We start from the raw sequence: 131,161 nt of genomic DNA on the forward strand, positions 1-131,161 counted from the left end.
ACAGTGGCGACACTGTTTTCTCTACTATACACACAAAACGTGACTCTGGTGTCACCGACCACGACTATAGATCAGATACGACGAGGAAGCAGACGCGATTAGACGCACGGAAGCCTCCAGCAGTCTCTCCTAGATATAAATTTGTGCATTTTCAGGCACAAGTTGAGTTGTTACTACCCCCATGTGATATACAATTATAATATGGAAAAAAATGCGCTGTCGAGATGGGCAAGATACAGGAATGTGAAAATTGCATTTGTGGATTATTCGTCGGCGTTTCAAGGTTAATGAAACACGTGCTGATGTAGCACTGTATTTCAGAATAGTTATTACCGTTGTTTGACGTGACTAGAATTCTGTAATCAATAAAAAGTATTGTTGCGATAAGGAAAACGCTCAAGCAGTGAATAAGCGGGGAATAAATATTACACTAATGAGCGAAGTCATCGTGGTAATTGATAAAGCCTTCCTAACTTCGGTCGCGTAAGAGGAAAGAAAAACAAGTACAAAGAGGAAGCGATTGTGCGTCTGTCGTTACTCAGACACTATTCAATGTTGTGTACACCATCATGACAAATGTGCACCATCAAGACTAAGACTGAAATAAACAAATATATGCAGAAATTTACATGCCTTACATATGAGACAATAACTCCAAATACTGGAAGGCCATTAACGCTAACAGATCTTAATCGTTAACTCATCATTACTGAGGTAGCAAAAGTTTTAGAATTCCGACTACTTTCCAACTTTCGCAAGGTTAGCTTATCTGGAGATCTCTTTTTTCTTTGCAGCAAATCTTTCAGTTTAACTTAATATCTTAAACATATTACATATGAAAGTTTTTATTGCTTTCTAAAAAATTATACATCATTCAGAATATTTATACTTCATGTAGATGTTTGAAATTTTAGAGACGGTACGGAGGTGAACAATTAAGTGTGTGTATGTGTGTGTTCGGGGTGCATATTATGCTTTTTCTTCGTGTTTGACCTCTTTAGGCACACCATATGAAGCGCTTATATTTCCCCGCATCTCTGGGAGGACCAGAAACGGTAGCAATATCATAATAATGGTATACGGAGGCCATTTCTCGGCGGACGTGTACCAGAATTTAGAAGCGTGTAGGTTAGTTAGATGATTCTAAAGTAATTCTAAAATGATGGCTTTTGCCCAAAATCCTTGATGGACCCGAGGCATGTATTTAAATTTCGCGGTCTCTCCAAGGAACTATTCCAGGGACCTGGTCAATATTTTGACGAAGTAGCAAACATGCTGCCTGCGAAGCAAGTTGTCTATATGTACCGGGCCAATAAATTCCTATGTAGAATGCCACGTATTCCAACTTCCCAAAGTGCCAGTGTTTTGGAGAGTCGTAAAACAACTGTCCAAGACACGAAGTTAAAATTTGGGATTAATGCTCAACGTAGTGCGTGATGAAAGCTACATGTTCTAAGCTTAATTAAAAACTTTTCCGAATACAACTGAATCTTTGATTTCTTCCTATTTCCATGCGCAATAGCGGATCCGTAGTTAGTTTCTTCGGTGTCATAGAGAACCAAATGAGGCATCTTGTTTATTTTTAGCAGAACTGTTGGGGGCATCATGAGAAATGCGTAGTGCGGGGGTAATAGGAGCTCTTACAATAAATTACGAATGGAATTGTTCTGAAGCCTTATCAGTTTGTACAACGAGCAGCATATCAATTATTCCATAACGCTGGCATAAATACAAATGTAACTCAGATCAAATTTAGAGAGAAAGTGGACCGCTGTAGAGAATATGTATCCGAAGTTGAATGCATGTGCAAGGTATGCGTGAACTTTAAATTTGGTAGCAGTGGGCGCCATTTCAAGTGCGACTTGTAGTGAAAGATTAATGTCTTTATTTTAGGTAAGTGCGTCGGGAATGGTTCCGGAGCAGTCCATGTTCTAAAATGCTATTCATAACATATTTTAAAATGCTATTGATGCAACCGCTGCTGTCTCTGTCACAGATCTGAAGCTTTTCTTACGAAAGAAACTATGAACCCACTGGTAACGCTTGTGCGAAACAGAAACAAACAATAAGTTCCGGTAATTAAGCCACAATAAGGTTTCTGGCCCTCCGTAACGAAAAGACGTCGAACTGATGTTCTATTCTGTCGCGTCAGAATAGGACACGCATATGGCACCCATTATTTGTTACTAACAGGAATGGGGGGGGGGAGCCTCCAAGTTTAGGCAGATGTTGGGAAACACTGACCGTCCTCCATGTCTTCCCGGAGTGTTGGGAAGCCGAAGCTGAGAGAAAGGAACATTTTCCTCTAGCATACCAGTAGCACATCCCTCTTCGTTTGGTAATGTTTCTTGGTCAACAAGCAATTTCTGACACCAAAGCATTCCGAGATTTCATGAAGGATGTTGTGTTACATAGTGTTAGACGGATAAATTCATAGCGCATCCTGTCTTCAGAAGATGCCGCTGTAAGAGAAGTTTTGTATAGCACCTACTTCTATTACCTTAAGCTTCAACGGTTCTTTTGAGGTAGCAGTCCTTCTTCCAAATGTGTGCCTGTGACATGTTTTACTGTATCATTGTGCTTTCACAATGCAAATTTCATGTCCACAGTACACTTCAATTGTCATTGCCGCAATTTTATGACATATAGGTTTACGCAATATCGCGACCATATCTTTGGCCATACTGTAACCACGACACATACCTCTCGTAATTCACTCTTTCAAAGAAAACTCATTACACTGTCCTGGCGTTCTTTTGCAACACTTGGCCCTTGGACCAAAAATTAAACACCCGGTCTATCACATCTACCATAGCTAGACTTATAATAGGCGATTTAAAAATCGCAGTTCATAATTTTGCGAAAGGAAGGATCACTCTAGAAGCACTCAAAATTCTAAATACGTACTAACAGCGATAACCATCGCGGGACGATCGAAATTATTCGGGTGCCCGTGCACTCCTCTCTGCCCGGCAACAAGGCGGATCACTACGTAGCTCGAGGAGATACTCGGCGGGCAAGTTAGCATTTGGCAGCCCGGAATGAGAAGAAACCGCATATTAAGCTACAAAGAAATCACCAATCACTATCGGCTGAGACTGATCTGCTATCCGCGAGCTCATTCTGAGATAACAAGGAAACAAGCGGCGGCCTGACGTCTCCAGAAAACAAACGTATCTGAACCCAGTGGCCTGCAGAAGGTTCTATCCAGGGCAATACGACGATCAATGAAAATTATGGAAGCGTAGGGTGCGTCTGCCACATATCCTGTGGGCGTGCCACAAGGCGGATCCTCTTGAAGGTCGCAAAATTCTAGACCGGGAACAATGGTAGATCCTGCTGCTAAGCTCAGACCAAAGAGACTACTCCTGGGCCTTCCAGCTGCCCAAGGTAGTTGCTAAGACCCAGGGGATCTCGGCCGTCTGCTAGGCGGAGGCAGGTTGCATCCTCCCTATGATTGCTGCTGAGAAAAAAGTTGACACATTCTCTCTTCAAAAACTATACTTTATTTGAACATTAAGGCAAATACTAAGTCGACCTGGACTGTTTAAATACCATTCCAGAAACCTCGCTATGTTTGTTTCGTGCCAAGAAAAGACTTAGTTTGCGAGAAAATTGTATCTGAAGGGTCTGAATACGTTTTTCGAAATTCAAACCTCGCGCCGCTCAACCGAGGGTGTGGTGACGTTGCATACACCATCAACACCCTTTGCTGCCGTCAATGAGTAAAACGAAGGCCTAACGATGGATTCTCCAGTGCAGCTGCTATTTGGTCAAGTGGCGTAGACCGTTCACGCATCCCGCGACATCAAATAGAAGTTGAATTCTGTTCCAGTTGCAGTTTTTGCGAGTTTCGTGAGCCAGCAAAACCGGCGCTGCACAACATGATAACCAACCTACTGAAGCGCGAAAGAGTTGGCGGTTCGGAGTCGAGTGAAAACGAAACCTTTCAACCACCCGCGTCGTTATTAACGGCAATTTCATCGAGTTCTCTTTTCTAAATATGAGATGGAACGGAACAAGTAGCATTTTATTTTGTCTTATAATGCAGCACAAGCACATTTTTTGCAACGAGTGGCTGAGTACTAGGGACATATTTTAACTGAGGAATTTTAACTGAAGTACTTGAATGTACAGGGGGAGTGACTAATCATATCCTGCATATACTTCGATTTCTCAATTATTAAGACTTTGTTCGCGATACTATCGATAAATGCATATTGCGTGTTTCCTGTGAACGATGCACACGGGGGCCCCGACAACGACGACGAACGCTCTCTGGCTCTCGAGCTTTCGGCTGAACTGACCAGCGTTGCAGTTACCCTTTGTAAATAAACGTTGTATATAGTATCCAGTTCTTATACTTCGTTCGCGTAACATGTATCAATATTGACAACTTAGAGATTCTCGAGCACTAATCTATCACTTTAGCTTAACATTTTGATTTAGTGTCCTTTTAAGAAAAATCTTGCGGCACTGTCTACAAGAGTTTTCTCTACGCCCCTGTGACCCCTCAGGAATGACGAGAAGTGTATTTGGTTCGTTCTTTGCTAAGCTTAGATTGACCGTAACTGTGGGCATGTTTGTAGGGATGCATTAATTGCACGAGTTATGAAACTGAGATTTGGCATATTTAATATTCAAAAAGCGCACATTTGCTTCAGAATTTTACCTTGTACATTTTGCCACAAACCATCGTGAAACACCATGTCTAAATTTTAAGAAATGCTAGTTTTATTTTTCTTAGCTGCTATAAAAAAATCTGTGAGGCGATTCTGCTATACGGCAGTTTGTTCGAAATGGCAGTGAGCGACATTCTGACATACCTTTTCGCACGAAGGACTCTTCAATTCTCTCCAAGTGTTCCTTTCCATGTTAATTCAAAATGTACACGTAAACTGAGTGATTTCAAAATAACATAAAGTCTGAGTGCGCCAGTGGTCTTTGCGTCTGCCCTATAGAAAGAAAAGCCGGGGAGGGGAAGCATGAGCAAAGTGTTCGTAGCATCTGGTCTGCTCAACACTTACGTCAAGTCCACGGTCGAAATTTATATTTTTTTCGTAAAACGAGTCAGGACTAATTATTTAAGGGCTTTTCGCTGCTTCGTACGTAGTGTTATTTATTATTTGCGAATTGTTTTGTTCTCTCACAGGATGAAAACACATTTAGAGCCACGTGAGCATGCCCAGTCAGTGGCCGAGACGTTGGCGTCAAGAGAGGACAGTGCTGTCTGGGAAGTCTTATTCTTATTTGGCAAGAAATATTGCGTCTGGTTTAGCAATGTCGCCTGTGAGGAGCATCACCGTCCTTCTTCCTCTACTGGCTCTTTTGCTTTTGTGAGTATACATTGAAATACTTTTGTAAAGAGGTTTGAGAGCAGCTCCGAACAATGTGTCATTCGCGTCATGAAAAAAAAATGATATTACTTGGAAATATAAAAGGTAATATATTTGAATAAGATTTTTGTTAGGGCTACACAGTAATGATATGACCTTATATCTGTGGCGCGAACTTGAAGGGACCCAGAAAAAAGGCATCCCAAGAAAAATATGAACTTCGCTATTCAAACCAAAATAATAATAATTTACTGCACCATAACGCATACTATGAAAAGAAATTGCGTTATGCGAAACTTCGTATGCGTTTTTTTCTGTGCGAGTTTTTAAGTAAGCAAAACTAACAAAGCCTTCACTTCTTCTTACCCGCCGTGGTTGCTCAGTGGCTATGGTGTTAGGCTGCTGAGCACGAGGTCGCGAGATCGAATCCCGGCCACGGCGGCCGCATTTCGATGGGGGCGAAATGCGAAAACACCCGTGTGCTTAGATTTAGGTGCACGTTAAAGAACCCCAGGTGGTCAAAATTTTCGGAGTCCTCCACTACGGCGTGCCTCATAATCAGAAAGTGGTTTTGGCACGTAAAACCCCAAATAATATTATTATCCAGTGAAGTGTATCCCCTATAAACTGAGCTATAGTGTAAGCGGGTGATGGTATTTAATGATTTGAATCCTGTATATTAATTTTAGCATTCATAATGCACTCCACAAAATGTTAAAAATGTGTGTTTTGTTGGTTTTCCTTACATTGTGTGGCTGTGCCGATGTACAAAGCGAGAACAAAATAAATAGTGACTAAAACGTAATGCCTCGGAGTGACACTCGAGGGAGGAGTGCTCAATTTTACGCGCAGCACTGCCAATCTTCTTTATATCGTTATGAGTTTCTGCAAATCATGTTCTGGCACCAGGGGACATGGGTGCCAGCGGAAGAGATCAGATTGACTAGGGGAGTGAGGCCATCACAGGCACCTAGGTAAAAGGAAACACGTATGACTGTATGACGGCGCGTATTGAAAAAAGAGGGGTTGTTTCGTACTGCCTTTCGTGATCAGCCATCACTGTGTCGATCGTGATGGTATCATAGCAAACGCTATGATGAGAGCCAGGTGCCTAAATCCTAGTGAAGGAGGAATCGGTCTGTCTAAATGAGGTTTCCCGAACACGGAACAAGAACTTGAACTGTTAGAAAAAAACTGAAAAAGCACATTATAATAATAATTTTTGGGGTTTTACGTGCCAAAACCACTCTCTGATTATGAGGCACGCCGTAGTGGAGGACTCCGGAAATTTTGACCAGCTGGGGTTCTTTAACGTGCACCTAAATCTAAGCACACGGGTGCTTTCGCATTTCGCCCCCATCGAAATGCGGCCGCCGTGGCCGGGATTCGATCCCGCGACAGAGCACATTATACTGTACAAAGAAGAAAATTTCAACGCTCTTAATTCCTGTAGCGCTGCATGTCATAATTCCATGCTTTTCATTAAATATTTATTAGCGATAAGCGACATGTAGTTGAATTTGCTACATGTATAAGGTTCTAACCCTTGCACATAAAGAGCGAGGGCTGTTAGCGTTTCATGCGAAGTAGGCTAAAAAATAATTGTAAAATAAGCCCGAGCTTGCAAATGAGCCATTAAGACAAAGTGACATTTTGGAATGCACCGAAATCTGTTATGTTGTTCTCATTATTTCCTGTACCGCTAGATATTAGAGGAGTGCATATTTCTGAGGGGCAAATGCCTGCGAGAAAATGTCACTAGCATAGCTTCGGAAGCCACTTCTCGCTATTCCTTCTTTACCTTTAGATCTAGCGCTAAGGTCAATGATAACGTCAGCAAAAGATACTTAATCTTCCATGTCTGACGTCACGGTTGCTTATGCTGCAATTTGCAGATGTGGCGGCTTATTTGACATAGATTTACTCATCACTACCATTCACTATGAGTTCCTTAAGTTAGTCAAACTTATAGCCCAAAGATACAACTCAAACAATAAAGCTGTAGGGTGGTCGGAATTCCTTCTTAGTTAACACTGATATCTCACATTAGCATACATCAATCTTTACCGATATTAGGAGCCTTTGCTTTTGTCGAAATCGCTACTTATAAAGAATTAAAAAAATCGACCTATTACTCCTTTAAGTCCGATGGGTGAGTTTTACTTGGTTATATCTTTTTTTGTACCTTGTGTTAAGGGCGAGTCTATATCGCCCACATGTTCGGGCGCTCTCTCTAAGTTGCAATAACGTATCAGGCTCTTCCAATCGTTTTCGATGTTCTGGCGAGTTCACTTTTTGCCACTAGGAAGCTTACAGACTCCGTGCTACTGCTTTCGTACAGTTGAGATCTCAAAATGTGTGTCTACCAGTCGCCTGTTTACGTTCCCGTCGTGAAAGCGATTATTTCCTTTGACGAATTCATCAAGCTTCAAATGTGACGTGCTCTTGCAGAAAAATGCACCGACAATCACAATACTCCGTAATTGCGAAAGTTGAGTGCCGCTCCAGGCATGTTTTCATTTCGCGATATACTGAGGCAGATAATTTGAGAGACACATTTATTACGTACTGTTACAGACCACTTTTTATTTTCCGCACATATCCTATCCTCATGAAACACCGCTCTCCAAATTCATGATGGTCATAAAAGAAGCCTGGTAGCGAATAGGTGGATATGTCTTTGAGGTGCTGCACCAATGCCTGGTTCTGAATGATAAAGTGTCTATGCAAGTGTTTCGCAAAGTCGTCAGAGCGGTTGGTATACTTACGAGGAAGAGAAAGAAAAGAACGACGGCGCATATGGCGGGGTCTTCTTGGCGATGGCCCTTAGCATCTGATTCGGCGGCGCGCATCTCTGGGTTCTGACGTCGGCGGCGGTGAGCATCTGCTCGGGCAGCTCGTTTAACAGCAGCGTCGGAAGAAACACTTGCAGCGGTTGAGTAGCTCATGGTTCAGAAAGAACTGCCTCATACAATTTTGTCTAATGATGATATTGTCACTTGGTAGTGGCAGGGAAGAACTGCACTTTTTCGAAAGTGTCTAACAGTCTGTCACAATGGCTCATTTGCTATTAAAGCAGCACTTAAAGAGCTGTCTCAGTTTTACTACTACACAAAAACATGTTTCCATTATTTATGAAAACTTCTGATTCCATGGGCTGAATCGGAGCTAGTTGGGGTAGAAGACGACGACGAATGTGCGAGGAGTGGTACGCGAGCGTTGGCGCGGTTCCGCCGACCCCAACACTCAACCCAGGAACGAACACCAAAGATCTGCGCCCTAAAAGAACTGACAGTGGCGACACCATTTTCTGTGCTATAAACAAAGACAGTGACTCTGGTGTCAGCGACCCCTACTATAGATTAGATATGGCGAGGCAGCAGACGTGATTAGACGGACGGAAGCCTCCGCCAGTGTCAACTATGCATAAATTTCTGCATTTTCAGGCAGTTATGAGGTGACTACCCACATGTTATATATAATTCTTGCTTGCAAAAAAAGCACTGTCGAGATGGGCAATAAACAGGAACGACATTTGAAAATCGCATTTGTGGACTATTTGCCGGCATTTGAAGGTTAATGAAATACGTGCAGAGGTATCAGTCCATTTCAGAATAGTAATTACCGTTGCTTGATGCGACCAGGACTGTGCTGTCAATAACAAAAGTGTTGTTCAAATAAGAAAAACGCTCAAGGTGCGAATGAGAGGGGGAAAAATATTACACTAACGAGCAATGTGATCGTGCTAATTGATAAAGGCTTCCTAACTTCGGTTCCCGAAAGAGGAAAGAAAGCGAAACAAGTACAAAGAAGAAGCGCTTGTGTGTCTGTCGTTGCTCAGGCACTATTCAATGTTGTGTACACCGTCAAGATAAATGTGCATCAGTGAGACAAAGACTGAAAGTAACAAAAATATGCTGATATTTACATGCGCTACATATGAGACAATGACCCCGAATACTGGAAGGTTATTACCTCTAAGTTACCGTATCTGCAGATTTGCTCTTTTTCTTTGCAGCAAATCTTTCAGTTTAACTTAAGGTGCTCAAAACCATTATATGCAAGATTTTATTGCTTTGTCAAAAAAAGATACCTCAGTCAGAACGTTTATATTTCAAGTAAATGCTGAAAATTAATGGACGGCACCCAGCTAAACAATGAAGTGTGTGTATGTGTGTGTTAGGGATTCATATTATGCTATTCGTTCGTGTTTGGCCTATTTAGACACATCATATGAAGTGCTTATGTTTCCCCGCATCTCTGCGAGGACCAAAAACGGTAGGAATATCATAATTGCAGTAAATGGGGACCATTTCTCGGCTGACATTTAGAAGCGTGTAGGTTAATTAAATGATTTGAAAGTTACTCTAAATATATTGCTTTTGTCCAAAATCCATGATAGATACGAAGCATGCATCTAAACTTTGCTGTCTGCTCAAGAAACTATGCCAAGGACATGGTCTGTATTTTGACGAAGTAGCAACCATGGTGCGTGTGACGAAATTTGTTTTGTATGCGGATATGTAGAAAACCACGAATGGATATGTAGAAAACCACGTTTTCAAGCTTCCCAGTGTGTGCCATTACTCCAGTGTTTTGCAAGGCCGTAAAACAACTCCCCAAGACACAAAGCTAAAACTTGGGGTTGATGCTAAGTGTTGTACGCGGCGAAAGCCACACGTTCCTGGCCTAATTCGAAACGTTGCAAAATATTACTCAATCCTCAATTACTTCCCATTTCCATGCGTCATACCGGATTCGCAGTTAGTTTCTCCGGTGTCTCATTGAACCAAATAAGACATTTTGTTCATATTTAGTAAAAATGATGGGGACATCCTGAGAAATGCGTAGTGCGCGGGTAATTGCAGTTTTTGCAATAAATTATATATGAATGGAATTGCACTGAAGCCTCATCAGTTCGTTTACCGAGCAGCATAGAATTTATTCCACTATGCTGGCATAAATACAAATGTTACTGAGGTCAAATTTAAAGAAAAAAAGGGAACGCCGTGGCGAATATGTTTTCGAAGTTGAATGCATCTGAAAGATACGCGTGAAAGTTTAAATTTTGGAGCAATGGGCGCTATTTGAAATGCGATGTGTAGTGAAAGTTTAACGTCTTTGATTTAGGTAAGAGAGTCGGAAATGATTCCGGAACCCTCCATTCTTTGAAATGCTATTAATCCAGCCGCTGCTGTCTCTGCCCCAGATCTGAAGCTTTTCTTACGAAAGAAACTGCGAACCCACTGGCGACCCTTGTGCGACCCGGAAACAAATAATAAGCTTTAGGTGATTAAGCCACAGTAAGATTTCTGGTCCTCCGCAACGAAAAGCCGTCCAACTGATGTTCTATTCTGTCGTCTGAGAATAGGACACGCAAATGACACCCATAATTTGCTGCTTACTATAAATGAACCTCTACCTTTAGGCAGCTATGAGGAAACGCTGACCCTCCTCCATGTCCTCCCTGAGTATCGGGAAACCGAAGATCAGAGAAAGAAACATTCTCTTCAAGCATACCAGTAGCACAGCCCTCTTCACCTGGTAATCTTCCTTGGGGGACGACCATCGCGGCACGATCGCGGGACAATCCAAATTATTTGGACGCCAGTGCACTCCTCTCCTTCGGCAAGACGGCGGATCGCAACGTAGCTCGAGGAGATACTGGGCGAACAAGTCCGCCCTTTGCAGCCGGGAATAAGAAACCACATGGTAAGCTACAAATAAATCACCAATCACTATCGGCTGAGACGGGTCCGCTATCCAGCAGCTCATCTCTAGCTAACCAAGAAACAAGCGGTGGCATGGAGTCTACTGAGAAGAAACGCATCTGAACCCGGTGGCCTGTAGCAGGCTCTATACAGGGCAATACGACGATCAATGACAATTATGTAAGTGTAGGATGGATGTGAAACATATCTTGCGTAGCGTTCCACAAGGCCGATTCTTTTGAGGGTCGTAAAATTTCAGACCCGGCGCAGTGGGAAGACCTGCTGCTCAGGTCATACCAGCGAGACCATGCATGGGCCGTCCGGCTGCACGAAGTAGTCGCTCAGACCCAGGGGAACTCGACCGTCTGCAAGGCGGAGGCAGGCTGCGTCCTCCCCATGATTGCTGGTGACAGAAAGTTGAGTTACTTTCTCTTCTAGTAATATAATTTAAGAAATATCTTGCGGCACCGTCTACCAGAGTTTTCTCTAGCCCACTGTGACCACTAAGAAATAACGAGAAGTGTATTTGACTCGTTCTTAGCGAAGCGTGCATTGACCAAAAATGTGGGCATGTTTGTAGAAATGTATAAATTCCACGAATTCGGTAACTGTGGTATAAAGGTCATAAACAGGGATAAGATGCCTCAGAAAGGCTGGCCTGAGGCACCTTATTCATGTTTATAACTTATATAGCACAGTGTGCTATTCCATCTGTCAGCCCCTTTCTTGATTATGAGTCCGGAAACTAAGATTTGGCATGTTGAACATTAAAGAAATGCACATTTGGTTCAGCACGTTACGTTGTACATTTTGTGACAAAACATCATGAGAGACCATGCATAAATATTTAAAAAATCGTACTTTTATTTTTTTTCTTAGCTGCGATAAAGAAATCCATGTGGCGATTCTGCGATATCGCAACTCGTTCAAAAGGCAAAGAGTGACATTCTGACATACGCGTTCGCACGAAGGGCTGTTTGATTCCCTTCAAGTGTTTCTTTTCATGTTGATGCAAAATGTATACGTCATCCGAGTGATTTAATAACAACATAAAGACTGGGTATGCCAGCTGTCTTCGCGTCTGCCCTATAGAAAGAAGTGTTGGAGAGGAGAAACGAGCAATGGTTTCGTAGAATCTGGTCTGTTCAACGCTCAGGTCAAGAGCACCGTCCAAATTTTAACTTTTTCGTAGAACCTGTCAGTACTTACGAATTTCTTAAGGTCTTGTCACTGCTTCATATGTGGTGCTATTTATTATTTGCGAATTGTTCTGATCTGTCACAGGATTAACACATATTTAACGCCACGTGAGCATGCCCAGTCAGTAGCCGACACGTTCGCGTCAACAGAGGACTGTGCTATTTGAGAAGCCCTGTACTTATTTGAAAAGAAGTAACGCATCTGGCCTAGTGATGTCGCTTGCGAGGAGAATCACAGTCCTTCTTCCTCTACTGACTTTTTTGCTAATGTGAGTATAATTTGAAATGCTTTTATAAAGAGGTGCGAGAACAGCTCCGAAAAATGTGTCATTCGCGTCATGAAGAAACAATATTACCTATGAAGATAAAAGATAATATATTTGAACAAGGTGGTGGTTAGGGCTAGATAGCAATGACATGACCTTGTATCTGTGGCGCAAACGAGAAGGGAGCATGAAAAAAAAAAAAACATCCTAGAAAAATAAATAAACTTGATTATTGAAATAAGAACCATAATAATTTGCTACACCACAACGCGTGCTACCAAAAGAAACTTCATTATGCGCAACTTTCGGCAGTCTTTGACGGCGCGCGTTTTTAACTGCGCAAAATTAACTAAGCCTCCGACAAGGGCTGCTGCTAACTTACTCGATAAAAAATTCAGCTTAGAGGAAAAAAAGTATCATTGGCGTTTATGCAGAAAGGCCACATAACAACACTGATTTTGTATGCATACGACCAAATGAGCCAGCGTATATTTATAGTTTTACAGCACGACACTGTACTATAATACTGAAACTGCACTCGGTTACGGTTTATTGTTAAGTACTTTATCTTTATATTAAATTATATCAGATGACACACTTCCATATTTCATTATGTACGTAGCCGTCAAATAAAGTGTTCGAATTTGCTAACATGGCGCTTTCTTGTGGTACTTTTGTAGGTCTTATGTTGAAAGACCTTAGGAAAGATAAGCAATTCCGATGAAAGGCACCACACTCCATTGACATGATTGACTTTGGTTTTTTCGTGAATCGAATACACCAAGAAGCAATTATAAGTGCTTAACTCCTAGACAGGTTTCAATATTTCAAATTGATCTTAAGACGATGATGTCGCTTGTGCTAAAAAGGACATGTAGAGAAACATAGAGTTATCGGGAAAAAATTCAAAAATGTTCTAGACAACCATACGGAGCTCAAAGAAAATAATTTGCGCGGTGTTTCGGCACCCCTCCTTTAACCACATTCGGTCTTGGTAAAAAGCATCCACCAAGGCTATGGGAGGCTGACTAGAAGTGCTGTCGGGTATCTACTCATAAAATAGACAAAAGTATTGTCCCTCTTTGCTGCTCCACCGTTATGGCATACGTCAACGCTTAGAAAAAAGGTATATGTCCCACTGTGGAGGATATTCCCCTCTTACAGATGCATTTGGACGCCCTACGAAAAATATCCCACATGGGAGCGACCGAAATCTGGTCTTTGTTCTTCGCCCTTTAATTACGAAAGGGTACATTCGTTTGACCGACATCATTTGATAAGCAAGGCTGTGGTGAGCACTTGTAATTTATCACGCGTTCGACATCACGGCAGTTTTCCGTGCTATGCCCCGGTCTGAGCAGCAAGCATAGAGATACCACTATCGCAGGTTGCGGTCGTCCGACACTGTTCCCAGAAACCGACAACAGGGTTAGCGAAGCTTTCCCAAGAGATCACCGCTGAAGAAATCCGTCGACATGGCCCTTAACTGACGGTGATGCACGAACCAATAGGTCACCGCAGCAGCTCAAGCAGGTTTCTGTCCAAGTTAAAGAAAAATTCAGGTTTCCTCTAGCAGCAGAGGTGGCTTGCGCTCTCCAGAGTCAGTCATTCGCGAGCACGTGAAGCAAGTCATGTCTGGGTAACGAGCTTTGGGCGACATGGTTTTTATTTCGGTGTGCATATACTAATATACAGGCTATCCCACGTAACTTGGGGTAAAATTGTGAAAATATTGAAGTCCCACATAGCTGCGCAGAGCCAAAGTAATGTGTTTGGTAGTGGATTTGCATATTTTCAAAAGGTTTGGCACTAGTTACGTGGCACGCCCATGAGTATGTATGCGCCTTCTGAGTATTTGATTTGTGAACGTGCGCTAGGCCATGCATTGTTACGTGAACGCCAGGGCGGACAAGGAATACGCGCCACAGTTTGAGCGCACATCGTATGAATCGTGTCGCAATCAACCTAGGTAGTGGCATTTCACTGTCGTGTAATCACTAAGATGTGTGCATTATAATTCAAAGTGATCGGTCTGGATAAAATGATAGTATGCGAAAGGTGATGTTGATTTAGTAGCTAAAATGATAGTGAGGAAAATGACAGTTGTATTTCTTTTTAAGTGAGAGAAACTTGTACCAGTTGTTCTAGTGGAACTTTTCAGGGAAATTAGCATGAAGTGGGCACACGCAGAAATAAAGCGTTTATGTTCGTCTTTGTATGCGTCATTTGGGCCCAAATTTCTCTCAACTCTTTTCGGCGGCTAAGACACATGTTCCGTGCCATTATCTGCAAGACAGCGCATGTTAGCTGCCTGAACCTCTAATATGACCCACTAAACATGTCTTCTACCGGAGTTGGCCGGCTGCAGCAGCACGTCGACGAATGATTGCGGGAATCGCCTTGCTCGCTCATCCTGCAGTACATTTCAGGAACTTTCAGGAACTGCGAAACTTTCAGGAACGTTCCTACACTGGCTTTGCTAGATTTGCACGTGAGCCGTGACACAATTCTGAGTGTAATGAGGCAGCGCGAGAATAAATTTGTGCTGGAACTCCACTGTTGTATACGGGCGCAGGAAACCTCATACTTTCGATGGTGTAGTGGGAAAATTACATCTAAAAATAGGCAAATGGAAACTGAAGCCGTAAGCTCACCGAGTGTCTGACATGGACGCTTAAGCTGAGATGCTGTCCATGGGAACTAATGCGGAGAAGTCGAGAATGCAAAACTCGCAGCGCAAGAGTATACGGCATTGCCCAAGTGGCACTAATCGATAGAATACGTACGATGACATAGCTAGAATGGTAAAAGCAGAAAAGGCGATATAAGCTCCACTGTCGATTTCACCAGCTTAGAGAGAGCGGCATTCGACATTTTGAAAGGATATGCAGTCGCTAGCAGCTAAGCCAGAAGGTTATAAATGCTGCGTATTAAATAACAACGTGTGCGAGAAATGTATTCATCAAAACAAATGTGTTCAAGGATCACAAGAAGGATGTGTGCAAAATGTGCAGATGCTGGAGTGACGACAACGCGACAACGTACTTCCACGCCGCAATTCCAGGCGAGTGGTCAATTAATGGGCAACACGGGTTCTTGCGTACAACGACATAATCATAATTTTAAAGATTTTGTCATTGTACAAATGAACGAAAAGTGTATGACGGCAATCTTCTTGTGTACTTAATTATTAGTAAAGGCGAATCAAGGGATGTGGCTTGGCAGAAAATACCCAAAAGAAACGGATGCCTCTTCTAAAAATCCTAAATCCAAAATGTACAGTTTAAACTAGTCATAAGCGTGTTTTTTACGATAGATCTCTGAACAAATTTTGGTAGATTGCCCAGCTGAGCATAAACAGTGAGTGAAAAGAACACAACACTAGAACCATCACACCAAGAAAACTATAGAACAGGTGCCCCACGCGCTTACAAGCTCATGATGGCTTACCGAATTAAATGACATATCACTGAAAACAATGGGATATCCTCATTGTAATTTAACATTTTCTTAGGAAGAGAAAGCAACTGACAAAACCGGGTTATATGGCAGAGTGGGTATGTACCCCTGTATACATACCCACTCGGCAATCAAACTACAATAAAGAAATTCTAAAGTGCTGGCCACAAACTGGTTGCTTTTCTATAGTAATATGACGGTCCTTGACAATGTTCTTGTGACCAAGTAGAAAGCTTTGTGCGGTAACGTTCTGAGATATATTTTCAAGCAGTAAACTATGACTTCCGCGCACTAAGTGCAGAATGTCCTACTATGTTTAGTGCTTAAAAGCAAAATGCGTTCGTAAAACATGCTTGCAATTAACAACACGGAATTGCCTTATTTTGTTTCAGCGCAATTTCCACCAGTGCATCCAATGGCCAAATTGACGGTGGGGGCATTGGTACCTGCAATCAAAACGTAAGAAATGGAGGCTGTTGATTGAGTTGCTATTAGCATGTGCTTGTTAACAGAAACAACGACGGCTGTGAAAATGTGACGTACAGGTGCGCAAGCCCAGTTTAGTTAAAACAAAAATATTTACATTCACGTTCCTAAGGCAGACAAGTTGCCTTTGGTTTCTGTGTTGGCATCAAGGCTTGCCCACACTGTTTCTCGGCACGCAACTGCGTCGCTGTTCTTAAGAAAAAATGAAGTCATATCACGAAGGGTGCTTCTAAAATTCATCGTGGCGCGAAATTTCCCACACTATGTATTCACTATGACAGAAAAGTGTAAGCCTGACCTTATGGGAATGGTTTACGGCAGCAACGTGAGCACGGAGAGAGAAACGAGGCGGTCGCTAGTCCGAGCAACTTTTGAGCGTGTACCCGCAAATCCATTTATTCGCCTCTACCATGGTCTTCCGCATTGCACACCGCTACGTCAATGAAAGCCATAAAGGATGTTGGGCGTAATAAATGATATTCAACCTTTCGTTGTAGAGCCCTACGTGTCGGCTCAAGTCTGCAGATTTCTTCAGTATTTGCGAACGACCATTTCACACTCTGCTTCAAAAATTCGGTATTCCTTATTGCCGAAGACAAACTAAAGTAAAAACAACCTCAAACCCACCATACGAGAAACACCATACACTTGGTCGGAACCCAATCGTATACAGTTGCTACTAAGCATACAGTTGGTCAGAAAGTATAGAAATACCCATTTATTAGTTCTTAAATATCGCAACAATTATTAGCTATGCCGTAGTGGGAGATTCGAGAATGATGTCGACTAGCTGCCATTATATAACTTGCACCTAAGTCGAGGTACACAGGTGTTTTAGCATTTCGCCCTCATTGGGACGTGGCTGCCATAACTGGGTTTTGGTCCAGTGTCTAAAAAAAACTGACTAAAATTTTGAGCTGTTAGATTTGGTAAATAAAAGTTCAGCACGAAACACGTGTGTATCACCATCTGCTTACACTGAAGAATTATCTACAGCGATGCTTCTCCCATGTTCCTACATGGTCCTAGGTTAATTCACGCTAAACCATGTAAAGATACATGAACTAGCACAGAAAGAAGTTGTATTGGCGCACATATAACTTGGATTTTTCATAGCTTTGGCATCTATGACCGATTCGAGTTTACTCATCTCAGAATAACTGCCTAGGAACAGAAAGTGGACCTGGAAAAGCCCTAGTGGTGAAACAATAAATTAAACTGGTTTCATAGTTTCTGCCGATCCCAGCATGGTGCAGAATGAAGAAGTATTAGGTCGGCTAGAGCGCAGGGATCAGAAGATAGTGAGGTCTAGGATCCACCTCAATATGAGGAGAGAACGGGCAAGATTGGTCAAAAAGAAACAGGCCAACCTACACGCAGTAAGGGTAAAAGCGGACGAATTCAGGCTGGTACTTGCAAACAAATATGTAGCCCTACAACAGAGAGATGAAGATGAGATAGAGGTAATGAGTGAAGCGGTAACTAGGCTGGCTTAAGAAGCAGCCATTGAAATGGGAGATAAGGCACCAACGCAACCATTAGGTAAACTCTCCCAAGTAACGATGGACCTAACAAAGAAACGACAAAGAATTAAATTGTTCAACTCAACAGAACAGATAGAATTCGAGGAACTGTCAAAATTGAACAATAAGAAGCAACTACGAAATATTCTCAATTGTAGCGTAAGAAAGACTGAGGAAGCCATAAGAAAAATGGACGCAGCATGAAACCAGTCAGAAGAACAGCTGCCTTGGACAAGCCAATATGTATGCACTCAAATATAACCAGGCTAATTTTACCAGCAATGTTGAAGATCTAGTAAACGCAGCTGAAGAATTCTATACTGACCTGTACAGTACCCAGCTCAGCTACGATACCTCCATTCGAAGCAGTAATGAACACGTTACAGAGGCTGCTTCTATAAATAGCGATGAAGTTAGAAGGATCCACTGCTATTCACTGCATGCGTGGAAGAAGTATTCGGCTGTTAAACTGGGAAGGCTCAGGAGTAAGGATCGACCGCAAGTATCTCAGCAATATTTGGTTTGGAGATGGCATTGTCCGGTTGAGCAACAGTAGGGGCGAATTAAAACAAATGATTGAAGACCTTAACAGAGAAAGTGTAAGAGTGGTGATGAAGATTATTATGCAGAAGGCAAAGCTAATAATGATCAATAGCCTGGCAAGGGCGCAAGCTTTCTGGATCGCCAGTCAGCCTCTAAAGTATATGAAATAGTAGGTTTACCTAGATAATTTACTCACAAAAGACCCTGATCATGCGAAGTAAATTTACGCAAGAATAAAAATGTATGGGAGCGCATGCGGCAGGCATTGTCAGATACTCACTGGAAGCTTACCGTGATCATTAAAAAAAGGTGTACAATCACTGTGTTGTACCAGTGATAGCATATCAGGCAGAAACTCGGACACTGACCAAAAAGCTCGAGAAGAGGTTAAGGAGCGTGCAAAGAGCGATGGAACGAAGAATTTTAGGCTTAACGTTAAGAAGCATGGTGTGTATCAGAGCAGACGAGGATAGCCTATATTCTAATTGACATTTAGAGAAAAAAAGATGGAGCTGGGCATGTCGTATAATGCGTAGGTTAGATAACATGTGCGCCATTAGGGTTACGGTATTGGTTCATGAGATGGGGGGGGGGGGGGGGAAAGCGCCGTCGAAGACAGAAGAAGACTATTTGGGCTAGATGAAATTAAGAAATTCGCAGGCGCTAGTTGGAATAGGTTGGTGCAGGACAGCGGCCATTGGAAATGGCAGGGAGAGGCCTTTGTCCTGCAGTGTACATAAAATAGGCTGCTGCTGCTGATAATTATGATGGCTTGGTATTTGGTTGTTTTGGGTTAGCATTCAAACTATCACTAGTTTGTTGCTGTGCATACTGCTGGATTTTAACACTTTTTATGTTGGTAATTTAGGTGATCCCCGTAGTGACTGCATTTAGCTCTTTCGTTACAACGAGAATTGTGCTCATTTCCGGTGCTTTTATGATTCAACACTTCATTTAATGATGTAGTAATCGAAACCTAGGCTGCGACATGTTAAATTGTATCTTGATTAGCAGTGCATTGAATGTATCTACAGCAAAAATAATTTCTCAGCCCAATTTTGATAATTGTTTGGGAAACTTTAAAACCCAAGAAGCACGTATGAAAATGATGCTTTGGTATTCTTGGTACAAGTAGTGAGAGCAAAAAAAAATCTGAAATGTACAGGATACGCACCTGGTTCCTAGTTCAAAACTTTTCCGAGATCACCCACAACGTACTATGGAGTTTTGTTGGCGCTAATACCTGCCATAGCGATGCCAATGCTATTGAGGAAATCAGTAGCTTATTAAATGTGAAAACGGGTAAAGTCCTACTATAGAGGGAGCATTTCTAACTCGTTAGAGCAGGCTCCTGGTTTATTTTTTACTGAACTTTTAGGCTCGCAAGCAAAGGTTGTGTGGTCATGGAACATGCAGAAGCCTTCTTGATTTTGTTATTATTTTGTTATCAGCTGGTCTGTGCAAATGACTCCAGGCCTGTCTAGCACGCCTTGAGTCTGCACGTGCGTTGTTCAGTTCCTGCACAGTACTTCAAACTAATGTGGAGGGTTGCGCAGCATTGTACAGTAATTAATAAGGGTGTTTGTAGAGCTGGTGTTGGAAACGTAAGCGATTAGAAAGCTTGTAAGCTTTGGTCGAAGACCAGTCTCAGATCCACTGCCTGCTCTGTGTGGGTGGAAACTCCGCAATATGTGAAGGTTTCCTCGTAATAACTCGAACATGCGTTGTCGAAGCGCTACTGGATAAACGCGACGCAAGGTGGAGAAAATACAGTTGCACTTCATGTTAGTCTATCCCAAATACTGAAGCGACATGCACACATGAGAACCTACCATTCCTTGAGGCATCTATATGGCCGCCTATATTTCGGATGATAAAATTGATAGCCCGAGAGAAGTTGAATTCTCTATCTTTACTTCTCCTGTCATCTAAAAATTACGCTGCCTGAGTCGACCAGATTGCAAATCTTGCGTCTTTTGATTGAACTGCTCCGAGCACTAAAGGATTTTTTCGACAAAGTTATATTTTCCAGCCCCCCTATCTGCCAGAAATCGTCAAGTAAAGCAAGTAGTAAACATTTATCCGTAATTTCAGACGGCGCAGTGATGCTGGTAATACAATAATTTCAACAGAAATGTGCAACAGCGCGTCGAAGAACTATTGATAAAATTGACTGATTTATAAAGGCACGATAACAAAAGATTAAGCCGTTGTAGCTCATACCGAGGTAACAAAATAAGAATTTAACAAAAGCAGTTGGTCTCTTTAAAATAAAAAAAATGTTTTTCAGGAGCAAAAGTAAAACCAAGTGGTAACATTCAATTCTTGTGTGTTTTCTTCTATTTCAATTGCAGTGTACTTTCTACCCAAATGGGAGTAGCAGCCCTTGCAGCGCCAATTGTTCCTGCATTAGCAACAATTACGACTATTTGGGTAAACCGCAAAACCCACCAGGACCTGGGACATGCTATCAGGTTCAAAGTAGTGTCTCTCGGACTAGAAAGGCTAAATAACATCTTGCTCTGAGATAAACAACAACTTAGAAACAATAAAATGCGTTTCTGCGCGCTTCATTTACTGCATCGTAATCGCTTTAAGTCGATCTGAACCATTCGTTCCCACAATCATGCTATTTTTCTCCCAAGTAGCTTGGTTCTGCGTAATTCAGTTCTGCTTGTCTATTTCCTTGCACCGGTTTGCTAAAAAGAACTTCCAGCAACACCGGTTTCGCCACCTATGTGGGTGACATCGTAAGTGCATGAAGGATCATCACAAAGTGGGGCACACCCATTGATGGAATTCAATAGTCACAGACACTATCCAAACTTAGAAAAAACAACACTTAACCAAAAAATTACCCTATCTGATTTCATAGCCAAAATACCTTACCGCAGAAGCTGCGGCCACTTAATGCAATGGAAAGTACGAAAGCAGTCACATATTGGTTTGCGCTCACATATTCAAATTTGTAGTAACTTCTGAAGAATAACATAATTTGGTTCATCTCGACAAGATCACGCGCAGCTGATGACAGCGACGAACACAACCTGAACTGTCAGTCCAGAAGGCGGAAAAGCGCGACAAAGCGGCTAACATCAACCGCAGCACCTAAAAATTTAATACGCCATCAAGGGCTAGCGCGAAGACACATGCGGCGCTATAACGTAAAACTATTCCAAACTTTTCTATTCAAATTTTGCAATCAGCCTTCCGCGATTGGTCTAAACTTTTTAGACCACCCCCCTTTCACCTGTATGTCACGAGACGTCACGAAAACAGCGATAGCTCCCCATCTGATATAACGTGTACACACGGATTATGCATAACTTTACCGAACAAAAGAAAAATAGTTATTTCTGAATCGACGCCTCTTCGCCATTAGCCCTCGGCCATTGGTCGAAAGTTTTCGGGCTGCGCCCACTTAACCTGCCTCTCAGGCGACGTCAGAAAACCGCAAAAACTCACCGCGTCAAAGTAACGTGTACGCGATAAAGATGCATTATTATGGCGAACAAAACTGAATTTCCTTCTAAGTAGCGGCAGGCTGCCCCGTTCCGAAAGGAATAAAAGATGGCTACCGCCGATCGCTCAGGCACTGGCTGCTCGCACCTGTCGAAGAGCATCGGTTTATTTGCGTGTAATAAAGCTTTCTACGTGGCCGTGTAACATTTTCGAGCTCGTTCGGCCCATTTACGACCTCGTTCTGCCAACTCTCTTTTGCCGAGGATCCGTTTTAGCGTCATTCTTATGCTTCCTTTGCATGCCGCCGCGATTGTCGACGAGCCACCGCAAGCTAAGTAAGGGAAAGCGGACCAATCGCAGACGCCGACACCACCCTCTTCATCCGGTTATCGATTTTCAGTGCAGTGGCTCGGCCCTATCGAATCCCTCTCCACTTTTGCGTGCTCCTCGCCTCTTGTGAGCCAATTAGATAAGACAAGCCGCTCAGTGTAGGCAATGTTATTCGTTTTTCAAACAAACAAAAGTGACCTCCTATGAACGTGGAGAGCGTTTTATTGGTCTATTCCAGACAACCCTGCGGGTGACCGACTGGTGCATGCGTCGGTGGTTACGCAAATTTGGCGTCAGGAGATTGGAATAAAAACACATTGCAATATTTTTACGTTATAGAGCCCATGGTTCTTTGAAAAACTAGTTGGTTTTCGGCAATGAACGCGCCCCGCTATTTGGTTGTGGCAGAGCAAGTCCCCTTATCAAAGAAAGTCGAAGTATATTTTGGGAAGAAAGCTGCAAAAAGCTAGTTGCTCTAAAACTTGCTCTAAAGAGCCAAGAAAATAAGGCGTATTTTATTTATGGCATAATCATCTTGACTGAGTATATTTATTGCGATTCAGGTGATTTAGCAGCACTTGTTTCATTCCGTATTCCTGTAGCAAACAGAGCCTGTAACTGGCGCATCTGTAACTGTAGTACGGCTGGATGTATGTAAGCGTGGAGTCGAAATATATGCAATATTATGCCCGAACTAGTAGAAGACGACGAAGCATTCGCCATAAGGAACACTCGTGTTCTCTTTTGCGGCTTATATTTTCAAATAAACACAAGTGTCGGTGTACGGACGGGTGTTAAAGAGCAGATTTCATTCGAACGAAGGAAACGCCTGAAACCAAAATTTCAACAAGAAAATCTTGACAACAATGATAGGTGCTACATGACCAGCTAGGCCTGGTCTCGAACGGTCCAACATTGTGTGCTTAAACGCCTACGTTGCCAGTGCTGGCCAGGTACATGAGACTTGCACTGTCAATGCGCATAGCTGCATGGACTCCTGTGACAGAATGTGACGATCCCGCCTTCGTGGCCTTCATGGAACAGATCGCCTGCAGAAAAAGCAGTCGACTGTTCAAAATGCCAATTATGAGAGTCATAAACGACATTGACTTGCTGTTGGTCTTGAATTCTCCCTCTGTCAGTGAGCTTGAAGACCGCCTCAATGTTCTTCCGCTGAAGGAATCAGCTCTACGTGAATTAGACGCTGATGTAGAGGAATTTGTGGATAATGAGCAATTCGAAGCAGAACTACAAGCTGTCAAAAGCTATCAAGCATCAGTATTTGTGACGAAGTCGAAGGTGACTCAACACTACAGGAATCCCAGAAAGCATTTCACGCCAACAGCATGACCCAACTGACGAATGATGCCACTGCGCAAACAACATTGCCATTTGTCAAGGCTAAAGTTACCTTAGAGAAGTTATACATCAACAACTTCAACGGAACCCTTTTTGGCTGGCGATAATTCTGGGATCATTACAAGGCATCCATACACAATAATGAACAACTGTGTAGCGTGGACAAATGTATCTTCCTTAAGATCTACGTGGTTGAAAAAAGAAGACACAATAAACGACCTTTTGATGGCAGAAAGTGACAATGACGTCACTGTTTAGCTTCTGAAAAAAGGCTTCGAACGATAAGAGCTCGTGATAGACGATCACGTGAGCAACCTTCTTCAACAGCTTGCACAGAGAAGATAGATTACTTCAAGCATATATGCGATGAAGTACTTAGAAGGTAAACTTGCGAGAATCTCTGGGCGTCCGACAGGAGTACTGTGCCATGTTACGTGTGCATGTCAAAAAATGTGTGTCACGCGAAATCGTTATGCAATTTGTCGAAACAAGGCAAATGAGACCGACAGCAGAAGCAATGCCACTCACAAGCTTTTACAGTTTTTTAAAGAATAAATTCACAGTAAAGAAGAAGGTAAAGAAATTAGAGATAAAGAGTCAAGTCAAATGAAAAAATATCAATAGACACACAGATAGTTAAGGTGAGCCGCTCACCTAACATTTTGTTTAAATTCTGCTATAGAAGCTTCTTTTTTCTGAAATTCAGAACAGCACACATTTAGTAGGTGCAATAAAGTGCGCTCGCTTAATGAATAAATAGAAATACTAAAGCAAAGAGAATGCTGTTTTCTTTGTTATAAGAAATACCATAATGCTAGGGAATGTAGCGAAGCGCAATTTCTTCAAGAATTCTTTTTGTTTGCCTTTGTTTTGCTAATTTACTTGTTCAGCTGCGCAATTTCATCAATGTGAGCAGTACCAGAGAAGACATTTTATATTCATCGGTGATTACGAGGAGAAATAGATCAAGGTTAATGTGTCCCCGAAACCACCGTATTGAAAATCCCAGCATTGCCCATCATGAATTTTATGCTGGGCATGATGTAAAATGTGCTGGGCATGATGGAAAACATGGTGGTGATGGTGGAATTCATCGTGGGTATAATGAGTGGATGATGGGTACAGTGGTAGATGGTGGGATGTATTGGTGGGATACATACTGGGTGAGTTGTCTCAATGGTGGGCGGGATGGGTGAATGGTGGGTGTAATGGGTGGATGGTGGGATGACTACTGGGTGACCTGTGTGAATGGTGGGTGAATGCTGGCGTGCTGGGAGGATGGTGGGTACATACTGGGTGAACTGTGGGAATGGTGGGTGAATGATGGATGTGCTGGGTGAATACTGCATGTACGCACTGGGTGAAATGTAAATGGTGGGTAAATGGTGTGCATGCTGGGTGAATGGTGGGTGTACTCGGTGGTTCGTGAAACACATAGTGAAGAAAAATTTTGCTTTATAGTACGATTTCTACAGCTTGATTGCTATGATATTTCAACCCCACTAGAGGCATTTTACTGTCAAGCAGGAACAGGACACTTATTGAAGAAGGCAAAGAAGACAAAATTAGTCACAATGTGACGTCATGTCCCACTTTAAAAATACAAACTGATCAATATTTAATTAAAAATTGAGAGACCTCTTTAAGGAAAATGTAAATTTCTTAGTACAAAAAAAAGAAAAAGTATAAAAAAAAATACTTCCTCAACCGGGATTCGAACTTGGGACCTAAGAACCGCGAGCCTAGCTTCTTACCACTGCACCACGGCGCTTTTTTTTTTCTTTATTACATGGAAAAGAAAACTGAAGGTGTATTACAAAGTGGACACGACTACACACTTAAAACTCAGGCAAACACACACATGCATCCAACAAGAGCATCCAGTCTGGCGGAGGTTCCTGCGCAGCGTAGACACTTCTTACATAAGCAGCACTTTCGCGAAAGAAGGACTTTGTAGATCGCGGGCTTTCGGCATGGCACTGCACCACGGCGCTGTCATCTTTCGGCGTACATTTTGGCTATGTCAACAGCAAAAACCGCCGTCTGCGTTGCTGTTTACATTTGTATTTTAAAAGCCAAGATGCGGGTTCCCTCCACTGTGTCAGCTGCCGCATCTCTAGAAGAGCACAAGTGTTGTTACCATCGACAGGTAGTACATCGTGGAGTGATAGAACATCGATTTTGCTGTACGATATGCATATTGAATAAGAAATTCAGAAATAGACAACGGTGACCGGGGACATTGTTAGGGTTGTTACTGCTAATTTCGACAGTTGTCTCTCGCTTTTTACACTTTTGAGCGCGCACATAATTCGTGTGCTCAACGCAAAATAGCTACATAAACACTCGTGGATGAGTCTTCATTCTGACAGCATACTGGCTTCTCACGGCAGCGCTGTACCAGATTAATGAGACCCGAGCGAGACAGGTTTTCACGCAACTTTGTGGAACAACCGAAAACTTCTTTTCCGCTTCGCATAAGCTTGTGCAATAATTCTGGGAAATTAACTAATGTGACAGTGTAACCGCACATGTAAGTCCACAGGCTTGTGTGCCACATCTTACCAAGTAAAACAAAACGGATACGCAGCCATTCCCGCAGATGGTATGCTTTTGATCAGCGGCCGATTTTGAGTAGGCGGGTAGGTGCCGCGTCGTTGGCCACGTCGACTTTAATACCGGTGTCGGTGCTATCAGCATTGCCGCCTTGAGAGAAGCACGGTTGAATACCGCGCAAGAGAAAAGTACAGTGCACACCACCGATGCGAAACTGACAAACAATTTTAAAGGGCAGCGACGGAAAGCGCTTCTGTTGCGACTTCAGAACTCTTGACCGTCGCGACCGGATGTTTCTGTTGCGACGTCAGAATTGCTGTCGTAATGTCAGAGTCGCTGTCATGATAGAAAGCTGTTGTTCCGGCTTCAGAACACTTGTTGTCGCGACAGAACGTTTCTGTTGCGACTTCAGAGATCTTGGTCTTCGCGACAGAATGCTTCTGTTGCGACATCAGACTTTCTGCCGTAACGTCAGGAATGTCTGTCAACTACGGAAACGCGAGAAACTTCTGTCGTACAAGAGAAATTTCTCTAGTTGCGACATGAATTCCTGTTGTCTTTTTCAACTGGGGTACCTTGTGGATTCTATCGCAGACGCATGTATATCACAAAGCTAATGAAGAAACACTGAATAAAACTGTGCGTAAGCAGCCGCGTCTATTCGCTGGAATGCACGGTAGCACTTGGCTGCGAACATATTTTACACCGCCGCACATTTCTGGCACCCACCACATAGGACACATTCACGCGGCAGAGACATGCGGTTTTTTCCAGGAATATTCGTGGGCCGCACGATAAATACAAAGGCATGGACGACAGGAGCGCAGTACGCACACATTCACCACACCAACACGAAAGCAATGCGGATGACACGGGTGTAACCCGCGCCACACGAGCGATTAATCTTCGTAGATTTGATGCTTTCTGACTGAATAAGTTACAACGCGCACGGAAACATCGCACACTGGACGTGTACCTCCGAGATCATGTCAACAATTTCTAATGCTACAGTAGAGGGTGACGAAAGCAACAAGTCGTTTAAAACGAAGTGACGGCGCAGGTAGCACGGGTCAATGCACGGGCAGTAGCGCAAGGCGTCGTGGGTGGGCATGGATGGGCTTCAAAACAGCTGAAAGTAGACGGCAAACTTTCCGTAAGGGAGCAATGGGAGACTTGGCTCGCCAGCCTCGACCAGGCACGGCGGACCGCACAAGCCAGTGGAGTTCTGGGCTAGGGGCTCCACCCCGTCGCTTTCCACACCTTTTTTTTTTCTTTTTTACTAAACCTTTATATATATATTTCTTCAAATTACAGCCCAGAGAAGGTTTCCTAAGAATGGCATGCGCGAATCTCGAAGGCCATCTTTTTACTGCCCACATGTGGCAGAAGCTTCTGGAAATTGAAAATACGTCATAGAATTTCTTTCTGCGCTAAAGTATAGCGGATAATATAAACTGTGCGATGGTTGTTTATGTATTGCAACATCTATATGCAGTTGGGCGCAACAAGGCACAAAGCGAGTGTGTGCTGGTTATTATTTTAGTCATCGCGGAGGCCAACCAAACTCCCAATTTCACAGGTAGCGCCACCCACCGCCCCGTTTCAAAGTGGTTGCTCATAGTATCCATCCACCAATCTTGTTCCCTTGTTTACATGTGCTGTCGGTCGTACGAGTTGCTACGATATGTTTGTTTGATCGTGTTTTTGCGTTTGCTGTATTGAATTGTGACTTAGTTCGCGTGCACAAAATTGCCAAAAGATAGCTTGTGTCTCGATGCAAGCTCGCGGTATGCGTGGTGCGCCCGGCAAACGTGGACCAACGAATTTCATGCCATGGAGTGCGTTCCCTTTCTCCGTGGTGGTTGTGGAGAGTTCGGTGGACGCCGCAAAGAAATGATGCGCATTATTAGCGTTCCGCAGGTCGTCCACTACGCAACTGCATGTATGCGGGAATAACTTTACAGCTCCGGCAACTTGAAGGGCACTTTTCGACCGCATCGTACCATTTAAAAGGTGAGTACACGCATGCTGTGCTTGCTTCTCGTGTGTGCCTAGAGTGCCTTGCGAGCGTAAGAAATCGAACTCCCACGACGACATTGACTGTGCCGATGCTTGCTGAGCGTTGGTTGACATAATTTGCTTGCGCAAGTTTATTGGCTTAATGCTAAATTGAAAGTCTAGGTGAGCGCTGCCTTCCGATGAGAGGGATTAGGTTCGGCAACAGTCCTCATTTGCGCGAGCTGCCACTTTTCTGCTGAAGTTGGATAATAAAGACTCATCTGCCTCTTTGCCTATTCTTACTGAAATGGCGTTTCCTCTTTTACTTATGCTTGGAGGTTGTAAATAATGTCTGTTTACGCGGTTGTCGGTTTGTGAGCAGTTATTGGGAAAAAGTATAACCACCATGCAAGTGATTTTGCGCGCAACAGCGACGCGATGTAGATGGCTGTCGCGCTCGCTCGTTCCGTACAAGTCGTACCCCATGCGAGCGGTCTTGCGTGCGACGGAGACGCGATGTAGATGACTGTCGCGCTCGCTCGTTCCCTACAAGTCGTACCCCATGCGAGCGGTCTTGCGCGCGACGGAGACGCGATGTATGTAGATGGCTGTCGCGCTCGCTCGTTCCCTACAAGTCGTACCCCATGCGAGCGGTCTTGCGCGCGACGGAGACGCGATGTAGATGGCTGTCGCGCTAGCTCGTTCCGTACAAGTCGTACCCCATGCGAGCGGTCTTGCGCGCGACGGAGACGTGATGTAGATGGCTGTCGCGCTCGCTCGTTCCCTACAAGTCGTACCCCATGCGAGCGGTCTTGCGCGCGACGGAGACGCGATGTAGATGGCTGTCGCGCTAGCTCGTTCCGTACAAGTCGTACCCCATGCGAGCGGTCTTGCGCGCGACGGAGACGCGATGTAGATGGCTGTCGCGCTCACTCGTTCCCTACAAGTCGTACCCCATGCGAGCGGTCTTGCGCGCGACGGAGACGCGATGTAGATGGCTGTCGCGCTCGCTCATTCCCTACAAGTCGTACCCCATGCGAGCGGTCTTGCGCGCGACAGCGATGCGATGTAGATGGCTGTCGCGCTCGCTCGTTCCCTACAAGTCGTACCCCATGCGAGCGGTCTTGCGCGCGACGGAGACGCGATGTAGATGGCTGTCGCGCTAGCTCGTTCCGTACAAGTCGTACCCTATGCGAGCGACGACATTGAGAGCCGTCTCCCCGGTGTTGCCGGTATGAGGGCAGCAAATACGCGCCAAAAGTGTGCTTTATTAATTTAGTTTGCTGTGTTTTACTCAAAGGAGCAGCATAAAACATTTCTTTAATGTCTTGCAGTAGGTTCTTAACCTTGCACGTATCAAAATAGTCGTTTGCTTGTTCCGTACAACAAGCGGTAGTACTCGACTGATGTACATCCAGTTCTGGCTTCGCGCTATTGTCTGTTCGCTCATAGCACTTCTGGGCGACGAGCGACGAATTCTAGATTTCCAGAACCAGGCGACAAAGAACGAGCGATATGTTCGCGCGACGGCCTGTTTTCTCGCTCAAAGCCGTCGCGCGTCGCCGTCGCGCACAAAATCTCCCTCATAGGGTTCGGGCAAAAAAATTTAAGCAAAACGGCTTGCTACTACTACAGCTTACGTTTTGAGACAAGGTGTTTTGACATAACTTTGACATAAGTAGATATGACAAGGGAAAGTTGCTTAACTGATAGAAAAAAATGAATTGTTACGTAAACAAACATTTGTTTGTAATGTACTGTAGCTGTAGGTCTTAAAAATTTTATTGTCATGAAGAGGTCCCTATTATCACAATATTCATCAGTAACGTTGACCTTGTGCTCTGTTCCCACCCTGCAGTGGTGCAAACATTGTTTTTGTGACTTTTTCTGTGCTCCTTGCATGTGTTCACAATGACTTCTTTAAAGTGCCACTGCTATAAGTTAACACAGAACCTATCTTGCAGTGGCAAGGCCGTGACCAACAACAGTGTCCACGTCAGGGAGGAGCTATGGCTGCAGCAGCACTGTGTGTAATCGGATGGTCTGGTCAGGTATGACTGAAGTGTATGTGTTTGCAAAAGTAGGATCTCGGTATCATTCGTCAGTAAGTTTATGGACATATTACTCAGCAGTGCTTACTAAATAGGCTAAATATCTGCTCAACTTTATTCAACTTACTGCTTATTTGTGTTTGTAGACATTATGTACACATTACCTTGTTCACTTTAATACTAGACCTAACATGTCTTGAGGTTTATTTTTTCTTGCATCAATCACTTGGCTGCGCGTTACATTTTATTTTGCTTAGTACACATTATATCTACCTCTTGTTATTTTGTTTTATTGATTTGAAACTTTCCTGTGTTATACCTTTTATATCCACTTTTCTTTTCGTTTAGGCTACACGCTTGTGCAGTTTCTGCACACGTCAGGATTAAAAGTATAATGGGCCAAATATGTCACAGGTCTAAGCATGCAGCATGCTTACCATTGTTTAACATTGGTATTACAATTATTGTGAGGGTTACTTGCACGAACAAGACTAATTGAAAATAGTTGGACAAGACAGTGCACTAGACTTCAACTTACAAGCTTTATTCAGGAAACACGCAATGAGGTCCCACCTTATGCTAAAAAATATCTGCAGACAGATGCATAAATAAATGTGCCACATGGGAGGAAACCAAATGCGCAACAAAGCCAATACTGCCCACAACAAGCCATTACAAAGCATTCAGCAGGTTCTTCTCAAGGTACAACAAACACTCCTTTATCAGTGAGTTCCAGTGAAGGAGTGCTCACACATTCATCAGCAGCCTTTGAAATGCCAAACACCAAATGTTTCCTTATCTAACTGCCTGCCCAACCGTCTGATCACTTGCTTGTTTTGAAAACACAGGTAGCATTTACGAGCACATCTTCGGCAGTGGTCAGCCAAATGGGCAGTGCCTGCTAGAGCGTTTACAGCGTTCTGGTGCTCCCTAAGCCTCTCATTCAAGAACCTGCCCTTTTGTCCAATACAGCACTTTCTACAGGGAAGTGAAATCTTGTATACCACCCCCACATTGCAGTTAAAAAAGTGGGTGACATGCTCCTTAGTGCATGTACCCTGATTCCCGGCGTTGCTTACCAACCTGCACATTCTTGCGAGCTCTAGTGGCACTGAAGAAAACACCTACACTGCACTGGTTTGCCACATTGTTTAGGTGTTGGGACGCCCCATGTACAGATGGCACAGCCACAGGGCGCCCACTGGGACGTGCGTTATTGCACCGAGCAGCTGCCAGATCTGTTTTTCCTCTTTAATGAGGCTCCCAGTAATTGACACCAAGGTGTTACCGAGATACCCGGCCCTACATAAATGGCTCGCTTGGTTGCTGAGCGCTGCAGGAAACCTGGTGCACAAGATTTAACCAGAACAGCTCTCGGGCAGCTAGGAGCTATGCATCCTTTACCATGGAGTATGCCAAACGGTAGTTGAGCAAGGGCTTCTTTTTCCTAAGAGAGTATATATAATAAAGGAAAGTATGATTTAAAATTATACGAATATCGAATGATTGCAGGCGATCATCTTCTGGCAACTCATGTGTGAACTTGAGTCCTACTGAACACTGTTCGAAAACACCCTCAATGTTTTTAACAGCAAAGCCAGCACAACAAGAAAGTCATTGGCACTACCACATTGCCCACTGGACGTGCAGTAACGCATGTCCCAGTGGTAGCCGTGCAGCTCTGCCATACATGCACAGGGTGTCCCACCGCCTAGAAGAAAGGTGGCGAACAAGTTTGGTGTAGGCATTTTTTCAGCACCGCTAACGCTCACAAGAATATGCAAGTTGGTAAACATTGTTGGGCATCAAGGTACATGCACTAAGGAGCATGTCACCTGCTTTGTTAACTGAAATGTAGTGGTGGTATACTACATTGCAGTTCCCTGTGGAAAGTGGTATATTGAACAAACAGGTGCCTGAATGAGTGGCTTGGGGAGTACCGGAACGCTGTAAATGCTCTCAAAGGCGCTGGCTACTTGGCTGATCACTGTTAAAGTACCCATAAATGCTCCCCATGTTTTCATAACACAGAAGTGCTCAGTCAGTTTGCCAGGCAGTTATATTTTGAGGTGTTTTGCATTTCGAAAGCTGCTGATGAATGCATAAGCACTCCATCACTGGTACCAGCTGATAAATAAGTGTTGTGTCTTCAGAAAAATTTGGTGAATGCTTTGTAATGGCTTCTTGTGGATGCTTATCATCTTCTATGTGCATTTCGTTATCCCCTATGTGGCACATTCGTTTATGCATATGTCTCCACATTAACTGAGCATGCGGTGGCCTGTTTGCATGTTTCTTCTGAATAAAGCTTGTCAGTTGAAGTCTACCGCTTTGGCTACTCCGACCTTTATTCCGTACGCCTTGTTTGTGCTAGTAACTATGTCACAGGAGCTGTGTCAACGCCAACTAGCCCAACCTTCTCCATTAATTTCACAATTATTTCTCAAGTTCCCAGAACAATGGACACGAGCTTGAATTTTTTTAAATGGTACATGAAGGCCAGTATTCACTGTGCTGTAAGTACTACAGCAGTGAGGAGTTTTCTAGTAAGCTTGCTTTCTTTCTCTACATTTTTTATTTTTCTTAAGCTATACCCATTCATGCAAGTAGGCAATGTGGCAGAGTCTGTGTCCAGTTGCATCGTTTTCGACTTTGTCTATACTGCATAGACCACATAGTTGGTACATAGTTCAGTCTATTGATGCACTATCATTAAATACGCATGCAGTTTTGCACATCCAAGATTGCCTGCTTGCTATTGCTAAAGCATTTGCTGGTTATTGCTATGTTGCTCATCAAGTGAACTTCATTTCAACAGCACCACACAGAACATCTGCTTGGCAGTGGTGTAATTTTAATAGTGATTATCAGCCAACAAGCTCTAAGTCTACAGCTGTCCAGAAATAATTATATTACTTTGTGTCTCTCCACATATTTGGTTAGCACAGTGGGCAGTTTTCTATTTATTCTGCTTGGTGCTGTTCAGGTGAGAATATTTTCAACTAGCAAGTGCAAAGTGTAATGCTGTCAAAAGCCTTTGATTACTGGGCAAATGAATTGAAAGCATTGTACGTAATCCAAAAAGTATTTTTCACAAAATACTAGTGTCAAGAACAAGCATAGTGCACTGCAACTCATGGTTTTATGTTGGTATGCAGGTATCTCAAGCTAAGGGTGCTTGTGCATGTATTTTCCACATATTAGCTAATGCTTTAGCTACATGAAACTGCCTATGTTCTGGCTGCTGAAGTCAAATTTGTGGTTATGAACCTGCTTGTTTTTGCTGTGCACTTACATTTCTGTTGTTTCTTAAGGGTTGTAGCCATGTGACAACTGATGTATTGCAGCAATGTCAAAGGTAGCTTCCACCCATTATTGCTACAGTGTTCCAACAGACACCTGTCGCCGTATTTGTGCATTTTCTGAGAACCAGCTGTATCCTCTAGGTGAAATTTGTAGTGTCGTCTTGAGTTTGCCAGTCAGTTCATATAAATCTTGAGGACAAAATTTACACAGTGAAGGAAGGGAGACCATACAACATGACCAGTGATGACTGAATATTTTGATAGAAGGAATAAAAATAACACTGAATGTGTGCTTATATTGTGCACAGGTTCCTTCAGAAGGAAAATGTGAGTTGTAATACAAAGGCAAAAAATCACAATAAACAGTATTTGCGTAAAAAAAGGTGAATAGTCAGACGAATTTCTATCCCTTGTCATCTAGAAAGGACGCCTTTTTTCATGCATTCATAATGAGGGCTTGCTCACACGTCTTGTGGTATGCCTCTCTGATTTCTCTTGTCAATTTTTCACCCTGGGTGGAAACAGATAAACTAATTTAATCTGGCCTAATGCCCTATCGCGGCAATGCACGGCCAAGTCAGACGAGCATGCCGGTCTTCTCAGTAAAATGTGGTGATTTCTTTGGTACATAGTTAGTTCCTGGCCTGTCAGCTTCCTAACATTGGAATACAGTACACTGCCCCTAACACGCACTAGACATATTTCATGGTATGTTTAACCAAGCGTACCTCGCTTGCCTGCTCGCTTTTCTCAGTTCACTTCTGGACTATGCTGCATACCTGCCTACTTTATTTTTTCACTCGAAATATGTGTGCATAGCATTCCACAAGCGCATTGAGAAAGGCGTCCAGGCAAGGGAGATTTGTATAAATTACCACTAAATATGTTTTGTGTCCGTCATTAGCAGTGTAGTCTATGCCTCTGTTCATGTGTATGTTTGGTCAAATGTACAGGGTCGTCAACTCTTGGCACGAACACGACTCAGCGTGACCACCCCCCGCGGAGTGCCAGCGTGCATGGCGCAGGGGGGATGTGGAGCTTCGTGTCATCTGCTAAAGTGCGAGAGCACGCCATGCTTTAGCGGATGACACACAACATGAAGTCCCACCTCTAAGCCCCTGTGCGCCTGCGCCGCTTAGCTCCGTTGCACAGCCATGCCATGCGCGCTGGCAATCTGCGGAGTTCGGCCACTCTGCGCCATCTTCGTACTAAGAATGGACGGTCTTGTACATTGGGCAGACTGGCCGGTGTATAAGCATGTGCCCAGGAGAGCATGATTATTCACTCAAGGGACAAGCATGCTCGTCCCACTTGACAATGTATTGACACAACTGGTGATGTACGCCAGATTTAGATTGTTCATCTCTTTTGTTTACTTAAGGCAACCGATTGATCAACATTATCACTGAGGCATACCATTTAAAAAAGAGGGACATCTGTCAGCCAGTGCTCATTATGATTGCATTACAAAGAGGAATACTCTCTAAATGACACGGAATAGTGATCACTCCGTGCTTATTTGTTCTATTTTTATGCAAGTACTGTTTATCATGATTTTGTACATTTGTATTGCAACTTGTGCCCTTTGTCTTAAAAGATCGCTTGTGCAGTGCAAGGGCACACGCAGTATAAATATTATCTTTAATTTTTGCATCAAAATTAATGTTGAATTGGTAGCTTTTGTGTCTTGTTGTCTTCCTGTCGCTTGTATCACTCAAAAGGTAAACATTAACGTACACCAACTTTCTTAATTACTTGCCCGTCAGTGTTGATAAACATGAAATGTTGTTTTCAGCCAGAATATTCTTAGCATTTCTCATTTCCGGTCAGCATAGTGCTAATCCTTTGGCTTTTTATAAAGCGTGCTAATATGTACTTCTGATTAATGCAAAAGTTAGTTATAGTTGGTGGTAGCTGAACTTGGACATCATGACAAGTGCAAGGGCACACACACACACACACAAAGAGACACAGTCTGAACGGGCGCTAGACATCAACTGAAGGGCTTAATGACAAAAAACAGCAACGCACATATTGCGCAAAAACCTACAAAAAGATGTAGAAGGTGCAATTGTCCCTAAAGAGAATTCCGCTGCCGCTGTACTAGCGCTGTACTATTACAATAAACATTTCAAACCTGGTCGCAGTAAAAGGAGCGTGCACACCGAGTTCTGAAGTTTGAAGTTGTGACGGGACTTGGCGCATTCGTCGCTGCAGTTTAGTCATGACGAAAATATAACTGCTGAGATGAGTGAGTGGTGCGTGTGGTTTTCAGAGCCCACAAGGGAATTCACTTGTTTTCAACCATGCAAGGGTAATCATACTTTCAAGGCATGTCTCCAGTGTTCTTTAGAACAAGGCCATGTAGTGTGTGATGGTGGTGGATTTTGGAGACTGGTGCGCGTAGGTCTCTAAGTAACATGTGCTGCACTGTTCTCCGTGTGACACTACAATCTTGGAGGCCTTGACGTCACTCGTTCTTGCACTGTTCTCTGCATGGCGGTGCGCCTATTTGAATCAATTGTTTCGCTTTCTCTAATAATTGCATTATTGCAAGGTTAGACTGTACGAAATTTGAGTGTTTGATGCCCTTAAAATGGGAAAATTTTATTAGTTTATTCCTTTACCCAAAAATGAATTTCTTGGTGAGGTTGGGTTTAACCCCAGTTTTTTTAAAACTTGTTCGAGGGGCAGAAATTGGAAATTATAGAGTTGCATCAGAAATTGACGGACCTAATTAACCTATATCATATTGTTTTATACAAGTGCGTTTTAGTGTTAAGAATACTGCTCAGGAAAAAAACACTTCATATCTATTGCAGGTACAGATTGGTGTGGGATTTGTGATGCCACTCAGCAAGTGGCATTACATATTCAAGTCTGCTTCCGACGGAAAGTGCCCATTAGAGATGGCATGGCACCTGTGGACACCAGTGCAAGCAGGTGAAAGCAGCCTGACTGGACAGGCCTGCCGGACAATGTGCCGCGCATCTGGGAAGCTTCCGGCAACACCTCTCGGAGAAAGTGGCTGCTTTGAAGAGTAAGTCAACAGTCACCTCATTTAAGAAATATAACTGCATATCTACAAGTTATCTGAATGAGTTAGCATTACGTGATGTATACAGAGCGACAAGAAATGCCAAAGCAAGAATGAGGCAAGTGCCTATATATTATATCTTTTTCTTCTGCTGTATATGCACTGGGTCTCGACACACAATTTAAATGTCTGTGTGGGTATGAAAAGCAGCACAAGATAATTTCGGGATATGGGTTTCCAGCGAAAACCGCCCACAAAGTTTCCCCCATAATCAGTTTCAATTAAAAACAATCAAGAAAGTCGGGTGGCTACACGAGCGGTTAATTTTGACAGGACCTTGATAGCTTGCATTCACCTACTGCTCATTGTCTTAACAGAAGTGAACATTTAAGCACCTCATTGTCTTTGAAATTTCTAATGTAGACTTGGCATGCGTTATTGTAGCTTTTCACGCTGCAGCTTTCATTTCACTTTTTTGAAATAATGCTTCTCAAGAAAATTGGGTTCCGACACAGCTTGGCAAATTGTATGGTCTAAAAGAGGCTTTTTAAACCACTGCCTTCCAAAGTGTTGACTGTGGTCACCTGATGTGCTGCTTTACAATCTGCAGCGTTCACAGCCATGCAATTTCAAAACACTATTCTGATTATTGGGATGTAAAAGTTATAGACAGGGATAAAGTGCCTCAGAAATGGTGGCCAACGTTTCGTTAGGAGGACCCATCTTCTCAAAGGCTGCCTCGTCATCCTCGGCATGTTAGTTTTAAAGTGTTAGTAGAGTGACGTCACATGCAGTTGTCGGGAGTGGCTGGTTGTAAAGGGAGAGACTTGAAGGAGAATAAGTGCGGTCACCTGATGTCTGTAAGCATGATTCCTAAGACGTAGGAACAATAGTGGGAGTGGGAATGCGGGGAGAACAGGAGAAAAAAAGAGACACCAAGAGGGAAAGAAAGAACAAGAAGAGAAAAAAGGGCAAAGGAAGGTGTTGGGGAAGCAAGAGGTTAGGGAGCATTCAGGGGTGTGTTTGGCAGCATGTTCTTGTGGCTTTACAGGAGCCGGTGAGGCGGTCAGTGCTCGAGTAACAAAAACAACCCGAAAAGACATTAGTTGAAAGAATGACTTGAGTAGCATAGCAGCAATGCGTCGGATAATTTAGAAGGAGTTAAGATGGCAGTAAGGAGTCCGGAATGCAGTGCATAGGGTAGCTGGAAGGCAGCGGCATGGTCTTTCTAGGGACGTTAGTCCCAGTAGCTCAACGTAGGTGTCGCCACAGCGATATGCAGAAGTGGCGATACCCTGTGTGGCTGAGGCACCGACGAAGGTATCCTGGTGCCTGGGACTTTGGAATATGTTGGTGAGGGTGTTTCGAAAAAATATAATAAAGAACAGACAAATATGGGGGTGAACTGAAACTGGAATAACAAATAAGAGGGTGGCATGAGCAAAAGCGGGCGGAAACAGATGTACATGGGAAAACATATTTATGCTAACATATTTATGGGGATTCTACAGACTTTCTATTGCGCTGCACTGACAGGCCCCACACATACCTACGATACATAGACGACATATTAATAATATGGTGACATGGTCAAGACAGCCTAGATAAATATGTAGGATTTCTAAATTCTTTTCACCCAACAATAAAATTCACATCAAAATCTTCAATGGAGTGCATAAATTTTCTGGACACAATAATGTACATTGACACTGGGACACTAATGACAATGCTGTATGGAAACCTTTTGACAAACAGCAGTACCTAGAATATACAAGCCACCATCAAGCCACATTGCAAAGAAGGCATATTTAAAGGCCAAGCACATGGCTACGTCACATGTGTGTTGAAAACCAAGACTACATAGATAGACTTGATCACCTTAAAGAAACCTTATCAAACGTGAACCACCCAATGAGTGCCCTTCAGAAAGCCTGCACCGATGCAACCAAACTTGACTGAGCCGAGGTGCTCAAGCCCCACACTAGGATCACAAGAACAGCGCCTCTTCTAACTACTAAATTCTCAAACACACTCCCAAACATGAACAACATCCTCAATAAATACTACCCAATTCCCCCCAGCAACCAGAAACAAGATTTTTCCCGCCCTGCCCAGAGTAGTCTTGAGATCCAACACTATAATAATAAGGACATTCTTGTACGTGCCAAACTAAAAACAACAAAGTTAGGAACCAGTCCCTGTGGCTGCCCGGGTGCTCTACATGCAAACATATTTAATCTACTACTACAGTAATAAGTACAGCATCAATTCACTCAAACAAGGTAACTTCGAGTTTCATCTGCACATCAAGCAATGTTGTCTACTGTCTAGAATGTGCCACTTGTAGCAAATAATACATAGGTGAGACAGGAAAAAAATTCATAAAAGACTGAACGGTCATCGCGCAGATACAAAACAATTTACCTAAAGCAGTAGCCAGCCACTTCAATGAACATCTCATATGTGACAAAGCAAGGCTCTATAGACTACAAATTTCCGCTCACCTCGCCAGAGGAAATATATGGAATCATACCTCATACACAAGTTTAAATGCCTACATCCAATGGAAATCAATTTAACACATAGAAACTTAGAATCTTTAAAAACTTTAAAGCTGTAACTTAAATCGGAAAGCCTCATGTCATCAACCAAGGCACAAAACACATTGTGCCACCAGCTAAACTTAATTCTTAACCTCACCTATTCCACCGTTTCTAATTTTTACCTGCTTACTACTCAATTTAATATATTCTTTCATGTTTTAATGTTTATATCAACTGTATGACCCCTTTTCCCATGTACACCTGCCTCCGCCCGCTTTTGCTCATGTAACCCTCCTATTTGATATTCCACTTTCAGTTCCCCCCTTTTGTCTGTTTTCTATCATATTTTTTTAACACCCTCACCACCACAATCCAAAATCCCGGATGCCAGGATACCTTTCTCTGTGCATCAGTCACACAGGTTATCACCAGCTCTATATACCACTGTGACGACACCTGCGTTGAGCTACTGAGGCTGACATCCCTAAAACACCATGCCTCTGCCTGCCAGCTACCACATGCATTGCATCCCAGACTCCTTGTCGCCATCTTAATTTTTTCAACATTACCCGACGCATTGCTGCTACGCTACTCAAGTCATTCTTTCAACTGATGTCTTTTGGGGTCTTTTCTGTTACTCGCACACTGACCGCCTGACCAGTTCTTCTAAAACGGCAGAAACATGCCGCCAATGACATTCCTGAATGCTCCCTAACCCCTCACTTCCTTAACACGCTCCCATGCCCTTCTTTTTCTTGTCTTTCTTTTTTTGCCTCTTGGCATCTCTTTTTTTCTCCTTTTCTTTCGTTTCTTTTCTCGCCGCCTTCCTATTCTCACGATCTTGTGCCCTCGTCTTAGGAACCATGCTTACAGACGTCAGACGACAGCGCTCATTCTCTTTAAAGTCCCTCCCTTTACAACCAGCTGCCAGTGACAACAACTGCACGTGACGTCACCCTACTAGTCCTTTAAAACTAACATGCCAAGGCTGACCAGGCCACTTTTGACGAAGATAGCTCCTATCGAAACGTTGGCCAGCCTTTCTGAGGCACCTCATCCATGTTTATAACCTTCATACCACAGTGTGCTATTAGGGCAGGTAGTGACGGCGGATCCGGATCATGAGACGGAAATAATCAGAAGAATAAGAATGGGCTGGAGTGCGTTTGGCAGGCATTCCCAAATCATGAACAGCAGGTTGCCGTTATCCCTCAAGAGAAAAGTATATAATAGCTGTGTCTTACCAGTACTCACCTACGGGGCAGAAACCTGGAGGCTTACGAAAAGGGTTCTACTCAAATTGAGGACGACACAACGAGCTATGGAAAGAAGACTGATAGGTGTAACGTTATGGGATAAGAAAAGAGCAGATTGGGTGAGAGAACAAACGCGAGTAAATGACATCTTAGTTGAAATCAAGAAAAAGAAATGGGCATGGGCAGGACATGTAATGAGGAGGAAAGATAACCGATGGTCATTAAGGGTTACGGACTGGATCCCAAGGGTAGGGAAGCGTAGCAGGGGGCGGCAGAAAGTCAGGTGGGCGGATGAGATCAAGAAGTTTGCAGGGACGGCATGGCCACAATTAGTACATGACCGGGGTTGTTGGAGAAGTATGGGAGAGGCCTTTACCCTGCAGTGGGCGTAACCAGGCTGATGATGATGATGATGATGATGATGATGATGATGATTATGATGATTATTGAAGTTTGTAAGACATGGCCTATCAGCACTTTCGGCATACTTTCAGTGATCTCATTTTATTTAAGCATAAGAATGAGGAAAGAACTGCTACACAAAGAAAGCACCTCGTATATTATTCGCATGTACGCTCTGATCTGCATAGCTGATCGTGTTCTACGCAAAGCATCCTAAAATTTTCATGCCTCTCGTCGGTGCCAAGAAAAGCAAGGTGCTGGGCATCATGCGGAATTCCAGCGCTTTCCGCCAGCCTGGATTAGAAAGGACTGTATAGTGTAACTGTAACTGGCATTCTTCTGCCAAGATTCAATTGTTTTATGGATCAAAGTACCAGGTACTCTTGTAGTCGCATCAACACTCTGCCGAAGATTTCATTTCCTACAGAAATATGTTTTTTTTAAACAGACGAGCATGAAAAATTGCTGTGTATTACGTTAAGATGCTTCTTTAGGCTTTTTTCACATTGAAGATGTAGGTTAGCTTAGCAAAGTAGCAATATAGAGATTGAAAAGTAGAAAAAAAATGGCAGATCCCAGGCACTGTGAGAATCGATGTACACGAAGCACACATTGTTTCCTTTGATTGACAATAATGAACGGTGATGTTAGTAGCAAGTTTGTAATTTTTTCAGCGTTTAGTCCAATACGAAAGTGGCGAGTTGATGTTAATGTTACCTTGCATGCACCACTTCTGTTTGTCTGCATAGTCCACAGAACACACAGAGAGATGTGTTTGCTTGAGGCATTGTTGCGAGTCATTGTTCATAATCTCTGAGAGGGAATTGAGCGTTGTCATTGCCTCACATGGCGCACCGTATCATGGCAGAAATATTAAACTTTAATTGAATTATGAGGCTGTGCATACTTCAATTAGGTATTGTAATTGTATGTATACATAAGTTCGCGGTCTGCACTACATTTCACTGCATAGCGAAGACGCTCCTGTTCTGCGTGACACTTCTTTCAAATCTGGGTGTCCTCGACGTCGAGTGCACGCCTTGCTGACGCGTGTTAATGGGCTCCTTCTACATACATGGCCAACACACTGTTGAGATTCCAGCTGAAAGCGTTCTCTTCAGACTAACGACGATTCTAATGTTTACACTATCACAGCCCAGCATCTGCATCTTTCTCGCATAGAAATTAAAACCAGCAAAGCACGTGCAATACACACTAACGGTGAAATGCTGGGGCTGCAGCGCCGGTCAGAATGTGCAGAGGTGAGCGCCATCTGCTAATGTTGCAAGAAATCCAACGGCACGCATGACAAGACCATAGCAGCTGCAGCGCCCGTAATGTTGGGAGAAGAGGCAAAAAAAGCTTCACTTTAAAACATTAGTTGCCATCATTTGCAGCTAAATAAAGCTTGCAAGCCAGCCATTATACAGCTTTTACATGAAATCTTTTATGCCTATATGGCAAATGCTAAAGTTACGACTTCCTCACCAACTGCACGAGCAACAAGTAAAGCTAACAAATGATAGAATGGACAAACCAGACAGCTTGCACCTTGCAGCTCTCCTGCATGCGTTAGAGACAGTGTAGCCAAATTGTGGCTCTCCCAATTTTACAGGAATTTGGGTGGTCGAAGAGCAGACAAATTATGCAAAATCAGAAGCCAAATATCCACCCCATAAGGCTTTGAGTATAGCTCCCATGTGTCTAAATTTTGCAGTTAAGCCAACCTCCAGATGAGAAGAGACGTGGCTTTGGCAAAAAACATACAAAAATTCCATGTAAATCTGCACAACAATGTGATGCATGTGTATGCATTCTCACTGCAAATAAACCTGGGCTGGCTTGCGCCCTGGGTAGCATGTTTGTGTGTGACATTTGCTGCATTTTGTTATCTGAAACTTTTTTTGAAGTGATTAGAGCAGATTTTCTTCATTCACTTATTGCTAGAAATCATTGGAAAAACAATTTACTTATATATTTATTGCACTCTCCTTTTAGACTGCCTGGAGAAATACATAGGTGACCATCCAATGATGCCACCTGCACCACATCCGGAGAACCACCTTGCTTCCCTGCGAAAGCACCGTTGGAGCTTTCTTTTACACAAGCAGGACGCCAGGGCAAGCGAGTAGAAAAGTAAATACAGTACAAGTCCAGTGATGCTTTTTCAATAAAGTGTGATGATATGATACGTAATATGGTGCTTTACAGATTGATTCTTTTTGGCATGAAAATAGCCGCATCTTGGCAACATGTATATACAGACTGTACACTTCACAAGACTCAACATCACATAAAGATAGCCCGTCATGAGCTTCCGAATAGCAATGGCTGCACCTTCAATTCATCACACAACTTGCCTTTGACGTCCTGCGCCCACGATGATATCCAACCCAGTGCCCACCGTGCCACCCATCACCCACCGTGCCGCCCAGCACCCGCCGTGCCCAGCAACCACCATGCCGCCCAGCACCCACCATGCCACCCGTCACCCACCATGTCACCCAGCACCCACCATGCCACCCGTCACCCAGCATGCCACCCAGCACCCATCATGCCACCCGTCACCCAGCATGCCACCCACTACCATAATCCACCATGATGATGGATGATGGATTCCACTATGCCCAGCATCGGGCAAATTTTCAATAGGGACACGTAAAACATGTATAAGTAACAAGTGTAGTCTTCAAGACAGAACAAATAATATTGCCTCAAACCGCCAAATTCTGGCCTAAAGACACTATCCAGTAACACGTTTTACGCTGCCTTATTGGTGGTTCTAGGCAACATAGTTTCTAACAGGAATATGCCAGCAAGTGTGCTGCCAACCAATAGGTGAAAAGCCTAATGTTAGTGTACGCTTTCGGCGAAGTCTCCAACCCTAAACACACATTTCGTCGAGTTCAGCTATATTTGAAAAGCAAAGAAAACAACGAAAACATACTACCTAAATCTTTGGAAAATTCTACTACCTGCAGTGGAGCCCCAGCTATATCACATCATTGAATCTGCCATCCATCGTTTCTAACAGTCACCGTTTAACAACCTAGTGGAAGGCGTGGGCAATACCAGCGACGACATTTGATGTCATTGTAGGAACCGACTTTTACTTGCGAATTGCTGAGGAACAAATACGCAGATTTTGAGAAAGAGTTACATGTATAAATAAATGCACCGTTGGGTTTAGCGTTGTAAGTTCCCATGCATTGTTCAGTTAACATCAGGGAGATATCTACTTCAACCTTAATGAAGGTTACCGCACCGAGCGAAGAGTGTGTTTACAAGCGCTGTCACAGCAGTAGGAAGTATTTTGACTTACAAATCATTGGGGCGTTCTTCCCAGTGGCAAGGAGGATACACCAAAATAGACTATTTTTGAGGGCAATAGACTTTTGTGCGCTGTAAAACCTGATCTTGCCTGGCGAGACTTTACGCTGTGAAAATCTTTCGCAGAAACAAAGGCGAAAGAGCACGTGAGCTGTTGTAAACGCATGCATGAAAGAAAATGCAGCACTTGTGTGAGTCAGATTTCTCTAGTTTTGTAGAACGAGAAACATACCTTCTTTAGGATATTCAAGTTATCTCACTATAATTTTGATAATCGGCCTCACTTGCCTGCTCCAGGTGGCTGGAGCGCCTACGCTTCGGCAAGAGTATATAAAGTGTAGTCGCTGTCTTTAGAATAAAGTTCTAAGTAGCGCTTCTGAAGTGGGTTGCTATCTCCTTTGTGCCTGCTACAACAAGCCAATGACCTAACATCATTTCTTTCTGTGTCTTGTTTTTCATACTTTGGAGAATTAATTTGGAACCGAGCGGGCAATAGTTAAAATTATTAAACATTTTTAGCCTACCCAAGGAGGAAACCCGTCCATCTGCCTGTTAGTCGCGTAGGACGATCACTTTCAAGATAGGGCTCGCAGCAGGATGCAAATGAACCTCTGAGCCGCATCTCGCTTCAACGTGAACTAAGCGGCGAGAACACAGCGCACATGAAGCTATCAGCACTCGGGGCATTCTGTCTGCGTGGAAGATCGCTTTCGAGATAAAGTTCGCGCGGCCGCGCCATACGCAGCCGCGGCCGGGGGCACTGTTGATCTCGGTTGATAGTTTCGCGTCGAAAGGCGGCAGCGTCATCCGCCACGTCAAGTGTGAAGGCTGTTCAATAACGTCACTTGCTACAGCAAGCATCGCCCTGTGCTTATCTTCCACGAAGCAGCGGCATCATTCCGACATCCCATCTTCCAATTTATTGAGAAATGAGAAACGAAATTAGAAGAACCAAACAATTCAGTGTACATAATAAACGTTGCATATTTTGCTTAATTTACAAAATGTCTCGTCATTTCATTCCACGTTCACATCTTCAGAGAGTGTTTTATACCATGAGTGAACATTGCTACTACACGCCGCTTCTCCGTCGTCTCATGCTAATCTCAGGTAATGTCTCGGTGTTGCAACTGCGCTGCTCCTTTTCAGGATCATTTTTCAGTGTTTCACGCAATTGTGCCAAACACAGCAGCATACGACGATGACGCAGCAGGTGATTAGTAGCAAATGCTTACGCATCATTTGGACAACTCTCACAGGCGATTGTGCATGTAAGTTTTTCATTGAGCTTCCTGAAGGTTTGTGCGTATATTTAGCCTCTACGCAAGCTAGTGTAACCTAATAGTTGTGTACGTTCGTGTCATTCACCTATTTCGGAAATGAATCGTAGTTTAAAGAGTAAGTTTTCAGTCGGACTCATCAGGTATATGACTTCAAAATTAGTTATCGGAACGTTGCAATGAATTCATTTTGGGTTCCTCCAAGTACGCTGAGTTGTGCAGTTAGCTTTTCTACCTAAATGAATTGCATTCACAGCACAGAGCCTTCATAATGCGGCATAGCTGCACAAGCTTGACATGTTTGTTTTACCCACAGCTTCTGTTTGCGCGTGTCGTGCTGCCGGCTACAATATTACCGGTGACTTCTAGATAATGAATTATCCCCTTCAGCTCATCCACCACGACACCTATGTATAAAAAATTACATGCGGCCCTTGATCTGTCCACCTAGGGGCGACGGTTCCCGAAACTCGGTCTTGGTTACTTCGAGTGAACGCAGAAAGAAAGGGCGCATGGCGAGTAGTGCATTATGGATAAATTTACATAAGAACACTGCAGTTATGCACGCAAGAGGGGTTTTACGATACCGCTGACAAATCAATGCTGCGGGGAGAAAACTAGCAGCATGATATTGTGTAAGCGTTGCAATATCCCAGAAGATAAAAAGTAGGACTAACGATGGCTGCAGCTAGATGTTATGAAGTCATCATCATCATCATCAGCAGCAGCAGCAGCAGCAGCAGCAGCCTGGTTACGCCCACTGCAGGGCAAAGGCCGCTCCCATACTTCTCCAACTACCATGGTCATCTACTGTTATGAAGTAATTCATGATTAATGTTCCTTTTTACACGTTTGTAATTGTAACTGGCTCCCCCCTCCTATGAAATGCTCGAATGAATAAATCAATAAAGGAGACGACAAATCAAACACGTAAAAAACAAAAGAGTGTTTGAAGTGGCAACAATGTTTAGACGACACGTATTCCTGGTTGACGTTACCAGTAGTGCTCGCACATCCTATCTTTGATGAAATTCTACAACAATAAAAGTTTGGGAATTTTGTCGCACCAAACGTATGCGGTGACACTAAACCCTCAATAACTATACGTCTTATGAAGAAGCAAACCACGGCAAAAACATTTTGCCTTAAAAGAGCACAATCGGAAAACTTTCCGCGCATTTGTAGAGAGATACGGTCGCCCTGCATGGAAATATAATGTTTTTGTTTTCTTGAAGATATAACTCGAAAATAATTGTAGAGGAACCATTGGACTGAAACTACAAACAACAGTCAGAGCTGGCCGTAGGATGACGTTTCCGTAAAAATTTCGACGGCAACGACAGCAAGCCTGATGCCTCTGAATTGGCTTTCGCATTCTAGGCGCTTATGTGCAATGCTAGCGATGCTCTCAAAAAATATTCAATTGCTTTGATAACCCCTATTATAGCGTGCCGGACATGTTAAGGCATCATCATCATCATCAGCCTGGTTATGCCCACTGCAGGGCAAAGGCCTCTCTCATACTTTTCCAACAACCCCGGTCATGTACTAATTGTTGCAATGTCGTTCCTGCAAACTTCTTAATCTCCTCCGACCACTTAACTTTCTGGCGCCCCCTGCTACGCTTCCCTTCCCTTGGAATCCACTCCGTAACCCTTAATCACCATCGGTTATCTTGCCTCCTCAATACATGTCCTGCCCATGCCCCCATTTCTTTTTCTCGATTTCAACTAAGATGTCATTACCCCCGTTCGTTCCCTCACCCAATCTGTTCTTTTCTTATCCCTTAAGGTTACACCCATCATTCTTTCCATAGCTCGTTGCGTCGTGCTCAATTTATGTAGAACCCTTTTCGTAAGCCTCCATGTTTCTGCCCCATAGGTGAGTACTGGTAAAACACAACTATTATACACTTTTCTTTTGAGGGATAATGGCAACCTGCTGTTCATGATCTGAGAATGCCTGCCAAACGCACCCCAGCCCATTTTTATTCTTCTGATTATTTCCGTCTCGTGATCCGGATCCGCACCTGCCCTAAGTAGAATTATTCCCTTACCACTTCCAGTGCCTCGCTACCTATTTTAAATTGCTGTTCTCTTCCGAAACTGTTACACATTACTTTAGTTTCCTGCAGATTAATATTTAGAACCACTCTTCTGCTTTGCCTCTCCAGGTCAGTGAGCATGCATCGAAATTGGTCCCCTGAGTTACTAAGCAAGGCAATATCATTAGAGAATCGCAAGTTACTAAGTTATTCTACATTAACTTTTATCCCCAATTCTTCCCAATCCAGGTCTCTGAATACCTCCTGTAAACACGCAGTGAATAGCATTGCCGCCGTAGCATTGTACATCGCTAGCATGTGATATAACCATCTCTCACCTGCATATGCTGCGCATGTTGCCACTCAGTACATCCGTACATAATTGCGTTTCGTGTGCTGCCTTCTAGTTATGATAATTTTTTGATCGCCTCGCGCTTCTTGTCGCTTGTGATGGCTTCGCTGATTCCCTTGCTGAAGTACACCTCGGGTCGCCAAGGTACTGAGCATCAGCAAAAGCTTCCCTCGGTACTGACAATGTTTTTGATGACTCTAGGAACATTCTAAAACGTATGGTATTTGTTTACCCCTGGTGTGCTTTCGAGCCAGACGCACATGTATTGTTTACGTTATTTGACGTATTTGCCAACTGTAACGATATTTTTGTGGTTTATTACGACAACTGTTATATTTAGGTTACCATGACGGCCGTCTATTAAACAATACAGGTTCCCAGTTCTCTTACTGCGTGGCGCGCGACCTTAGTACCTAATAAAGCTGACCAACTTTAGTGAGACCTCTCCTTTTTTCTTTATATTTCTTTATATTGGACTCGTTCTTATTAACTGCATGTATGCAAGGAGATGCTGGCGCCTTCTTGACAGCGCCTGCTATTCTTATTCGATCTCCTAACTCATGGACGAGCTGAAATGATTTTTTAGACAAATGATAAAGAAAGGGTTTGAATGCTCCAGTGGAGAACGAGTAATTCAGAAATAGCAGGGAACCTCGCTGCTGGTGCCAGGGTGCGCGTAGCTCACCAAAATGGAGTACTGTTTGTAGTGCCTCTATCAGCGAGAGTTGCACGCCGTCTTCTAATTCACTAAGCGATTATTATTCTTCGCAAAACTGACATTCTATCCCTCTTTTTTCATGACATTATCAAAGTTCGCTTTACTGCAAAACACTTCTGGAGCATTTTAACCAACTCGCTTTATGTTTTATGCGTTCGAACCTTGTTGTATATGTTCACTAAGCAATATACACGTATTTGTCATTGCCACAAGAGGTGCAGCGGGGAACTAGGAAAATGCTTTTTTTTTACTTTGTATCGAGATGAGTTATTCTGCGAAGGAATATTCGGGCACAAAGAAACTATTTCACTCCCGCCGACACAGCTAAGGCCCGTCATGAAGTCCATGGAATTTAACAAATCACATTCTATTCACTAGCTGCGGGCTTTCGGCACTGGCATGGCAACACCATTCGCTCTCACATATGCGAACATCTTCATGGGATTGCTTGAGGCAGACCTCATAAAATCCTACCCTTACAAATCTCACACCACACTGCGTTACGCCGGCTACATATCTATAATACGGGAACATGCCTCAAGCCCGTAAACCAACATAATTAGCCATTTCAACTGCTTTCACCCGAGTATTAAATGTACTTCTCACCACTCTTCTAGTCAAATCAACTTCCTCGACGCCACAGTCTACATAGAAAACAGGAAACTAATATCATCACTTTACCTGAAGCCTACGGATATCCAGCAATGTTTAGACAACAGTCATCACTCGCGACATTGAAAGCAAGGTATTTTTGTCGGAGAAGCAAAGCAAATAACACGATTGTGCAGCGAAGACAACGATTATGTCCACCACCTAAATAACATTAAAGCAACGCTAGCGGAAAGAAACTATCCACAAATTCCTCTAGACGACAGAGCTTGTGACTTCGCGTCAAGATTGGAGATGGAGTCGAAATTAGCTAAGAAACAGCCTACACCAGAAGCTGACAGACCACAAGACCACAAGGACAGGCCGCCATTGGAATCTGAACCTGGCAACGTTTAACGTTAGAACGCTATCTAGTGAGGCGAGTCTAGCAGTATTATTGGAGGAATTAGAGGGTAGTAAATGGGATATAATAGGCCTCAGTGAGGTTAGGAGGACAAAAGAAGCATATACAGTGCTAAAAAGCGGGCATGTACTGTGTTACCGGGGCTTAGCGGAGAGGCGAGAACTAGGAGTCGGATTCCTGATTAATAAGGAAATAGCTGGTAACATACAGGAATTCTATAGCATTAACGAGAGGGTGGCAGGTCTTGTTGTGAAACTTAATAAGAGGTACAAATTGAAGGTGGTACAAGTCTATGCCCCTACATGCAGTCATGATGACCAGGAAGTCGAAAGCTTTTATGAAGACGTGGAATCGGCGATGGGTAAAGTCAAAACAAAATACACTATACTGATGGGCGACTTCAATGCCAGGGTAGGCAAGAAGCAGGCTGGAGACAAGTCAGTGGGGGAATATGGCATAGGCTCTAGGAATAGCAGAGGAGAATTATTAGTAGAGTTTGCAGAACAGAATAATATGCGGATAATGAACACCTTCTTCCGCAAGCGGGTTAGTCGAAAGTGGACGTGGAGGAGCCCGAATGGTGAGACTAGAAATGAAATCGACTTCATACTCTGCGCGAACCCTGGCATCATACAAGATGTAGACGTACTCGGCAAGGTACGCTGCAGTGACCATAGGATGGTAAGAACTCGAATTAGCCTAGACTTGAGGAGGGAACGGAAGAAACTGGTACACAAGAAGCCAGTCAATGAGTTAGCGGTAAGAGGGAAACTAGAGGAATTCCTGTTCAAGCTACAGAACAGGTATTCGGCTTTAACTCAGGAAGAGGATCTTAGTGTTGAAGCAATGAACGACTATCTCATGGGCACCATTAAGGAGTGCGCAATAGAAGTCGGTGGTAACTCCGTTAGACAGGAAACCAGTAAGCTATCGCAGGAGACGAAAGATCTGATCAAGAAACGCCAATGTATGAAAGCCTCTAACCCTACAGCTAGAATAGAACTGGCAGAACTTTCTAAGTTAATCAACAAGCGTAAGACAGCGGACATCAGGAACTATAATATGGATAGAATTGAACAGGCTCTCAGGAACGGAGGAAGCCTAAAAACAGTGAAGAAGAAACTAGGAATAGGCAAGAATCAGATGTGTGCGTTAAGAGACAAAGCCGGCAATATCGTTACTAATATGGATGAGATAGTTCAAGTGGCTGAGGAGTTCTATAGAGATTTATACAGTACCAGTGGCACCCACGACGATAGTGGAAGAGAGAATAGCCTAGAGGAATTCGAAATCCCACAGGTAACGCCAGAAGAAGTAAAGAAAGCCTTAGGAGCTATGCAAAGGGGGAAGGCAGCCGGGGCGGATCAGGTAACAGCAGATTTGTTGAAGGATGGTGGTCAGATTGTTCTAGAGAAACTGGCCACCCTGTATACGCAATGCCTCATAACCTCGAGCGTACCGGAATCTTGGAAGAACGCTAGCATAATCCTAATCCATAAGAAAGGGGACGCCAAAGACTTGAAAAATTATAGACCGATCAGCTTACTGTCCGTTGCCTACAAAGTATTTACTAAGGTAATCGCAAATAGAATCAGGAACACCTTAGACTTCTGTCAACCAAAGGACCAGGCAGGATTCCGTAAAGGCTACTCAACAATAGACCATATTCACACTATCAATCAAGTGATAGAGAAATGTGCAGAATATAACCAACCGTTATATATAGCTTTCATTGATTACGAGAAAGCGTTTGATTCAGTCGAAACCTCAGCAGTCATGGAGGCATTACGGAATCAGGGTGTAGATGAGCCATATGTAAAGATACTGGAAGATATCTATAGCGGCTCCACAGCCACCGTAGTCCTCCACAAAGAAAGCAACAAAATCCCTATAAAGAAAGGCGTCAGACAGAGAGATACGATATCTCCAATGCTATTCACAGCATGTTTACAGGAGGTATTCAGAGGCCTAGAGTGGGAAGAATTGCGGATAAAAGTTGATGGAGAATACCTTAGCAACTTGCGATTCGCTGATGATATTGCCTTGCTTAGTAACTCAGGAGACCAATTGCAATGCATGCTCACTGACCTGGAGAGGCAAAGCATAAGGGTGGGTCTGAAAATTAATCTGCAGAAAACTAAAGTAATGTTTAACAGGCTCGGAAGAGAACAGCAGTTTACGATAGGTAGCGAAGCACTGGAAAGGGTAAGGGACTACATCTACTTAGGGCAGGTAGTGACCACGGATCCGGATCATGAGACTGAAATAACCAGAAGAATAAGAATGGGCTGGGGTGCGTTTGGCAGGCATTCTCAAATCATGAACAGCAGGTTGCCACTATCCCTCAAAAGGAAAGTGTATAACAGCTGTGTGTTACCAGTACTCACATATGGGGCAGAAACCTGGAGACTTACCAAAAGGGTTCTGCTGAAATTCAGGACGACGCAACGAGCTATGGAAAGAAAAATGATGGGTGTGACGTTAAGGGATAAGAAAAGAGCAGATTGGGTGAGGCAACAAACGCGGGTAAACGACAACTTAGTTGAAATCAAGAAAAAGAAATGGGCATGGGCCGGACATGTAATGAGGAGGGAAGATAACCGATGGTCACTAAGGGTTACGGACTGGATTCCAAGGGAAGGGATGCGTAGCAGGGGGCGGCAGAAAGTTAGGTGGGCGGATGACATTAAGACGTTTGCAGGGACAACATGGCCACAATTAGTACATGACCGGGGTAGTTGGAGAAGTATGGGAGAGGCCTTTGCCCTGCAGTGGGCGTAACTAGGCTGATGATGATGATGATGATGATTCTGATACCCTCACAAACATAAAGAACATCCTATGAAAATATCACCCGATATTATCAAGTAACGAGCACCTGAGAAAAGCATTCCTGAATGTACCAAAGGTTACCTCTCACCGCAACAGAAACTTTAAAGACATGTTAGTGCACGCAAAAGTCAGCCAACATCATTCCCCGGTAATAAAAGCGTGCTGTCGCCCTAGGTGCAAAGCTGCAGCCACCTTCAAAGTGACATTAAAAATATAAGCACCGCCTCTAGTTACATACACAAAGTGAAAATTGGCTTTACTTGTACCAGTTCGGATGTTATTTATATGTTTGTATGTCCCCTCTGTAAGAAACAAGATATCTGTGAAACGGAACAATCGATGAACGTCAGGTTAAACGGACGTTGCGCGCACACAGCTAAAAAGTTTCCCAAAGCCGCCGGTGAACATTTAAAGCAACCTGGGAATAAGTTCGATGAGCTTAAACTTTACACCTTAGAGTCAAATGTTCTTTTGAAGATGGAAGCAAATAAAAAGCTCATACCTCATCCATAAGTTCAATACATTGCAACCAATAGGCATGAACGTCTCAAAGTGAGCCTTAACATCCTTTCGCTATGCTAAATTTCAAGCTATCGGCAACATCACTTAGCTACTTTCATTTGGTTGCGTAGCAGTTCTTTTCGACCTTTTTTTTCTTTTATCTACACTGTACAAAATTTCCGTCATCACCCGGAAGATTTCCGTCATTATACGAAGAGTTGCAGGTGAAAATACGGAAAGTATGTCATATTTCAAAAATACAGCAAAATCTACCGTTAATCGACGAAAGTGCTCGCCGTTTTAAGCTTTACGGATATTTCGCTGTAATCATATAGCGGCTATAGACTGTTTTGCACGAAACAGACAGAATTCCGTATTTTTGTTATGCGAACATCCGTAATGAGAGAAAACTTTACCTGTCTGAATGAGCGCTCGTACTCGCAAAGTTTCAGCTAACAATGTTTTATTGAACACCCAAACTGTACGCATTATGAAGACATGTACAAAATGTGACAGCTAACCCTTTATCAAAAGTTGCAATAACAGATCGTATAAACATATATAAGCATCTTCTATTCCGGTCGCAGTCTGCCACGCATATGGGCCTTGTAACGCTGATCATATGCGCAAATATGTGCGTGTTCTTGCAATCTTCTCAAATTAAGCGCTTTGCAGTTAATAATGCAGCATATATTTTTAAGTGAACGAAGAGCCGTGGGCATACGTGCATACGTAAATAAGCTTGCGGCACTGAGGTGCTGGTGTGCTAGGAATGACATTGGTGCTGTACGCCGAAAATTGTGCGCCCAAAGATCAGTACCGAAGCGCAGGGAGTGGTAGAATGACCGTAACTGCGTGTACATTTAGCAACAAATGGTCTCGAAGGAAACTGGTGGCCTATAGATCCAAGTACAACGGTCGGATGAAATTTTCATCCACTCGACAAGTCCACTCGTCGAAACCTTGGTTCCCGCTTTTACCTTGTTTTCATTTTGCTCAGCGTAATGAATTTCCATCTCCCGCATTCCCCGTGTTTTCGCAAGGTCACTCAGAGCTTTACCACAACGCTTGCACCATCTTTCAAGACCGTCCTACAATGTGCCCAAGAAGTGCGACTTGAAAAGCGCAGCATTTCGGAGCTTACAAAGTGCTGCCATATATGTACTAGATGTCGAAAAGCTGATTAAATTGGCGTCAAAAAGCTGACGACATACATGCCAGCCATCCAGGTAGCAAAACAAAAACGAAACAAACGCGGGCTTGAAGCACGGAAAATGAGGTGTCGTATAGCTAGTAAATGAGAAAGAGCTCGATAAAGACGCCTCTCGAACGCTGACACCGTGAATTCATTTATATATTAAAAGTTAAACTAAACGGTGACCCTGCATTCCTACAAATCGCTTTGAAAACGGTAATTTAGCGCTGGACGAGGTGGACGAGGTGAGCAGGTCAACAGCAAGACTTCTCAGTGTCGCAATTACGAGCTAGGCTCGTACAAAACGGCTAAATGGTTTGGAACACTCTGTGGTCGACTATCCAGAGAAACGCGCTACCCGAATGGTGTGCAAAGCTCCAGTTATAGAAACAGCCGTTGCATAGAAATGAGTACAGATTAGTACATCGGATCATCGGGCATTGTCTAGACGGCTGTTCAATTAATCGTCGTATTTTGTAGAAACTCCACAAACAACACCGTTGAAATACAAAGATACCAAACGTTTATTCAAGCTTGAAGCACCAGCTCTTTAAAAGCCAACGGTAACGAAGTTTTGCTTCGGCTAAATTGGCTCTAAACACATAGCATATACCATAAAACTACTCTTGGCAAATGCTCAGGGTTGCTAATTGTCTAATTTTCTCAATAACAGTCTTTAAATAGCTCCTAAGCTGATGAGACGTGCACCGGGCAGTGAGCGGCAGCGATATGAATATGGCGAACGTGCCAAAACCGTACTCGACTGCTGATTTCTCAGTTGCCGCCGGGCTTGCAGACACGCATCGCTCGCTCAACGTTTGCAAGTTGATGGGTGCCTATCTCGGCGTGCTTTCTCGATGCGTACGTGACTTCAGCTGTTCGAGGAATACGGCGGGTTGCGTGGCTGCCGGGTGCTCGAACACGTAATTGAATGCGAGCGACGGGTGTGCAGTGCACAATGCCATTTAATGGTAGGCAGAAGACATCTTTCTTGCGCCAGCTTTCATGACGCCGGCGTGTCCCGCACTACAGCAGGCAAGTGCGACGCGGACCAGCCGACTCGCACAGAAGCATGTAACCAGCACTTGGCGACGCCGCATAGTCTACATTTCGCGAGCACAGTCACTTACCCGTGGAAGATCTACTTGCCAAAAACTTTCTCTGGATGACCATAAATACTAAAGGGCGTGGTAACGCTCAATAAGCAAATGTAAATTCCATTCCCGGGCGATATCATCGAGCAGGCAGTTCCTGTAGTTAATCGTCGAGACAATTTGGGCATGTCTACATCGGGCGTGTCGGAGTACACGAACGAAAGCCTTTCGGCCATAGCTCCTGAAACTCCGAAGTGCATTCTGAATTGTCAGTAAGAACGTGATGTGGCGGTCACGGTGTTGATGCGGCGGCAACCGATGCAGGAATGCGATGCCACCAGAGTGAAACGGGTGGAACTTTACCACAGAACTCGTATCGTAATTCGAGAAGGCAAACCGCACCTTCCACTATGCAACGAAAATAGCAGTAGTGGAGGCTCCGTTAAGTAAAGTATGCGACCGAAAGATGGCTTTGTGAAAGATGAAATTCATATCATGATCCTTACGTAGCAAGCAATATGGCCGCGGCAGCAGCGGCTGGTGGTTCTGGTCGCGTCGTTCGCTAGCTGGCTTCGGGGATTTTGTTACCACTGTCGAAATCGCATTCATGCGTACGGTACTTTAACATAATTGCACATATCTTTATTAAGTTGCAAAGCGACCGAGAGTCCTCAAATGGCAAAAAAAAACACGTCAAATAAATAAGCCTACATTATTTATTGTCTACGGTGATGGAGCAAGACATGCTTACTGCTTTCATACAGCTGCGGTGGTCGTAATGATGTCAGTGATCAGGTTTACAACGTACAGAAACACAGATTGCCACACATTTACTGGAAGTGGAAACTGAAATCTAACGAATTATTGCCGTCGTGTTGGGCGTGCCGCTTAACGCAGAGAGAACGAAGCTCCAGACAGCGACATTTATGCTGGGCTATCCTCGAACTGTAGTTGCAAAAATTGCTGCTTGACGTGTTTCACACTATACGTATACTGTCTGCGCTCGACTATTTCAGCTAGACTAAATAAATAAACTTAAGAAGCGATCGGTAAACTTGTAGTATCGGCAAGATAAGCTCGAGCTGCAATGTCCCATTTTTTTTCATAGAACATTGGGAAGAGACGCCAACTGTGAAAAAATAGAAACAATAAAATTTTATGCTAAATTTTTCTAGACATATTGCTTGATTTTGCTATTTCTCCTGCACCTTCAGTATTCAGGTGCAGTAGTAAAGCCTTTGACAGAAGTGTAGTACTAATAGAAAAACAAGGAACGTTATTAAGACAACAACGCTTACAAGGACTTCTGGGAAGATTGTATGTATAAATAAGGACACAAAATAAGCCTACAAGCAAGCCCAAATAATGCTCGCAGATTCTTGGAAAACGCAATTTGCGGTTTCCTGTAAAAAAAAAATCTTGATTTATGTAGTCAAACAACGCAGAGACATAGCAAGGAGAGAGAGAGAAAAAAACTTTATTTTCATGTTCGGTGGTAACGTGGAAAGGCCCTCAGTCCAGAGCCTCGCTTGCGACATTCTTCAATGCAGCACTGATAAACGCCGCAAGGTACCGTTGGTCGTCGGCGCTGGCTGCTTCTGTCAGCCACCCGGCATGGGGTTTAGGGGAAAGATTTGTGGGGGCAGGAAGGGGAGGTGGGGGTGGTCCACAGGACCAGAGGATATGGGATGTGTTCGGGTGTTCGCCACAGTATCGGCAGGGTGGGGGATCTTCAGGTAAGAGGCCGCGGAGGAGGTGCATTCTTGCTGGTGTAGGGAGTGTTTCAGTCTGGGCCTGACGAATCAGTACACCTTGTTCACGGGTGAGCACTTTCCTGAGCTTGGGGAACTTGCGTCTTGCCTCTTGATATGGCCGCAGAAGCAGGGGAGCCCACCTTTTCGTCTGGGCTGGTCGCGGAATGCAGGGTGCCTGGTTCAAAGTCTCGCAGGCGAGCTGATTAGCTCTTTCATTTCCCGGCAGTCCGTCATGACCAGGTATCCAGATGATTTCCAGAGGACCCTGAAGGTGCTCTTGAATAAATGTCGAAGTGTGGGCAGGGAGATCGTTGTGCAACAATTTCCTGCAAGCCGCCATGGAGTCGGTAAATATGATTCTTGGGTAGGCTGAGTTACTAAGGGGCATGTGTTTGATCGCAGTTGCGATGGCTGTCAGTTCCGCTAAGGTCGGATCTGTCTCTGGGAGTAACTCAGTATGTAGAGTTTCGAGGTTGTTATTCACGACTGCTATAGCGGAGCCCCGTACACCAACGCTAGCATCAGCGTACAAGTATATGCCGTCAGGGTGTCTTGCCTTGTACCTCTTGAAGTAGGCAACTCGCTGTCGTCGCCTCTCCTTGCCTCGTTCTGGATTCATGTGGCGCGGCAGTGGAGCTATAGTTAGAAGTTCGCGTTGTTTCGGGGGTAGTGGGCGCGTGTTCAGAAGGGGCGCAGCTTCAGGATGATGGCCGATGCTGTGGAGGATGTGCGTACCTTGACACGTGCGCTGCAAACGCAGTTCTTGGGAACGACGATGAATGCTGACTAGTTCCTCCACCGTGTTATGGCAACCGATGTCAAGTAGGAGCTTAGTGCTGGCACTAAACGGGATGCCGATGGCCAGCTTTGTCGCCTTCCTGATGAGCGCATCAAGGCGATTGATATCTTGCTTGCGGAGATTGGTATAGGGCAGGTGATAGCGCAGGCGCGACATAATTAGTGCGTTTCTTAGTTGAAGCATATCCGCCTCTTTCACTCCATTTGCTCGGTTGGAGACCCTACGCATCATGTGCAGCACCTGTTCTCCTTGTCTGAGCAGGTGATGCACCGTCGCAGCGGGACCTCCATCTTTCTGGATATGGAGACCGAGTACCTTAATACATTTTGGTTGGGAAATCGGCACGCTTTCGTTTACAATTTGTATGGTGGGCGGTCTCCATCTTTTGTGATGGACCAGTAGCAACTAAGATTTTTCCGGCGCACATCTAAGGCCAATAGTTTGAGCAGCCCCATGCACTCTGTTCATAGCCTGTTGGAGAGTTTCTTGGATATGCCCTGGCGTACCCGTGTTGATCCAGATGGTGATATCATCTGCGTAGATCGCATACTTGATGTCGGGGATGTCTCGTAGCGCTCTATGGACTACGCACATGGCAAGATTAAAGAGAGTGGGCGAGATCACGGAACCCTGCGGGATACCTCTCTGCGGATGGGGATACTGTTGTGAGGTGATGTCGCCTACTCGTAGCGTGTACGTGCGACTCCGTAAGAAGTCCCTAATATAGTTATAAAGCTTGGTTCCGCAGCCAGTAGCTTCGAGCTCTTGCAGCATAGCATCGTGGTTAACATAGTCAAAAGCTTTCTTGAGGTCTATGGCAAGAATAGCTTTAAGTTGAGCGCTGCTTGTTTCCTTCGTGATTTCTTCGTGTAGCTGCAGCAGAACGTCTTGAGTAGATAAGTGATGTCTGTATCCAATCAAATTATGGGGTAGGTGTTGTGATTGCTCAGGGTGAATTAGAAGTCTGTTAAGCACGATGCGCTCCATTAGCTTGCCGACGCATGATGTTAGCGATATTGGACGCAGATTCGCTATGGCTTGGGGCTTGCCAGGCTTCGGAATGAAAATGATGCTGGCTGTCTTCCACTCTTCAGGCAAGCTGCCCGTGTCCCACACATTGTTAATTTGCTGAAGTAAGAATGCATGATCGGCTTCTGTAAGGTTGCGGAGCTGTGTTGTCGTAATTTGGTCTGGTCCTGGCGCTTTATTCGGCTTTGCTTCTGCTAAGGCACGCTGTAGTTCCGCTAATGTGATTGGGCCGGTGAGACCCTCATTTTCTGGCTCTGCGCTTTTGTAGTCGGCATACTGTGGTTGCACTGGATCCGCAATGTGTGTTGTTATAAGCTCGTTGAATAGGTCATCGGTATGCTCAAATGTTTCGAGCAGCTTTCGGAGCTTATGGGACGTTTCCGTCTTTGTCTGGGTTGGGTCAATGAGTGATCGGATGAGATTCCACGTGGAGCTCATATTCAATGTGTCATTGAGCTTGTTGCACGTATCGTACCACTGCTCACGAGTGAGATGTTCAGTGTAGTGGACGATCTGCTCGTTGAGCGTGTTGATGCGTGAGCGTTGTTTTCGATTGAGCTTATTTCTTTTCCATCTCTTAATGAGGGCATGTCGTGCCTCCCAGAGATGAAGAAGATGCCTGTCCGTGCTTGGTTGCTCCCACTTCTCTATTATTTCCTTCGTGTGTGATTGGATTCGTTGCCTGACCATCTCTACCCAATCTTTCAAGTGCATGTTTTGGAAGTCTCCTACATGTGTCTTTCGGAACTCATTCCAATCCGTCAGGCGATGCTTGCGCTGGCGTTTAGGGAATCCTTTGATTTGTAGAAACATCTTTATGACAGTGTGGTCACTCGTTAAAGTATCGTGTGTGTTAACCCATTGCGCTGACAGTCGTCCTTTAATGAAGGCGAGATCAGGCGTGGTATCTCTTTCTACGGAGTTTCCGTGCCGCGTCGGGGAGTCGGTCTCGTTAAGGAGAGTTAGCTGGGCCTGTTGCATATGGTATAGTAGTGCGGATCCTTTGGAGGAGTTTTTTGTGTATCCCCATGAAGTGTGTGGCGCGTTGAAGTCGCCTGCTATTAGATGATCAAAATACTTCGTTGGCCGCAGATTCGCAACCTCCTTGAAGAAGTCTACTTTCTGTTTTGGCGGGCTATAAACATTTGTGATGAATAAGTGGGGCTGTGCCTTGCTCTTGACAATCTTAGTAGGAAAGACACGTACAGTGAGGCTCTGTTCAGTGCTGTGGACAACATTTGCCGCTATATCTTTACGAATAAGAATGGCCAATGTAGAATTATGGCTATACGCCGTATAGCCTGCAAGATGAGGTGTTTGGTGAGTTTCCTGGAGTAGGAGAATGTCGGGTCGACGATCTTGAGCGGCAATGTACTGCGTGAGAAAGCCCCGTTTTCGAGCAATCCCTCTACAGTTCCACTGCCACACCACCAGATTAGTCGCCATTGTTCTACTGATGATTTTGCGGAGCGCCCGCTGTAGGGTAAGGAGTGGGTCGCGTTACGCTGGTAGATCGACGTGCTCTAGGTAGTTCGCGCTCTTCCTGGCGCGGTAATGCGGCCATCGCAGCCTGCACTTGCGTAGAGACAATCGCCTCTGCCTGGCTCCTGAGGAACTCGTTGAACAGGGAGCGCATTTGGCTCATTATTTGTTGAGTGTATGTTTTTAGTGCCTCCTCAACTTGAGCAGCAACCTGTTGAGCTATCTTGGCCTCTAGACTGGTTTGCATGTCTTTCATTTCGTCCCTTAGTTGCTTAAAATCTGCTTCAAGGTGTTGTAGGGCTGTTGTGTGGTATCTTGCCTTTTTCATTGCCGGTTGCAATGACGCTGGTTCTGCTTCCTGTGATAAGGGCTGCTCTATATCACCCAATGGTGTAACTTCAGGTGCGTGTGCCTCTGCTTGCATGTCCATGCCTTCGGTAGGCTCTAGTGATTGTGACGATAGTGTTGCAATTTAATTAGGTCTGCGAGTTTGAAGTAGAGCGTTCTTATAATCTTTGGCTACTTTGTGAGCTCGTGTTTGAACTTGAGATGCATAGGTCACGGGGGGAAAAGGGGAGGTGCCGGGTGACTGACTCACGTTTCGCTGGTTTGCGGGTTGCTCGTCTTGTTGACCTCGGGAATGATTGTGATCCGGAGACTGGCTGCCACCACCGAGCCGGTTGCAGTCCCCGGACTGGCCGCCGCTCCCGGACTGGCCACTGCTGCCGGACTGGCTTTGGTCCCCGAAGTGGTCCCGGCCCCTGGAATGGCCGCGTCCCCTAGATCGGCTGCGGCCCCTGGATCGGCTCCTGCCTCTGGAGCGGCTGCGGCCCCTGGACCGCTGACGGCTTCTGGAGCTACTTCTGTCTCTCGATGTGTTGTCGGAGTTGCGTTTTGGGCTTGGGCTTCGGCTTGCGATGGTGAATGTTTTCATTTGCTTGTCGTCCTTTCGTTGTTTCAAACGCTTCAGGTAGGTCGCTTCTCTGACCGCTCTATCAGCGGCTCGTCGCACTTCACACGTTGGGTCATCTGCCTTGTGGTCCTTGCCACAATTAGGGCAGCCTGGTTTGCAGTCATGATCCCCTACAGGATCTCCGACAGACTTTCCACATGTTCTGCACCTTTGTTTTCCATTGTCGCGACAAACGTCTGAGCGGTGTCCTATAGCAAAGCATGTTGAGCAAAATTGCGCCTTGGGTCGGTGAGGGACGCAGCGGTATACACCTCCGCCGAAAATGACCTGGCGAGGTACATGTGAGCCCTTGAAAGTTATGATTGCAGTGGTTGTTCTACCCATCATACGAGCCGCAATAATCTCATAATTTGGGGCTCGGAGTTCACGCATCAATTCTTCGGTTGGGGTGTTCAGTTCCAGGTTGTGAATCACACCTCTGCACGAGTTATGGGGTGAAGCGATATAGATGTGGACAGGGTAAGTTTTGCCATTAACAGTGGTTTCATTAATGCGCTGGAGTTTTTCTGTCGCCGAGGGGTCATCACTGGTTATTATAGCCAAGTTCTTTTCTTTTTTGATGTCTACTGTAGCGGCGCGAGCCTCTGCAGCAGTCAGAGCTGCTGAGACGCTTAGCGCGTCGTGAAGCGTTCGTGGGCTCCACTGAGGTAGGAAAAGGCCAGTTGGCGGACGCAGAATGAGCGTTGCAACGTGCTGCGTACCTTGGGAACGTTTTGATACTCGAGTGGTCCATCCATCAGTGTCGGTGACGAATTTCGGGGCCATTGCTGCTGAAGGAGTGCGGGCCGTTGGCGAGCCGTGTCTGAGGACTGGTCCTTGTCGAATAAGTTGGCATTCGGGTCTTTCCTGTGGTGCGATGCGAAGGCACGTATGCTCGTACACGAGCGACGCTCGCGTTCCCCACATAGCAAGGACATGAACCGTTAAATTGAATAAAGAGGTGAGCAAGGGAACCTTCTGCATGCTGCATGGAGCCAAAATTAAAAAAAAAAACAAAAAAACTAATGTTCGAAGGCGGTGTCGAAGACACGGTCCCACTCAGAGCCTTCCCTTGTTTGTCCATCGTTGATTGGCTTCAGGTTAAGCTGAACTTACTATTCTGTGAATGTTTTCAATAGCTCATTGGGTACACAATGTGGTCAAGTTTGTCTTCTGCGGTTTGAAGAGAAATAAAATGTCGCAGTTTTGCACGATAGGTGAAGCATCAAGTGCAATAGCAAATTAGCGGACAGCTACACAAAGTAAGAATAGCAGTTTTAGCGGCTGTATGAACATGTACACATAGCCATATTAACTAAATTAACAAGCATGGTGTCACGCGCACACAAGCAAACGTCAACACATCTCAATCGATGACCACGGAAGCTCGTTCTCAAAACGCTGCAGTCAGGAAACGTGGCAGCAGGGAGCGAATTGACCCCCGTAATGCCACTCGCACCCCCCCCCCCCCCCAACGCGAACTAAGCCCTGAAAACACAGTGCAGCGCAGACTCTGTATTAGTCGCAGACGGCTTTCAGGATACATACGCCCAGCCGGGCGCATGCGGTCGCCCGGGCCGCCCACCGTTTAACGCCCCCGCCCGTCCATACCCACCCCACGAAGCCTCGCGCGCGACGGAAGACGGCGCACTTCCTCCCCGCTTTCCTCCGTTGCTTGCGCGAGATTGAGCCGCGATTGCCGGCTCACCCTCCAAAGCTTTCACTCGCACGTACAGCATACGGCGCGCGGCAACGAGTTTACATCCTTTGGCTTTATACGGAACCTTTATAGGGCAGAAATGTGCCTGGAGTGTCCGCATAATTGCTATACCAAAAGAATTGTTTTAGTGATTTTTTATGTTTGTTAACTGTAGAGTAGGCCGGAAGAGTGAGCTAGCCTTTTCTAGAATAGCTTAATTTGTAAGGCAAGTTTAGTTGTTGATGTCATCTTATCTGTTATTGAACCACGTAAGAGCGACTGCCAGATATTCAATCACCATGAAGCGTCATTTCCTGAAAATTTCACTCAGCGCTTTGCACTCTGTCATCTGCGAAAACCAGATGACAGAATTTGTGCATTAGGGAATAGGAGCTTGCTACCTTGCTTTTGTTCTGGTTGCCCTCGTTGTAATCACTAGCAAAGAAAGAATTTGAGACTCAGTGGGTTATCGGTTTGTCATTAAACGACCTTAAAGGGAAGCTGAAGAGTCTGTCGAATTCAATGAGACGCTCATATACGGATGCGGGAACCTTATAAACCATGTAGGTAAAATTTGGGTTTTTTTTTTTAATTAGGAGCGACGTAATCGTCGGTTGAAATAGCGCTGTAGCTCCGCCCCCCCCCCCCCCTCCCGTCGAATGCCGCGCGCTGCTGCTGACGCTGACGATGCGAGCGGAGACCGGAAACCGCGGTGTTGTGACGTCAACTTTCGTGTTTTCTTCCTTCACAGCCTGCGCGACCGCGCCTGACCGTGCTTGTTTCTGCGTGCGTGCCGTCGTAATCTGCTTCGATCGACCCTGCATTTCTTTGTTGGTGCGTCTGTGTGTACACTCTTAGCACGGTAACGTTTACTAGAGGGGCATATTCTCACAGAGTTGTGCACCTTTAACTTACAAGTTACACATTAACCTTTACAAATTTAACTTCTATTAAAGGCAAGAAAGCGTGCACCTCAACTAGAGGTTACAACACTTTAACCTCTAGTATAGGCATACAGTATTGAGTGCCTTTGCCTAAATATAAAGGTTACATTTACAATATACCGGTTGAACGATTAAAATGTTTACACAAAGCGGCTTGCAGGAGGTCCCAGATGGACACCGTGCTGCGCATGCTCCGTATATAGAGCCGGTGTCGCCTAGCAACGGGGACGCGGCTCTTCTTTCTTTCGGGCTTCTTTCTGCGGTATGCTTCATAAAAGCCCGTTGCTCTGCGCATGCTCCGCCCAGGCAGTTGTCGCCTAGCAACAGAGGCGCGTCTCTTCCTTCTTTCGCGCTTCTTTCTGTTTGCGGCTCTTCTTTCTTGCGCGCTTCTTTCCGGGGCCGGATTAAGCAGACTACAACCGTGCGCGGAGAAATGTGAGCCTTCGCGGAGGAAGCCCCTCGGCCAGTCCTTTCCGGACGCTGCCTTTACATACGCTTGCGCTTCGAACTGTTCACGTGTCCACCTCGTGCGGTTTTCGGGACAAAGGGTGACCCTGTGTCTCTCTCAACCTAAGTGAAAAAAGAAAAGAAACATTGCGTTTTGCAGGCAACCTAGACCTTACGCATACCGCAACATCTCTTGTTTGACCTAAAAGATATTAAGACAAAATGCAGCCTACTACCCCAAAAAGTACAACAAAAGTGAGCGCGGGAGCTAGAGAAATTTCTTTACTTTCGAATAGTATATTGTAAGTGACAGACTCATATTCTTTTGGGCTACAGTTCTGTAGCTGCTAATCAATAAATGAGGCAAGTTTTCGCTTTGCCAACTACAAGTGTTCAGACCTGTGGCTCACGCTGTTGCGGTTTTTATCCTCCTGCACATGCGTTTGTTTACTCGGTGGATTGTTCCTAAGGTATCATTTAGCATGTGAAAATGAAAAAAAAATGAATTTCAGCTGGCTGATTTTCCTTTTTGATTTTTGCATGCTGAATGATACCCTTGGTACAATCCACACAGTAAACGTAAATGCATGCGCAGGAGAAAAACAGCAACAGCACGGGTAAAGGGCCTGAACACTTGCCGTTTTTCATAAGCAAAGCAAAAAATTTGCTGCATTTATTGCTAAACAGCTACACAATTATACCCAAAAACAGTATGCGTCTGTCACTTACTATGCCATTCGTAAGTAGAGATCTGTACTCCCGCGCTCCTCCTTGTTGTGCTTTTTGATAGCTAGAGAATTTTTTGACTAGATATCATCGCAGTCGAAGAGATGTTACGGCTTGCGTAAGTTAATTTGCCAGCAAAACGCAGTTTCTTCTTTTTTTTTTTTTTGCTTAGACTGAGAGAGACACAGGGTCACCCTTTCCTGTGGAAACCACACGAGGTGGACAGGTGAACTATTTCGAAGCGCAACCACGTGTAAAGACAGTGTCCAAAAAGGACTGGCCGAGTGGCGTCCTCCGCGAGGGCTCACGTTTCTCCGCGCATGGTTGTCGGCTGCTTAATCCGACCGCGAAAAGAAGCGCGCAAGAAAGAAGAGGCGCAAGCAGAGAGAACCGCAAAAGAAGGAAATAACGCACCTCTGTTGTTTGGTGGCAGCCGGCTCGGTGTACCATGCGGAGATTTGGCCTTTCTCGAACAAAACCCAAGGTGGCGCCTCCCCGTTGCTAGGCCGCACCCTGCTCGTCGGACCATGTAAAGAGTGGGGCCCACATGAAATTCTCTGAAAAAAAAAAGAAACGCTTAACTAAATGTGATATCAAAAGTTTACTTTCATTTAAATCACTTAAATTGTAATACTTCAGCCAACAAAGGGCTACTATGATACTAGTATACTAGTATCCCTTGGGATTTCTGACAAAATGAAACTCCCCGTGCGACACATTTTGAGCAAATATGTAACGGTAATGTTCCCAAAAATACAGTTCAAAACACAATTTGAACGCCTGAGTAGGAGGCACCGTTAGCTTGTATAAATAATTTAAGTATAAATTGACAGTTCCACAGGCAGTATAAGGTTAACTTCACAATGCAACATCTTTATTTGAAAATACAACATAGAATACACCACAAATACAGCAGGCCTTGCTGGCACATGACTAGATCTGGAAATTTAAGACAATACTATCACTAGCATCATATCACAGGAATTTTAAATATCATATCACCGTGTTTCAGCCATGCATGTCGTCAATAAATTCGTGTTGACTGTCCATGTAAAAACTTGTACTGCTGTCAGGAAGCAAGAAAACGAGGCAAAGATTAGTACATGTGATTGCAGGCACAAAAACTGGACACTTGTGTTCAGATCCACATTGGACACTACATAAAAAAAGCTTTACACATCCTGTGCAGCATTAGAGCAGGTCAATAAAGACGCTTCCAATGCAATGTAGCCAATGCAAAAAATATACAAAGTATTGGCTATAGGTGAACCTAAAAAAGAAGACTGGACCACAAGGCCATGCATGCATGCAGCCCATCTATACCTGAGCAACGTTTCCTTAGTGTTAGCATTGGCCACCACTGGCATCAAAACACAACTTGTTGCTCTTACAAACATCAGACAAAGCTTAACCAGGAGATGTGCAAAGTGCTGGCTTGTCGGGCCAAATGAAAAAAGGCTAGAAGTGGTGATGACAACACAAACATGAAATTTTTTTGATTAAAATTACTACAAGACACATTTTACTGTCTAGCTAACAATGTCAAGGATGGGATTCTAACTTTTTGAATGCACTACCTATTTAAAATCAATATTGAAAAAGGTCATTAGGACACTACTATGCATAGTATTGCACAATTACTCTATCATCTAGAGGCTAGCAGTTAGAATAACTCAGTGACAAAGCAAGGCCGCCATAATTCACATTGCACGAATTTAAGAATTTTGAGCAGCTAAATAAAATACTTGTACACAAGAGTAAGTGCCACTTGCATGAATGGATGTATTACCTCAGTAATTTTCAATAAAACAGTTATAAAAAAGGCATGCAAATGTAATGCACAAAATGATGCATCTATTCACCACCTCCTGGCAACAAGTGAACATTAATGCAAGGTGAAAATTTTTAACTAGACGTTGAGTCAAATCACATTCTTTTTCTTCAGAAGGGCAAAGAAACACTTCAATCTGTCATTTATGAGGCCTCTAGGTACAACATTGCTGGGAAGCACAAGTTTCTGCATCAGCGCCAGGAATTGTGCAAATGCATATTGATGATCGAGGTTCTTGATGTAGTAGGTTAAAATACAATAAATTACAGTTAGCTCCAGGCTGCCGTTCGAGACCCAGATTATTTCTTGCCTGCTGCCAGCATAAACACACGTATGCTCGCTGCATGTGTAGACGTGGGGAGCTGCAATCTGGATATCACCACTGGGCAGTGGAGCCTACAAAGACAGTTAGAGCCTATAAACATTCGCCTATCAAACATTAAATATGCACAGTATAATGTGAACTGACGAAGTAAAATTTATAAAAAACGTGCAGTACTGCAGAGCACAACTCAACCCCAGAGAGCCCAACCATTCTACATCAAGGAAAATTAGAACTGGCTCACCTTTAGCTCTCATTATAGTAAGCATGCAGGAAAAAGCAATGAAATGTTATTTTACTAAAAGTAATCAGTATAATACTAATGTTCGTTTGTTTGCTGAACTATATAGAACTGAAATCTCACTAAAGGATAATAGGAACGCTCCTGGAGGCTTTTTATAAGTTCTTGCTGGAAAGGGCTCACAGACGCCACTCCTGCGTCCCAACTATGTACACGTACAATGCAATTTCTCGTACATTGCGTACATTATATACATTACGTACTCAACCACTCCCTGGCGCCGCGTGCAGGTCAGCGACAGCAGCAGCAGTGGAAAAGTCGAGGGAAGTGGCAAAGAAAGCTTCGCTTTAAAATATTTGATACACTAGGCAATCAAAAAAGCTGTGGCTAACATTCCACATTATACTAACCATATTGCACCGAGGACAGACTAGATGTGCAAGCTTCCACAATTTCATCTGACACTGAGTCCTCGAACACGGTGCCTGGCACATTGCATTGCGCCTTTGCCTCGGCTGCATTTTTCGTTTCTGAAATGATAGACGCAACGAAAGAACATCATTAGTGTTCACAAAGTAATGCAGAGCGCATTGCAGAGCTCTAGGCAAAAAAAAAACGCTTCATAAGCAAAATTCGTGCTAAAGCTATACAACATGTACTCTCCGAAATAACGCTGTATATAATTATACATCATTGTGCGAAATTTGAATGCAAGATGTAAGAGAAGGGGTGACATTGCGGTAAAAAGAGAATTGTGTATTCTTCTCAGTTAGTCAATGCTAACCACCAATTCCCATGTTAAATTATTGGCCCGTTTGACTAAAAGAAAATAGAAAAAAACACGCATTTTCACCCAAAAAGCGAAGCACTAATAGCGATAGCAAAGCATTAGACCACTACTCAAACTAAGGTACGTGGTTTTACCTGCCGTAACAGTAATCATTAGCTTACTAATAACCATGGTGTCACGCGAGCACAGGCATAAATGAACATATCTCATTTGACGACCGCGAACAATCGCTGTCAAGTTGGCTTGAAGAACGCAGAGGGGAGCGAACGTTTGTTTTGTTGCTCCCTTCAACGCGTCTCCGAACTTTTGAGATTACGCGACCTCCAGCACTACGCGCACCGAAAGAAAGCGGAAATGCAACCACGAGCCGCCTCGACTTGCCCGACCTCTGCACACACCGGAGATTACCTCCAGGCCAGGGCGCGGGCAGTCACGCACCACCACAGCATGGCTAACGGAGGGTGCGCGAGGCAAGTTCTACAATACTGAACGATTTCTGTCAACTACGTCAGCCCAAAGCACGGTGCCAGTACAAGAAACGTATTGTTAAGGTCATTTAGTTGCCCTGACACAACTCATCCCGCCGACAAGCTCAATATTTTAGAAAAGTCTAATCCAATATTTGCACAAAATGACATCAGATTTAGCTCAATGTAAATCGAAGAGCATAAAGAAGCAAATATGTCAACAATAACTTTTTTCAGAAACACTTACGCGCAGCGAGAGCATGCACTATGTCAAATGTTGAATTGCGAACTATAAAGAATTCACGTACTATCCACCGAAAAATAATTAAAAGCAAAAATTCTGCTTACCGAGATCACATATTTTTCCGTGTGCATTTGGGACGTGGTCACAATATTCACACCTCACCAGGTTGTCACTTTCCGACAGGCGCAGAATAGTGTATCGCTTGCACTCACAACCCGGCTCGTTGCCGCGACCGCGCAACACACCGAAAAGGTCTCTGCTGCACGAAGGCATGAGGGTGCAGCGGATGGCGCAAGTTCCCAGTAGAAGCGGTAATAACTACTGCAGGCTACAAGTGGTGGCAGCAGACAATGGCGATCGGATGGTATCCAAACAAGTCAAATATAATGGCCGTCTCAGAACGACAACTACTACAACGACAGGACGACAGCGCGCTAACCACTCCCGCCGGCTCCGAGCCTCCCTCTCCCGCTTAAAATCTTCCCAGCGTGCAACTCGAGTCATCTCGATTGGATTGAGGAGGAGAGATGATAGCACCGTGGATGGCCGCACTCCAGTGTGGCTGATGCCTGCTCGCTTCCGCCATGTTAGAAAGAGGCACTTAGAGGCACAAGCAAAAATGAAAACAAAAATGAAAACAAGCAATGAATTACAGAAATAAATGTCAAAGGTGCCAGTGATGTTATCGGTGTGATGGTGGAAGCATTTCGTGTTTGGACAGTGGCAAAGATTTCATTTCTCAGTTGGCGGCTTCACACATTTAACGCTCTTTTCATCTGTCTATGTCTCCTAAAAAGACAACGGAGCGGACGGCGCTCGCTTTTATGTGAGTGTAGCGGCATCCTGTTGATTTCACTGAACGATTGGCGCGTTTCGGGTCTGCTGTAACTTAAATTTGCTGTCGTTGTAGTGCCAATCTTCGGCACAGCTTAAAATGCACAAATAAAGCTGGCAGTGGAATCAGTTGGCACAATTTTTATTAGAAAACATTCTAAGTGCAATGCAGAATGGTTCGCCGACATGTAGATTGTTGCCCATTTCAAAGCAGTTACGCCGGTCGCCTAGCGCGTACCGCATCCCCAGTTCCCTCGCTGCGCGTTTATACTTATGTACGCACTCTGCCTAGCTGGTACCACGTGTCGGCATGGTTTTCTTAGGCACACACTTCTTGCACACTAACTATTAACCTCATCTTGAGCGCTTATGGTTGAAGCATGGGAAATTTTTGGTTGACAGCATCAAGGCAGTGCAGGGAATGAAACGAACCCGGTCAAAGGCAGAAAATGTATGCAGACAACTGAAAGGTTCTGCACAGGGACATTCTAGTAGACAAGTTGAATTATATTGATATGTGATAGAACCATCCAATGTTTTCAACAACCTTTTACTGAAAGACCCATCGCGTTCGTGTGCTTTTCTTCAACTGTTCTTTCTCGCCTCGTACATAAAATTTGTTAAAAAAATATTCATTGTTCTAAAGAAACTCGCCCACTTTTGTTTCTCGTGTTGAAATACCGATGTTCCATACCTGTCTCATGGTGGCTAGAATGCGTGCGAGAGCAGGGGGCTTCCGCGACGTTCGACCGCTGGGTTTCGGCAGGCAGTGCACGCCACATCATTCGATGACACAGTCTTCGTTGCTGATATTTCAAATAAGGCTGTGCGCCAAGTATGGAGGGTCGTCAAAGAACAGCGCGCGCATGAACACGCAAGTGCGATCGTGCAAGATTTCTTTTTTGTTTTTATATCGTGAAAAATGTAACTGCTTGGCTGACAGAAATTAAGACCGAATGCAGCCCGAACTGCCGAAGTACTACGTTTGTAATAACCAGATCATAAATGCAGAACACGAACACATTAGGATACATTTATCAACAAACGTCCAATCCATGATGTAGGTCTCCTCACTGATGCGCTGAAGTGTTCTTTAGAGGTTAAAATCTAAAGGTTACAAGGCACCTTGCGCTGAATTAACCTTTAAATCCGTCAATTTTGACTCTTGTAACCTATAGATATATATATACGTAACAACATTTAATTAAAACATCAACATATTTTGCATGTAACCTTTATTTTATAAGTTACTTGTGATTACAGGTTACCATAGAAGGTACCGTGCTAAGAGTGTATGTAGAGTGATAGTCAACGTGCGCAGCATCAACTGATGTGGTGGGCCGATCATGCCGTCTTTCTGTGCAGCCTACGGTTGCACGAACAGCAGCGGCCGCGACGATGTTGTCTTCCATTGCTTCCCACAAGACAAGAAGCTTTTAAGGAAGTGGGAGGCTGCTGTGAAGCGAAAGAATTTCAAGCCCTCAAGAACAACACTGCTGTGCTCCAACCACTTCCGTGACGACTATTATCACCAGAATTTGTCATTAAAACGTGCGTTGGGTTTGCCAGTCAAGTCGGCTCGTCTAAAGCCCGGCGCAGTGCCGTCAGTGTTCGCGTACACAAGGAGCTCGTCACCGCTGTCAAGGCCAGCTTTCGCGAAAAGAAGGAAGCTTGAGGTAAGAACCTGGCTGCGCGAACCATTGTTCAGTGTAGTTTAATACGTGTAAGCTAGTGATTGCTACAATGCTTTTTACAGATAAATGGAGTTTGAGCTGGTGTAGCGGTTTTTGGTAACAGTGAGGCGTTACGCCTGAATTGAACGGCGCTTGTACGAGAACGGTAGCAAACGGCACCGTACTAAAGAAAGCGTTTCAAGGCTAGGCTCGTGCGCAGCTCTCGCATCATATCACACATCGAGACTGCGGCTACGCTATGCAAAATTCGCAACCGGAGACTGCGCGCCGCACGTAATTCTACTCGGAAAGCTCGTACGTGTGAAGACGTGATACGTAGATGCGTTCGCTTGGTCCTATTTAAGTTCAAGCATTGTAGGATTCATGTGTAGTCCTCTGTGGCCAAAATATGTTAGAAAATAAATGGAGTTTGAGCTGGTGTGCCGGTTTTTGGTAACAGTGAGGCGTTACGCCTGAATTGAACGGCGCTTTTACCAGAACGGTAGCAAACGGCACCGTACAAAAGAAAGCGTTCCAAGGTTAGGCTCGTGCGCAGCTCTCCCATCATATCACATATCGAGACTGCGGCTACGCTATGCGAAATTCGCAACCGGAGACTGCGCGCCGCACGTAATTCTACTCGGAAAGCTCGTACGTGTGAAGCCGTGACACGTAGATGCGTTCGCTTGGTCCTATTTAAGTTCAAGCATTGTAGGATTCATGTGTAGTCCTCTGTGGCCAAAATATGTTAGAAAATTGGCGCGGCACCTTTTTCTTCGTCCTCGGAGCGCCGAGAAAGCGTTTGCCTCGAGAAGGCTTCCGGCTCCCGGCAAATAAAACATAAAAAAACTTGTAGCATCGAGTTGCACATTTCAAAATAAAGATGAGGAAAATCACAATGCAAGAGACACTTCCTTTATGAACACGGAGTAGGGTAGTCAATGTTTCATAACATTCAAGAGAGGTGTCACGGAGGTCTGGGAGCAGACTTTTTAGCTATATGGCGACCATTAAAGCCTATTCTAGCTGCCTAAATGAATACAAGTATGGAGAAGCCAACGCATATATAGATGGTGCCTCTTCGTCTAGAGATGACATGTGTGATTTGCAACGCAGCTGTAAACTTCATCTGTTCTGTAAAGCGAGCGTTGAAATTATTTTTGCAAGACATGGAAAGATTTTACTCGTACTGAAGTGCACTTTCCTTTGTCCTGTTTGCAGCAAGAGCATCATATGGTTTTCTTTTTTTGCATATTGAGGTTCTCAATGAACTGCTGGGAAACACGGCTTGCACTGAAGACTGCGCACAAAGTGACTGCGCACAAAGTGACTGCACACCAGGTGACTGCACACCAGGTGACTGCACACCAGATGACAGCGAAGGTCAAGAATTCATGGCAGTTGACATCACAGATCATGACTGCGCTACAAGAAATTTGCCACTTGCAGACGGTGCCCAAGAACCAGCACTGATCTCTCATAAAGGTGACAAGTGCTTTCAAGTCATTATGCATCCTGAAAACTGCTCTAAGGCATCACAAGTGAACATGAAAAGAAAAGGCAAATCAAAGGAAGCACAGACAGTCTTGTAGTGTTTCTATAGGTATGTATATATATGCTCTATTAAACTTCGCATGCCTTTTTCAGTGTCCCAGCTGCATGCTTTCTTTCAGTAAGTAGAATAACTTATGGGCTGTAATAAGGGAATCATATTTCTGTAATACTACAAATGTCTTAGCTTCACTAAAGCTGAGTCGGTGGACATAGTATTAGTTGAATGAAATTAACCTCATTCAGTCCTGATAACTACTGTTCATGGACTTCAATGTTTTACCAGGTGTTCAGGTTGGTGCCTCGATGGTTAGTGCGGCCACCTAGGTACAGTTGGGCACTACAGTGTTTGAAGCAAGCTCCGAGAACAGTGATAGCGAGGAACTCAGTGACAATGGCGACTCATTCAGCCGTGATGACGACTACTGCCCCTTGAGTGACTGGAAAGAGGGGTACGTTATGTCAATGGCGTAAAAAATTGCAATGCTTTCTCAATTTGGCTTGTTACGATCGCACTGGGTCAGTGCGCACAGCTGACGCGGTTATTTTGTAAGCTCCCTTGGTCTGTGCTACGCACCTTAGCTGAAAGATTGTTGTTTTTTCCAGGAATATCGACTCCGATGAAAGGAATTGCAGTGAGGACTGCAGTGACGCTCCTGATAATGAAATAATTATTTTAGTCCAGGAGAAACAGCTTAGGATGCTTTTCAATTTCTGCCGCAAGTGCTTTGCACCTTGCACATGTCATGTCCAGTGCCAAGGAACTCTTTTTCAGATGACTACAGTCTGCAAGTCGGGCCACACAATTTCTTGGCAAAATCAAAATTGCATTCAGCAGTTGGCTGTGCTCAACCTGCGGCTTTCTGCAGCCATACTATTTTCTGGGTGCAACCCAACTGCTACCCTCAGGATGCTTTCGCTTGTTGGGGTACAAGTATTCGGAGAGAGGACATTTTTCAACATTCAGCGTTCTCACCTCTGGCCTGCCATTGGGAAGGTAAGCATATTTCTTAAAAGATATCTAAAGCAATTGACATGTGCTTACTTTAGTGGGAATTTTCTTTAGGTGTGGAAAAACGAACAGCAGCTGTTGCTTGCGGATATAGGGGAGCAAAAAGTGAGACTTGCCGGCGATGGGCGAGCCGATTCGCCTGGATTTAGCGCAAGGTTCGGAACATACTCCTTTCTGGATCTTCAGCGCAACAAAATACTGCATTTTGAACTTGTGCAGGTTTGTTTAAACTGTGTTTTATAGCATGCTATATCTGTAACAACCAGTGCTAGAAGATAAGTCTATGCAGCAAATAATCACTTCACTTTCATTCTGTTTATAGAGGACAGATCATTGTTATGTGTAAAACATACAGAATTGTCATGTTTTGCAGTCTAATGAAGTATGCGGAAGCTGCTATATGGAGCTGGAAGGCCTGAAACGTAGCCTCAGCTTCCTCCAGGATCACCACATTGATGTGACATCTATTGTTACCGACCGGCATGCCCAGATAAAGTGTTTTCTTCGGAAGGAGAGGTCCGACATCACGCATGAATTCGATGTCTGGCATGTCGTTAAAGGTATGATGTAGTCTGTACTTTACTGGACCAGAATATTTTTACTTGCATTATGCATTCTTGCAAGAAAGGCATGCATATATATTTTTTTAATTTCAGGTGTTCAGAAAAAGTTGCTTGCTGTGGCTAAGAGAAATGACTCCAAAGAGCTCAAGGAGTGGACGCAAGCTGTTGGGAACCACCTCTATTGGTCGGCTGCCTCAAGTGAGGGCCACAAGGAGCTCATTGTTCCGAAGTGGAAATCACTGCTAAACCATATCAGAGACATTCACAGCCATGAGGATGCACTGTTTCCATCCTGTCTCCATGGGGACACTGAACCGTGGAATTGGCTTAGCACGGGTATTTCTTTCTTTCCATTCTTTCTTGCTATAGATGCCGCTGTAGCTCTAATCGCATGCACAAGTTTTGTTTTCTGATTTTGGAAGTTACCAGCTGAAAAAGTGCCACCTCTGTTGTCACAGTCGGAATAATGGCATGTATTATGATGCAAGAAAATATATTAGCTTGGTGCTGTAATATGTAATGTTACTACCTCAGTGGAATAACATGTGCAGCAGCCAGTTTGCTTATCCACACATATGGCTGGTGTATACACTTGGCACTGGTGCTTCTACACTTTTCATTCAGAGTCAAAGGCTTTCCAGAAGCTGAAGGAAGTAGCGACTTCCAAGGCCCTCCTGAGAGATTTGCCGCAACTAGCAACGAAGTTCCAGACCTATGGTTTAGAAGCTTTCCGTAGCGTGCTGCTGCATTTTGAGCCCAAGTTGTGCCAGTACTCCTTTGAAGGAATGGTGGCAAGGTAACTAAATATTTCAGCTTTGCAGTTGAGTCTTGATGAGATACTGAAATCAAGCGAGCAGTGTGTTTCAGTGAAGAAACTGCTTATACCAGATAAATATATGAACACCATATGAAATAAAAAAAAATGTAGTATATAAGCTATACTGAGGCCACAATGGTTCATTGCAGTGATCAAGCATTCGTTAATAGCAGATTTGCCATTGCTTGGCTGCTTTTGGAGTCCAAGCCATGGTCCACAGATTGCTTTGCCTGGCTGTAGTTTGTTTAATTAACAATCACTGTTTCTACTTTGTATTTTGTCTCCTGCATCTCTTAGATGCATCAAATTGTTTCACGATTCAATGGCCTGAAGTGACAAAATTATTAAATGTAACGGTTCCAAGACTCGGTTAGCAGCCATGCACTACGATGAGAACAGTGAGAGAAGGCAGGCATGCACACAGGATAGCTCTTCTAGGTGGATTGTAAAATACCCGAAAGCCACAGGAGGCAATGCAGTTGCCTGTCCTGTAAAGGAGCAACCCACACATGGTAAGCTGATGATATTGCGCTTTATTTCTTCACACATACATTGTGTTGTGAAATCCTAATGCAGGCTATGTGAAGAGACTACTGGAAGTGGTTATGCTGGACGCTGTGACAGTGTTACGGACGAGAAGGACCACAAATGCGAAGATTCCGCCACCTCTCAGCAGCCGCTTTCCTAAAGCATCAAAGGAAGAGCTTGTAAACAGGCGGGGAACAAGATTCAACAAGTAGTTAGATATTATTGTCTTGCAGCAAAATGTAATGAGAATGCCAACAATATGAAAAGCTGGTTTGCTTCTAATACAAGCCATTGTAGACTCATGACGCAGTGCATGACAAACTACCTTTGTGACAGCTTCACGACATCCATGTAAATAACTTTATAAATATGTGTTTGTGTATGCTAGGGTTGGCTGTTTTTCTATTTTACATGTGTGGCAACCAGATAAAATGACACTGAATAAAATATATATGTGCTTCCAAATTCACTTTTTTATTGTGCCAAAAACATTTGCTACATGCATGAAAGTTGTAAAGTCAATTGGTAAGTGATGCAATTCATATTGGTTCATAATGTCAAGATCGGTGCATGCAGTAATTCGTTTCCTTTACTAACACATGTTTAAATACTCACTTCGACGCAGCTTGAAAAATGTTTGAACCCAGTGTACGCTCCATTATGAGATGGATATTTTTTCCGGATAGCACACAGGACACAACTTGGCAGAATGCGTCTCTTGTGTTTGCCCATTTTTCTCCATATTAGCCATGCAAATTGCCGATATGCAGCATATCTCAACTGTCTGTGGAAGTAAAAGTAAATTATATTACAGCACATATCTGATCTATATCAAATCTCACCTGTTTGTGGGGTCTTTTCCTGATGTAGTACCTTGCTGCACAAGTGCCACTTCAAGCACATTCCTGTTCAGACAAACGTCTTTAAATTTGCGTGACCTTGTGATGCATTGTGCATGCTTCTGCTTTTGAGTAATTTCGTTAATTTCTTGACAGCAGCAGCAGTCGTCTTCATTGTTCATTGGGATACAGTGATGGCACGAACACCTATTAAAAGTGAAGTGTGTTTAAAATGGCATCAAAGACTACCAAAGAAGCATTTGCACTCATGAACACATGCAGAGAACTAGTATCAAATTACCAAAAGCACCTTAGCTTGATACATTATCAAGCACGCAGCACGTATACGGCCAGCCGTGCAATTCGGCCTGCGCACTTGCTGTATATGGCCACAGAATGAGAGAGGACTACTTGCCACTAGCAGGCTTTCTGAACGCAGCGCGAAAAGATCGGAGCAACGAAAACGACGGCACGAGTGCGGACTGACTGATTATAACTGGTGTTGGAAGGCCTTATGAATACACGAACTCGCCCAAACCTGGATTTTGATTTACTGCGAGCTCCTTCGTGTTAGCACGCTGAACGGAAGGTGCGTGTTTATCTCCCGCCCTTGACGCAGGTTTCGTCGCAAAGCGCCGCGAATTTTCTATTTGCCTGTGTGTTGTAAAACAGCCTGCATGCAGCTACCATAACGCAGTGCAAATGTAGAGTTTGCATGTGCTGGAAAGCCGGCGCACGCCAGGACGCCACGCTCCCCCCTTCTGTCGCGCACAGCGAGAAACCGACCGTCTCACGTAGCCGACGGAATTCGCCGCCTTTACGACTTCGGGTACGAGTAGTGTGCGGATGGCGCACAGATGAAGGTCACTACACGTACTGCATGAACCGGGAAGCTTTTCACGCGTTTAAACCGTCTTTGTAGATTGCCGACAGCTTTGGACAGCGCACAAATGCCGACGATCGCATCCCCGCTTACGTTCCACGAGGAGGCATGCAGGAACACAACACTGCAGTTGTTTGACCGGAAACGAGCTCACTAGATCGCTTTGCAAAAAACATACTCACCAAAGAGCATTTCCAACACGAGGAGATCCCAAGACTTCGCTTTCGTTCTCGTCCAAAGCACTGCTCGCACCAGCATCGTTTGCTTCTTCGAGAGGCCGGCCCTTTGCAATCGGCTCGTACATGTAGGGAGCAACGCCGAACTCTTCAGAAAAACGCAGTCTCTCTAAATTTTCCATTACCTCTTAATTTTCCATTACAGTACCAAACTACCTGGCACCGCGCTTCATGTGGAGCGGCAGCGGTCGGTCGCTAAAGTTGACGTCACGAGTCGCCCGACCAGTCACAGGCGGAAACGAGACGCGCGAGCTGGGCGTGTCCGCTGCTGCACTTTTCGTCGAAATAAAATATATTTGCGCTTTCTTTCGCTCAATTTCGATGCGATATTCGAATTCGCAGGGTTGAAAACCATAAGGTACACATGTTCACTTATTTTTTCTGGAAAACCTTTCAGCTTCCCTTTAAATGCAGGTAAGCTGGTATGTCAATTTTGGTGTGGCCGCTCGGTATGATACAAAACTGAAGACTCATGCTTTTATGATAGGGCCCATAACTCTATATCTGGTAAACCTGCATACTTTTCATGGGGAGGCAATTTAAAGAGGGCTTGTTCTGATTATGGAGACCGCTGCGCTTATGACTTGGTGTTGGTCTCTTCCAGATCAATTATCTCTTTTGTTCGTCTTCCTGAAAAGAGAAATGATGAAGCCATGAAAAACAAGCAAGAAAAAAATGGTTAAACCAAAGTGAGTTTTATAAATGAACAAATCGCGGTTCTAGTGGAAGTGTTCACAAACATACCTTGTGAGGATTCTGGTCTTTGATGTTACTTCCAGTGGTGACACGTTCATTGTTGACTGGTACGTCCAGACATAAAAGGGTCCAAAGGGGTGAAGAAATATAAGCAGCATTTTGGAGGCTGTAGCCACAAGAAAAAAGAGCATCAATTACTGTCGTGGAAGTGTGGGTCGGTTTGCGATACATGTCTAAGAGCATTGCACCAAACCCCAAATGAATGACAGAAAAGCACGCGCAAACACACACACACACACACGCACGCACGCACACACACACACACGCACACGCACACGCACACACACACACACACACGCGCACACACACACACACACACACACGCGCACACACACACACGCACACACACACACACACAGCATTGTGTTACGTGTGCATTTCTTTCAACGATGTCCTTATGTGGGTGTCGAGTAGATGAGAATTGTTTCTGCCAAAAACTGGTATTAACATCACTCATTTTTCCGATGCAAATAATCCCACTGTATCGCCCGCAGTATATTTGCCCCTAATGTGCAGTGAACATATTAGCGGTGTATAATTTCTGCAAGAACAGCCCAACATATCTTTTTATGCTGTACTACATGTTAGGAATTTTAGTAGCGCCGCAAAATAGAAAGAACCTAGTTTGAAGCGCCTCTTGAAGGGGTGGAGGCATCAAAATTTTCGTTCATGCGTTTGTTGATTCAAACGTTGCGTCATGCTTCAGGGAGCACGATACACACAGCGGGATTCATATACATCCGATAAATAATTTAATAGTAGCATTATTATACCGAGCGATTTCGGTTTCGGTTTCTGGGCTCCGGGGGATGCTATGACGTCACAGAGGAGGAAACGCAACATGGCTTGGTCACGTGGGCCACAAAAAATAGTGACGTAAAACTATGCCGCGTCGTCTGCTCGCGCATACGCGTGCTCTGCCAGCAGAGGTCAACAACTGGCTATACGAAGTGCATGTCGCGATTATTATAATTATTGCGAAGAGCGACAACAACGGTAAGAAAATATTGCGGCTTGTGAGAGTCGGTGATTCATTCCGAAGTGCCAAAAGCTTTAGCTTTGAAGTGAACCGGAAAAGGCCTAGCGACGATATCGGCGGCGCCGAACGATCAGAGGCGGTGAAGCTGCCGTCGGTGCCAGAGTGGCTGATTGTGGCGGTCGCTGATTGGCCGCTTCGCCGTACGGCTGCCGCACAAATGGGTCAGGGCCCGTCCTCTCTACGGCAAGGAAATCTCGCCGTTCGCGAGAAAAACCGCCGTCGCACGGAAGCTCGCGAACGTCAAACGGCGTGCGGCGAGTTTCCGTGCCGGTAACGTGGAAAGGCCAAGCGAAGGAGAGTCCGCTTCGAGCTGCCAAACTATGCAACTATGCGAAGAGAGAAGCGGACAACACGAACGCCGCATATCATGGTCCCTTTCGGAGTCGGCGGGCTAGTGTTACACTCAAACGTGTAAAGGCCCGTCCGCATGGCAACTCACCGCACGCAGTTTGCCGTTCGCGGGCCGCCGTGCAGCGTTCGTGTTGTCCACTTCTCTCCTCCTGTGTCCGTTTCTGCACGCCTTACCCCTTCTTTGCATTAAGAAAGGATTTCTATATGCCTGTAGCTTGGTCGCTCGGTTCAGCAGGCTCCGTAATCGGCATTTCATCGCTACTCATCATACGTCACGTTTTTGTGCTATAGTGGGCTATGACGTCAATATTTTCGTTCCTCCTCTGTGACGTAGCAACTGCCGCGCTAGCGATGGGTCTCGACTACGAGAAGGAGTTTTCAATGACTTTTTGTAGCTGAATTAAAATTATTTTGAAATGTTTGCAGCGTCCAATACCTCGTTCTGGGTATCCTTGCATACGGAAGCAGCCAACAACACGCTTTTTATAGCCTCAAAATTTGGTGTTCCAACCCCTTTAAGAGCAATAAGCAAAAAACATTTTTTTTTCACTTTTCAGGAATTACTATACAAGAATGTGTTGTATTCCTCTCGCAACCACAAATGTATTCAAAGTTGAAAAGGGAAAGCTATGTTTTTTTACACAACGATTTCGTGGGTAGTCTCCAAGCAGACTGCTCAATGTTTCGGCCATGAATTTTAGAGCTAGCTAGCACATGTTATTCAAGAAAGACATCATTGCGCGGCCAGACGCAGCAGATTAGTAGCGATAGAAGCCGTGGAGGCTTCATGCCAGTGAAGCGCCGCAGCTGATAACATTCATCGTGTTCAAACGCGTTCGCTTGGAGCGGCTATCAAATGTTGGCCGCATAAACTGACTGAAATATTATTATTAACAAACAAAACCTGCTTTGAAATGGTCCTACGTGATGCTACTAAACGGATGCGACCACCCTTTCCGCAAGTATTACCCCCACACAATTCAAATCGATAAACGGCCCTAATTGCAATCGAGACTAATAGGCTGCGGCCTGTCTCACGCCAATAAGTTTTCAAAACATTTAATAAAGTAATCAAGTACAAAATTTAATAACAGAAGTCCAATAAAGGAATGCTCTACTTGTTTTGTAATAAAATGACACGTGAACTGTGTTTATCGGCAATTATATCTACATTTATAGGTAAAATATTTAGCCGTGTTAAGTGCCCCTAAAACCAATAAAAATGTGGTTTTCGACCAAATTATAGTTACTTACCATTAATTACAGTAGAAATGGTCACTTGACCAACTGCAGGGCGGGTAGTTGGTGAAACGACCAATTCCCTTTTTACTGGCCACATGATCTAGGACTTCAAGCCGATAGGTATGTAACCTGAACTGCACGTCATGTCGCCATTCTGTCACAACCAGAAATACGGAGTATTAGCATGCCGGAACGTTTCCAGATAGTGACTTTGTCTGTAGCCGGTTGGCCGGAGCAGTGAACTGCCGAAATGACTGGGCGAGCCGACTCTTCGATTAACAGAATTGTGCAGGCGTACAAAACGGAAGGTCGCTCGGTGAACCTGCCCCGAGAACATCGACTGAAAGTGACAAAAGAGTGCGACGACGAGCACACTGTTGTAGGCGCGAGGCGAAAACCGAAGTTGACTACGAAAGGAATCCGCAGTGACCTGAGGTTCGCGGCCAGCACGCAAGTAATACGCGAGCGTCTCCACTGTCTGGGCCATAGACCGTCTCTGGGCCATTTCCTTCGTTTACAACCCTCGTTTGAGGCAGTTATGACATTCCTAAGAGTTTTTAGGTATACTCTGTAATTTTCAAGCGTAGAGAAATGATGTGCTTCGTGTTCACCATTAAAACAGCAGCTGTCACTTTTGGGCGTTTTCGTAAGCTGTGTGCAAATACTGGTACGCACTGCTAAATTTCCAAATAGACATGTAGCATTAAAGGCGAAAACTTCTACATTACACCAAGAGGACAAAGATGGTTTATGACTGATGAATTAGCTACTAAATAACATGGAGATAATGACAAAATTTTCAGCGTTGCTCTTGGCTATAGAGCTTGTATTGACGAAATTTCAGCCTTTTTCCTGCAAGTAATAAAGAATTCTGTACTAGAGAAAAAATTACCAAGCACAATGGCACAATTCAGTCCAGCAGATAGTGTTTTATTTAATGCAGTGTTTTATTTAATGGTAGTGTTTTATTTAATGGTAATGCAGGCTCATTTAAACAAGTCAGCTGTATTGTAAATTTGACCCTAAGGCCACTCGCTCACTAGCAATGACTTTCCTTAATGCAATAGTGGTCACAGACGCAATAAACCATACATCAGTAGCATTTGCCTTATTGACATTTCCCGGAACTTCTTAATTTGGCATTTCCCTTTTGTTGAGTGGGACACCCATCATGACATAAATACTAGCACTTTCAGCTGCTGTCATTGTCAATATTTTCTATAGCAGGAAAACTCGCATAAGTTTTTTTAAGATCATCTGTCTTCGCCTATAAATGTCAGTTTTTTATAATCATACCAAAGATATCGGCTTATATCAGCTAATTTGTTAGGTTGCGGATCAACCATCTGTGGTTGATCTTCAAGTTGCCCTCTCTAAAGCTGCACTGATAAAGTTAAGTATGCTTCTAGCAGGTGTAGAAAACGAAGTTTTATTATTTCCTCAAAGAATTCGCATAGACAGCTATAGTACGTAAAAAAGACCTGTAGATGCCGGAGCGACCGGCACCTTGTGCACACCCCAGATGTGCCATTGCGTCACAAGTCAACACTTCTAATAACATACTTCTTTTCCTTGCTTGAGAAGCTGAATTACTATAGAATTTTTAATCTAGTAGGAGATATGATGTTCAAAGTGCCGGCTTTTTCTATAGACGAATTATGTATTTGTGTTTCCGTGTGCACGTGTAATAATATATATATATATATATATATATATATATATATATATATATATATATATATATATATATATATATATATATATATATATATATATATATATATATATATATATATATATATATATATCATTCTATTGGGTGCAGGTGCAGACCTACTACAGAATTTTAACAGCGCTTTAAGCTCAAAGTGTTAATGACAAATCATAGCACACTTGCACTTAAGATTTTGCATTCAGTCACTTTGTATAAAAGAATGCGAATAATGTGCATTCACCACATGTTGTAAATGTGCACCCTACAGGTGCATTCGCGGCTTATTATCATAATCTGTTCCCTTAACTGATCATTGGCCAATAGCAAAGCTTAAGTTTGCTTCAGCTTTAGCCCTACAAAGCGCGCCTATGAGTGCCGACCATTCAGTCGCCCTTGAATATATCTTAACAATCTTCGGGACCGGTCTAGTTTACTATTACACTCTTTCAAGGATCGACTCATTTTGGAATGCATCATGTAACCGCGCAAACAACAAAGCACAAAGAAGGAAACATACAGGACAGGCGCGGAACTTCAACTGTAACATTAAAGTTGTAACTTAGTTGTAACTGTAAGTTCGACTGTAAGTTGAAGTACCGCGCCTGTCCTGTGTGTTTCCTTCTTTATCCTTTGTTGTTTGCGCGGTTACATGATGCCTTCCAATATCGACCACCAACTAGCCCGCCTACCCCTGTTAAATATGAGACTCATTTTGCTCAGCGATACGTGCGCGGGTGCGGAAAATCCCCGGAACGTAGCCAAACAACGCCTGTGTTCATAATTGTTCCCTACAGAGGCTTGCCGCATCGGCTTCTCCGGGATCCGAGTGAGGTAATTTTTCGGTATTCAGTGAAGCTACAATGACAATAAGACGCATAGAGCTGCAGTAAGCGCGGTGTGAAGTTTGGGTCATTGGGTGTTTCGACGTCACAAAGGACTTCGCGGTGAGAGACTTTCCTACGGTAGACAGCGAGCAAATAACTTATTAGGGCTCGACCCTTTCAGGAAACATTTGAGTCACAGTGTGAAAACCGCCGTTTCCCCCGGATTTGTCAAACCGAAAATAATGTACATACTGCGGTGTTCGGTGACAGCTGTCACCGAACACCGCAGAACGCATGGCGATTCAAACATGGCCATGCAAACGGTGTCGTGTGCTGAACACACGCTCCTGAAGTGATGGCGCTCTCAGGCTCGCGGATGCCGTGCGGCCAACGAGACGATCAGTAAAAGTGCTTTCCTTTCTTTGTAGGCACCTGATAGCTTACACAATAATTTGTTGTGTTGTAATATTTAACGCTATCACTATACAGAAACGTATGCCATTATGGTTAAAAACATATTGCTATGACGTTCCAAATTAAAATGTGTGCTTTTCATAAGCGTGACACAACTTTCTCTTATGTCGTTGTAGGTTCAGCGCATTGCTTATTGCAATTTGAAATGCTTAATTTGTGTTCAGTCAATTGAAATGGCTTCACTTCTATTCGGTGCAGGAGCCAATTCAGTGTGGAGTTGCGGGGAGAGACGCGATGCGCACAGGACGCTGCGTACATTTTCCTGCGCTTGCACCACACAGGGCCATGTCACTTCTGTATGCCGCCGCGACGACGCCTACACCGAACAATGGAGGCTAACGGCCATTGAAAACTCTTAATACGTTCAAAAAGTTGCCGGCGCACTGCTTCTGAGCTACTCAGCATATTCTTCACACCAGCGCCTCCTCGACCTAGATACCTGGCTTGTCGCTTTGTTTCCCTTTGGAGGCCCCTTGCCGAGCATTGTGAGCCGGAACCGCTGAGTAGCGCTCGCATCCGTACAGCTGGAGTCACCTGAGCCTCGTCGGCAATGCATGGTGCCGGGAGGCCGGGTCGGTAGGTTCCGCGCTCGCAGTCGGCACCGGAGGCTGCGGTGTAGTGAGGTGTGCGTTGATGCAAAATACTGGACACGACAACTCGATTCAACAGCCGCTCTGTAAGTCTTTCCTGAATTCCACGGTGCTAAAGTACTTAATGCACACTGCAGAGCCCTGCAGTGTAACTTGGCGGCACTTAATCCTTACTGAAAACTGGCTTAGCCACCGGTCACGCAATTTGCTGTGGGAAGGCATCTCGCTAAAATACACGACAGCGTCTCCATTTCTCGGACTAGACGAGCATTGTGGCATGTAGAAATGGCACATTACTGAGCGATTAAAGTGACGCATGGTTCAATAACGCATACTTTTGCATGAAACGAACTTAAAAACAAAGTGAACGACTTTCCGAAAGACGGACGCGGAACTAAGCGCCAATGGGACGGGTGAACAGACGAACTTCGCGTGCCTGGCAGAGGACGAGCACACCGTCTGCAATCTAGACGAAGTTAGTTGGCACTTTCACCACTGTGCGTACTTTATTTTTTTGGAAATATTTATTTACTACATTTTTTTACTTTATTTACTATTATTTACTTTATTTATTTTACTAAATATTTACTTTATTTTATGGAAACTTGGAAATAGCATCAACGATGTGTGCTTACGTATAGATCACAACGGGTAGGCGTCGTCTGCTCGAGTTAAACCGGTGGCGCGGTGGCGTCGTGGCGCAGCTGCACGATGTGTCCAAAGCATCCCCCGCAAAGTGTTCAGTGACATCGCCAAGTTGAATGAACAAAAAGGGAAAGAGAAAGGCCGTGGATTTTTGGCTCACGTTCCAGACATCTAGTTAGAGAATGCGCTGTTCAAATTCATTTCCTTTTTCCCCCGCGCTGAACTATTGACCTGCTACTCTATAACCAGAAAATGCACGCCGCCTACACCTACGGTTTCTTTCAAGTTCCCTGAGAGCTTGCCAGCCTCTCCCTTGGCAAACAATCTCCCTAACCTTCTCAAGCTGCCTTCTCAGTCCCTTTTGTTCTTTTTTTTGTTTTTTTTTTCTCCTGTGCCTGTCCACTGTTCCGCTCTATTGCCCTCGTCTTAGAAAGGACGGCTACAAACATCAAATGAGAGCGCTCATTTTCTTTAGTCTCTTCCTTTACACTAGGCCGCCGCCAAGAACAATCAGACACGACGTCATCCTACTAACCTCGCAAAACTAACCTGTCGAGGATGACAAGGCCTCTTGTGACGAATTTAGGTCACCCTATCCAAACGTGGGCCAGTCTTTTTGAGGTACCTTGTCCCTGTCTGTAACATTTGTACCACAGTGTGCTGCTGCGCATGTCGGGTCCCTTACTGATTTTGGATGTGGAAATAGTAAACGTCGAACGAGCAGGTTGATGCCCACAAGCATCTACATTTGTATCTGTGTGCAAGAAATAGCGCAAAAATAACGCACTCTACAATGCTTTCATCGAGCTACTGCCTTCTCCCAAAGAGCTAATCTCCGCCATAAACATATTGCCTCTATCGACAAAAAGAAGTGTTTAAAGAATGCCGTGTTGGCGGAGGGCACGTAAAGAAAGTTACCATGCCTTCCTAAATGTATTGGACTTTGTGGCTCTTATGATGCCACATTGGTATGACAAGAGAATCGCATATAAGTTGTCTCCTTTCAGAAACGGCACGCGGCGCTTACTGGTTGGTTGGTCGCAGGTTGGGCGCTGATATACTGTTACTTAGAAAAAGAACAAGACGAAAAAATTTGGCTACACTCTCGTCTCTGTCAAGGTAAACACAGCGCTGCGATGGAGTTTATGGCCTGGGTACTCCCAATATTGCCTTCGTTTGTCGCGATCCATCGAAACTAGGAAGTTGCTCGCGATACTATTTTCATTTAATTGGTCCCAAGTAGGTTGCTGGTTCGTGGAGACAATCGCTTTCAAATTCCTTACAGGCAGCTACACTAAATAAAAGCATAGTAGGGCCGTTTCCTTACGTTTGGGGGCACGCGCTCTATGCGCAGCATGGTTCAAGCTTTGAAGCACCAATCACAGCAATGCAATACGCTTCGTCAGAGCTCTTGGCAACACCAGGAAGCACATTAAAATTTTATATTTTCCTTCTCAGGCCTCGCGACGGCATTTATGAAACGGTGCGATTTACATTACTGCACAATAAACACATCGTAAAACGCATTGTTTTTATAGGGCTTGAAAATGTGTGCAAGAAACTGTGAACCCAACTCCTCTCCCCTCCACCTTAGATTGACATGTAAAATATTGTTCATTTGTAAAAATGGAATATTAAACAAGGTGGAACATAGACTAGGCCCGCCTTACAAATGCCCCTGCAGCGATGGTACATGAACTGCCATGGTTGCATAGCGGCTGTGATGTTGGGCTGCTAAGCACGATGTCGCGGGATCGAATCCCGGCCACAGCAGCCGCATTTTAACGGGGGCAAAATTTGAAAACACCTGTTTGCTTAGATTTCGCTGCGCTTTAGAGAACCTAAGGTGTTGCAAGTTATTCCGCAGTCCCCCACTACCGCGTGTCGGATAATCAGATCGTAATTTTGCACGTAAAACTTAATAATTTAATTTTAGCTGGGATAAATGATGCTGGACTTAGTGTTTAATCTACACATTGTCGTTTTTCTTTTGTAACCTCTCAAAAAGCGCGTTCTTGCCAAATATGACCCTCAACATCACGTTTCTGCTCTTTAATGGCAATGCATGGAATATATTAAGCTAAGAGGTGTAGGGTCCTCTCATCCATACCCTTGGGACAAAGGAACGACAACACAGTAGTGCAAACAATCACAAGGGCATTTGTTGCACCTTTCATAGATCAATGCCTGCTAGCCCAGTTGCTATCCACAAAACATGCCGATGGCCGCGCGAGAAATCTAGAAGTCCGACTCACCGCGACCGAATAACGAGCGAATATGTTCGCCCCATGCTGGATCCCAACACCTGGTCGCGGTGGCACCTTCGAAGGCGGCCACGCGAGACGGTCTCGCAGAAGCATGGATCGGCACACGCGCGGCACGGCACGTCAGCACTGCTTGCTGACCCGAACTAAACAGGGAGTGCCTTGTCATTCCAGCACCCAACTAACCCCGCAGTAGCCCAACACTCGCGCCATCTCTCGCACTGCGCCTCAACCACACGGACCGCCGCGGGCGCCAGGCCACGTGGCGAAGCCGCACCGCAGGAGATGGGAGCTATGCGGGAAAACAAGATGTCAGGGGACGCGTGAGAGTCACGCATCCACACATGCCCCCCACCATAAATCACTACATATTCCGGCGAAACATGTCACATGGTCTAACATCAACGCGTGCTGCGCGAACAAGATAGTACATGCAAAAGTGGCCGCGCCGAGGAAATGTCCCCACACTGTCCATAACGTGCGAGCAGACATTGTCCTTGGTGTACACCGCTGGCGTCCACTGGTCACAGCAGCAGCTTTGCACACTCGACCGCACGATTCCAGGCCAGGAGTCCGGAAACGGCAACGCAGTAGTCGGCACGAGCAAGCGTCGCTCGCGCCGACGCGCCCGTCTGGCGAGAGCCGCAGTAGCTGTCGGTGACCGCCGGCTCTTTTCTCCGCCGCCGAGGGTTGCGAGCTGGATGCAAGCGGCCGCCGAAGTCTCTGCGCCGAACCGGCCACACCATCACTATTGTCCGGGTTGGCTCAATCGTAGTCCGGGGCAGCAGCGCAGACGACGTGCAGGCGACAGCAAACCAGGGGTGACTCCAATCACGCTGCGTACACTTAGCACACTCAGCAAACACTAAAGTAGTGCAAGGAGTGGAATTCTGCATGCGCATCGCCCACATGGTACGATGTTCAACTCGGCTAGCAAAAGAACGGGCAGCTACTCAGACGCTAAGTTCATGTGAACGAAGCTCGCATCCTTGAGTCGAACGAATAATTTCAATTCGTGCGAGGCTAACTAGAATGAGGGAAGCAAAGTGCAACACCTCAACGCCACGGTCCACCAGGTTGTGTCCCTCCACGTGCGACAGGCAGCTCCGTAAAGCCTTAGGCCTAAAGCGTCGCTACCCTGACAATAACCGGCATCCAAAAAACAACACCCAAAATGGGCGCAAAACAGGCAGCCGCGAGGTGACGTCAGCGCTGTGAGGTGGTCCTACTCCGCTCGGTGCACACAGCATCCGAGTTGACGGCGCCCACCGTCCCAGACGGTGTCGGAGCGCCCCGTGCCAGGCCGCAATACCAGTCAGCCCGTAGTGGCACCTGTGGGCCGCGGTCACCCGGCTCCCAGAGCCGCGACTTCATCAGAGTCAAAGAGATAAGAGAAGCTATTTACATGAGAAATTCAGACCACCCACGAGGCTTTCGTACCCGCTCGCTTCAGGCTTGCCAATGCTTCGCGGGCTTTAAGCCTCGCTCTCCCAGGATGCAGACCACGTGGCACTCGTACCAACGAACGTAATAAAAAAAAACACTTGCGAGAAGGCTTAGCATGTTGACATGTTCAAACATACTACAGCCTCCGTCGCCTCGCTCAAGAAAGCACGCCGCCGACGCTAGCGATCAAAATCCACGCTAGGCCTACGCTTCGGTTCAAACAAAGGTCTCGAACAAAGCAAAACTGTTAAATCTATCGTCCGATGCCCCAAGAGGTCCACGTTGGGCTGCCAGATGTGGGGTCGTCTCACCCATGCTCTTGGGACAAAGGAACGACAACACAGTAGTGCAAACAATCACAAGAGCATTTATTGCACCTTTCATAGTTCAATGCCTGCTAGCCGAGTTGCTCTCCACAAAACATGCCGATGGGCGCGCGACAAATCTAGAAGTCCGACTCACCGCGACCGGATAACGAGCGAATATGTACGCCTCATGCTGGATCCCAACACCTGGTCGCGGTGGCGCGCTCGAAGGCGGCCACGCGAGACGGTCTCGCAGAAGCATGGATCGGCGCACGCGCGCCACGGCACGTCTGCACTGCTTGCTGACCCGAACCAAAGAGGGAGCGCCTTGTCATTCCCACACCCAAGTAACCCCGCCGCAGCGCAACACTTGCGCCATCTCTCGCACTGCGCCTCAAGCTTACGGACCGCTGCGCCAGGCCACGCGGCGAAGCCGCACAGCAGGAGATGGGAGCTATGCGGGAAACCAAGATGTCAGGGGACGCGTGAGAGTCACGCATCCCCACAGAGGCTTTTGCTGCTACCGAAGCTGTTCAAGATGACTGTTCGGATTTTCTTGTTAATTCGATAGTGACGAACTATTGCCGGAAGACTGCAAAGATTGCCAGAGCGACTGCACTTGTTATGAGCGATAACATTTAGGCTTATGTGCCTGCAGTGTAGCTGCTATGACATTGCTGGGAGGACATAGCCAATGGGCGCACGCTGAAATCTTATCATATATGCTTCGATGGAATCCCTGACGCTGCATGCACAGCAGAGCGATGTTCAAACCGTACGCCGGCTTCCGTCATGGTGACGCCAACTGCAGTCAAACACGTCTACAACGATCGCCTCTAGAACGGAATGAGCTTTACAACAAAAGAATAACTCTGCCCCTCTTCTTGTGTGAGTGTGGTGTGCGATCTTTGCAATGAAGTGACCTCTCTAAAACGAACGATTCCGGAAGCTCTAAGCACTTTTTATAGCGTCCTCGATCAGCCGCACCGGTGCGCACCGGGGCGCCTTGGTGCGCACTTTCATCCTCGATCAACCGCACCGGTGCGCACCGACCATCTTCGATCACCGGAAGCGCACCCTGTTGGAGCGGTTTTCCATTGCCCCGTCTCGCACCGAGAAAATTGGCGGTGCGCCGGGGTGCAATCCCAACAAGCACTGCGGGACGCGCGCGCGCACTGCCGACTGCACAACCGTGGATGCTCTGGCCCGATAGCTACGGTTGCAACGGAGTTGACGGAGTTGGCCAGTGGAGATATCGGCAATGAGAAAGGAAGCGCTGCTAATTGCCGCAATCGATGAGTTTTTTTCAAGTCCGTCTGACAGCGAAGACGGCATGCTTATCGACCTCTTCCAAAAACAATGTGGTGAAGAGCGGCCGAAAGTGGACAGGTTCGTTGAAAGGGTCGTCAGGAATGGCTCGTCAGGATTAATTATAAGATCCATTGGTGTTTGCTTGCAACCAGGTATGTCGGAGCACGCAGTTTGACAAGGTTCGAGCGCTTGCCGCAGATGCTCAGCACCTGCAAACAACAAAATGTGCGCGCGCGCGTGTTCGCGCACGTCTTGCGCGCCAGGGGCAAAGTAGCGCTGCATGCAAGCACCCTGCAATGGATGCAGTTTTGTCCTCGATGTTGACCCTCCGCAGTGCGCCACCAAGGCGGTGCAAGGCGCACCATTCTGGTTTCGGGGCAACCCCGGGGCAAGGTGATCGAGGACGCTATTAGTAAAGGTGTTGTACTGCCCCACGTAGCACGAGTGAGAGCACTTGTGTGCGGTCTATATGATAGCTACATCTTCCATTGGGCCAATAAAACTAATGACTTCTTTCCTTGCGTCACAAGCAAAAGCATGTAAGTTTGTCTGATTCGCGCGTCGTGGCAGATAATGCTTCGGGGCACTGTGCAAGACGGAACTCCCACCTTCGGGGTCGGCTGTCGTTCCCCGGTCATTTTCTCGCAGAATAACGCTTCGAAAACGCTGCGAGACATTGTACTGCCTTCGGGCTTGGCCTACGGGTTAGAGTTCTTTTCTGGGGTAAACAATTCACCGACAATTACGATATTCACAAAAGTGAAATTTATACATATTTTCATTACGCGATATATCAGCTGGCGCGGACAATCTATCTCGTGCGGCCCTTTGCAAGCGGAGCGAAGTGGGGCGTGACTACCTCGCTAACCAGGAAATTGCGATAGGCAGCGCGTGGGTGACGTGTGAGTGCAATTCACAGCAGCTGCCGCAAACAGACCTCCAGTCATGCAGCGTTGTTTCCATATATGGTAACAGTGGATGCGCTGTCAGCATACCATCAGTGAACAGATGACCACGCGCTACTCCGGCGCTCCTGGTAGCGGTCTTCACCCCAGAACCCGCCGAACCCGTCTTCCTGCGGCACTACACTTTTCTTACGCTTTCGCCATACCCTGCTCCTCCGCGTTCCTTCTCGCGCTGTCTTCCCTATGGTCGTTTTTCATGTTCTGCTGCGCAATGCGTTCGCTCTTTCATCCGTCGCTGTTCTCATTCGCTCGTTGATACCGACGCTCAACGCAGGAACTGGCACCTAAGAGCTGCGCTCTAAAATTATGGAGAAAAAGGAGACTCATGTCTCGTCTTCTTTTTCTTTCTTGAGCTGCTTCAGCAATCGCAAATGTGTCGCTTAGTTCCGGTTCTCAGTTCGTTGTAATTATTTTTATTTTTGCAATGCTTCGTCATTCTTAGTCTCTTAGAAACAATGTCAATCTTGAATCATTGTCCATTTCACATAGCTGAGCGCGACGAGAGCCGTCCGTGGTGACAAGTGGGAGAAGGCCGGCGCTTTTGCATTCGTCATCTATGCCCAACAAACAGTTATGTGCCGGACGAACTAGAGTTAGTAAGCACGAGGAAAGCAAATATGCCCTAAGAGGAAGACTGGTGCACTGATAAGATGGCAAAATGGTGACTACAAATTTTACTGTTCACCTTCGTGGAACCCATTTATGGGTTTCCTTTGTAGCACTTAGCTGCGTTTGGGTGGATGTCTCATTTTCCCTTTAATAGTGCCACACCGTTAAACACAATAGCATATTTCAACGTGTGCACTCTTTTAAATTTTTTTAACCGTGGTCGCTTTTTTTTTCACGCTAATGAGACTCCTGCTGTACCTAAAACGTCTTGAACGCTATCGCCACAGCATCAATAACGAGGCCGGTGGGTGTAATTTGATTGCAGAGAAATGCCGTAGTCGCCACGTCACCTTCCTGCTGAAGCTTCAGCAACCGTTGATAGCGGGGTGTTCTACGCATTTTGTTTCGCTTAACTTTTCAGTACTTTTCGGGCACGAAATTGCTGAATAAGAAGCTGGCAGCTTTTTTTTTTCCCTTCTTCTGCGAATACCGCTCCAGCGCTGTCACTACCTAGTGAAAATGTGGATTTGGACAATTCTTGTGCAGGGTACTGATTCGCAGAAAGAACAGCTTTTCACTAAGGAATATGTGGCGCGCAGTAATCTTTGCGTGCGTGGTAGCAAGCTCTAAATGTGCATTTGTTGCCTGAAAAGGGCATTTTTTCTTTTAATGATGCCAGTACAACAGCTATGGTATATGCTAGCCTAGTTGTTTCTCAGGTACTTCGAGTATTAGGCCGCATTAGATGGAAGAAAGGAATCAGATCTGTCTAATATGTGCCTGTTTTTCGTTATGCTTGATGCTTGTAAGATATCTGAAATGTAAGTGTGACAGTTCAGATGATTGTTGGATTATATACAGGGAAAACGATAGGTCAGCCCTGGATACCTCAAATGTGCAGAGATCACTAAATGAACATATGTTATAAAAGCAAAATATCGGAACTGTAAGTCAACGAAAAATTGTCATAGGTGCACTCGTGCTCGCACTGTCTTCTCATACCACACCAGGAAATTTAAGAGCAAGAATTCGCAACAAATTTCTAATAAGCTAACGCAGTCTAAGTTAGGAGGACTTGCTCCCTTGAAATTCCGCACGTTTATAAATTTGCCGCCTGCTGCAATAACTGCTTTTAAAAGATACTATTGATGTAGTTTGTTCTATTTCTTTACAGCCGCTTTTACAATTCCCTAGAGTCCACGAATTACACTTCTTTAGTCCTTTTCTTTCTTTCTTTCGAATAAGATCTCCCTTTCTCATGGGAGTCTTATTGCGGCAGAGTTGTTATAATTTAAGCACGTAATATATTACAGCATTGCGAAAAATTACCCATGAGTGCTGCCAGTTCAATCTGCATAACAATTATGATGACAGCCAATGTCTCTAGATCCGCAATATGTTACATTAGCAATTTAGAACATATGCACAAGAGTTTCTTTTTTGCCTGCAGCTTGAGCGTTCAAAACTTTGCAGGGATTCTTCATTTGGATACAACATAAACGTCATCTCGCCTACCGATGTCTGCTTCCAAGGTTGTCAGTTTTGTCTTCGTAATCGTTGCATTCAGCATCACGTAAGTACTCAAGGAAAAGGAGGCTGAACATTTCAATGAACCAACCGAGAGCATATGATCTCATAGAGCGACGTAATGCTCGTCTAAGGACACTTTTCGGTAGGGATTTATTTTGGCGTATTATGATAGATTAATTTTATCGCAGATAAGTTATGCACTTCAGAAAAATTTGTGTCAATCAGCGTGATGGATTTTCTCATTTATTTTCAATGTAACCTGGTCAGGGTTGGGACGATTTTAATTCTGTGCATAATATCGCTGCCTTATTGTCGATTAGAAGGGCTTTTGAGGACCTTTCACACAAACGGTGTCACTGTCTCCGCCGTGTTGTGTTGGCATCAATGGCGCTTCCGTGTCCAGCGCGCAGAGTTTGGAGCTCGTTGTATGCGCTATGAATTGTCTGATTCCAGCCGATGTGAAGGCACAGTAGTCCTACACCAGCACGATGGAATTTGGAGTCGTTGAAAATTCATGTAGAAACAATAAAAACATAGCAGCCGAGTATGGCGCACGTGCTCACGTGTGAGCGGCAACGCATAGTCGCTGTTGGCTGAATGGCGGTTGGGGGTAGTCGCTTCATCGGGCAGACGCTCGAAGCCGGCCATTTGAAACAAACCTTTCAAATACATTACGCCAAAGCGGTCGCCGCGTTGTTCCCTCAGTGATTTGCCACTGAGGCATCGACCGCGCCCTAACTCACCACGCAGCAGCCGTCCCCGCCGTCTGTCATCTTATCGCTACCAAATGATCCAGGCGCTTTCTGTGGTCTAGATGACGTCGACGTTGAGGATTGGATCTCGTGGTATGAGCGTGTCAGCAAACAAAACAGGGGGGGGGGGGGGGCGATACGCGTATGCTTGAAAATGTGGTGTTTTATCGTGAGGGAAGCACACGCGTATGGCACAAGACGCATGAGCACGATCTCACCAGCTGGCACCTATGGAAGGAAACACTGAACGACTTGTTCTGTCAGCCCTTATGTGGTCAGCGAGCTACTAAAGAAGAACTTGGCTGTGCGCGCAGTCATGTATTGATTCATACATTTCGTATATTCAGGAAATTCTAGCGCTTTGTTGTAAACTTGACGGTAACGTGACCGAAGTGGACAAGATCGGGCACATACTCAATCATATCGCCGACATACTATCCAACCTCTTGATATTCAGGAAATGTGCTACTCCTGGACGCAATTGTGAAAGAGTGTCGGCGACTCGAACAAGAAAAATCCCACCGTATCGCCCAGCAATTCACACCAGGCTCCCCACTACCGCTTTATCATCTTCATGCTAAGAACTACCCCCGACTTTGCAATCGCCTGCTTCGGAACTTTGACTCGTACGGTTCGTGGTAAAATAGAAGCCCCTCTTGTGCCGGATCTCTCGACTGCCAACCAGCCTATGGTTGCGTTTATTCAAGCCATGGTTTGACAGGAAAGCGCTATATTGGGACCATTCTCTGTCTGCACCATGCGCGTTCCACCAGTCACACCATCACTTCCACCAGTCGCACCGAGGGACCAGCCCTTTTACTTGAGATACCGCAGTCACGCTGAATGGAACATGCCGTATAATAGCCCAATTGTTTCGCGTGCTCTCGAGTTGGGCATATTGCGTGGCGCCACTGGAGCTGTCGAATGTCGCAGACTGGCTAGAACACCAAGAACACTCGTACTTAAGGCAAATGGCCTGCAACATCATCGCTCTCTCTACCGACTGAAACAGCCGATGCCGAAACTCGCACCAATGTGCATAGCAGGTCACCATAACCGCACAACCACCGGTCTCGCTCGCTGCAGGCCCGCTGTTTCCTGTCGCTTGCCAGCCCTGGACCCTACGCCCAGGAAAACTAACGAATGCAGCGTCCGTAGATTGGGCTTTGCGGTTACAACAATATTCGTTTTCTGCCATGCACAAGTGTGGTCAACTACACGATGACTCGCATTGCCTGTCCCGATATCCCTTGCATCAAACCGACAATACAGAACCGTGACACCGATGCCTGTGTTCTATCTCGGACTTTCTTCATTTCGGCGATGAACAGCGGCGAGATCCGGCTTTACGTTCCATCATCACCCGTCTCAGCTTCGGGGCCTCTGGCGAGTAATTCCGGATGTTTACATTAAATAGTGGAACTTCATACCACCACAGTGTGTAACCCGAAGGCCCCGAGCACTTGCTGGCGGTCCCCTCTTACATGCGCAACTCTGTCCTCCAGCAGCTTCAGGATGAACCAATAGCAGGCCATACGGGTGTAACGCACACTTGTGACCGCATGCGGTGTCATTTCTTATGGCGTGGCTTTATCGATCCGTACAGAAGTATGTTGGCAGCTGCGAACTTCATTAACGGCGCAAGAGACAACCGATTATTTCCCGCCAATCTTCTACAGCCAGCGATGTCCCAGTAGAGTTCTTCTTCAGTGACGGCCTCCCCCCCTCCCCCCCCCCCAATGTGATCAGACCTTTTCCAAAATCAGCATCAGGGAACAAATGGGTCGCTGTCACGACAGACGAAGCCACACGCTACGCTATCGCATGCGCCCTTCCAACCAGCTGCGCTACCGATATTGCGGACTTCGTTCTCCACGATATGATTCTGCATCACGCAGCACTTCGGCAGCTGGTCACCGGTCGTAGTCCTTACTTCTTGTCCCGTGTCATCGCAGACCTCCTCTGCTCATTTTGCACAAAACATAATGTGCCTCCTGTTATTATCCACAGACAAACGGTCCCACCGAAAGAATAAATCCAACCATAACAGACATCGCCTCAATGTACGTTTCCGCCGACAACCGCGACATTACCCTTTTTTACATTCGCCTGTAATACGTCTTGCCACGATAGTGCACAGTGTTCACCGCTTTATCTTCTTTTTGCCCTGAAACGACACTCCCCATGGTACTTTACTACCATCCACTCCACTACAACCATCGCATAACGCGTAAGAGGTCATCGCAGGGGAAAACGCTGCACGTTATATCGTGCGTCACCGCCACCACCGTCATAAGGATGTATATTGAGCTCCAGGATCCTTAATGCTCCTCTGGTCGCCAACTGGACGAGTTGGCATATACCGCGCTACAACGGTCCCTGTCGTGTTCTGCGCCACGTTACCGACGATACTTATGAGATTGCAGTGGAAAAGCCAATGTTACCATCTACGGCAGTCCAGACTGATGTAGATCACTTTGCTCGGCTGAAGCTGTATAAGCCGTCCATTGATGCTGGACTCTCGCCTACCCGAATGTTGCGACTGTTCTTGCCCTGGGACGGTAATGCCATGTGACAGAAGTCTGCAGCATTAGGCCGACAACAATGAAGAAGACGCAGAACTTGCTCTTTGCCATCCTGACTCCTTTTATTCGTCTGCTGCTCGCCTTATTTGTATATATTTCTAAATATATACTTTCTTGTGCTACAATATGAGTTAATAGTAGGAGGTAGCGTCTTTGAGAAAGAAATGGTCAAAAAATGGACACTGTTTACCAAATTGGTGCGCCCTTGGGAAAGATGAAGTTATTCTTTAATGCAAGGAGCGTAAGATTAGTATTCGTCAGTCAAGATCGAGGTATCCGACTATTGTGGTGAGTGTTAACTAGTTGTCAGTATAAAAAGTACCAAAGTTAAAGTTAATACTTTGGCCTACAGTAAGAATGATATATTTGCGTAGTAAATATTTAGCGTTGATTTGATTAGGAATAAAACTGATTATTCTAACAGCCTTGTTTTTCAAGGTGAGTCATGATTGTAAGTGCGTAGCACACGTATGGCCCCTGCATGCACGGCAATAGTTTATATCTGAATGGACAAATGGAGTGACATGCCTTTCCTCAAATAGTGATAACGCTACCGTGGAATGTGCACTCTTCGCCTCGGGTCGGTTGCTCTACGGTATCGTGAGGTAGGAAATGAGCTCGTCCGTGGCAGGCTACGATAACTCGTTCCGTTTCTCTGATATAAGCATCCCGCGTCAGGAGCATAGGACGGCCTCTACGCAGCAAACGACGGACAATTAAGGTGTTTTAGCCAAAAAAAAATCGTGCTTTCAGCTATGGTGATTTACTTTTACAGAGGGGCTATAGTGTTTTACTTGTGCAAAGGTCTTAGATTTGCTTTTTATTTGATTGTTTATTAAGCAAAACGACAAGTCATGTCTAATTACGAAAGCGAATGGCTTGATTAATTGCGCATGGTACCAGCGTGGTCGCCTCAATCCTGCGTTACGCTTCGAGGGAAATGCATAATATTACTCGTAGAGTTGTAAAAGTATATAAAGTAACTGATATCGGCGCAAGCGTGTCAGGTTATCAGTGGGAACCAGTTAGATTAAAAGCAGCGTTCATTAATATGTGGAACAATGTAAAACATGAAACGTGGCACGTACAATATTCTATATAACGTTCTTTGTAATTTTGCTGCGTTTCTTTATGACGCACTAAGTGTAATGGTGGAATTATTAGCAAGCCAGATGATACCGAACTGGGCATTTCTAGGAACACCCAACGACGTCTTTATATAAATCCTCTGGGAAAATTTTTAATATGAATAAATTTCTCATTCGAGAAATATTGCAGCGATATGAAATATGAATCTTTTATTTGCTTCATAGAGTGACTAGCAATATGATTTTTGTCGCATCCCCTTGTAACGAACCAAAATGTTCTGATATTATTGTTGGCGCGTCACTTTCAATATGTTGGCCTATCGCAATGTCGGTGGTAAAGTGCACTGACAAGTGATGCTATGGCGGCTCGCCGCGTATCGAGCCCTGTCACCTAGCACACTCATATCTGCAAAGTTGGGACAGCAAGTCAATTAATGCTTTACATTAAATAGCCCCCACCACAACAGCAGTATATACAAGACAGAAATCACAAGCAAACGGCTAATGCTTCGCAGGTTAAATATCGTACACCTCAATGAATGTGATAAAGAATTTGATTGTGGAGCGAGCTGTCTTCACGTAACGCACGTATAATTTTTTTCCATTGTAAAGACGAGAACTGCAATACCAAGTTTGAGTTACTCTCTGGAAGAGTTCTTATAGTTTGGTGGCCAGAAATATGCAAAAGCCTTTGATTAGCCACAATTTCAAATTACGTTATATGTTTTCAGCCTCACTGGCTGCTGAATGGTGAAGCTGAATAAAAGCAGACCAAGAAATTAATGCACAGACTTTTTATGTGTCTAGTGACATTTACTTCCTAAAATAAAGCATTCCGTTTTTATTCACTTTAGAGTGAGAACTTATGATCTTAGTGCTTTTGCTAAGATGTGGAAATTGTCCTGAATTATTAAATGAGCTATGTTTAGACAAGTCAATATGGGCTTTACGCAGAAAAGAAATCACTGCTCGGCCTGAGGTGCCTGCCAGTAATGGTGACATGTTGGTATGTGGTGAACAGGCAAGTGTACTTTTCTCTACAGTGGCATAAACTGTTAGGCATGAAAATACATTTTGTATTAGCTCTAACGCACTTATCCCCTGAGGGAGGACAAGTGGTAAATAATATATCTTTTACATTGAGAGCTAGCACTTCCTAAAAAAATCACTACGTATATGGTGCCACAGAAAAGAACTGTCCATTTGGGGGCAGCACAATTTCCACAAAGCCACTCTTCAAATAGCCAACAGCTCAAGAGAAATGTCTTAGTTTCTACATGCACAACTTGTGGTGCACCATAGAAAAATCGATAACTATGTATTGAAATATACAACCGAACTTTCATCCACAGTAATACACTGTACATTGGTGTGATGGTACACCAGAAGTCACGGGGGCGAATAAAGCCTACTTAGTTACCTTGCCTTAACGAACTTCACTATTTCAGAACATTTTCAGAACATTTGTATGATTGAATATCCCATAAAAAAATTTGACAGTCGTTTTAGCACACGCTAAAGTAGATGAAAGCAAAAGCCAGCCCGCTCACATCATATTCAATATATTATTTGTCATCTTCATTCAAATGTATTGTTACTTTCTATTAATTGTTTTCTTCAACCCAATGCCATGGGTCCAAGTGTCTTTATTAAATTACTCTAATTAACTTCCTTTAATTAACTTCGCTATTTTCAGAACATTTGCATGATCGCGCATCCTGTATAAAAGATAAGTCAATGCCATACGCTAAAGAGGATGAAGGCGAAAGCGTGCCCGCTCACAAGAAATTCAATACATTATTGGGCATTTTCATTCAAATGAGTTGCTGCTTCCTATTACTTGTTTTCTTTCACCAATGGTCGTGGGCTCAAGCGCCTTACCTACCACTACGTTAATTAACCGGCCTTACTTAACTTCGCTTATTGAAAAACATTTGGATAATTGAGTATTGTGAATAAAGGTTCATATGCATAAGCTCAAGAGCATGAAGGCGAAAGCCTGCTCGCTCACGAGACAATCGATGCATTATTTGACATTTGTGTTTGTCAAATGCGTTGTTACTTCATATTTTCTTTCACCAAATGTTGTTGGTTGGAGTGCCTTAATTAACACTGCCTCAGAAAAATTCTTCAATTTAAGAATTTTCGGAAGATTTGTATGATTGAGTATCCTAAATAAAAATTGGCAGCTGGCGTGTGCTAAAGGGGATGAAGGTGAAAGCCTGCGTGTCCGCTCACGAGAGAGTCATTACGTTAGCTGGCATATTCATTCAAATGCATGGTTGCTTCCGATTACTTGTTTTCTTCCAACAAAGGATTAAGATTCAGTGCCTTAACACTACATTAACAAATTCCCTTAATTAATTTCGGCCTAAGTAACACCAAAGGTTGCGGGTTCAACTCCCACCAAAGGTCATAGTTTCGATGGCCCCAAATATTTGTATCCTAGTCATGATGCCTCAAATGAATTTGCCTTAATGAACACCAATGGTAGGTGGTTCGACTGTCGACCTTCATTATGTTATTTGGAATCCAAGATGGAGATGTGGTCAGTTCACCCATACCTCCAAGTGGGTTCGACGCCCACCAAATGTCATGGTTTCGACGGTCTTAAATGTTTCTATTTTAATTTCCTGTGCCTTAATTCACTTCGTCGTAATTATCACCGACGGTAGTATGTCCGACCCATGACTTTAACGACGTTAATTGGAATCAAACTTGGAGATGTGGCTAGTTCGCCCATATCTCCAAGTGGGTTCGACTACCACCAGAGGTCGAAGGCTTGACCTCTACCAAAGGTCGCGGGTACAAATGCCTTAATTAATTATATCTTGCTTCATGTGCCCTAATTCACTCCGACACAATTAACACTAATGGTAGTTGGTTCGACTCCCGACCTTCGCGATGTTAATTGGAATCCAACTTAGAATTGTGGCCAGTTGATTCATATCACCAAGTGGTTTCGACTCTCACGAAAGGTCGTAGGTACGAGTGCCTTAATTAACTCTAGCTTAATTGACTGTGTCTTAGTTTACTTCGCCTTAGTTGACACCATCGGTAGTGGTTTCGACTCTCGACCCTCACGATGGTACTTGGAGTCCAAGTTGGAGATGTGGCCAGTTCGCCCGGTATCTCCAGGACGGGTTCGACTCCGACCGATGTTCGTGGGTGCGAGTGTCCTAATTAGCCATACCTTAATTAACCTTGCCTTAATTAACACCACAGGCCGTCGTGACGCTTTTTCTTCGCTTCGGCAACACGTTATGTCGTGTGTAGTATTTTCGCCCACTTCACTCATACCATGCTAAATAAAAAAGCTGCAGCGTAATTACGCGCACACGGGGCGTGAGACCAGCGGCCTCATAAGTGATTTAAAGGAACTCTGCAGTCATGGGCTGACTCGCCAATGGCAATGGCCGGCGACCATCACGTGTAAAAGACCGCTGACCATCAACGGATGCCAACGCGACCACTGAATCCTTGCAGCTTCCAGGATGTTGCGGAGTCAAGCAATAGACAGAATCATTTCTTTCAAATAAATGGTGGCACCAATACTGTGGAGGTTCGCAGGAGTCTAATTATAAGTACATGACATATTTTTTTGTTATTTAAGGCGATACAAGTGGAGCACGGAAAAAATCATTCCACAGGGCCTAGAGCGCTGGAATTTACTGACTGGTATTTTTTTAAGACGCAATAATTGCTTTACCACCGGAAGCCACGCCATTAATTCAAAAATAGTCTATAATTTAGTGACCAAAAGTTATATGAGTGGCGGAATAGGACTAATGACTGAACACCGGGGTCCTCTAATACGTACATTGTACCAGCTTTTAATACAGTGCGCAAGTTATCTGTATATATACAAAAACCTATTCACATAATTCACAGTGCTATCATGGCTGCTGTCAATGTAAGCACGGGCATCAGCGGTTGACGCAGGTTGAGCACAAAGGAAGACGGGTTTTTAGCAGGGTTTGTTGGTGCATAAGTAGTTTGAACTTCAGCCGAAGGTGTTTCGCTATGGTTATCAATTTTAACGCTACTGCTGCAAATTATCACACGTGCCTCCAATTTTGACTTTCTTTTGCTGCCTTAATTAATTTCGGTATTTCTGTCGACCATTTCAGTGATTCATTAAAAGCGACGGAAGCTACACGGGATGTCCCGCGGAGTGCCGATGCGTCAGCAATAAATTTAGACAAAACGTTTTCACTGGAGAAGGAACTTGTTGGATAGAAGTATGGAGAAATCGGACGAAATAAAGGAGTTTCAGCAACTTTAAAACAAAGTTGGACTGTCTCCTTCTTACCAAATGATAATCCAGCATATTCAGATAATATGAGTGTTTCGGATATTCCATGCAGGTAAAAGAGAAAAAACAAAATTAGGAGAATGCGCCCACATAGAATACCAGCTGTGTGTGGTAGCCGCAGCGTCTTTTCTTATGCATATTATATACTAAACTTTATTACCGAGGTTTAGTGACGGTTACTGCTTTTCAGTGAGGCAAAATAGGTCCTTCTTCATTCTCTCTTACAATGAGCACTCCTTACATGTGGGGACTAAGTCTAATGTGGGTACTGTTCGGCTTGCACAAAATAATAGCTGCAGCCCGCCTATTGAAATCATGCTAAATGACAGGAATCAGGTTGTTCAAAGAGTGAGAGGCTTGCATGAATAATACTAAGATATAGACGGCAGTGGAAGCATTGTTCTAAGCATTGCTTCGCGAAAGCACCAAACATTCTTTAAAGTAGGTACAATGTATTATGTAATTAGTATAATACTTCTGCAGTACGGTAGAGCTCGCGCTGTGCTTTGGAGCAACACTTCGTGCGCTTGAGTTAAAGCCACTGCAGTCGCGTTATGATTGGCTTCGAAATAAAAATGACTGATGCATTCAAATTTTCTACAGACGTTAATGAACGTTCAGTGCGTCAGAATAAAAGGCTTCAAAATGAGGCCATGTATACTAAACTATGACCATTCATTATGAACTAAAGCTTCTGCAACGGGGGTGTTCGCCTAGCAGAAGGATCCCTAGTTATAAGTTGTAGCGCAAGGCTTAAACAGGTCGGCACTATATCGTAACGGGGAAGCCAGCACTTCTTGTCGTCTTCTTCTTTTGCACCAGCACACCAGCACCTTGGCCACTGCCCAGTGCCTCCAATACAATCACTCCCCACCGAAAGAATAGCCATCCTGGCGACCTAAGAACATGAGAACACAGGGGGGTCATGGCAGTGCTGGAGCCGGGAGACGTGGACAATTTCCAGGCCCCGACGACGCTGCTCGGAAGGCGTTTCAATTGGCTCGATGAGGCAGTTGACCGCGGATGTATGTTTCAGTGCCCGATAAGGACCGTGGTACTTGGAGAGCAGCTTGGAGGAAAGGCCTGGAGGAGTAGAGGGCACCCACAACCAGACCAGCGAGCCAGGCGCAAAGCACGTAGCCGTAGTGGATGAATCGTGGCCAAGCTTTTAGCGCCAGTGGTCCTGGGATGTGAACGAACGAGCGAGCTGGCGACCTTCTTCGGCGTACGCAGCCGCTCTAGAAACAGTCGTCCATTCCGAAGCATCTGGCCGGTAAGGTAGAATCGTGTCCATAGTGCATGAAGGTTCGTGTCCGTAAAGGACAAAGAAAGGGGAGAACCCAGTGGTGCTTTGCCTGGCGGTATTGTAAGCGTAGGTGACGAAAGGTAGAATGCGATCCCGATTCGAGTGGTCAGATGAAGCAAGCATACATGGCCATCATGTCACCAAGGGTGCGGTTGAAACGTTCTGTCATCCCATTAGTTTGAGGATGATATGCCGTGGTAATGCGGTGAATGATGCGGCACTCCTTTAGCAATGCTGCAATGACGTCTGAGAGGAAAACGCGACCGCGGTCGCTAAGTAATTCTCGAGGTGCTCCATGACCTAAAATCAGGTTTTGGAAGACAAAATTGGCGAGGTCTTTTGCTGTGGCAGATGCTAGGGCTGAAGTTTCAGCGTACCGCGTGAGGTGGTCGACAGCAACGATAACCTAGCGGTTGCCGCTTGGAGTGTTGGGAAGAGGACCGTATAGGTCAATGCCGACGCGGTTGAACGCGCGTGCGGGTCATGGTAAATGTTGCAAGGGGCCGGTGGCATGTTGAGGTGGCGTCTTGCGTCGATGGCGTATTTGGCATGACCGCACATACTGGCGAACGAAACGGTACATACCGCGCCAGTAGTACCGAAGCTGGAGGCGAGAGTATGTCTTTAATACGCCAGCGTGGCCGCATTGTCGGTCGTCGTCGGACGAGGCGCAGATGTCGGAGCGGAGGTGTCGGGGTATAACAAGCAACCACTTTCGGCCGCTGGAATTGTAGTTGCGGCGGTACAGCAGGTTATTCCGAATGATGAAGTGCGTGGCTTGGCGACGAAGCGTCCGAGAGCTCGGTGCTGGCGCCTGGCTGGACAGGAAGTCAACAAGCGAAGAGATCCATGGGTCTTTGCGCTGCTCTGACTGCGTTTTGGAAATGTTGAGGGCGAAGGCACCGCAGGTAGAAATAGACGAGTGGACAGGACCAGAGGGCAGGGGTGACTGGGGTAGAGCGTCTGCGTCTGAATGCTTTCGGCCTGAGCGATAAACGTGGATGTCGTACTCTTGTAGGCGCAATGCCCAATGGGCAAGCCGACCAGTTGGATATTTTAGTGAAGATAACCAGCATAGGGCATGATGGTCGGTCACGATGTCGAATGGACGCCCGTACACATAAGGACGAAATTTGCCGACAGCCCAAATGATGGCCAGACATTCCTTCTCAGTAACCGAGTAGTTCGCATCGGCTTTGGTAAGGGTGCGGCTGGCATACGCGACGACGTACCCTTCGAAGCCATCCTTGCGTTGTGCAAGAACAGCGCCGAGCCCGACACCACTAGCGTCCGTATGGATCTCAGTTGGAGCAGAGGGATCGAAGTGGCGCAGTACTGGAGGCGAGGTGAGAACGCGTCGCAGTTCTTGGAATGCGTCGTCGCATGCCGAGGACCAGGCTGATAGGTCAGAACTGCCGGTGAGAAGCTGCGTCAAGGAGCCCATGATAGAGTCACGGTTACGGACGAAGCGTCGGAGTATGAGCACAGGCCGATGAAGCTGCGAAGCTGTTTCATGGTGGTTGGTTTAGGGAACTCGGATACGGCGCTAAGTTTTGTGGGGTCCGGAAGGATACCGTCTTTTGAAACTACAAGGCCGAGAATACTAAGCGTACGAGTGCCGAAATGGCATTTCTTCAAATTTAGTTGCAGTCCTGCAGTGGAGAGGCACGCAAGTACTTGCTCGAGGTGGTTGAGGTGCGACGCAAAGTCGGTGGAAAAAACGACAATGTCATCAAAATAACAGAGGCACGTTTTCCACTTCAGCCCTCGAAGAATGGTGTCCATCATTCGCTCGAAATTGGCAGGCACGTTGCAGAGGCCGAACGGCATGACAGTAAATTCATGTAGCCCATTAGGCATTACGAAGGCTGTCTTTTGAAGATCGGCCTCTGCCATTGGCACTTGCCAGTACCCGGAGCGCAAAGCCAGCGAGGAAAAGAATTCCGCTCCCTGCAGACAGTCCAAGGCATCGTCGATGCGCGGCAGAGGATAGACATCTTTGCGCGTTATTCGGTTAAGGCGGCGATAGTCGACGCAGAACCGAATGGAGCCATCTTTTTTTTTAACGAGGAGAACCAGAGATGCCCAGGGACTGTTAGAGGGCTGGATTATGCCACGCTCCAGCATGTCGTCAACGTGCTGGTCGATGATATGGCGTTCAGCAGCCGACACACGATACGGACGCTGGCGCAGTGGTGTTTGTTGACCGGTGTCGATACGGTGAACGACTGCGGACGCTCGGCCCAAGGATGGTTGGTCAATGTCAAATGAGGAACGAAAGCGTTGGAGGAGCTTGACAATTTCTGTGTGCTGCGCAGGTGTGAGTTCTGCGTCGACGGCACGAGCGAAGTCGTCTACAGGGGCATCAGTCGCGGCAGGAGGAGTGACGGAACAAATCGGAAGTGATGCCGTATCATCTAACATGGTGGCCGGGAGAACGCTATCGAATGCTTCAGCGGTACCCAGGCACTCGCCGCGGAGTAGGAATGATGGGCAGGTGGACGGATTGCACACGTAAAGGGCAGCAGAACCGTCGCAAAAAGCGACGACAGCAAACGGAAGCAGAAAGTTCCGGCGGCGCGCACAAGTGGCCGACGCTGTAAGCAGAACAGATGGGTTCGCAGCAGAGTTACATGACACAGGAACCAGAGCGGCAGTGAAAGGTGCGATATCGATGTCAGAGGCGGCAACAACTTTAGGAGAAGAATGGTCGTCCGGGTCGAAGCACGGCACTGATAACGTAAGTTCGGCACCAGCGCAGTCTATAAGAGCTTGATTGACAGATAGGAAATTCCATCCAAGAATAACGTGTGAGGAACGAGATAGAACGACAAATTCTATAACATAACGTTTTGAATGACAACCCGGGCTGTGCACGACGCTGAAGGCTGAATGCGATGCGAGGTTGCCGTACACAGAGAAAGAGAGGTAAGGGGAATGGTCACTTTGTTCTAATTGCGGCAAAGCTTCTCACTAATAATAGAAACGGCGGCTCCGGTGGCGATAAGTGCGTGTACGGTGACGCCGTCTACGGACAGTTCAATTTCGTTCGCCGGGATAGAATGAGGCATGGAAATGTTCGACGTAAACGCAGTTCTTAGAACGACAGAAAGCTGAGCTCGTTGGTAAGGATTCATTATGCAAAAAAGAAGTGAGGCGTGCAGACAGGACACAAGAGTAGAGAAGTGGACAACACGAAAGCCGACTAAAAACTGCAGGGAGCACTGCGGCGAAAAATAAAAAGGTGCGGGTAAAAGGCAGAAAACGAACAGATATTTTTCCAGTGAAGCACAATAAGAACAACAGTTTTACTGACTCGTATGGGTGTGGTGTATAAAATTCCCTTAGCTGTGGCCAGTTCTACGTAGGGCAAACGGGACGGTGTATCAATCAGAGGCTAATGGAACATAAAAGGTCGTTAACCGGTGGGTCGCCTTCTAATCTTTCGCTACATTGCCGAGATTGTAACTGCACGCGAGAGTTAAATGAATGCGCGACATTGTACAGACATACGAACGAAGATACGCGTCTTATGGTAGAGGCATGGCGATCTTTAATGGTGGAAGTGCGTGCGTGAGTCAGCCTTCGATTACTCTATATCAGGAAGAGATTAAGTGTCTTAACAGTTATCTCTCATGTAGACCGGTACGTGTACCCGACTGACACGTGGTGTTACCATTCCTGAGCATGCGCAGATGAGTTTTGTGTCTTCTTTTTTCGCCTCAGTGCTCCCTTCCGTTGATAGTCGGCGTTCGTGTTGTCCACTTCTCTACTCTTGTGTCCTGTCTCCACGCATCACTTCTTTTTTGCATAATGAACGCAGTTCTTGCCTCTGGAACTGCGACTGTTAGTTTTCCTCTCGGGCTGGGCTGGGTCGGCGAACCATCGGGGAAATGGATCGGCGACGTGGGGAAGAGGACCGGCGTGCATCGAAAGGGAGGCGACTGTAAGATGAGTCCGGAGGAAGACTAGATGGGTCCTGACGCAGAAGTCGAGCAGGCCTGTAGCTTGAGGCGCCTCCACTGTCAGATAAACGGGGGCAGCGACGGCGGCAGAATCGTGCTACGTGGCCCGGAAAATGGCAGAAATAGCATATTGGCCGGTTGTCAGATATACGCCACGGGTTGACGGCAGGGGCTCCAGCGGCCGAGTAAGGGACGACCATTGGGCGTGAAGGTGGCGGCGGCACATGGAAGGTGCCAGTGGCCCGTTTGGCATCAGGAGCCGGAGGAGCGTATGGCCGGGCGACAACGTCAGCGTACGTTAGCGGTCCAGCTGCAGGCTGCGGAGGAGGGGCAGATGGCAGCGCCGCGGCAACTTGGGTATGAATGACGCGGTGAAGCGAAGGAGCCAAGGTTGTCGACGGCTCAGGTGTGCTGTTCGCCAGAGAGAGTTGGCGTGCGACTTCCTGACGGATGAGCTGCTTTATCTCCGGAATTAAAGCAGAGATATCGGCAGCGTCGCGGCCGAAATCCAACGGAGATAGATCTGTGGTGTCCTGCTGAGCAGCGCGTGTTGATGCACGCTGCTTGCGCAGCTCGTCGCACTGCTGACATAGCTGTATGACTTCGGCAATCGTCCTCGGACTCTTCGCGACGAGCATCTGGAAGGCATGGTCATCGATGCCTTTCATGACGTACTTGATCTTGTCAGCTTCCTCCATAGATGAGTACAGGCGCTTGCATAGCGAGAGCACGTCTTCAATATAACTGGTGAAGGTCTCCTCCTGGCGTTGAGCTCGACCACGCAAGCGCTGCTCAGCGCGAAGCCGGCGAACGGCGGGACGGCCGAAGACCTCTGCCAAAGTTGCCGTGAAAGCCGACCATGTGGTAAAATAGGCTTCATGATTGCGGAACCATAGGTTTGCCACGTGAGTCAAGTAAAAGATGACATTTGTGAGCTTGGCGCGGTCATCCCACTTATTATAGGCGCTTACACGGTCATATTCGGCGAGCCAGTCTTCCACGTCGTGGTCGTCTGTGCCGCTAAATATAGCCGGATCGCGCTGCCGGATCACGCCAGCACAGACGATGGCGGGGGGCACGGGAGCAGCAGCCTGGGACGGTCCCGATTCATCCATTGCAACAGCTGGTGGTAGCGTTCGGCTGCGGAGTTCCAGTATGTCGAAGAGAAACCCAGCAACTCCACCAAATGCAAAGGGGGTGTTCGTCTAGCAGAAGGGTCACTAGTTATAGGTTGTAGCGCTACGCTTAAACAGGTCGGCGCTATATTGTAACGGGGAAGCCAGCACTTCTCGTCGTCTTCTTATTTTGCACCAGCACTCCAGCACCATGCCCACTGCTCAGTGCCTTCAGTACACTTCATTCTGAATATAATGTTTTATTTATGTCAAAAACTCGCACCGGTAGGTGGAAAAACTAATTAAAATAAGAATAACTGAACTTATAGCCAAGTGCATATACAGGAATCAACAGAGCATGTAATTCAGCAGTGCGGAACCCTTGCCCTCTCATTCATTTTGTCTTCAATTTTTGCACTATATATGTAGGATAAATTGAAATCAATGTTCTAAACATAATGTACTGCTGACGGTGCTCCATATTTGTTCTGAGCCTAGCACTGCAGTCCCTCATGCGGTATTTTCAGATTTTTCTGCAACCAGCCTTCATACCAGTCATTGTATATTGTATAATGTAATTCAGTATCCGAATGACCAGGCCCTTCTAAATTCATCTCTATCTAAAATAGACCGTTGGTGTTCTGAGTGGCAAATGAAGGTAAATGAGAAGAAAACCGTATCAATGACAATAACAAGAAAACAGACTCCCCTACACATCCAATATTCAATAAATGGCCGCAGCCTTTCTTCAGTAGAGAGTTATAAATACTTGGGTGTCATGATCACGCCTGATCTAAGGTGGAACACGCATATAAACTACATACAAAAAAAAAGGCCATGCAGAAGCTTGGGTATCTGAAACGTTCCCTACGTCAGTCGACAGAAGAAATAAAGTTGCTGGCATATAAAACATTTATTAGGCCGATTCTTGAATATGCTTCCGTCTTATGGGACCCATTTACTGAATTAAATATCAGTAAACTCGAAAGTGTCCAAAGAAAATCAATAAGATTCGTCTTTAATTCATACAGCTGGCAAACATCTCCGACTCAGCTGCTAGAAAAAGCTAATTTAGAAACACTTCAACTAAGACGCCATCGTGATAGGTTGAAATATATGTGTTTAATATATCATGATAATTTGCGTATCAATAAGGAACTGTACATTCAACAGGTGACTCCTCGTTCCACACGAGGAAATCACTAGAAAAAGGTTAAAGAATTCGCCTGCAGAACCGATTGCTCCAGTAATTCATTTTTTCCTCGAACTATTCGAGAATGGAACCGTCTCAGTGCACTCATTGTCGAGAAACCTACCATGCAGTCATTCTTAAGTGCTTTATAATTCCATCAGCCTCAATTTTCAGCAACACTTATCTCGCGACATATGCTATGGTTCTCCCGCAAAATGTTTCGATAAGTGATGAATTACAGCAGTTTGTCATATCGAGAGACGCACATGCGCAGCTTGAATGGTCCGTATTCTGATTTAATCTTTCCTTGTCAAGCACTCTGTCAATATATCATTGTGCAATTTTTATATCTATAGCACGGGTTTGTATGCAAGCGACGTGCAAACTATCGGTCTTTCGCTGCTTTTCAGTGCGTAGTGCGAGCCTCGTGTAATGTGTTCTTGTCTTGTTATTCTTGATCAGTTTTTTCATATGTACTGTCCACTCCTGCCTACGGCCTTCTCTGAAGGCTGGCAGTATTTCTCAGATAAATAAAATAAAATAAATAAAGATAAGCCATAGATATTATTTACAGTCATATTATTTCTATGAAATAAGTGGCCACCATCTGTTTAAAAAAACGCAACTAAAAGCGTCGATATATAATATTCCTCGCATGTCGGAGCTTAAAGTTTATAAGCTCCCTGAGCTACCTGTAACACGTTGAATGCGTCTTCAATAAATACGTACGTCTTCTGTAGTATGTACGTTGTGAAGATCATCTTCAGCGCCACCGGGAAGTCGCAACCTGGAAAACATAAATGAGAACCATGTCATAATCCTATTCAGCCATTTCTGGTTCCTTCTACACACGCCTTGACGCCAACAGGCTCGTACGTATGTCGTCCTCCCTGTGAAATATGTCCACTAAACGGTCGACGACGGATGAGAGCGCCAACGAAGGACATTTGAGTGTTCCGAGAAAGTAGAATCATCTCGATTGTGTGTCACTTATCGTTCTGTAAAGCCTCAATTCGGTCGGTATCACGAAAAAACTATTAAACGCGGACAGTGTGGACGCTGTTCTAGTGGTCATAAGAGGCCAAGCGCTTTCACTAGCCTCTGCGCTACGGGCAGACGGCACTGCGTTGGCGAAACTACATGGCCAGAGTAGCGAAAGTAAAGTGAGAAATCGCGTTGGTCGCGTATTCGTTCATCAAACGTTTCTAACATTGATATTATAACTAAAATTCAAATATTTCTTGCAGCTGTATTTTTTAATTCGTGTGCAGCTGTCATGTTCACTTAACATTCGAGCTCACAGTGGTTTAGACACCCTCTAAACCACAGACCACGAATAAAACACTGCCATATGCGGGAACAAAATAATAGCTGGGTCCTCATGATACACTTGTACGACAGATATGCGTCAGCTCATATGGTGTCTTTCATTGTGTCTTTACCTTTTACTAGATTGCATTTTACTTAATTATTTATCCCAGTCACTGAGCATGTTACTTGTACTAATAACTGCTCATTTCTCAGCGCCATAATTGGCGACATCAAGTGCCACACATGCCAATTGTTCAAGTGGCTGAGGAGTTACGCCGCGTAGCGCCAGAAGAGATATGACGGTGTCGTGGTGGCCAAGAATAAAACACTTCCAAAGACAATGCTTAAGACGTGAAGTCTTCATTGCATAGTACTTGTGCCAAGAAAAACACCTAACACCGTGCACCGAGAGCACAATGAAGCTGCTAGAATGATCGGTGATCGTCAAATTTTGATGGGCTGGTTAGACGCGTCAGCTATATTTACGGCGCCCAGTGCACATTGCATAATATTGCTACGTAGGCGTTCTGAACGACGGAACCATCCCCCCAAACGATGAAGGCGGGGAACTGGCACTTGCTTGAGCTGTCATTTGCATTAGTCAACATCAATATTTGTAGGCACTCCAATTGCTCCTGTAAATGTGCCTTTAAATCAGTATTCAGTATAAGTAGTCTTGCAATGTCCTAATGTTTTTCCTTGAAGTACACAATTGCAATAGGAAGAACGAGCGCTGTTCGCCTTCTTCCAATCAGGCAGCCCTGGCGGTGAAGTGCAGTCCCAATTTTACCTGAAACTGGGGCCCTATAACGTAAAACCATTCCAATATGTTTCTACTCCAATTTCCTGACGTCAAATTTGCGTATACCACCGACGCAAGCACCAGGCGGTCACCCACAGGGTTGTCTGAACAGACCAATCAAACGCTCTCCTCGTTCATAGGAAGTCACTTTTGTTTGCTTGAAAAACGAATAAGATTCCCTACACGGAGCGGCTTGTCTTATCTAATTGACTGACAAGAGGCGAGGAGAACTCTTAAGTGGAGAGGGATTCACTGGGGCAGAGCCAGTGCACTGAAAATGGATAACCGGATGAAGAGGGTGGTGCCAGCGTGTGCGATTGGTCGGCTTTCCCTTACTTAGCTTGTGGTGGCTGGTCGTAAATCGCGGCGGCATGCAACGGAAGCTTAAGAATGACGCTAAAACTGACCCTAACCAAAAATAGTTGGCAGAATGAGGTGGTAAACGTGCCGAAAGGGCTTGAGAACGTTACACGGTAACGCAAGAAATTTTATTATAAGCGAATACACCCATGCTCTCCGGCAGGTACGAGTCGCCAGCGTCTCAGCGATCGGCGGTAGCCATCTTTTATTCCTTTCGGAACGGGGCAGCCTGTGGCTATTCCGAAAAAAATTCAGTTTTGTTCGGCATAATAATGCATCTTTATCGCGTACACGTCACTTTGACGCGGGTGTTCGTGCGGTTTTGTGACGTCGCGTGACAGGCAGGTGAAGTGGATGCAGCCCGAAAACTTTTTACCAATAGCCGAGGGCTAATGGCGAAAAGGGGCCGAATCAGAAATAACTGTTTTTCTTTTTCTGTCGAATCATGCATAATCAGTGTGTACACATCATATCAGATGGGGATGTATTGCGGTTTGCGAGACGTCGCGTGACAGACAGGTGAAGTGGGGGTGGTCGAAAAAGTTTTTGACCAAGCGCCTACAAATTTTCATTCTTTGTCGACAAGAAATTATCCCGCAGGTGAATTCTCTAAAATATTTTGGTTTAAGGTATACCGAAAAGCTTAATTATAGTCCGCACGTAGGATACCATTACTTCAAAAGGAGCAATATCAGAGGGAATGTTAGCAGCAATCGATCAGGATTGCGTCGGCGAGGCCTCATTAAAATCTATTGCATGCATGTTCGCTCGATAATACAGTTCGGCTGCGTATTGTTTTCTGGAGGACCTGCGCACAAAATTCGGCCTCTAGGTTTATGAGAACGAGGGGCATTACGTTATTATCTTGGGCTTCTTAAATTTGCCGCTAATAATGTTGTAGAAAGGCCGAGGTTCTATTGGAAGCCTGAGTACTGCTACGAAACGAAAACGCTGCCATACTTACAGAAGAAATGAGCCTCCTATTCCGCCACGCCGACCCGGAAATGTCCGAGCAGAAGAATGTCTGCCTACTGATGCGCGGTATAAAGGAGGAACTTTTCACCGGAATGGTAAGAAGCCAAACGAAGACCGTGGACGAGTATCTTCGCGAGGCCGTCAGCATAGCGAAGACTCTGGAAATGCGTAACCGGCAATTTAACCGGCGCACGAACTCGGCAAACTACGCCAGTGTTCAATCACTGGCCACCGACGACCTGCGAGAGACTACTCGAGCGGTGGTGCGAGAGGAGCTACAGAAGCTGTTCCCTTTATTACAGCCTCAAGTGGCTTCGATTGCCGACGTTGTACGTGAGGAGCGGCAACAACAACTCGGAGTAGGCCCTGAATCGCCGCAGCCTCAGCCGCAAGTGATGACAACGCCGATGTAGCCCGCTGTCACGCTCACCCTCCGCGCCCTCGGCGGGGCCCAGTGACGACACAGTTCTGTCGTTCACCAATACCCCCGCCTCCAGGACGCCAACCCGTCACCCCACGTAGCATTCCATGGTAGACTATCGTTTGGCGCGCCCTCGACCACCCTCCGCCTTGCTATCACTGCGGAGAAGCCCGACACATCTACCGCCGATGCCCTTACCGCGAGATTGGACTGCGAGGGTTCGCCATAAAGGCAGCGCGCCCACAGTAAGGCAAACGCCCACTTGACATAACCGACTGCCACAGAGTGGAGCCCTCGACGACCGTGCCGTTCGCCGTCACCAGGCCGCTACCTATAGCCGCAGCACCGTCCATACACTGGCCCAGCCCAGGGCCGGTCCGTGAGCCCATATCCGGAAAACTCAATGGAGCAACCTATGTAGGTGCTCCATTAATAAAAGGTACAAGATGAAGGTTGTACAGGTCTACGCCCCTACATCCAGTCATGATGACCAGGAAGTCGAAAGATTCTATGAAGACGTGGAATCGGCGATGGGTAGAGTGAAAACTAAATACACTATACTAATGGGGGACTTTAATGCCAAGGTAGGCAAGAAGCAGGCTGGACACAAGGCAGTGGGGGAATATGGCATAGGCACTAGGAATATCAGGGGAGAGTTATTAGTAGAGTTTGCGGAACAGAATATTATGAGGATAATGAATACCTTCTTCCGCAAGCGGGATAGCCGAAAGTGGACGTGGAGCAGCCCGAACGGCGAGACTAAAAATGAAATAGATTTCATACTCTGCGCTAACCCTGGCATCATAGAAGATGTGGACGTGCTCGGCAAGGTGCGCTGCAGTGACCACAGGATGGTAAGAACTCGAATTAGCCTAGACCTGAGAAGGGAACGGAAGAAACTGGTACATAAGAAGCCGATCAATGAGTTAGCGGTAAGAGGGAAAATAGAGAAATTCCAGATCAAGCTACAGAACAGGTATTCGGCCTTAACTCAGGAAGAGGACATTAGTGTTGAAGCAATGAATGACAATCTTGTGGGCATCATTAAGGAGTGTGCAATGGAAGTCGGTGGTAACACCGTTAGGCAGGACACCAGTAAACTATCGCAGCAGACGAAAGATCTGATGAAGAAACGCCAATATATGAAAGCCTCTAACCCAACAGCTAGAACAACAGCTAGCGTAAGATAGCAGACATAAGGAAGTATAATATGGATAGAATTGAACATGCTCTCAGGAACGGAGGAAGCCTAAAAACAGTGAAGAAGAAACTAGGAATTGGCAAGAATCAGATGTATGCGTTAAGAGACAAAGCCGGCAATATCATTACTAATATGGATGAGATAGTTCAAGTGGCTGAGGAGTTCTATAGAGATTTATACAGTACCAGTGGCACCCACGACGATAATGGAAGAGAAAATAGTCTAGAGGAATTCGAAATCCCACAGGTAACGCCGGAAGAAGTAAAGAAAGCCTTGGGAGATATGCAAAGGGGGAAGGCAGCTGGGGAGGATCAGGTAACAGCAGATTTGTTGAAGGATGGTGGGCAGATTGTTCTAGAGAAACTGGCCGCCCTGTATACGCAATGCCTCATGACGTCGAGCGTACCGGAATCTTTGAAAAACGCTAACATAATCCTAATCCATAAGAAAGGGGATACCAAAGATTTGAAAAATTATAGACCGATCAGCTTACTGTCCGTTGCCTACAAACTATTTACTAAGGTAATCGCAAATAGAATCAGGAACACCTTAGACTTCTGCCAAGCAAAGGACCAGGCAGGATTCCGTAAAGGCTACTCAACAATAGATCATATTCACACTATCAATCAGGTGATAGAGAAATGTGCGGAATATAACCAACCCTTATATATAGCTTTCATTGATTACGAGAAAGCATTTGATTCTGTCGAAACCTCAGCAGTCATGGAGGCATTACGGAATCAGGGTGTAGACGAGCCCTATGTAAAAATACTGAAAGATATCTATAGCGGCTCCACAGCCACCATAGTCCTCCATAAAGAAAGCAACAAAATCCCAATAAAGAAAGGCGTCAGACAGGGAGATACGATCTCTCCAATGCTATTCACAGCGTGTTTACAGGAGGTATTCAGAGACCTGGATTGGGAAGAAATGGCAATAAAAGTTAATGGAGAATACCTTAGTAACTTGCGATTCGCTGATGATATCGCCTTGCTTAGTAACTCAGGGGACCAACTGCAATGTATGCTCACTGACCTGGAGAGACAAAGCAGAAGAGTGGGTCTAAAAATTAATCTGCAGAAAACTAAAGTAATGTTTAACAGACTCGGAAGAGAACAGCAATTTACAATAGGCAGCGAGGCACTGGAAGTCGTAAGGGAATACATCTACTTAGGGCAGGTAGTGACTGCAGATCCGGATCATGAGACGGAAATAATCAGAAGAATAAGAATGGGCTGGGCTGCGTTCGGCAGGCATTCTCAGATCATGAACCATTATCCCTCAAGAGAAAAGTATATGACAGCTGTGTCTTACCGGTACTCACCTACGGGGCAGAAACCTGGAGGCTTACGAAAAGGGTTCTACTCAAATTGAGGACGACGCAACGAACTATGGAAAGAAGAATGATAGGTGTAACGTTAAGGGATGAGAAAAGAGCAGATTGGGTGAGGGAACAAACGCGAGTTAATGACATCTTAGTTGAAATCAAGAAAAAGAAATGGGCATGGGCAGGACATGTAATGAGGAGGGAAGATAACCGTTGGTCATTAAGGGTTACGGACTGGATTCCAAGGGAAGGGAAGCGTAGCAGGGGGCGGCAGAAAGTTAGGTGGGCGGATGAGATTAAGAAGTTTGCAGGGACGGCATGGCCACAATTAGTACATGACCGGGGCTGTTGGAGAAATATTGGAGAGGCCTTTGCCCTGCAGTGGGCGTAACCAGGCTGATGATGATGATGATGATGTAGGTGCGGTTGCTGTTCGTCGAACTGACGAAGACGCTAGCCGGTCGTTGTCAAAAGCGGAGGGCAATTATTCTACAAGTGAACGATGCCTCGCTATCGCTTGGGCTACAGCAAAATTTCGCCCTTACCTCTATGGCAGACATTCAATGTCGTCAGAGACCATCAAGCTTCATGCTGCTTAGCGAATTTAAAGGACCCTTGAGGACAGCGGGCGCGGTGGAGCCTGAGACTGCAAGAATATATCACTGTATCCTACAAGTGCGAACGAAAACACTCTGATGCTGATTGCCTATCACGCCCCCCCCCCTTTGACCCGCCGCCGCTAGATGACGAGGATGACGACGCCTTCCTTTGAATTAGACGCGCGGAAGACTTCGCTGAACATCAACGAGCATACCCGTAGCTAAAGGTCTCGTCGAGTATTTGGGAGGACACACCGACGTTGTCCCTGGGGCATTTCATCGCGGATTGTCTTCGTTCACAATACAAAACAACCTGCTCGTGAAGAAGAACTTCTCACCAGTGCGCGCCAACTACTTTGTTGTTGTTCCGTCAGCGCTGCGTCCAGGAATACTGCACGCTCTGCATGGCGATCCAACCACTGGGCACCTCGGATCCTTCCGGTCCCTGTCGAGGACACAGGACATTAATTTTTCCATGTCTCCTTTAAGACAAGCTTCGGACAACCCCATTTTTCAAATTCCGGGATCTAAACAAAATCCCAAAACCGTATTCCTATGGATGTTCGAAGCCTGTTTTCGACGTGGTGTCGCATACCGGACATAAGTGGGACCAACACACGAAATCAAACAAGTACTACGAGATCATATCGCGTAATGTCAAGTTCCTTCCATGGCTGCCTTCAGCGCAGGCTATACCAAAAAGATATGTCAGCCAGCAACGTGACGCTGCTGCGCTCAGATCAAACTTCCAATACAGCCGATAAATGAAGAAGTTGCAATGAACGAGCGAAACTGCACAATCATATCAGGAGAAAACGTCACAAAGCGGTAGACGCAGCGCCGGAAGCACTAGGCTTTACTACTTACCACAAGGCGTAACCAAATCAATCGTGTCCTACTCCCCTACACTCTCTAAAGATGTCAGGAAAGCCGAGTACTCACACATCTGCAATGCCTGTAACCCCTGCGCTAGAACATAGCAGTGGCTGCCTTTACCCAGGCGAATCGCCACTGTCGGTTGAATGCACGCTTTGCGCTGATTTGCGCGTAGCCTCGGTCACATGTCTTAATGCCGTATTCTCATTGGATATCTTCGCCTTTCTCTGTAAGCTCGGAATGCCTGAAGTTTGCCGGGTTGGTGTGCTCCGTGCTCTCACATGTTCAGTTCACGCGTTTTCTCTGAACGTGGTGATTGTCTCATGTGCTGATGAGTTCCAGATCGAGCGTTTGTCGGTTCCAGGTGAACGTTTTCGTTGTGCGCTTTGGAGCTCCATTTCCGCGGCGCCTCTACGTCTTATGCCTATCAAATGCTAAGTGACATTTCATGACCTGAGTCTTTTTCTATTAGAATCCCTATAATCTTTTCGAATAAAATATCGTGTCTATGCGCAATCAAATGACGGGAATTGTACATACCCTTGGTTTGCGGCGACGGTAACATCAATCAGCTATTGACCATCCGTTGTGCTGCGTTCGATCGCACCGTACTGGTTTTCAGCAAACTTACGAGCTTGCGCTGTCCTGTATTTCTGCGCAGCGTTGAGATCCGCCGAAAAGAAATATATGAATGCGAAACTTTTGAACCGCCAACTTCTTCCATGCAGCCCACAGGAGAGGCCCGCGAGAGTTATCGTTTAACTTTCTTGAGCAGGGGCGAATAATGACAAAATGAATATTAATAATAACAATAACTTCCCGACACACGCTGTCCGGAAGAGCCTTGCTCTACCTGTATTTGCGTTTTCTTTGCGTAACCGCGATTGCGAGAGCAATGAGTCGTACAACTGCGTAAGATTGAAAAGCATGAAATTTTCTACGCATTTGTATCACGGTAGGGGAACTTGGTGCAGGCTATGGCCGGCAACGCTGCTGAATTTTAATTCGCCGGCCTTTAGGGCTACTTTATTGCTTCTGCCAAACAGTGACATGTACCTTTATTGGAATAACGAAACTTTAGGGCGACTTCTGCTTAATTACAGGTGATCGGATGCTAGTAGGGTTGTGACATCAAGGGAAGTTTATTCCTCGGCTTTCTGTGATGTGACCTAGGGCGCTATAACGTAAAACTATTCGAAACTTTTCTATTCCAATTCTGCTATCAGCCCTTCGCGCTTGGTCAAAAACTTTTTTCGACCACCCCCACTTCACCTGCCTGTCATGCGACGTCACGAAAACCGCAATACATCCCCATCTGATATGACGTGTACAAACTGATTATGCATGATTTCACAGAAAAAAGAAAAACAGTTATTTCTGATTCGACCCCTTTTCGCCATTAGCCCTCAGCTATTGGTAAAAAGTTTTCGGGCTGCACCCAATTCACCTGCCTGTCACGCGATGTCACAAAACCGCAAGAAGTCACCGCGTCAAAGTGACGTATACGCGATAAAGATGCATTATTATGCCGAACAGAACTGAATTTTCTTCGGAATAGCCGCAGGCTGCCCCGTTCCGAAAGGAATAAAAGATGGCTGCCGCCGATCGCTCAGACGCTGGCTACTCGCACCTGCCGGAGAGCATGGGTGTATTTGCGTGTAATAATACTTCTTGCGTAGCCGTGTAACGTTTTCGGGCACTTTCAGCAAGTTTGCCCCCTCATTCTGCCAACTCTTCTTCTCTGAGGGTCCGTTTTAGCGTCATTCTTGAGCTTCCGTTGCACGCCACCACGATTTTCGACCAGCCACCGCAAGCTAAGAAAGGGAGAGCCGACGAATCGTAGACGCCGGCACCACCCTCTTCATCCGGTTATCGACTTTCAGTGCAGTAACTCGGCCCCATCGAATCCCTCTCCACTTGAGCGTTCTCCTCGCCTCTTGTCAGCCAATTAGATACGACAAGCCGCTCAGTGTAGGCAATGTCATTTGTTTTTCAAACAAACAAAAGTGACTTCCTATGAACGAGGAGAGCGTTTGATTGGTCTGTTCAGACAACCCTGCGGGTGACCGCCCGGTGCTTGCGTTGGTGGTTACGCAAATTTGACGTCAGAAGATTGGAATAGAAACATATTGGAATAGTTTTACGTCATAGGGCCCCTAATTGCTCGTTCGCACGTGTTCGTATATTTTAGTACGTAACCGCGAAACTTTTTCTCAGCTGAATAATTCTTTCGCGTGCTCGTAGTGATATCCCTGCCGCTTATACTTCGTTACGTGTGCTGTTGGCGTTTTCTTTCCGTAGCAGCGATTGCCAAAATAATCATAAAACTGCGTACGTTCGGAATAATATAACTTTTGTCGGCGTTAATATCGATGTCTGAGAAATTGCTGCCCGTGATGACTGGTCGCGCTCCAGAATTTAACCACGCGTGTACATAAGGCTGGTATTGTTTTTGGCTAACAGTGTCGTACATGTTGTGGTAACAACGAAACATCGGGGCGACTTGTTAGACATCTCCTTATTTAACATGAATGGATGCATGCTAGTATGGCGTTAAGGTGAACTTCACGTCTCTCCTCTGTATAGACGAAACGTGTGCGCTGATTAGCTCGTTCGCGCTTGGTCAGATTTTTTTTTCATGCGAGAGTTTGTCAGAATTGACTCTGTCAGGTGCTCGTAGAGCTCCCAGTTGAAAATGACAACAGAGGTTGCCTCCAGTACTACAGAAATTTCTGTTGTACAACAGGATTTTTCTGTAGTAACTACAGATTCCTGATGGATGGACAGACTTTTCTGATCTCGAACAGACATTTCTTGTTGTGAGTACAGAAGTACACTCTGTCGTCTGTCTGTTGTTACAACAGAAAGCTGAAGCTCTACAACAGATTTTTGTAGTACTACAGAAAAATTTGTCGTCACACCAGGCACCCTGTTGTCCCAACAGAAATGTTCCTGAAGTAACCTGACAAACTCCTGTAGTGCTACTGAGAGCTGCTGAAATAGTACCGAAACCTATTGTGGCAACAGGCCCACAATTGTCACAACAGAAGTGTTCCTGAAGTAATGCTACCAGATTTTGTTGTACTACAGAAAAATGTTGTTGTACGAAGGAAACCTATTATTGCAACAGGCCCCCAATTGTCATAACAGAAGTGTTCTTGAAGTAATGCGACAAACTTCTGTTGTACTACAGAGAACTATTGTTGTACGACGGAAACCTATCGTCGCAACATGTGCCCAATGATGACAACAGAAGTGCACTGAAATTATGCGATGCGACAAGCTTCTGTAGTGCGCAGTCGAAAAGGACAACAGGAATTCCTGTCGCAACTACAGAAATTTCTGTTGTACGACAGAATTTCCTGACGTTTCTGTAATTGACAGACATTTCTGACATTACGATAGAAATTGTGATGTCGCAACAGAAGCATTCTGTCTCGAATACCAAGAGTTCTGAAGTCGCAACATAAACATTCTGTCGCGACAACAAGAGTTCTGAAGTCGCAACAGAAGCACTTCACCGTTGCGACCCTTTAAAATTGTATGTCAGTTTCGCATGGGTGGTGTCCACTTTACTTTTCTCTTGCGCGGTATTCAGTCGCGCTTCTCTGAAGCCGGCAATGCTGATAGCACCGACACCGGTATTAAAGTCAACGTGGCCAATTGTTATATTTGTGCCGCGACGACGTGGCATCAGCAACGCCCTACCGGCCTCCTCAAAATCGGCCGCTGATCAAAATCATACCACCTGCGAGAATGCCTGCGTATCCGTTTTGTTTTATTTGGTAAGGTGGGGCACACATTCCTGTAGACTTACATGTGCGGTTACATCTACACATTAGTTAATTACACAGAAATATTTCACATGCTAATGCAAAACGGAAATGAAGTTTTGGTTTGTCCCACAAAGTTGCGTTAAAAGCTGTCTCACTCAGGTCTCATTAATCTGGTACAGCACTGTCGTGGGAAGCCACTATGCTGTCAGAATGAAGACTCATCCTCGAGTTTTAATGTAACTATTATGCATTGAACACATGAATTATATGCACGCTCAAAAGTGTAAAGAGCGAGATACAACTGTCAGAATTAGCAGTAACAACCCTAACGGTGTCCCTGGTCACCCTTATCTATTTCTGAATTTCTTCTTCGATATGGATATCGTACAGCAAAATTGATGTTCGCGCATTCCACGATGTACCTGTCGATGGTAACAACACTTTTGCTCTTCTATAGATGCGGCAGTTGACGCGGTGGAGTGAAAGCGCATCTTGGCTTTTAATATACAAATTTAACAGCAACGCAGACAGCGAATTTTACAGTTCACATAGCCAAAATGTACTCCGACAGACATGTTCGGCGTGGTGCAGTGGTATGATGCTGGACTCGGGATACCCAGATCCGACGTTCGCATCCCTGTCATGAAGGTTCTTCTGATTTTTTACTTCATGTTTTTCTTTTTCTTGTACTAATAAATTTACAGGTCCCTAAAGAGGTCTCGGTGAATTTTCAATTAAATATTTATCAGGAACTACAAAACTTTCGCCAACAGCTACAGACAACAGAACGTCAGACAACAGAACTACAGACGATAGAACTAAAGACAACAGAATGAGAGAAACAACGTCCCAAAATATGACAGACTGAAAATTTCCTGCTCTGTTTTCAGGTGTTTTTCAATGCACAGAATGCTGTGCATTGCTGTATGCCGTAAGACCCGTTTAGGGGCGCTATATTGTAAAACTATTCCAAATTTTTCTATTCCATTTCTGCTATCAGCCCTCCGCGATTGGACAAACCCTTTTTTCGACCACCGCCCCTTCATCTGTCTGTCACGCGACGTCATGAAAACCGCGATGCCTCCCCATCTGATATGATGTGTACGCACTGATTATGAATGACTTGACCGAAAAAGAAAAACAATTATTTCTGATTCGACGCTTTTTCCGCATTAGCCCTCGGTTATTGGTCAAAAGTTTTCGGGCTGCACCCACTTCACCTGCCTGTCACGCGACGTCAAAAAACCTGGAAAACTCACCGCGTCAAAGTGACGTGTACGCATTAAAGGCACATTAATAGGCCGAACAAAAGTGAATTTTCTTCTGAATAGCCGCAGGTTGCCCCGTTCCGAAAGGAATAAAAGATGGCTGCCACCGGTCGCTCAGGCGCTGGCTACTCGCACCTGCCAGAGAGCATGGGTTCATTTGCGTATAATAAAACTTCCTGCGTGACCGTTCGAGCGCTTTCGGCACGTTTACGACCTCATTCGGCCAACTCTTCTTTGCTGAGGATAAGTTTTAGCGTCATTCTTAAGCTTCCGCTGCATGCCGCCTCGATTTTCGAGCAGCCACCGCAAGCTAAGTAATGGAATGCGGACCAATCGCAGACGCCGGCACCACCCTCTTCATCCGGTTATAGATTTTCAGTACACTGGGTCGGCCCCATGGAATCCCTCTCCATTTGAGCGTTCTCCTCGCCTCTTGTAAACCGGTTAGATACGACAAGCCGCTAAGTCTAGGCAATGTTATTTGTGTTTCAAGCAAACAAAAGTGACCTCCTATGAACGAGGAGAGCATTTCATTGGTCTGTTCAGACGACCCTGTGAGTGACCGCCCGGTGGTTACACAATTTTGACGTCAGGAGATATAAAAACATATTGGAATAGTTTTACGTTATAGGGCCTATGACTGGAAACATCGATTTTAATTTAGAACTTCCTTTACATCAACCGACTATAACGGTCCCCTGCAATTGCCTTAGCGAGAGCGTTCCGCACTTTGCCGTTGGCTCTTAATGCAACAGTTTTTTTCTTAAGCTTCATGCCTTTGTGTTTGCTTCAATAAAGTTCTGATCGCCCTCATAATTTTGTCTGTAGCCGCTTACAGCGGAGAGCTGTATTTATAGCTCACTAAAGGCCTTTTTGTCTAAGCATTTCTTGTCTTAGTGTCAAAGTCGGCGATGTTTAGAACGGTGCCATTGGCAGCGAAGTGTAGGCTGCCTTTTCGTTTCATTGTTTCTACTATGTGCCCGCCAAGAATTGTCTTCCTCACATACATCTTGCATTGTGTAACGTACTTTTCGCGCTCTTGGACTACGTTGTCATTTCGGTGGCGACACCACCCGCTAAGCGAACACATGTGCTCCCGTTCATCGCACCTGTTTCCACATCGTGTCTTTGCACAGCGCGTCTGAAAGTGTTCGTTGCTGCGCGTTGTCAAAAAAAAAACTTATCAGTTTTCATGTGCGAAAAACGTGGCGTATCATGAAGCCACACCCTAGTGGTGGACTCGGAATTTATTTCGACCATCTTTGGCACTTTGGTATGAACCCCAAATGGTAACAGGGCAACATGGTTTCCTCAATTCCAGGGGAGGACAGCTATTGACTGCCAGAAGCTCAGCCACCAATCATGAAAATTAAACTTGCCTGCAACATCTCATGCAATTGAATGGTTCAGGACATAAGGGTCATTCGCGCCTTCTACAGACAAACCACAACATTCAAACACTGATGCCGCTTCGCTACTTTTCCAATTTGCAGAAAAACTCCAACTTTCACCATTCTAGCTTATGTTTGGCCAACAACTATGTGCGTTCTGCTGTAGTTGAAGTTACAGTGCAGCGATCCTTATCCGGCCAAATTAAAAACCCCTTTCACAATACCTTCAACAGTACCCTCTCCTATGCTGCGTCTGTGATTTAACGGGCCGCTCCACCCCTTGAAAAGCACTGCTGCAGTGAAGAACAACCCATAAAGCTACAATGCGCCTCAAACGTTCGAAACTAGAGCCAGACCATAATCACGTCCGGTTGTTTGACCTCAACTAAACGCGGTATACGACCCACACCACAGCATTTCTCTAATGATTCAAGTATAACTCGTGCGGCGCGGATTCCATGTTCCCACTGAAACTGAAAAGTGAAAGCACCACGTGGCGGTCACGGTGCCTTCGGGCAAACTTTGTCAAGCTTATTTCTCGTGCAGGCGCATACATTCTGGCGACTTGAAAAAACGCACAAAACTTGTGAAGCCGCGCGCAGATGCCATTATATGGTGCTCTTTTCTGTGGAACAGCTTTTGTAAAAAGCCAATTGCATAAATAATGCTTTTGTGAAAAAGTTTTTCCGTTCACTTTGCATGAGGCTAAACATATATGAGCAGCCAATGAATCAACAAACCATTCTACCTTCAATCAATCAATAAAAAATAAGAAAAGTATGAACTACCGTACATTTCGAATGCACAAGAACGAATGCAGAAATATCAGGACTGATAGCCGAGAACTGCTAGTTTTCGGGAGAATAATTGAGTGCAACATACAGGCCAGCAGTGGAATCTTCAGCAGAACATCATCAGACATCTGAACAGTTTTTAACGCACTCTTGAAATGCACAGAAGTAAGCAAAAGACAGTAATTCTAATATGGAGTCTTTCTTTCGAGAAAGAATTTGCAATTCTGTTTGAGGTTATGGGCTGTTTTACTCTCCAGGGTTAATATATTTCAATGTAATCGGCGACGAATTGCAATCCGTCTTTTCTCATATACATAGTTACAATTTGGCAGGAGGAACTTGCCTTTTCAAGCATGTCTGGTATTGTGAACTCGTATAGAAACTATGCTTTGGGGAAAATGAAATTTTCTGCATAATATATTATTCGCCGAAACTGATATTGGTTGCATAGTGCAACCAATCTCAATTTCGGCGAATAATAATTATGCAGAAAATTGGTTACATAGGTGCCTTAATGCAAAACGGTCATGTGTGGAAGATGTTGATAAATAAATCATCAACAGAATTGAAAAGAATTAATTTCACTTCTGTTCTGCAATGTGTGTGAAGGGGTCTATGTACATCACGTATATAAAACCCCTGGATTCAAGGCACTAACTAATGTGGGTATAACAGAACTCAAAATACAGAGGCCTCGGATGGTCGAGGAGAAGATATTGCGGCGCTTTATTGATGATTTAGCAGCAGCGCGCGACCATCTTTTATACTAAATGAATATGATCTTCTGAGAGTAATTGCTGATAAAATGTATCACCGAAGCATTTAAAAAGATCGCTTGATTAGAATATTACTTAAAATACGTAGTATTTAGTATACTTAAGGGTACGTTTATTTCTCCCCAAACTAAAGAGGAGACACATCGATTGCTTTCTGTGCAACGTAATACTCTGTACAAAAAAGAAGAATACATATTCGATAACTCCGCCAGTTCATCAATTCAAATAGAGTTGGTGTATTCACCAGAAAATAATAAAGCAGTGTCATGTGCATTCATTACAGCTTTTCACTTCTAAGTGGCGCTAGCCAGATCATTAATACCAACAAAACTACCGCTGGGCCAAATACACATTGTGTAGCATTGCTAGTGACCGTGCTGCAGACAGAATAATTGCTAGCCATTACGATCATTGTTTCCTTACACGAGGAAACGTAGCTAGAAATAAATTCGAGGTATTGAACACTCTTTTAATGCCTTAAAATTGTGCTATAAATTGTTTATTCTACGAAGTGCGAAGGTCATTAGCATAGCTCCATAGCATAGCTTTGGATCTTAGCATAGTTTCCCCTTCTGTATAGGCTGAACTTGAATGGGAAGTTACCAAAGATCTTTACAGCAGCGACCACTTCCTTATACTGCTGAGAACATCCAAAGAAAACGAACATCCACCACAGGCTCTTTACTGGAAGATTGCCACAGCCGATTTGCGAAAAATTCCCCACTCTTACTTGTACCTCATGGGCTCACATTCCTTCGTTAGGAATTCAAGCTGGTATAAAATATTTTACAAACTTCATAATAGATGCCGCTTCTAAATGCATATCTGAAGTAAGTGGTGTGGCATACAAACGGCGTGTCGCGTGGTGGAACTGCGAATATAGGAACGCTCGTAGCAAACAGAAAAAAGCGTGGGGGTTGCTACGCACTTCTCCCATTGCGGAGAATCTTAATCATTCTTAGAAGGTAAAGCCTCAAGGCAGGAGAATTTGCCGACAGGCCACAGAGAGAGTTGGCGGAAGTATTAACGAGTATCAACTTGTATACTGATGAGGCCAAAGTCTGGAACAGGGTTAATAGAATAAGAGGGCGACAAACACACTCACTCCCTTTGGTAAACGCACAAGGCGATAACGTGCAAGACCAGGCAGATTCACTTGGGGAGCATTTTGAGAGCGTGTCAAATTCAACCAATTATTCACAATCGGTTCTCAACTAAAAACAAATAGAAGAATGTAAGCCATTCTTACGTCAATGTCGACAGAATGAACCATGTAACCGTCTTTTTAGTATTGCTGAGTTGAGAGCTGCCTTGATCGCATAGAAGAGCTCTGCACCGGGATAAGGCAGAGTCATGTATGACACGGTCAAGAACACTGAAAGACAAATTATACTACTCAGAATTTTCTACACTATTTGTGCTTTTGGATACCTTGCAACCGCATTGAAAGAAGCCATCTTGGTCCCCGTTTTGAAACAGGGCAAACGCCCTCCCTCTCTAGCAAGTTACCGCGCGATAGCTCTGAGAATTTGCCATTGTAAGCTATTTGAAAAACATAATAAATCGGCGACTTATCGACTTCTTTGAACTTAACAAAATGCTTGATTCCTATCAGTGTGGCTTCAGAGAAGAGCGGTCCACAACCTATGATCTTGTACGTATTGAAGGAAATATTCGTGATGCATTTTACACAAATAGTTTTTCTTATATATATTCCTTGATGTGGAGAGGGCGTACGACACAACGTGAAACTAAGGAATTTTGAGAGACTTCTCCAAAATGGGCAGTCGTGGCAATATGCTATACCTTATAAAAAGCTACTTGTCCAATCCTACCTTCTGCCTAAAACTCGGCAATGTATTGTCACGTCTATTTATTCTGGAAACTAGTTTCCGCCAAGTTAAGTTGACCATACTTCGTGCTTCATTACCACTGGCCATTTATTTATTCCGTCTATATGGACCACATTCAGATAGGCTTAAAATCCTGTAACCTCGCAATGTGCGAGAGACAGGCACAGCAGGGTTTGAACAAGGTTTCCAAGTGGGTAGAAAAAAATTACCGACGATTACGTTACTTCCTAATGCGAAATTTGAGCGCAGCAAATAAGCTGTTTCACCTTTTCGATAGATCGAGGCAAAGAAATCGAGCAACACATGTATGCGCTATCACAGAATTTTTTTTTTATTTTTCACACGTATTCCTTTAACAAAGACTCCACTAACAGTTCTTGACAGTCATGAAGGAAGCTTTGTGGTCGGAGAAATAGAATGATATATGTTCGACTTGGTACACCAATGCTTGACTCTCAAAGACGAGATCTATACAAGTGCCTCGCGAGGTTGTCACAGCCGTAGGACGCGTTACGAGCGAGAGGAACGGGATGTTCTCCCGCATAAGTGTTAGGAAATTGCTGTTTGTCTTTATGTCAAGCCGCCACCGATCTGGCTCTCTGATTGCCACCGCACAGGGCGAACGGCAGCGGCAATTTCGGCTCGGGCGGTGCACATATACAGATCCGCCGCCACCGACCTGGCTCTCTGATTGCCACCGCACAGGGGTTGCATTGGAGGAGGAGCGAAGAAAGGAATTAAGTTCGAGCCGGCGCTTTGACAACCGGAGACTCGCAGGAAGAGGGGGGAGGTGGGCGGCGTGTACACTCAGCGGCAAACGATGGGGGCAGAAGCGCGCGCAGCAAGCGGACAACACGATAAAGGGAGGAGGGAAGAGATAGCAGCGACTGACTGATGCCGCTGACGCCGATAGTGAGTCAACCCCAGCTGCGGAGTTGGTTTCAGGGACAACGAATAACCGGCGCGTCGGCAACTGAAGAGCCCCCTATCCGCCACACAAGAACAGGGGGGGGGGGACCCTTTCCTCCTCTTTCTGCATGGCGGCGACGGTGTTCTATGCAGTCACGTTATCTTGACTCTCTAGCGGCGTCAGCGGCATCCAGCGGTATCAGTCGGTCACTGCTAGCGCTGGGGGGATGAAAGGGGGGCGGAGCTGGTTACGAGGCCGACGACGACGCGAAACCCAGGAACGGACGCCAAAGAGCTGCGCTCTAAAACGGTTTTAAAATCGGCCCCCACAAAGGCACTCGTATTCGTTTTACTAGAAAGAGAGACATGGTTCCAAATCCTTGTGTTGAACTGTGTGGACAACAAATATCTGTCAACAAAGAGCATAAATTTCTAGGCATTACACTTCCGCTCCAGGTTTTCTTTCATTCCACACGATATATGCATTGAAAAAAAAATGTCTAAAAGCAGTGAACGTAATCAAAATTCTATCCCATACAACATAAGGTAGCGACAGAAAGTGTTTGATGAACTTTTATACGAACCTATTTGAGCGCGATTGGCCTACAGTACCGCAGGATATAACTCTACCACCCCCAGCGCACTAAAAATGCTAGGTCATGTCCATCATCTAGGTATCCGCTTAGCCCCTGCCGGTTTTTGGACAAGCCCTATAGAAAGCTTATGCGCAGAATCAAATGAATGGTCACTGCATCTACAGAGAACACACATCAGCCTCACATATTTTCTCAAAATTCACTCTAATATTGAAATCCTATGTTTTAATGCCGTTAGTGATATGGCATGCGCTACACTTTTCCGTAATCGTCCCTCTGTAAGACAGACTTTCTCGCGGCGTGTTAGGGAGCTTAGCGATGAATTGCATGTCCCCAATCCTCGACCATCGCTTAATGCATCCAACCAAGCTGTTACCTCCTTGGGAGTGGCAGGTGGTAGAATGTGACATGTCTTTTCTAGAGAGAGAGAGAGAGAAGGGAAGACGGAAAGGCAGGGAGGTTAACCAGACTGAGTCCAGTTTGCTACCCTACACGTGGGGAGGGGAATGGGGGGTGAAAGAGGGAGAGAGAGAACTTAGGTGTAGGATGTCTATAGTCGGGCACTCACGTCTGTTGCCCTCAGGTAGCGAAGAAGCGCTCGAACTGCTTTCTGGGCCAATGAGCTGTGACGCCAGGCTCCCAAGATCTTCGCATCCGTAAATGGCCTGTCATCCAGTCTATTCAAGGCACACTGGAGAGTCGCACGTTGATTATCGAAGCGAGAACAGTGGCACAGAAGGGTACTGATGGTCTCTTCACACTTGCACTTAGCGCACATTGGTGAATCCGCCATTCCAATACGATAGCTGTAGGAGTTGGTGAATGCTACTCCTACCCACAGCCGACACAGCAGTGTTGCGTCACGTCGTGGAAGGTTCGCTGGTAATGTAAGTTTCAGTGATGGGTCGAGGCTGTGTAAACGACACTTAGAGTTCTGTGGTGTATGCCAGCAACCTAACGTGATTGTACGAGCGAGACTGCGAAGCTCTCTTGCAGCGTCGACTCTGGATAAAGGTATAAGGAGTGTCGGTGAGCCAGCCTGGGCACATCGGGCAGCGTCATCGGCGAGGTGATTACCAACGATGTCACAATGTCCCGGCAGCCACTGAAATATGATATCATGTCCTCTTTCAGATGCACAATGGCAGGCTTCGTTGATTTGTGACACCAGCTGTTCATAATTGCCACGTCGTAAACTTCGCGAGCTCTGGAGGCCTGCTTTCGAGTCACAAAATATTGCCCATCTCTTGGGCGGTTCTTTTTCAATGTATTCAACAGCAGCGCGAAGAGCGGCCAGATCAGAACCTGTAGATGTCGTTACATGTGAAGTCTTAAACTTGATGACGACCGATTGAGATGGTAGAACAACGGCGCCTGTAGAATTTTCCGAGACGGAACCATCCGTGTAAACATGAATTCGGTTAGCGTATGAACAATGCAGAAGTTCCAATGTGATCTGCTTGAGAGCCGCAGTGGTCAGGCTAGCTTTCTTGACTATTCCTGGAAGAGCAAGGTACACTGGAGGCTTCTTCAAGCACCACATAGGGGATGGCGTTCTTGTTGCGGGTGAGTGCCTCAAAGACAAAGAGTGCCGGTTAGCCCCAACTGATCTGGAGAACGCTGCCTTGGGTCTTTTCTCAGGCAAGCGAGCGAGATGGTGGTCAGGGACTCTGGATATATGGCGAACATGCACCCGGAGT

At 45.2% G+C, this 131,161-nt stretch overlaps 2 protein-coding genes and 2 long non-coding RNA genes across 4 annotated transcripts; 2 read left to right on the forward strand and 2 right to left on the reverse strand.

The window, feature by feature from the left end:
• Positions 1-12,183: 12,183 nt before the first annotated feature.
• LOC142575988 (uncharacterized) lies at positions 12,184-21,085 on the forward strand. The gene is made up of 3 exons (XR_012826748.1): positions 12,184-12,515; positions 16,364-16,430; positions 20,878-21,085. It is a non-coding gene; the product is annotated as an uncharacterized LOC142575988 (long non-coding RNA).
• A 44,641-nt stretch (positions 21,086-65,726) lies between these two features.
• LOC142574022 (uncharacterized) lies at positions 65,727-69,357 on the reverse strand. Its single transcript, XR_012826390.1, has 3 exons — positions 69,012-69,357; positions 67,817-67,936; positions 65,727-66,078 (listed from the first exon to the last, which is right to left on the reverse strand). It is a non-coding gene; the product is annotated as an uncharacterized LOC142574022 (long non-coding RNA).
• A 1,691-nt stretch (positions 69,358-71,048) lies between these two features.
• Positions 71,049-76,354, forward strand: LOC142575985 (uncharacterized). The gene is made up of 9 exons (XM_075685852.1): positions 71,049-71,417; positions 72,674-73,017; positions 73,252-73,417; positions 73,572-73,962; positions 74,032-74,196; positions 74,351-74,537; positions 74,634-74,876; positions 75,165-75,336; positions 75,934-76,354. Exons 4-9 carry the CDS (start codon positions 73,666-73,668, stop codon positions 76,043-76,045), a joined length of 1,176 nt encoding a protein of 391 aa, XP_075541967.1. The 5' UTR covers positions 71,049-71,417; positions 72,674-73,017; positions 73,252-73,417; positions 73,572-73,665; the 3' UTR covers positions 76,046-76,354.
• LOC142575986 (P2X purinoceptor 7-like) lies at positions 75,917-117,668 on the reverse strand. The gene is made up of 8 exons (XM_075685853.1): positions 117,561-117,668; positions 110,956-111,013; positions 84,683-84,851; positions 78,588-78,705; positions 77,790-78,473; positions 76,728-76,931; positions 76,501-76,669; positions 75,917-76,041 (listed from the first exon to the last, which is right to left on the reverse strand). Exons 5-8 carry the CDS (start codon positions 77,963-77,965, stop codon positions 76,027-76,029), a joined length of 564 nt encoding a protein of 187 aa, XP_075541968.1. The 5' UTR covers positions 77,966-78,473; positions 78,588-78,705; positions 84,683-84,851; positions 110,956-111,013; positions 117,561-117,668; the 3' UTR covers positions 75,917-76,026.
• Between the last annotated feature and the right edge of the window lie 13,493 nt (positions 117,669-131,161).

The sequence above is a fragment of the Dermacentor variabilis genome, chromosome 3, assembly GCF_050947875.1.
Source record: "Dermacentor variabilis isolate Ectoservices chromosome 3, ASM5094787v1, whole genome shotgun sequence".
In the NCBI taxonomy this organism is placed as follows: Eukaryota; Metazoa; Arthropoda; class Arachnida; order Ixodida; family Ixodidae; genus Dermacentor; species Dermacentor variabilis.

Bases quoted from the DNA above. Each gene is read 5' to 3' on its own strand.
- LOC142575985 (XM_075685852.1), top strand. From the start codon at position 73,666: ATGCTTTTCAATTTCTGCCGCAAGTGCTTTGCACCTTGCACATGTCAT. The intron at 74,197-74,350 runs GTTTGTTTAAAC...CATGTTTTGCAG, and splicing joins TGCATTTTGAACTTGTGCAG to TCTAATGAAGTATGCGGAAG. The intron at 74,877-75,164 runs GTATTTCTTTCT...CTTTTCATTCAG, and splicing joins GTGGAATTGGCTTAGCACGG to AGTCAAAGGCTTTCCAGAAG.
- LOC142575986 (XM_075685853.1), bottom strand. From the start codon at position 77,965: ATGGAAAATTTAGAGAGACTGCGTTTTTCTGAAGAGTTCGGCGTTGCT. The intron at 76,932-77,789 runs GTGAGTATGTTT...CACTTTTAATAG, and splicing joins CGTGTTGGAAATGCTCTTTG to GTGTTCGTGCCATCACTGTA. The intron at 76,670-76,727 runs GTGAGATTTGAT...TTACTTCCACAG, and splicing joins GGAAAAGACCCCACAAACAG to ACAGTTGAGATATGCTGCAT.